The sequence below is a fragment of the Daphnia pulex genome, chromosome 3 (genome assembly GCF_021134715.1).
Source record: "Daphnia pulex isolate KAP4 chromosome 3, ASM2113471v1".
NCBI lineage: Eukaryota > Metazoa > Arthropoda > Branchiopoda > Diplostraca > Daphniidae > Daphnia > Daphnia pulex.
The window spans coordinates 9909166-10023901 of NC_060019.1; the positions used below are offsets into that span (position 1 = coordinate 9909166).

Here is a 114736-nt window from a genome sequence, read left to right on the forward strand (position 1 = left end):
TAATACGGGGGGCTATCTGAAACGGAAGAAATTTGAACATGAAGAAAAACAGACCCCGACACAGCAGTATATACACGTAAAACACATGCATCTCTACATTTAGCCGCTATAGACAAAAGCAAACGAGGAATGTTAGTGTGTAGTACAGCAGCTCAGCAATAATAGTTTCAACTCCCACATATCGGCTCCGTTCCATATACGACGAAACTTGTAAATGCCACTATACGTATACCCTTCACAAGTTTGACAAATGGCCCCGACAGCTAGCTGCTAGCTCTTTGGAGAATATAGTCGAAGGGAACCAGAGCGAGTTAAAGTGCGGCTGCTGGAGATTTAGAAATACAACTCTCTCTCTCTCTCTCTCTTGACATTCAAAGCGGAATTTCGCGTGGCCGTCCATCCAAGAAATGCGATGCATTCGCCATTACGAAGAATTCACAAGGCGCTCTATTGTCTGCTGTCTGCGATCCCCAAAAACCATGTGATCCTGGAACACAAGCATTCAACTTGGCAGCCGCCATTATATAGCTAAGCTCTCTCTCTCTCTATCAGTCTTGCGTGTGGGCCGATGTGTGTCTATGTCAGAGATTGGAAGGTAGACAATATCCAGGACTAGCTTATGTAGATGACGAACTATATGGTGTAGTAAATAAATTACACGACGTGATTATCATCATAGACCGCCCACGCCCACCTAAAATGCATGCAATGACACGGGGTGGGCCGTGAGAGGCCTTGTCCAATGTGTTGGGTGATGGTGGGGTATACGAAAAACTCTTGAAACCGACGAAGAGAGATGCTCTGCTGTAGCTTGCTGCTGGGCGCCGTATAGCGAGTGGGCGCGCGGGATGAGTTTAAAAATAAGCGTGGGCTCGCCGAGAGAGAAAGTGACTGCTGTATTTATATATAAGCAAGGTGCTATATAAGACACGATACCCTTCAAAATACAAAAAGAACAAGATGAGAGGAGAAGGGACGAAAGAGAGAGAAAAAAAAAACTAAAACAGGAGAGAGCCAGCGCCCCAGTCTGAGTGAGTGAGGAAGAAAAGTCTCAAGGAAAAGGGAGAAAAAAAGAGGCGGAAGCCTATGTTTGGACGAGGGTGGGCGCCAGCATACACAGCTGACCGGCTTTGACGCTGAACAAAATCAGCCCAGCAGCAGGAACGCCAGCAACCAAGGAGCGTCGTCGGCGTCGATATTATATTCAGTGGCCAAGTCTTCACGACGGGAGCGTGCGTAGAGTCAGCGTGTCGCGTCGTCTCTCCTGTCTCTCGATCATCTTTTTGTTTGGTTTCACTCAATTATTTCCTCTCGATCGATTACATCATCCATCCAGCAAGTAGTAGGCGTCTCGTCACTCCCCCCCCCCTTCCGATCCGAGTAAGTTCTGAAAACTCAAAGTCATTTTTTTTAGATTTTAATTTGGCCTACATTCTTATCATATTATAACGCGACTGAATGCTTGATATGTTCACCGTCAATCTATTTCAAGTCGATATTTCTTTTCTCTCTTATATAACTATTTTTCTTTTCTTCCTTTAAAAAATATTCGTCTTGTTTTTTTTTAATTCCAAACAACATGTGCAAATGCTCGGATATCTTGGATCTTAATCCAGCATTTTTCTATTACATTTTCTCAATCAATCAAGAATGAATTCAACATTAATAAAATTAGACTCCAATAGTTTAGTCGCAGGCTAATTCATAAATGTCATGCAGCTCAACATCGTTTAAAACAAGTTTTAAAAAATTTTAAAACCTGGACGTGATGTAATCAAAATTGTGCTAATATTTTAAAATGTTCACTGGCATCTAAAATCCCGTCAAATCTAGCCTCCCTAAATCTTTTTTTCCTTTCAAATAACAGGTCGATTTCTTTTTAAATTACCCTATTCATTCTCGTTTGGCTTAAGAGATTTCATTCAAACAAATCTCTTGTAGCAAAATCGTCATCCCTTCTCGCAAGTGCCGGATCGTGTGCGTGCGTGTGTGTAGCCTTTTCTAAAAGAAAGAGAGAGGCGCGCGTATTTATAAACTTTTCCGAAAAACCAAAAAAAGAAAATGAGCCGACCGCCATTTTGGCGAATACCGCGAAATAATGCGAGGGACGATGACCCCGATGCTGAATCGTCATCGGCACTGGTACGTAAATTTGCAACATACCCCCCCTCCCCCCAGCCTTTCCTAGCTCCGTAACACGATGTACAGGAAAAGATGTACAAAAATATCGTGTCGTTTCTGTTTTCGATCGTGATTTTCTCCCGTGTGGTTTATGCGGTATATTCGTTTCTTTTTTCTTTCTTTGAGAGAGATATTGTAGTGAGTGTCACCTATTCCCATCACCTCCCTTCACCAACGTGTGTAACTGTGTGTGTGTGTGTAGCGTTGAACATCCGGTTCTGCCCCGGATGACCGTGTAGGCGTGTACATTTAATAGCTAAAAAGGATTCCATTCGGAATGATTAGTAGTATTGCGCACCGGTTGATCCGACACACCTGAAAACTCGTATATGCTAAAGTCGGCATATTTCTCCTGCTGACGTCACATATTCAGGAAATATTTTCCTGTACGCCCATGCCAAAAGAGGAGGCGAGGTCAAAAACCAAACGAAATCTAGAGCCACTCGCTTAAACATATATACTTAACATAGTGCACACCCCAATTTTTGCTCTTTTCTCTCCTCTCTCTCTCTCTCTCTCTCTCAAGCTTGAACACACCCATTTGAACACAGCACGGAGCATACATGTCGTTTTCTCCCGCTCTATAATTAGACGTCGGTGGGTCAAACATGGCTGGCCGTTGCCTCCGGTTGTTAACCGCTCACGTTCCCTTTAGCCCCGGCAATTCTTACATGTCTATCCCCGCCCGAAGATGCGCTTCTGCATCTATCCCCGACGACTGCAACGTGTGCCAATTCTTATTGGAGCGCAACGTTGCCGACTGGTCCGTCCGCTCTGCCCTACATCCTGATATCTGCTACCGAAAAGGTGATCTTGTGCGATATCACGCGGGCGTTGCCGTGATGATGTGTGACCTATTTCCTGGATAGAAAAAGGGCGAAACTATTCCGGAAATCAGTCGCGCAAGCGCACTCGCGCTGTGTGCGGAATTGTTGGATTTTTTTGTTGTTTTTTTTTGCTATACTTGATCCAGCGATCCTGTTGTGCATTTCTTCTTTGGTGGTGGGGGGGCTGGCTCATTCATAAGATGATGATCGATGGCTGTTGATCGAGTCAACGCAACGAGGACACATTTTTATCTCACTCGGGCGTTGAATGTCGCCATTCCATTCGGACGGGAGGCAAAAGAAAGATCGAATCCCACGATGGTGAAATATGTATGCCAAGGTTACATCAGGATTCAAAGAAGAAGCACAACTATAACACAGAAAGTCAGGCGTCAACGCTGGGGCGGTATCAGAGCGAGACAGGACAGTTTTTTTTCCCGAAAAACAAAAAATGATTTCAAACTGCGCAATAGTGCGTGAAATAAACGAGCAGTCATCAGTAAAATAGAAGCGACTAGATCCCAAGAGAATGTTCTAGATTATTCGTGAATTCAAATCTTCTAGTTTCTCGAAGGAATCATATCATTTTAAGAACTGAGTCGATCGTTCTGGAATGCTATCAGCGACATGCTTCGTGAACCGAGTCATCCCGATGGCATGTCGTCGGGAGGGGGGCGAAAATAGTAAAAGCGCCAGAGGATCAGAGACAATGTTTTGATTCATTGAATGACGAATCCGTTTGGATTGAAATGTGTCAACACCACCAGTAGGTATAGAGGGAAGATTTTGGGCTGATATTGCGTGGGCACGGCATCAGCCGATCACGTGGAGTCAATTTCTTCTTCACTTTTTGGCTGCCGCGCCAAAAAAGCTACGGGGCGACCTATACGCTAATGAGATAGAGAGGGCTCCCAGCTTGATGAACCCGACAATTTAGCTGCCCCTCTGTGTGTGTGTGTGTGTGTCATGGACCTCTGCCTTTTGAAATGGCAGCCCAGACAAACAACATCGGACACGGTTTTTAAAAAATAAGAGCGGACACGCCGTTTGCTGCGCCGGCCAACCTAACTCTACTATATATTGCGAGAAAGAAAAGAGCTTGCACCTATTTTAGGACCGTACAACTCATTTTGTTTGCCTGGAATTTCTTTTTTTTTTCTTTTTCCCCTGTGAGTGTTTGGACTCTTCTACACTTTTAACGACGCGAATTCAAATGCGCAACACTTCCTGAATACCCGCTAATGATCAACGGGCATAGCGCTCTTGTCAACTGCGTAGATATTCAAGAGAAAATAATTTTCTAGAACCAGCGATCATGTGATCCTCTCGTGTGGGAAAGTGCGACGACCTTTTTTGCGAATTGCGCAATGTTGGCCCGCAACATTGAGCATAAGGCAACGACTCGGTTGTTGTTTGCCCTTGAAGTCGTCGTTGTTCGTTGTTGGGGCGACTCTGACGACGTTATCGTCGACGTGTTGCTCCGCTTTTTTCTATCCGCCACTTTTGCGTCCCGTGGTGGGTATACGAGTCTGGCATCGCTAAGAATTGTGTCGGGTTTGTGTGTTTTGTTTCATTTTGGCACGATGTTCAGTTCGGCCGAGCTTGCCGCCCTCCCGGTGCTGCCAAGAAAGAGAGAAAAGATTTCCGTCAGCAGAGCAGGATAGAAAAGAACGAAGCTTTAGCCCTGGCGACGGCGGGAGTAGTGAGACAGTAGGGAGGATCCTGTGTGCACGGCACAGTGCAGACTTCGGGTTTTTCGCCTTCATCAGTCGAGTATTATTGCGAGTCGCGGACGCCCACTCGCTCCTCTATTCTCTCCACCTAAGCGACAGCTCCTCAGTGTTTTTCTCTATTCTCATTTTGAATTGAACACAAACACAGTTTGAATCTTCTTCATCTGAGGCCAGTCTTTTCTCTTGTTACCTCAAGAGACCATCAGGTCTAGGTCAAATCGTGAAATCTTTTTCCCGTCGTGAACTGCTTCGTATTATATTTGGCTGAAAGAAAAAAATCCGACAACCAGCTGAAACGTATATACTATATACATCATCTCCCATATTTTAGCCAATTTCAAAGAGCTCTCATCTAAATGATGACCGTCATGAGTGCTGGGGAATTGACCGTGAACCTGCAGCGAGATGGGTGCGGCGAACCTTTCGGCTTCCGGCTCCGAGGAGGAACCGACATCCGAGAGGCATTCATCATTCAAAGGGTGAAATTTCCCTATTTTCCAATTTCAATCCCCGTTGTTATACTACGTTCAAAGTCCCTGATAATTATTGAGAAAATGTCGTGACAAATTCTGTGGGTCTTGATTTCCTATTTTAAGGAAATGGCCGGGGTTGCGAAGAGGAAGAGAGAGAGAGAGAGCGGACCATTTCCTGATTGTTTTTTTGCCAGTTGCCCCACAAAGTCGTGCGCGGTTTCTGCAGCTTCACGACTTGCGCTCGCCAAAATGAGACGGGAGTCTTTTGTCGAGAGTGTCGGTGGTTCTCTCTCTCTCTTTCTCTTTTTGGCACCGAAGCTCGGGCCTAAAATTAAATATTCGTTTGGGTGAAGCGCCCAGCAGAGTACGATATGGCATACCGTCCGTCCGTCGTCATGTTGACCTCGTTCTACATGCTGGCCCAGTTTGATTTTTTTTGTTTTTCACGCTTTTTTTGTTGGTCAACATTCTGCTGGCCACCTCGCCCGTGTTCTTTACTATCAGCGGTCGCTGAAAGACAGAGGGCCCCCCTTCATGCCATTCGGTATAAACACTTCAGCATATTAATGACTCTGACATTCCTGGTGAAATTGCCCTGTTCTTTTCATGGCTCCAAGAATGGCTCAGTTAAAAGATATTGCCGTGGAAAAAAGAAGTTAAAAATAGATTCAGTCACGGGACTTTAGCGGGTCAGCAAACGATTAAAACGGACCGTGCTGATGATGGGGGTCGAGGCGGATATTATGTTAAGAGATTTGCATTGATTGATGGTCGTGTGTGAATCAGGTGGCCGTGGGTAGCGAACTGCGTCGCGGTGATGTTTTGACCAAAATCAACGACCGTCCTTGTTCGACAATGACCCATCGCGAAGCTGCCGAATTGATCAAGAACGCCGGCACCACCATGACTGTCACCGTTCAGCGGTAGACTTTTCAAACCTTTCGCTTGATTTACAACATTTGTCTTTCATACAAATATCTGATTTTTGTATACATTTGACTCTACTTGTCGGTTTGATTAACCGATTGGGGGTTTCATTATTGATGACAAATCGACAACAACAAAATGCGCACCTGTAGAGGTGGACTGCCCTTGCGCCCGGTCGCTGTCCCCGTTGTTGCTCCATCCGCCGCCGCCCCCGCTCCTTCAACTGTCGCTTCTTCCGGTTCAATGTGTCAAAAAGTACGTCAGAAAGCAGAGCCATTACATTTCAAATCAATGCGCATTATAAGGTTGCGTTACCCACATCATCACCTCTAAACACTTCTCACTTCTATTCTTTTTTGTTCTCCTTTCCGTGTCATAACAATGTACTACCTGCACGAATTCGCTTGATTGTCACTCACGAGATGATGCTCTTCTTGTTTAGTTGCTAGGGCTAATCAACGACTAACATTTTTTATGAAATCAATCCCTCAATTCCATTGAGACTGGCAGTTTTTAAAAATTGTATCTACATTAATTTGTCCTTTTTTTTATAATTTTTCCATCTGGTTATTCTGGAACTTTGTTTCTTATCACGAATGAACCACGAATATTTTTAGGCGCCGACCCAAGCGGGAGCTTCAAACAGGACGATTTCGGAGATTATGCTAAGTCCTGTTGAGAATCTGCCAGTCACTATATTCCCCAGCTCAGCTATCAACGAATTCAACCAACAAGTCGAAGAAATGGATCGCAACCGTGAAAGGATCGTCGTCACTCACCAGGTAAAAAAAAAAATGCCATTCGATGCTAAATTCCCGCAAGCCGAATGGCAGCACCGAGCTTGTTGGTGGTTCCGATTCACGCTGCCAGATGTCCTGCAGAACCAATCCTTTTATCATGTCGTTCATTCAATGCATTACAGTATAATAGCCATGCGATCTGAAAAATGATCCCTTCGTCATTAGCCGAGTCATAGGTTTGATCTGATTCGTGACTAGTTGCCCTAAATGTTTTCAAAATGAATAGCAAACGGAAGTTGCGTGATTACCCGACATCGGCTCGGCAAAGCTTTCACTTGATCAATCAGTGTTTCAGAATCATGTAAATACGTAATCAATCTGAAAACATTATTAGCCGTACAGGACACTTCCTTTGGTAGTACCCGGTGCCAAAACTGGTCGCGACACTGCCAGCTCCACGCAGAGCTATTTGGCACTTCAAACGCAACAGAATGCAATGCTTTGGAACACCCCTGGTGCACCTCCGCAATCTGCCATGAATCCGTCCTCCACCGATGCCGTCCTCAAGCAAAAGGTAAATAACACGCTGCCTGCCAGGTGTGAATGATTGAACCGCTATTATATCATTCGTTCGATCGAAGAAAAAGGCTTGTCAAATAGATTTAAGTCAAAGTTGTGTACATATACTATAAATGAATCGTGTGAACAACACCAGGATCAGGAATATAAGGCGATATTTGAAAAGGTGTTTGAACCGACCAAAGGCTGGCGTGTGGATCCAGAACATCATCAGGTATATTGAACACTGCACAAACAGCCACTCTACTATACACTGCATCGATCAGAACGAATTCTGACGTCACTACATGTCCATTAACATCTCGTATAGACTCGGTTGCAAAATTGTATTAGACAACATTCTATCTCTTAATCGTGCCATAGAAAACAGGGAAGACTTCTTCTTGCTTCACGCTCTAGATCTCTTCATTTGGATTCGTTTTCCATTGGGAAATTCGGATGATTTTATACAGCTGCCGCCTATTTAATAATTGTATTACGTTAGAGGGTTTACTGCTTAAGCCTTCTAATAACACGCCAGTTAAAGTTTCGCTATTACAGCCGAGTGCATCGTCATTGAATTAATTTAGCGAAAAATTCGTATTTGTTTTTTATCATTCTAGGACCAAGGAACGTGATAGACGTAAAATAAAATGTGATTCCCGATATCTCCTGTTGCATCCATAACCGACTGACTGCATAGACTAACATAACATAGCCATAGATCTTGATTATTTTGTAGCGCTATGATTTAATTGCTGGGTGTAGGCTTCAATTATTTTTACACGAACGTTAAATTATCTTGCGGGTGTTTAGTCCACCTACATGTAACTGCATACTATGTGCTTATAAGTGCATCTATTCATAAATAGCTCAAGTGCAATGTTACATAACAGCTGTTCAACAATAATGTCTCGTATTGAAATCCGGCGAATCATTAGTTAACAACAACCAATTAACTGATTTTTCTCTTGATCGATTTTCTAAAAAAATAAATAAACAGTTGGAGGCGGCTGCCGCTTTGGTACAGAGGAAAATGGCGGCCGTCAACGAACCGGCCGGACAGACTGCCGTGGTTCACGAAGCTGGCGATGCTCCTCCTCCCAAACAAGAAGTCAATCTAAACACAATTTTTTTAAATTTTTTAAATGATTACAGCTTATCATAAACATCATTTTTGAATTACAGTTGGTACACAAGCAGTTTAATTCACCACTAGGCCTCTACTCCAATGAGAATGTCCAGGAAGTGCTGGCCCAACAGACTGGCATCATCCCGTGAGTTCGACAAATATTTACCCTCCATCTTCATTATTAATTCATGCATTTCAATATTATCGTTCATTTAACTTTTCAAATTCAGCGCCCAGCCTGGACGCAAATTGGACATGAAGAATTCAGAAACATTGCGCGCTCTCATGGAGGAGAACGAGAAGAACAACAAGGCAGCCGCTCAACGTGACTCCCGCGGACTCAAAGAAGTCCGACCGGCTGCTCCAGTCAAAACCGTCGCTTCCAATCCTCACTTCAAGGTGAGCCACCCTCTAAGATACAAAGTGTTTATTTCTTTTGTGCGGCTATATGCTAGGCGTCCCTGATACAATTTGTCAGTTCCCTGGAGGCGGGTAATTCATAATGTGGGGTCTAGGAAATTGATACCATAAGAGATGTGACCTTTCCATCGGTTAGGTTTTATTTCTTTTTTTTTTTGTTTGTTTTCCTGGAGTAGAAGAATAAGATCCACTGGGAGTCTACGCGTACCGCGAACGTAAATGTCTTTACTCTTTGCGCTGCTGTCACTTAAAATTCCCCGCGGGATCAGTTGGAGCCGCCCGTTTGGCCTTTTCTATTATTGAACCCGATACAGGGCACGCGAGCTATCTAGCGAAAATCCGCATCTGTACTGTCATTATTATAGATTCAAAGATCAAGAGCAGCAGCTACAGCAGTCTGTTGCATAGTGTATACGTATAAAAGGAAGCTGGAATAGATCGACTTCAGTGCGGAAGTCGTCCGCTCTCATCCCGCTACCTACAGCGACACGTGTGTACTTCCAGGATGGCCTTTGGCATTTATCTAACATACATGGGCAAGATTGGGTGTATTTGATTTTATTTCTTTTATTTTTTTTTTTCGTTCCGTGTGACGGCTGCGCATATTATTGAAATTGTTTGTTGAACTGTTGGAATTACGGGATTGTTATAAGAATTGCAACTTGCCGGTATAAGTAGTACTCGAATTGGGTTGAAATCAATGGGCTCTCGGTATCAATCGGAAACCAGGAAGTGACACCGGTTGCTAGGCGGCGCCAAATAGACGCACTCTTTTGCCCAGCGGGATTTCCAGTCTTTCACTATTTCATTAGTGACAATATCACAAGGAAGCACTTTTGTATCATACAGCAGCCCACCTGGCAAACGAATGGGGGAGGCCTACTTTAATGTATTTGATCAAGAGCCTAGTTACCGCGTTGCTATAGCAGTTGAAAGCCTTAAGCTGAAAGTTATGCTATAGGGTATCCTCCAGAGAGCGTCCGCTATATAGAGGCTGTAATTGAGATGCTTTTACGTTTGAATAAAGTATGATTTCTCCGATTTGATTGCACTTGGTTCAGGTCAACTCGATGGGCTTGGAAAAGGAGAAGATCCAGCAAAGCTACAGCTTCAAGCGGCTGATGGCCGACGTGCTGGGCGAGACAGATTTCTAAAAGAATCAAAAACAACCATCACAACATCATCAGCTTGAAATTTTAGAAGCAAAGTGGTGCACAACGCAATAACGCCCGCAATAAATTCTATCAGAGATGTGTCAACGACGAGGGAATAAAATGAAGAATAACGTCGGACATGATGACGAGGAGCAGCGCATCTTTTTTGATCAAAACTTCAATTAATAAAATTTTATGTTTCTGTCTATCTTCTTGCCGCTTCTCATAAAATATTCGACAGTCAATGTAATACGATACAAGAAGAGAAGAAGAAAAACACACCAAAAAAAGTCAACCTTCACCTTTTTTCACTTTGTCTTGTGCCACCCACTGCCCGCTCTCTCTCTCTATTTCTTCTCTATCATAAACTCGTTATATGGCAGACTGCAAATGAAGATCAACTCTAATTAAATTAATAAATTAAATTAATCCACAGCGCCTGTCGTTATACTTTGTGCTAGTAGAAAACCTTATTTAAAAAAAAAACCCCAAAAATAAGCGATCTTTTATTGTATTATCTCTTACTATTGTGTATAAAAGAAAAACACCAGCAGTGGCTTATAGAAGGGCCGCGATACGTCAAACGTCTCCGAGTCCTCGGAATTTTATTTTTAACTTTTTTGCTCTTCTTTTTTTTTCGATTCACAAATGATTAGATATGCAAAGTGTAAAGGAAATTATTAACAAAACCCAATGCCCCGATTTGTCCTCTAACCAATTCGAATAGAGCGCGCCTTTTTTTTCAAAATTTCATATAACAACTATAACAACTAAACATCCTTGCAGCTGTCATTGACGATGTCCGCGAATTATTAATTCTGTTTAAATTAAACTAAATGCTTAAACTCCTTTTCCCTTCACCCCATTGATTGATGAACAAAATTGACAAACATGCTACGAAAATCTATTGAATAATCAGCGTTTGTTTCATTACCTCCCTTTGCTATTATACATGTGTCCACGCACTCCCTTGATTTTGCTATATTGCACTTATACCTTAAATAGCCGTCAGCCTGCACACTTGTATACGCGTTATGACTTATTTTAAGATAGAAGTGGAAATGGAACTGAATATGTGTTCAACGCATCCCGAGCCATGGCCTAAATCAGGTCGCTTATTTAAAAAATGGTTCTTCTTTTTATTTTCTCTTCAAATTGCTCTCCATCTATTCTGACTCCTTCGTTCTTATTGTTATTATGTACTCATTTCTACGTTGAGAGATTACATTTGACTCGATGAAAACCGCCCAGATGAAATAACAGTTTCACGCAGGTATAATTGGCTACCGGTATAAAAGTCATACAATATTGACCAATATGACCTTGTCATCCGTTAAGCGAAACATTAAAATATCACATGAGGACATGAGGAACTTCTTTGTTTCAGCTTAATAGCAGAAAATCAAATTAAAGTAGCGACTTAATTCATTTACGTCCCGAATTGTCCAATTTTCAACACGGTGAGAGAACAAAAAGCGATGATTCGGACCGGATATAACAGTTGGTAAGTACAAAGTCTGAGCTGGGTCATTTTGGAAACAGCTTAGAGAGTCCTGACTGTTCAATGAGGATGTGACGATAGGATAAGCAATATTGTTTATACCCCCACCCCCTCCCCAACCAAAGCTATGCAGCACTAACTTAGATTTTTCACCAGTGGTCGGAAAACTTTTCTCTCTCCCAACTTGTTGGATATAGACGACTCTACATGTATATAATGTACAGACTCTCCCTCAACACCAGGCGCAGAATTCACTATATTATTCGTCTGAGAACAAGTTTCAATCGAAACTTTTCATCGCGTATTGAAAGAGTCATGCACGCCAATGGGCGTTTTCAATGCGATGCATATAGGACGTTCTATGCATAGATTTGTAATATCTATAGACCCACAGCTAAATCGTGTTACGTGGTCCCCCGGCGAGAGTACCTCATCTTTCTTTTTGTGCATATTTTCTTTCTTCGTTCTTTGAATCTTTCTCATATTTTTGTAGTTCTTTTTGTGGGTTGAAAGTACTTGCGAGGGTTGCCAATGGAGCTGAGATCCGCTGAGGCGAAATTCAGTTGTTTGCCATCAACGAGATTACGCCATCAACGGGAAAACAACCGGAAAAAAAAAACTTGATCAGCATCTAGATTGAATCAATTAAATACAACAAAATTCCTGATTTGGTAAAAACTAAAAATATAGGACAGAATAATAAAAACCGAGGTGGGGTTATCACCGTTCAAAAGTTGTTTCCCATCGCTGTGGGTGTGGTTCTTTCAAAAATGTTTTTTTTTTTTTCCAAACTCTTCCCCCACCATTTTTCTCTTTGTGGATTTCTTCCGACTTTCCCCGGCCCTTCCTCTATTTATTGCGCAAAAAAACAAGAATGGCAGTTTAGTTTGTTTCATTGTCAGGTGTGGAAGGGCATTTACGTGCGCCGTGTAATTTTAATCGTCATTACTTTGTTATGAGTGAAGTGATGTCAGTGAAAGTGTGTAGACGACTAGACAGGGCGTGCCCGGGTGCCAATCACAGTTTCTCGGACATCTGTACCCAACTAATTTCGTTTCCGGTAAGTCGTTATTCATTTTATTATTCAACAAACCCATGCCCACGCTTATCAAGGGCTCGTCTGCTATACGCTTGATTGTGATTGATGTGTTTTCCTGACCTTCACTTCGACCAGTTGATTTTCTCTGCTTTAGATTTAAGTGCTTTGGGTCACACCTTGTCAACATATTGAGCGTTAAAAAAACTTTTCCCTTTGATCATGTCAGATGGCAAATTCTTTCCGGTGATTTTCATTCAAATGGATTTGGGAGACGAAATTTCTTGGTGACCCATATTCGCGACCAAGCTTCCGTGCAATTTCTTCTTGGGGCTATCCAGTTGCAATTCGAGACAATATAGGGTTTGCGCAGGGTTAATATTTTATTCGGCATTTCAAACGAGTCCATGCAATATGTTAACTATCAGTTATTTTGGCACTCCCTATTTAGTGCTAAAATATCTGTGCCATTCTCTCGTCCGATGTATTTGATCTAATGGGCATTTGCTGATTTTTTTTCTAGTCCCGGGTATGATACGACACACCCCATTGTATCGAAAAGATAGACTGTAAGGAAAAAAGGGTTTGAAATTGATCCGCCCATGCATTTACACACTGTGATACGCTGGATTGGAGCATGGGAAACAACTTAAAACTAATTTCTACTATTTACTTTAGGGTTTTCTGTTGTAAAGAGATAATGAACATTGTTGAGTATTGCATAGTATGTCTTGTAAGTGACTTTGCTGGAATTTTAGTGTATTTTCAGCCACCGTTATCAGTTTCAAACTAATGTTGCTTCACCAGCTTACGCTTCAGGGAGCCACACTATAGATAACAGATGAATTTCTTAACTTTTATGTTCGGTTTATTCAATCAATGAATCCTTGTAGACGTAATAATCGATCTACTCAAATTTTACCAACAGGACGCTCGGGTTTATTTGATTAGACAAGAATTACCAAGGACTTCATTGAACGAATTTCGAGTTCTCTTGTTTAGCCAGTTACTTGATCTGGAATATTAATGAATTAATCCACTGAACCGAATTGGCGTATAGCTATTCTTACACTAGTATATATTAACTGAAATCCTCATTTATTGTAAATAATATGGGCACACCGTGATACGCGAAATAATGATTTTTTCAGTTCATTTAATGAAAATATTATTTTTTAAGGTGATCCTTTTGATATTTCGATCACATCCACGCTCAATTGGGATATGACATTGACGTCACAAGGTGCTTCGATTTTCTAGCCAGAAACTCTTCGTTCAATCCAAAATCAAATTTTTTATTCCGTCATACGAAAAACCTTTATTTATTCATTTTGTAAGATCTCCGGTTTCATAATAATTGAATGACTCGCATAAAAATACAGACTGGATGGCAAAGGTTGGTTGCAGTGTATGTTGGAAAAGGCGAGTGACAACGGGATCGTTTATCTTGGTTAAACTGAATAATATTTTTTTTTATTTAACCCTAACTAGTGTAACTCACTAATTTCAAAAGAGCACTTTCGATACGTAATTTGGGCGTCTACACGCGATTAGCTTCCGGTAATATTTGCTGAGGTTATTAGTTTCGTATAGGATCATTGTCATCCAACCACACCGGCTATCGTATGAGAATGATATAACTTATATTTACTTGATTATTCATCCCATCAATGAATTCATCACCCGTTAAGGAATTGATAAAATGTTGTCATGGATAAATCTAAACAACTAATACCCAGACTACATAACCATTTCAATAAGTAAGCGGTGAATGAGATTTTCTAATTTCACTAGGAACAGTCCTGGAATAACAATGTTTTGGTTCTCTAACTAGCGTTAGCATAACTGTCTTGCTCTATCTTAACTGTACATCGTTTGATAAATATAGTGTGGGATTATCCTGCGCATAGTGCGTAAATAACTAATATGTTTCTTTAGTTCGTTAAACGAAATTGAATTTTAGGTTTTAAAACATTTATTAATTGGTGACAAACTTCAAACTTGCATGGGCAAACTTTAATTTCAGTTGGAGACAAAGTCAGGGATATCAAGATAGTGGTATTATGATTGTGATCGACCCAAATGGCACATGCATGGTAGGAGTAAATTGGCGTAAATTGGGAGATTACACCAAGTGATTGCGCGTCGGCGTGATAATTGTACAACCTGGCCTACTGTTTCCTACTTCAGCTTGTTCACATATGCACACTGCACACAAGTTTGAAACACATACGAAACAGCCGAGCGCTATGACGCTATCGGTTCCATACCTGAAAATGTCGCCCCCTTGTTCCGGCAACTCCCGGCGTAACTTTTCCCATGTCTCGTCTATGTCAGGAAGTGCGTAGGCGACCGAATGCATTAGTAACGAACGGATCTTCTTTAATAGTCTACCGTGACTCGTTTCGAGAATATATGTGCGTCAGCGATTTTCTTTCCATTAGAACTTCAATGGAAATATTCAACAAGTATAATCGGAAGCGGACGAACTAAGATCAATTGTTTGTCTTCACCCGGAAACGGTTTAAAATTTGTATAAAATTAGAAATGATCCCGCTGTCGTTCCGTTTCCTTCAGGCAGATGTTTTTGACTAAATGCTCTTCCAGAAATTATCTCAGGTTGGCCGTGTCACCTTCCGTTGGCCGTATCATTTCCTAAAATCGCGAGAAATTTTTCTTATGAAAGCCAAATCGTTGATTGATTTGTTTCGTGACTAGCAGCTCTTCAAAAACGAGAACATGAATTCCCAAGGACTGAAACTCGATGAAGGAACAAACGAATGACGTCATTTGTGACGCTCGAACTGCTATCGTGGTTATAAATTAAAATGTATGACGTCTTTCGTTACATTCCATCGTTAAGTTAGGGTTGGTTTATTTCGCCATTTAAACCTAAACGGCCGAAGTACTACACATAACTTACTTATATGATATATAAGCTCCGCACGTAAAGTATTATATACCGTAAGTATTTTTTCTGCCTATAGATCCGTGAGTCGTTATATTAACAGCAATCCGTGCGTGATTTTTCCACATAACAAAGTAGCCTACGATGAATTTGTTTGTTTGTGCAACCCAAAAAATAGTCTCATTTACTGGTTGAAACAAAACCAGCCGTGTAATAGTACCCCAGACGACATTGTGTGTTATTGATGTGTTCTCCTGCAGGTGGACGACGGGCGCAATAGCTAATGACCAGGACAAGGGCGGGACGGTCCGAGCTCGATTTGCATAGCGTATAACGATGTTAATTTAGGTCTTACAACAAAAGTCTAGACGAATCCCCATCATCATATTTGGGTTAGTTAACAAGAGATACACATACTCGGAAAAGTCTTGACACAGTCTCTTGCGTTGTAAGTAGCTTTGCCCAACAAAATTATAGTTTCCTAAACTCTGGCTAATGTTTTATTCGTGATTTCGTTCACGGCAGCAAATCTCGATTTACTGTATGACGTATCGTCTGATATTGATGAAGATTTTCTTTTGGTTATTTCAGTGACTTAGTTTGTAGGCCTACAAGCAATAAAATATGCAGTTCTCTGGAGTGCAACTTGGGGGATTGTGCAAGAATATCCAACCTTATGATTGCATTTGAGGCACTTGAATGAAAATCAAACAAGAAAATGGATTCACTAAATGCGCAAAGTATGTGAGTAATGTCAACCATTTCTGTTACGAAGTTGCGTGTTTTATGTCTGCTATTGTTATGTTAGGTAGATTCAAGATCCACTCTAGTAGTCGGGATAACGATAAAGTTCTAGCCCTTTTCTCTCTTTCATGGTAGTATAGGCCTAACGGGTCTCTAAAAAGCATTGCACTAAGGTAAGAAAATCAAATTTCGAGCTTTAAATAATTTTTTTAGTTTGAATATTTCATTCTCGATTCCCTGGCTTTTATTTGCACACTCCTACTAAATTAAGAGAATCATTATTCACGTTTAGAAAATTGCCGGAAATTGCGTCATTACAAATTTATGGCTTTGTGCAATTTAGTTTGATTAATTTTCGCTCTATTGCGCTTCTTCATCTTACCGTCTAAACGCCTTACCGTATCAGTGATGCACTTGATTATTTTGGAATTCTCTTTCTTCGAAGGAGAATGTTTATTAAAGGCCATGCCAAAATTACGCGCATGTATTCTAAGAAGATATTTATCAGAGCTCTCCAATTTGAGCGACTTTGTGATGCTACCCTTTCAATGCTGGAATGATTTTTTGATATGGCGGACGTGCCGAGGTGGAATTTTCAACAAAGAAAACATTGAGTGTAGCTTTATAGAGCGTCAAATTACGAAATCGATAAAAAGTAAAACGACGCCGGAGGAAGAGGCGAGCTGGCCATTGACATTCAGACGAAAAGCAGCGACAGCGTACATTTTTCATTGTAGCGTTTTTCCTCTAACAAACTCTAAAAGCTACTAACTAAACAAAACTCCTCTTTTCTGACCCTTTTAGTTGTCATATACTGACTTCTTGTTGAACTAACTAATAACTAACGCTAACTAACTGATCAGTGCACTGATCCAATGAAACATTAATATTCTGGCAGTTGTTTTTAATTTGAAATTTCCGGTGCAAATCCACGCCAACTCGTTTTGTGTCACTAGAAGGAAAATGCAAAGTAGCCGTTGAAGCAAAGGCTCGGCACGCAAAGCAAACGACAAAGTTAACAATTTTTTAAAATCCAATTCCCCTTAAACGAAAGCTGGCGAAGAAGATTGTAATTTTCCCGGAGATCTCGTAGGCAACGATTTAAAGTTAAAAATAATGTGCGCATATGATTCGCCAAAGTGAGTGGGCACCAATTCTGTTGTCTAAGAACAAGGGATTTACATTTAATAACTCTAGTTAACTAAGCGTCATTCTGCTATACAGTAGTTTTCGGAAATATGATTCAATACGGGTAATTGATTGAAGTTTGAATAGAGTCCCCGTGAGACTGTTCATCGAATGCTGGTTGCAGTCTTGCAGAAATATATAATATTACTAACAACAATAAGCCTTTTTCTGTATGGTCTTAGGGGAATTTTATAGCAGTTATCTCACTACTTGACAGATGAGAAGCTGTATCAATAATTCGTGCTACGTAATGCTTTCCGTCTTGTGAACTTTGACCACCTGTGTTTTATTTTATAATGGGTTTAATTAAAATTTAGTTTATGAGAACTGCGTTCTATATACCGTCCGTATAAATGTGGTTTAAATACCACTGAGACGACCAATAAGGATATATTGATTTTCTGAAAATGAGCACAGAGTTTTAGAGAGTGTGAGAAGTCAGCCTGTAATGAAATGTACCACAGTTCCAGTTGGGCCCGTCATACAAGTCACATTTTAAAAATCATAAACTTGTAGACTTGGACAATAACTGAAGTGTGGACTTTCTGGGCTGACATCGTCTTCAAAAATCAAATAAAAACAAATTGGAAAAATAAGGCTTAGATTGCTTGAAATCTTAGTAGTGTAGTTGACACAAATGGAGCATGTGTTTACTGAATGAAGGAATTACCTACGTAAATTAACGTGTTTTGCTTTTATACTCCATTAAATGGCTATAAATGCTCATTTGTTAGAATTTCTAAAATGAAATGTAAGCACTGTTTGATTTACAATGTAAAAAGTTGTGATTGGCATTTGCCACTTCCCATCCTACTCCACTATTTTTTGTTACCACGTTTTCAATTTTCAATAAAGACGAATTAAATTTTAATATATTTATAATTGAATCAAAATTACGAAACTTTGGTCAGTAGACAAAAGCATTTTTTTTTATTGTATTATTCATCTTCAATAAAAAATATAATTAATCATTGTTAAAATTGCAACACAGCTCCGATATTTCCGCCGGGAATTGTGGTCGACTCGTCTCGTGTCTCATTGTCAGTATCACAGTCGATGGAGAAGGTTGTCCAGTTTCGCGGTTTTCTCATTCACAACTGTGCTGATGGACCTCTGGATATGTTTGGCTCAATTTCAGTAAGTTTATACATTCCTTTCTAGATGTCTTACATGCAGGCTTTAATGTAAATTGAGTGCTTCATGAAATCAACATTTTTACCCAAAATTGATTAGCTCTGTTTAAAGTAGTGGCTCGCATTTGCCTTTTGGCAAAGCCCAGCTATGATTTCGTACACGTGGGATGTACATGACGCAGAACTCCCTTAGAAAAAAGTTACATGTAGTCTTTTTTACATTTGATAATTATGCATTGGTCCGCATTGGTCGCCTCCCGGAAGTCGATACTAATACTTTCTCCCGCCTACACTCTGAATTGCTTTATACAAAGGGAAGGCGTACCCAGGGAGATTTGCCAGTGGGTTCATGATTATTTACGTCGCTATTGGAAAATTAATTAAGTATCTTTCATTCGTGGGTCTTATTGGATTAAGCAATCATATCTATTTATGAACCGTGGTTATTATTTCATTCGTGGTCAAATGGTACTGATTACGATTGACTTAAATATTGTTGTGCGTCATTTACGAATGCTATTAGAGTGACTGACTGATTCAATTATTTTGGTGAAATCTTTTGGGGAAATCGAATACTGAAAATACGTTCGTCGCAGAGTCACATGTGGGTATTCAATTTCCAACCTATTTGCTTTCGTTCGACTTCCCTTTGTTGTAGGTACCCGTACAAAAGAATCTATCGAAAATTACGACGTAAACAAGTTTGTATAAATGGGATTTATAATATTCTCCGTCCAATTTCCACGTGGAATTTCCATTCATTTCGCCCAATCCTTGACGTATTCTAAAAGATTCAACTTAATCACTCTGCGCTAGGGAGAAAAACAACGACCGTTTAAATTTCTTTATCAGAAATAATCCGATCCTTTTATCTTTGTATCCTTTTATAGCTGCCAACGTCCCAGGCGAATAAACTTAACATAGTGAAAACATTTCTGAGCCATCGTTACAGTCAGTCTTCCATCAACCAATCTTAGGAAGATTCTAATCCCAAGTATTCAATCCTCACCTTTTTTAGCAAAACGATCGCCATGCTTTTTTTGTTTTTATTATTATAGCCACTGAGTTCACAGTATTCGCGACAGGCATTAAATTTTAACCCGTAAACCCTTCCCCTGAACCCGTCCCTGAATATAATTGGACTTGTGGGCGGATTGGGGTCCATCACTCTCCAAGTTACCTCTCACGTTCCAAGTAAACTTGAAAACGCACCCGAACTAGTCACTCATATTCACTCTGAGCTCAAAATCCGGCACAGCACGCTTCCCAGTATTGTTGCGAATAAAATCGCTTTCCCAACCATCATTACAAAATGTATTCAAGTAATATTTAGATATTACTTGTGTTGTCGAGGAGAATTCGAAATCCTCTTGTCGTGTAGTGCTCTTGAAATGGGTTGGCTTGGGAATTTGTCCAATTGTTTCTCGTGATTCCGCACGAATAAATCGAGCCGGGGTATGTGCTCTCCGATTCCGCACGCGACACTGCGTATTACGTTATTGGTTTTATGTATTTCTGGGAAGAAGCATCGGCAATGTCGCATACATTTATTAGGTAACGCACGGTATTGTAAACAATACTATACACTCGACGACTTGCACATTGAAAGGGCAACTTTCTTGAAGCTAATGTCAAACTGCGCCAGCGTTAAATGCGGGATCACGCCCGCGTGCCATCACGTTGCAATGCCCGCCGCCTATGCATGCAAGAAGGTTAGGCGATAGATGGCGGAATCATCCCGAACGTAATCATTATTATTATTTTTTTCACTACGTAGATTGCTGCGCAAATTAGAAATGAATACTTAGCATTTTGTTTTCCTTTGTTGCCGTGGTTTGACGTTTTGACAAACGCTTTGTTTACTACTAAACGAACAGGTTATGAACGTCAACACAATGTGCTAATTATTATGCAAGCTATTCTTGGTGGCACCATTTTGGAATTCCCCGCGCTTGTTTCGAGTTGTTTTCAATCCTTTTTTTTTGTTGTTGCGTTGTTTGACGAGAAACGGAAGGGTGGACCCGAACAAGGATCGTATAGCTATTACTACCCTTAACCGATGGGGATGGTGGTGGTTACCATTTGCACGTGCTCTGAACTGCGGAGGGAGAGACTGAGTGGGCGAGTGGCGCTATCTGATCTATCCCGCGCTGGCGCAACAGAAGCAATGACTCGTTTATGGAAACGGCAGTCGTTTTCTCTCTGTCGTCGTTTCCTTTTTGTTCCCCCCCTCTTGCAGCTCGGCTACTGCTCTGAGCCATGCCATGTTGTGTATTAAGGGCGGGTTTATATATTTTATTTTTTTCCGAGTGTACACGTCTGATGTGGTGGTGGTGGTGGTAGCAGTAGCTATAGGTAAGGAGAACGTATATAGAGCGCTGCAGCGACTCAAGGGCCCCGTCAGTTGTACGCCAACCTCCGCTTGATTCACACTGACGAGCTGCTCGTGCCAATTCTTCACTTTTCTTTTTGTATAGCGAGAAAACTTTTTTTTTTCTTTCTTTGCCTTCTGCTAGTGCGTGCCGTTTTGTCTGCTGTCATCTCCATACATTGTGCTGCATCACGTATTAGAATTTGCTGGCCTCTATCCGGCCCAGCTGCGATGTTTGTTTTCGATTCACTTTTAGCCGTCAGCCGTTTATGCAAATAGAGTAACTCGATCAAAGCCCAGCTTTTGTTTTTAAAGATATTTGACGTGATTGGATCCCTTTTGTGTACCCTCGAAATTGGGTAGGTGCGCAATATTCGGCAATATTGAACATAACCGTTAACATCGATCCAAGATATATAAACGAACAGCGTTTGCACGACACGAAATTGGCCGTGCCGGTTCATCTAAAGGTAAATCGTAAGACCTTGAATCACGTCTATCAAATCGACCCGCATTTCTCGTAAGTGATTTTCCGTCATGTTGTTGCGAGTTCCCAACAGGGAAATAGGAATTTCAAATGAACCGAAACTGATGAAATAAAGGTGGCAACTCGTTTATTTGACTGGTATTTCTCTTCTTACAGGAAAAGTTTGTCCGAAAAACGTTGCCAATGGACCGACCGGAATGACGACAATGGCCAGCACAAGTCGAATACCCATCGCATTATTAGTTCTCCTATTTGGTTTCTTCGGCAACCTACCAGGTAAAAAAGAAAAATTTAAATTCTTGAATGATATTCAGATTTTGAGGGGTTTGCTTACATCCGCCCGTTTTATTGATCTGTGCTTATAGCTTATATAGTTATTATAGCAAAAATTCGGGTTTTTTTTTTTCTATACAGATGCGCATAAGAGAGCTATAGAATATACATATACGTTCATGTGATATAGAATAAGGATTATAACCATATCAATCTAATAGGAGGGCGTTGAGTCTGTCTTCTTGCAGTGCCGCCCTACACCCTTTTTTTTTTGTTTTGTTGCCGGGCGGCACTCACACAAGAGACAAGAAATGCATAGACCCAAAGTTAGAGCGACCGACAAGCATCAGAAAAGGGTCTTAAATGGCGACAGTAACGCAGTTTCTTTTTTTCATTTCGGGGACTCATAAAAAAGTATTTAAAAAATGCATCAACAAAAACGAGAAGCAACAACAACAACAAGCGGTCTCCGCCCTAAAAAGATTTTTTTTGTGTCCTCGTTTATTGTCCAACTAAGTAGATCCTGTAGTATAGATATAATGAAACATAACTGAGATGATTGCCAAATAACGGCATCACACGGCGGCGACACGGCCCGCCTCAACAGAAGCGCTTTATTATGTCGCCACTTTTGTTTTCAATGAAAATAAATCCTTCAAGGTTTTTTAACATAAAAGTCTGTTTCGAAAAAAAATGGAAAAAAAAATGAACGATTTTGTCTCGGACGTGAGCGTCGGGCTCTTGGTTGGCAGATCCGTTGACGGCCAGGTGTCACGCAACTGGTGCGGAAGTAAAGTCCCCACACGTCGCAGTTGCATTCTGTCGCCGCCTTTTTCTTTAAAATTTGGTCCTTTTTTTTCTTTTCTTGGGAAAGTATTCAGCCGCTTTTCGCCTTCCCAATATGGTGTGACAAAAAGGCGACATTTTCATATTTAGAGATTAGTTGAATTCCATTTTATTTTTCTAATTTGCTGTTTTAATCTGACAGCTACGTACATATACCCGATACGTCTTTACTGAAGCAATAATTTCAAAAATACTTTCTTTTTTTTTTATTGTCAAATTTATTTGATTCTCCATTCCGTGGAAATCCAGGTAGGCGAAGTATTAGGCGATAGACGGCGTAAATTCATTTTTAATAAGGTTCTCTTTTACATCCTGTTCTTGAACAATAGAAGAGAAAGTACCACCTTAATCATTTGATAAATGTCCAAATTATTCCTTCGTTTTATGATGACGCAGTTCCGAGACGCGAATTTTTTTAATTGGATTTGAAATCAAGAAGAGGGGAGGAATTTTTCTCTCTCTCAAGAACGGGAATCATTTTGTTCGAAAGCTACGAGCGTCATTCACGCCGAGGTCAGGCCACGGTCTTTTATACAGCTGATGCGCCAGCTGTCGGCTACGGAGACTCTACTGCAACACATGTCGAAAGAAAAATAGAATGAATAACAGAGACAAACCAGCAGAGGAAAGAGTTTCCAAAGACTCCGACGACGTAATAGACAGGCAATAGCCATTGGAGTTGATACAGAAAATGGCCAGAACCAATACGGGGAGCAAAAAGCTAACCGCGGAGCACACACACACACAGCTGACGACAACCGTTGGGTCTTATATATTTTCCTCCTATTCTACCTCTTTTTTTTTTCCTAAATCGTTGGCCGTTGTCTGTCTGGTGCCGTGCGCGATCTCATCGTCTCATTTCGTGATGCCTTTGTTGTTGTTGTTGTTCTTGTTTCACCAAAGTAGCAGCGGCGGGAGCAGGTGCGTTTCTATCTCCCCTCCCAACGTGCGCAGGGATAGAAAGCGAGCGAGATGAAATTGATAAATAAACAGATCCGAAAAAACCGAGCAGCTAGAAAGCCCATCAGCGGTGGGGAAAAGAAAGGGGGGGGCCATACGGTTCAGTTTATACTACATTGTAGGCCCATATAGAGTTCTTATCTGCGGTTTTGTCAACATGTTAAATGGCCTTATTGCGTTCCAGACGCGCGAGAAATTAAATATTCCCTGGAAACGGGGTGATAATAATTTTTAAAATTTGTTTCTGAGAGTGTTATTTAAATGGGCTTTTGAGCAATGTCCTTCAAATGTTGATGGCGGTTGTACACTTCGTCAACGCGGGAGCGGGAGAAAAAAAAAACTCTCGGCCTCTTATTTGAAGATAAGAGCCAGCACACAAGTACATGTTTATGTTTGCAATGCCGAGAAATTGCGAGCTCTGCTCGTGTCTGTTGATCTTCCCCCGCGTATAGATTATATTTTTATTTTTAACGCACCGCGAAAGTAAAAAACAGATAAAAGAGTGGTGTGTGTACAGAGGCGGTAATAGCCGAAGCAGAAGAGCCTACACTAGAACACACTGTGCGGTTGCTTGTGTGTCGTGGTATATCCCCGTTGAAATCGTTCCAACAGACTAGATTGACATTCTATATAGATCTACCCACAATTATTACGCTTGATGGCCTCTCCATCTCTTATATATTTCTGTTTGTGAAAGAGAAAGGGCATAAAAAAGAGAGATGAGCAGAAAACAACAAAAAAAGAGAAAAGGGAATAAGCCAAAAACACACAGACACACACAGCAAACGACATTGACTGATTCATTTGTGCTGTTATTGACGCTCGCGGCGCTGGCAGCCATCAGACCGTCAGCAATGTCTGGCTTGGCTTGTTATTAGCAAGTCATCTCATCTATACGTCATCACCTAGTGATCCTCGTCTTTTTTTCCCATCGCTGCTTTCTATGCTTGAATATTTGTGTGTGTGTGTGTCTTCTCTCTTTTGGATGTATTTATTGCTTTGGGATCCTTGTGAAGGCCCCCAGAAAGATGCAAAAAGAAATATGGTTGATGATGAATGATACTAGCAACGACAAGGCATCAACTGCTTGTATATTTATCAACACTCAAGTTTCGAACGCCTTTCCAATTCAACTGTAACTCTGATTTTCTTTTTCTTGTTTCTCATTTTTTTGAATTTGAAATGTGTCTCGCAACAACTTGACGTGAAACAAATGGAAACAGGATGCTGGACGTTCTTATTGACGTCTGCGCCCGAGGTTCAACTCATGGTGGCTTCGTCGACGCCAGCCGGAACGCCCGTCTTCCGTTTTCACGCCGTCCGTTCGCCAACCGACCGAGACGATGACCTCTCCGTTTTCTTCTTTGTCGGATCTGCCGAATCAGCGGCATCACCATCCGGTGCTGGCGGCAGTTCCGCCAAACGATCCTTGTTCGTTCTGGATTCGTTGACGGGAATCCTCGCCGTGGCTGCTGACGTCAACCTCCAGGACCGCGTCACGCGCAATAAAGGTAATGCATCTATCTACACTTTGACTTGTTTGTAGCTTGCTAATAAAATATATCGAGCTGGGACCGAAATAGTCGAAATATTTAGGCCGAATGTGCGGGGGGAGCAGGAGCTATAAGCGGTCACACCCAGCGACGACCGCCGCGCGTGACTATGCGAAAATGAGAAACGATGCTACGATGAAGTATATTAGTACCGCCGTGACGTGCAAGTCGATCTTGTTACACATGTAAAATTGGCAGACAGTTCTGGGAACTCGCTACTATTCCAAAAACAAACAAGAAATGGGAATTATTAAGCTGACAGCATTCCGCCACCCTAAAGTATTTAATTAGAAAAATGAAAAAAAGAAAATTGTTCCAATTCGTCGTGAATAGCGTCGCCCCATCGTGCAGCTAGGAGAAATCGATAGAAAAAAGTCCTATATATACTTTAACCAGCGTCTTGATTTGCCTTTTGAATTTCCGTTATTGGAAAATGGGTGTTAAAAAAAAAAACGTGAAAAGATTTCGACCTCGAATAGAAGCGAGTGCCATCATTCCACCACTTTCTGATTTGGCAATTTTATCCCCGTCTCGAAAATAGCTCTGTCGTCATTAAATTGAGTGCTTTAGCATGCAAATGAGAATGCTGTATTTATATTAAGATTAGAACCCGACGTGTCCAGCATGTCTCCAACTGACCAACAGCTGTGCAATGCGATTAGGTGAGTGTATTATAACGAGTTATTTAGAAACTCTGACTCGCCCCTGAAAGAAACTCTTCTCGGAATGATGAAAATCTCTTTCGCCCATCTTTAAGGCCAGTATCCATGGGCCGATAGCGCTCTCCAAGGTAGAGAGATTGATGGCGATTATAAGCTGAGAGACGGTAAGGAATGAAAGAGATATCGTTGGTATGGCACCCGGTTCGTCCTCGATTAAATTCCCTGGAAAAAAAAGGAAAAAAAGGAAAGGCTATATATTGGGCGGGTCCGGGTGAACAACGCCACTGTTTTTTTTTTTACACGCATTTATAGGAGCGATATGTGTTATCAGATTTTTAAATGACTAATCTTCGTTGGTGGCGTGTTGTGTGGCTGTTGTATTTCGATACTGCCCAGTCATTGAGAGTAGGTCAATGACATAGAGGTTAAGTTTACATCCAAAAATGGTGAAGCGAGAAAGTTTTGGTGCGCAGCGTCAACGACAAACAACAGCAGCAGCAGCACAGTATTATGTTACGTTTTTATAATAATAAAATTTCAAGAATTTAGGATTAGGGAATAACAATTTACTCGCGCACTGATATGAAAGCCTCCCAGCGAGTCTTTTGTGGATTTCCCCAAAGTGCCATTCGGTCCAGCTGCCCAGTTACTTCTACATAGCCTACACAATTTCATTTCAGGAAAAAGCAAAGAATGAGCTAGCTTGAGAAAAAAAAGAGAACAATGTAGTCTTGTTCTGTCCGTGCAATTTATTTGGGAATGTGTGCTAGACGCCTTACTTTAATATTAAATGCGATTCAATTATTGGAAAAACCCCAAGTCGCTGGCCTTTTTTTTTAGATATTTTAAAATAGATATGAAAGACCTGACAGTCTAAAGGAGATTGAATTGTAGATACCATCATGTACAGTTCGAGTTCTTTAATGTCCTCGAAAGGATTTCACTTTTTGATTTTACGGTTCCTTTAGTTCGACGCTTGTAGGCTATCTCAGCCGAGCTTGCTTGCTTGCTTACAATCTCAATAAGTACAACATGCTGCTCCTTGGAGCATAACCGGCATGAAATGGACCACCCGCATTGCCGATTCAGGTATCCAGATAGCCTGTAACCGGCTACACCAGATGAGAAACTGAATATACATGTACACTTTTGAATTTCAATTCGGCTGAGAGAAACAAGAGTGAGCAGATGCGGTCGTTTAGGGCGAATACGTTCGCCATTAGCGACCTTTTACCTCATTGTTTCATAAGAGTGGGGGGCACAGCTCGACGCATCCGGCCTATAAAAAGGGCTCCTGAATAATCTATAAAAAAGGGCGTTGCCCCAGATCGCCGATGTCCGTGAATGTTACCATAACCAACACTGTCATATGGGGTAGTTAGTATCTCTCTGAAAAGTTGGGTTTTTCCTTTCCGTCTCGTCTTTTTACCACAAAAAGAAAAGGACAAAAAACTGGGTTATCCAATCAAACTAATGGATTCGCCATTCGGTTCATGTAAGAGCTCGCAGCCAAAGGGTCACACTGTACGTATTATTTTCGTCTTCTTCGAAAGAAGGATGTTCTTCCATCCAAACACATGTTATCCATAATTATCTGCTCCGGTGATATCTAAGTAGGATTAATGATTCTGTGATTCTGTTCTGGACTTTTTTATGTTTTGTTTTCTGTTTTTTTTCTGGTTATTAATGTCGCCGTATTGATTTCTCATTCGTGGATGGGTATGATTAGAAACCTTCCGGTTTGAGGTCGGAGTCCGCAACGCCAACATTTCGACATCCGCCGACGAAATCGACCACCTGGGCGTGATCCTGACCATCATCGCTAAACCGCCCGACTGCCGCCGACCCAACAAAGTAAACAAAACATTTCCTTTTGGACTTTTATTCTTTTTAAGTTTTTTTTTTTTTTTTTTTTTTAAATGAATCGACTCGGGTTCTATGACAACGGCCGTGAGTTCTGCTTTCTTTCTTTCTTTCTTTTGTGTATAGCGCGTCATATTAAGCAATGGCTATTTTCCTTTTTACTTGAATTATTCCTATCGTTTTGTTTTTTCGCCCGTCGCCTATTCTTTTGTGTGTGCAAGTCGGCGCTACTAAGAAAAATGATGGAAAGAGCCCCGTCATTGTCACAACACTCGTCAGACACGCACACATGCAAAAAGAAAAAAAAAAAAAAAAGAATGGAAAAAGTCCCGGGCGAGAGATGACAGGGGTCTCCAATAAGAGCGGGACACGACACGAGCCACGAGTCGTAAGAATATAAAGGGATTTATAGAAGAAAAGAAAAGAAAAAAGAAAAAAAAACTTAAATGACCGGCTGTTATATTCGGGCCGAGACGTATAAAAACTTTGCAAATAATGACTTGGCAGACTTTTGAGTCGTTAATTTCCCACCTGCGTACCACCAGGCACTGCTTGTATCGTCTGGAAAGACCTTGGAGGACCAGAAGGGCACGTATAGGAAGAAGGGAGGGGGGGAAGAAAAAGCCCCGCACGTCAGCCGGAAGAAAAATCATCAATTACAACCTAAAATGACACGCAAATGCACTCCGTTATAAGGCTGTGCTATCCAAATTAAATGAAGGTTTGTTCGAATGAAAGGCTGTGTCTAGACGCAATTTTGTTTCGATCCCGAGAATAAGAAAAGCTTCTTAGTACACACGGCCTACGCCAATGAAAGAGTCGTTGATATTCAAAGGATTTGATTTCAAGTCTGCCAATCTGAATCGGAATCAAATGTAGAACTAAGATCAGATATTTGATTATAGCGGGGGAAGGTAAGCCGATAGGTGTTCTCAACGTCTCAGCTGTTGCGCCTTATTATCCATTCAGTCGAAGGGAATTTTTTTTCAGAAAAAAAGTTTTGAAGAAATAGAATTTGATTGGACGAAGAAGAAGTGAGTCTGTGGGGAATTTGATGCGTCTGCTTCACGGTGCCCTACATGTGATGTAAGTTTCGTCGACTGTACGTCAATCACGGCCCAATAAACCAACTAGCCTGCTGCGCATAACCTAATCGTAACCTAGCAACATTGTCGACCTTTACCGATTGCCTTGACTTCTTCTTCTGCACCAGTCTAACGAGTAAATTTTTATCAATACTCTTTACGGCTAGCAACGAGTGCGAGGGCGGAAGGAGCACAAAGGACGCTTGTTATTCGACGAATTAGAGGGTAGACTTGTATGGGGTCTATTTTGATTATTGCAAGAATTCTTAATTTGGGTAATTCCGATAATTCCTTGCTTGAATACATTCTGATTTGGCGAGTGAATCAGCTGTAATAAAATGTAATGCGTTTGACGTGGGCTGAAACGGAGGAAATAAGTGGATAAATGTAATTGGTCGTTTATACGAATATTATCGTAAATTACTACATTAAATAACTATTTTATTCAAGGACTGGTGTTTTGGACCCAACCGGAGTGGCTCAGCAACTGTTTCGACCATGTTGCGCGTCTTTGAAAACCGACCGAAAGGGACTGACCTCATCGACTTGAGCTACCGATCCGCCAATTTTAAACAATTTTGTCCTGATCTTCGGATGTCTTATTCACTTCGCCAGTTTAAAGGTAAACTTCTCTTTCGAAAATCTAACGTGCAAGTTAGCACTATATACTAGGCGGGCGGCGACTGGGCGTTTGCAAAAAAAAAGAAACTGCGAATATTTTATTAAGTAAATTGCCACTTATGTTCGATCGTTACGTTGTCTGGGTTGGAACTTCCAACTAGTTGCCGACCGGTACAAAAAGTTATATCTATGCAACAGGAAACTTGACACTTTGCAAACTTTTTAAATTTTTATATCGTGGGGTTCGAAAAAAAAACAGAATGGATTTAAATTCATTATTACGCAACCCACCGAACCGAACATTATGCATCAAAAGTTAGTTAACGTTCGACCAAGTGTCGGGAAGCATTAGATTGTGCTAAACGAAGCAAAAAGTTTTTTGTTTGTTTATTTAAAGCACTGTGACTTAAATTCCCGAGACACAATCAAATTATTGATTTTCTAATCCACCTACATTCAAACATATTTTTAAAAATCTGATTATATACAATCGAACGAATACGTAGTACAGTAAACTAAGAAAGGATTTTTAACTTTTCCGTTGCTTGCTCTTAACTGCAGTTTGTGTGTTAAGTTGTAAGCGATTTATTAGCAATAAATCAACTGCTCGCAGAAAGTTTAGGACTACCCATTATAGAAATGTGCAGAAAAGTTACGCGTTACATTAACAAAGCGAAGACGACCATTTCAAGTCAGTCTCCTTATTTCTGGAAAACTCTAACATGATTTACAGTCGCCAATAAAATGGGCGACGTCTTAAAATATTGCCAATGTTCGTGCTGACTCTTGAATTAAGATCAAAGTAAACTTGTGAATAAGGGAAGTGGTTGTACTACGCAACGGAATTTAAATCCAGGGATATTTCTTCGACCCTAACAAGTGAATCTTCAACAGACAGTCAAACAATAAGAAGGCATTTCGTTATTTTGACATCGCTTCAACTTACTTAAAACTATTTCTGGGGCTAGCGTTTACTAATAATGCTCGTACATGTTTGAAGAAGGATTTACAATTCAACTCGATGTGACAGTAGTAAAAAGGGTTAGATATTCTCTAGACGATCATTAGCCGAGGGGAACCATGGATATGTTTAACGAGGGGCAGTTATACAAAGATCGTAGGAATTTCGGTGGAGATGTAGAAATTCCTTAATTGGAATCGACTGACTCTTGTCAAGTAATTAGTGTATTTTTGCTGATTGTTTTCTTATTGAATCCTCGACCTAAGAAGGCGGAAACGGTTAGATTATTAAATGCATAACGTTAGAGAAAACGGAAATATTTTAAAATGTATTATTCACAGATTCCCAGTCGCCTATTTCAACTAAAAGGTATAAGTTATGACCGACGTTTAATAACCGCCAGTCCGCGCTGGATAACTTCCAAAATAAGCATTTGTAGTCTGAAGTGCAGTTTCACGTTTTAAATTTATTGTTCCTATTTCATATTGGGAGAAGAAAAATAAATAAATCACGGGGCAGCAGATTTGAAACCGCGGTCAATTTAGAAGAATTCTTTTATCATCTCGTGGAATGCGGAACAGTAATCTTGTGAAGTATTGACTCGTAACTTATAGCCTTTGTGAGTGGATGATTCCGATGCAGCGGTGTAATCAAAGGCGACCGTTGATATATGGAGGGGGTCTTCCTTCCATCAATATTTCACTTTCGACCCGACCGCGTATCACGATAATCGTCAATCAATGGATGCAATTATATTATTATTACACTATCGCTTACACAACCGAGCACGTACATCGCAATCTGTAGATCTCAAAAGCCATATTTTTCACCGTGATAACCATCTTTCCTTTGGGCACTTCCATCGTTTAATTCAGCTTTTCTTAGTACAGTGCGGCGTTACCTTTCAGACTGTTTTATTGACGCATGTAAAAGGGGTGAATCTTTTCCAAGGAATATGGCTTTATAGAAGATGATTATTCTTTCTAATAGTTCAATTAAATATCATGCAGTGACTTCAGTACGATCTAAGACGTTATGTTTCATAAAAATGATCACTCGTGTTTGTTAATGTAGGTCCAGGGCTTGAGCTTCACGAGTCTGGGCTGTTGTCAACTGCCGTCCGTCTGGATCGAGAATTTAAGGCTCACATTCCCTTCCAGCTAGTCTGTACGATTAATGGGCCATTTTCGACCGATGCTACCATCACGACGCTAATCACAATCGACCAGAACATGTCGCTAGTCGTCGAGGATGAAGATGACAACCCTCCGAGTCTTCAAAACCCCAACGAGCAACAAATAATTGACGTGTACCTCAAGGACCAAGGTATCATTCAGGTAAAACAAAAAATCAAGGATCATATTCGGTTTCAGAAGATTGCGTCATACGAATGTCATGGAAACGCTGTTGTATTAAACGTTTCTCTGGGAAACGCCCGTTCACTCGTTCCCTGGTTTTAAAATATCTGATGTTTTGCGGCGACATTTGCGTACAGGAAAAGGATTTGCTCAACAAGCCGGTCATGGTGTTGGATGATGACAGCGACCGAATGAATCGATTCCGGCTGACGCTATTCCCACCCGAAGATAAAGCCCATCGATTAATATCAACTCTGTTGAAAATCGAGCACACTGTTTGGTCGTTAGCCCGGCCGGAGACGGGTGTCCCACGATCCGTCATGAGTATAGGTCAGTTTATTAACTTAATCGACCTCTCTTTGATGCATGATTTAGAATTGTTAACGTATAGATTGAATTTAGTAACAATAGCCTCAACGTGTAACGTCCATTTCTTTCGCTGCTGAATGGGTATAGGTTTGGTTGGAGCTGCTACTAGCCGCCATCTGGTTCCTGCTGATGATTGTAACGTGACTGTTATCATCGAGGATACTAGCCTGTTGCCTGGTTACGGCGATAAACAGGTAAGTCTGCCAACGGAGGGAATTACGAAAAATGGAGCCTGTGCTGAGCAGGATGTTGAATATCAAAATTCGATCTGCAAAGTGAATATCGTACATTGTACATTGACGACGAATCCCGTTGTCGTTCCGCCGTCTATCTTTGGCCAATATGAGTAATACGTATACTTGGGGAAGAAAGCGGAACTGCGCCGCGTATATCGTGTAACGCCGTTCTTTAGACGAATTTTAGCCATTTTCCAGATGAAAGCCTCAAGGCGTATTAGATTTCATAAGAGATTTGATTTGAACCAGATTTTTTTAGATTCCGCCTTCATCTTGTTACGTATAGGCTGGATACGAAAATACTTGCCGAATCCATGGCGACGGTACGACCGAGTAGATTCTATCCTGCTGAACCTTAAAAAAATGCACAGTACCCGCGTGTCGCATTACGTAAAAGTGCAGTAATAGCAGCCTCCTCCCACACCATCCTATTTTCCAAATCTACCAACTTATTGAGAATTCTGAGAATTATTTTCCTGCTGATGCATTTGACACGTGAAGCGCCGCTACCTACTCTTAGTACTCCAAAGCTAGTTTCAAAAGAAGTAATTCGATTTCTTACCTTGGCACACGGAAGTTGGATGTTTTTTTCCGTAACCTCCCACGCATTTTTGTCAGCCTTCGCAAATAGTCTATACGATATTCAAGTTATTAAAAAGGACTAGTATGTAACTAAGGAATTGGATTTCGTTTGAATTTTGCAGGTTGCCTTTCACTTGCGCATTCATACTGGATATCCACCCAACGTGACTAGTAGCCTTCAACGGCCGCAGTGGATGAAATATCCGATTCCGGCTTCCGCCGAAACGTCATCCTCCGATTCCGCACTTTTTGCTGAAAGAGACGGGGTTTGGACACGGTGGCTGAACGCCACCGTTGGCCGCTCAGCTTGTCGATACACCCGAGTGGCTAATTTGTACCCGCACGGCTACCAACAAGACGGACAGAGGCCAGTTAACTTCCGCGTACTGGAAGGATTACACCCGGATGAAAATCCAGCCTTTTCCATCACGGCAGACGAAGGCATCCTCTACGTCTCTCATCCGGAATCATTGGCTGAATTGTCGAACAAAAATTCTTTGAATTTGCGGATCGGTTGGGATCTTATTCCAGTAGACGCTTCCGGTGTTCAGCAGAACGGATCGGCCGTCTTCCGGATCGATATAGTCGATAGCAATCATTTGCTGGTCGATTCCTCCGAGGCTGTAGAATGTGACGCCGCCCAGTATTGTGCCAAATTCCGGACGGAGACTGGATGTAATGAAGTGGTTGGATCAGTAGCGACGGATCAACGTGGATGCGCTTGGAGGCGTAGTGACGTTAACAACACCGTCAACGGCCCCAGTCGGATTTATCAAACTTGTTCTCCGGATTTGACTACTTGTCCGGACGGGTACGTTATTACATATTCCATCTCTCTCTCTCTCTCTTTGAATTTCTGAAGAAATCGATCCGTCATTTTAAAATGTTCCAAAATTTGTCCCTTTTCATTAGTTATTGCGATGAGCTGGAAGCTCTTTCTTGGGAGATTTGCCCTCAGGATTGTACAGGTATTGAAAAAAGGAAACTTATTCAATCGCAAGAAAAACAGGATGGTTATTTTATTCGTTGAATAATAAATACAGAAAAAGTTCTGGGAACCCACTTCAAGCTAAACCAAGCGGCTACTGGCAAGTCTCGAGGCATAGCATCAGCAGCCGGAATCTGTTCCTGTGGAGACGCCCACTCTCGTGATTGCTCTTGCATGCCGCCCCCGCCAGAATCTACTTCCGATACGAATTTCGACAATCCGGATGATTTGGAAGAAACCGGAAATGTGATCAATAATAAAGGCAAAACTGGCAGTCGCGAATCATCGACCAATTTAGTCAAATTCGTCCAATATACTGCAGGTATTAGCGATGAAGCCATGAAACCCAAGTTAATGGTTAACAAATGTTTTGGTTTAATTTTTGCAGGCAGAAATTTGGATAATACTTGCGACACAACCTGTCGAGTCTTAGTGGGAGCAATAGCTGCGTTCGTTTTGCTCGCTCTACCTACCGCTCTGTTTATTTATTGGAGAAAAAGGTATTCGTTTGAATTCAATTATTTATTTTGTGCGAATCCAATTTTGACGCGCGAAATTCAAATAGGAGGTGGATGATTTGTGGCAAACAAAAAAGGAACGGCTCCTACGTGGGCCACGTCAATTCCACCCACCGTGATGTTAATAATCTTAACATGTCCGTCTACATCGAAGAAAGACGCCTGAGGGGAGCGGAAGAGAACGTTCAACAGAACATGTCGTTTCTATCGTTCGGAATTTCTGTATTTATTCGATCGTGAAAATAGCCAGTAGGCGTTGCATCATTGAATTTTTTTTTCACCCAATTTAATTAGGCGACAGATCGCAAGTGGGAAATCCCACGCAAGTGGCTCATCATCGATGAGAAAACGCCGCTGGGCGAAGGTGAATTCGGACAAGTTATGCGCGCCACCGTCACTTCCGTCACCGGAATAGGAGGCCATCGTGTCGTGGCTGCCAAGATGGCCAAAACGGCCCCGACGATGATAAGCCGTGGAGATATCGGCGAAACTATTTCCCCCGAACTGGCCGATCTCTTGTCTGAATTTCATCTCCTCAAAGATGTCAGCCATCCGAATGTCATCAAATTGCTGGGCGCTTGTACCGACGTCTCCGGGCCATTTCTCCTCATCCTCGAGTATTGCGAACACGGATCTCTCCGTAATTATTTGCGCCGAAGTCGGCTTATTCTTCCAGAGCAACAGCAGCAAAGTCCATCTTCTTTCATGGTGAAGCCTGCCGTTACCCCACGAGATCTTCTTTCCTTTGCTTGGCAAATCAGCCAAGCTGGCGCTTACCTCAGCGAAATGAAGGTTCGTTAATTAATTGTAATTACGTTGGTTTTCAATTGATTGACATAATGTTGTTCATTTAGCTGGTCCATCGAGATTTGGCGGCCAGAAACGTGCTGGTAGCTTCTGGTAAGGTTTGTAAAGTCTCTGATTTTGGCCTTACCCGCGATGTATACGAAGGTGACACCTATTTCAAAACCAGTAAAGGCCGAGGTAAATTTTGAATTGTAAAAAGATTTTTCCTTTTTATTATCGTTAGTCATTCTGCTGTTGTTTTAGTTCCAATAAAATGGATGGCTTTGGAATCACTGTCGGACCATGTCTACACATCAAAGTCAGACGTGTGGAGCTTCGGCGTTTTGCTTTGGGAACTGGCCACATTGGGGGCAAATCCTTATCCTGGAGTGTAAGCTCTTGATGAGATTTGTCTGTCTTATCACATTTTATTTCACCAACCATTTGTTTTGTCTATTTAAAAAAACAACAAATAGAACCCCGGAAAGGCTTTACCGACTTCTTAAAACCGGCTACAGAATGGAGAAGCCTGATAACTGCTCCGAAGAACTGTAAGTTCATTTCACGTTCGCTAGATGCCGTTCATTTTTTGTTGTTTAACGAACGCACGAAATCACAACGTGATGGCACCTTGCCCTTCGCGCTGTTATTCACCTGCTATGCTATTTTAAACCATGTCTTGTGTGCGCATTCCAAGGTACGAACTGATGATGAAATGCTGGCGGGAAGACCCACAGGAGCGGCCGCAATTTGCCGAACTGGTTAAAACCGTCGAGGACATGCTAGGCGTTGGAATGGATTATCTCGATCTCGGATGCCTTGCCGGCGTTTCTAACCGCGAATATTTCATGAGCAGCGACTCGGACGGATCTCTCCCGAAAGGTATACACATCATATCGGATTTTAATTCGTCTAGCAATTATGGCGCCACACGGTCCGCATTTAAACGCCTCTGAATTAATTACACAGGACTGCAACAATTGAGATGGGACGACGACGAGGACGAGTTGCCTATATCGAGCGCCGAAACGAGTCCAGCGGAGGATCAGTCGAGTTTTTACCTCAACATGTCGTCCAGCAAGACCGATGATGGAGAAACCATTCCACTAGTCAACAGCGGCCAGCACCAGCAGCTAATTATACAGGATTCATTCCCGTTATTCAAACCGGTTGCCGAGGCCGAAGCGCAAGACGAATATCTCTTACCAATCGTCCGTGTCTGACAAAACTTGCCAATGAATAACAGAGGTAAAAACAAATGATTTGAACTGTAAAATGTTTGCGCATAGAATCATCAGTCATCCATTTTAATTCGTGATTCAATCTGAGCGTCCATTGACCCCCTCTATACCGCCATTTTGGCTATTTGCAGTCCAAACTCATCTAGTCACACACAAGTTATTTATTCAAAATCTCTAAATTAGATTTTTTTTTCTTTTTCAAACGTGCAGTACAATTCTTTTTAAAAAACAAACGCCATAAATTGCATATAATATATTTGTGTGTACCATATAATACAAAATATAATATTTTGTGCCAGGACTATATGAATAGAGATAAATTTACGTCTCCCGTGCCGTTGAAGTTTGCCGTATAATTTTCCTATGATGTGATTCACTTCTTCTTTTCCTTATATTCAGTGCCGCGCATGTTTATGTTGTTGTTCTCAAAGCCCGAGGCTCACTTCGGGTGGCATTATAATATACATAAAAAGAATCCCTTTATCTCCAAGTGCCTTTTTCTTCAAAAGAAAAGTTCCCTCGCTATTTTGCATACATCAGCAGATAGATAGAGAAGTATAACTCGAACGTGAAGTTGGTGAGGACATATACGGTAAGGGACTCGAGGGTGAATCGACCGAAAAATGTTTAAAGATTTGATCGATTCGCCGGCTAATGGAATAAAGAAGATTCTTTTTATTTTTCATCCGCGAAGGGAACAATGACCTAAAAAAAGAAGATGCTTAAAGAAAAAAACCGGTATAGAAGAAAACGGATGACGTCACGACACGATACATGGAAACCCGCAATAATGGAAGGCGCGGACGCGTGTGGGCGCACCTCAGCTCGCCATATTCCCTCACATCAAGGACGTTTTACGTTGCATACACGCCACAAACAGACACAAACTAATCGAAAAAAAAAGGAAAAAAAAAAAAGTTGAAAGAAAGAGAAAACACTTTCCTTGATGTTGGAACACGTTCCAGGCGCATCTACTCACGGGTGTGTTATATTCCTCATTGAATCGCCCCTTTCTCTTCCTTCCAAGTTTTATTTTTTTTTTGTTCGATTGCCGACGCCAAAAAAGTGTGACTCATTTGCAATTACGATTTAATAATTCTTATTAAATCAAAAATAAAAACAACACGACCAGCTGTGTGTTTTTTTTTTTTTAGAAATTAAATTGGACACCGAAGTATGGCTGGACATCACGTACGAAAAACCCGCTTTGAGAAATCCGGATCTTTCCATGGCCGATGACGACATTTATGTACGCGAATACCTCACTACACACGAATTTTTACTATTCAACATCCTTTTTGGCTATTTTGTGTTGTATTTTTTTTTCTCTTTTCTCTTTTAAAAGGAATAGTTAATTCTTTTGATTTTTTTAAAGAATAGCCGAAAATTCCAAATTTGGACTTAAAACTAAGCCAGCCGCTAGATGTCGGTGTGGTTGTTGAAAAGCCGAAACAAGATATTCATTTCTTAAGACACATCCAAGTGTCAATAATGAACGTAATGAAGCGTGATTTCATAAGCCGATTTACTGTGAAATGCCGTATTTTTTTATTTGTCGGAATCGACGCGGAAATTCCGGTCGAATGAATCCGACAGGTGGTTTTTTCCACCGTTCATTTTTCCAACGCTAGATGGCGACCCATTCGACTGTGACGAGTATTGCCTTTAAAAAGCCTTCAACAGCCCTTAGGTCAGATCAGATCGAGTGCCACTCTCGTTAGTGCAGGGAGTAAAGTAACACACGATCAAGACAACCACAGACACCAAGTGAAACAAGTTGAAGCCTCTCGCATTCGAGTTTCTGCACGTTTTTCAATAGTTGTCGGTCATCAAATACCTTTGGTTCTCGTGGGGCCAAACGTCCACATTAAACGAAAGAAAAATGGCCGTCGTGTAGTTTTTCCCTCCGTTATTGACGACTCGAAAGAAAAGTGTTGTCTGCATGCAGCAACATCTGTGTTTTGTGTGTGTGTGTGTCTGTACATGAGTGTGTACCTTTCTCCCAACGATCGGATCTCCCTTCTTTTTATATTTATTTTCCTGGTCGATTCTGGAAAGTGAACGGTGCGGCCCCGGCATAAAAATCAGAGAATTCAGCATTCCAAACACGGCGTCCTCATCTCTGCTGCTGCTGTAGGGGAGGTAAAAACCTTGGGGGTTGTGTCCGAAAAAATCGAAACGGGACACACACAAGAAAAGTACAGCCCATCTTTGTTGTTGCTGTACGTACAAGCGAATTCCAGCACAAGAAAGAGATAAAAAGGGAATGTGATCATCGCCCCCTGGCGAAAACGACTCATTTCTTCTTCTTTTGGTTATATCCGAGTGAGAAATTTGAACGCACCGAATATTGCACCTGGCTTTGTGTGTTTCGTTCACACCAATGGCTAACGAGAGTGAACAAGTCGAAGGTGGCGAACCGGTGGCTACTGCCAAGACGTTGTTAACAACAACAACGGCCGCCACAATCAACGGCAACGGCAGCCAGGAACCTTCGCCAACTCTGCAAGTGCCTTCCATCATTCCCAGCATCAAAATAACAAAGGTGAATATAAATTATTCCGACACACGTGACGTCACTTTGTTATTCATCCCCCCCCGTCCTCTGTTGTCCGAGCAACAACAACAACAGCCAAAAAGACAAAACGAGAAAAAAGAAAAATGCGCGTGAGAGTTGAAACTGAGCCAAGAAAAACCGAAAAACAAAAATGAATAATACTTTTTAAGGAGCTTGTGTAACCAAAGCACGAAGGTGCACCGGTGTGAGAAGAAGAAGAAGAATGAACCCCGACACGACCAACAATCCTATTGATGAAATCTCATCTTTTTTCACGTTCATTTTTTTAATTTTAATTTTCTTTCACGGGATTTTAAATATTTTTGTCTTTTCTTCGTTTTTGTTGGCTCGTTCATTCAATTTCGGTTGTGAATCCCGCGCTTTTATGGGTCCCCCAAAACTCTCTCTCTCTTTTTCTAGAATCACCTGTTCTTGTGCGTACACTTCCGCTGGCCTTCCGGCACAATTTTGTTTTCGGGAAGGGGGGAGTTAGGTAAAGTTGTTTAGAAGATGGCCGCGTGTCCTGTAAGTAGTAAAAAGGGAAAGGAAGCGTGACATTCGTGTAAAGAAAAGAATAGATATACACACAACAACTTTAGATATAGAGAGACAGTAGACACATTACAACAAAAACCGGAACGGCTGCCATTTTCACTGGCCCTTTACCCACAGCGTGTTGGTTGTTGTTGTGTGTGTGTTCCAATTCCAGGGGCGCCTCCGACGATCCTTTCCGGTTGTTGCTCCGACTCCGCCCCGTGATACTCTATAACCACCAACCACCCCACCCCTCTTACCCCTGGCTTTTTGATGGTGAAAGACTTTGGTCGTGTGAAAAGCCAAGACATCTTCTTCTCTTTTAATTTTTCCTACTTGCTATAAGGACACGCCAGACAGCCAAGATTCGCCCTATTGTTTTCGGGAAAAAGGCCTCCATTTCCTGACTGGACAATAAATTGAAAAAAAGGAGAAGGTTTTTCTTTCTTCTTTTATCATTGTCGTTCGGACAAATTTATAGAGAACATAGAAAAGAACTTTCCCCTCCGGAAATCTCCCAAGTTTTTTCGCTTGTTTATTCAATCTAAAAAGGTTTCTCAACCCCCCACTCCCCCCCCCCCTTGTTGTTGTTGTTGACACGATGGATCTTTTAAGACTTTTTGAAGAAGAAGAAGAAGAGGGCGGAGAAATTTGAGAAGTTTATGCCGGTCTGTCATCACTTGTAATAATTCACTGGCATTTGAAGAGTTCGGCTACCTATTTAACATGGTTATAGTGAGTGAGAGACTGGCACTGCCAGCCGCCGTCTCGTTAAATTCCATGTCTCTCCCCTCCTCTTTCGGGAGAAAAGAAAAATGACGTGATACATTTCCTTGAGGCCATTTTTTTCGTTCGGTTCGTTCGCTCATCAAGAGATGGATTCGAGAGGTTTTTAACGATTCACTTCCTCCTTCGTCTGTTTTTTTTTTCTGTTTTTCTTTTTTTCGGTGACCGACAGGTCATTCACGAAGGTCGTGCCATTTGCCAGTGAATCCCGATCCCCCCTTATGACATGTCATTAAATTTGACCTCCGCATCGGCTGACTGCGTGTGCGGTAACTGGTTGAACTCGATTCTTCTCAATTTCGTGAACTTTTCTCGACGAAAAACAAAAAAAAGGAGAACGACTACACCAGTTTTGAGACATCAGTTCAGAGATTGGTGTTGTTGCTGTGAAACGGTAGACAACAACAGACCTTTAAGGTTCTAAACGGCCGAAGGGGGGGAGGTTCATCGACACGTCACGAACGAGAGGCTCCCATTTCCATTTTTTCGGTTTAAGGAAGAAGGACAAAATAAAAAGCAGTAGCGCCTCCTAGCCACTTGAAAACGATTACAAGCCAAACATCTTCTCTTCACAAACCCCCCGTTGTTTTTTTATGAGCGTTCGCTTTCAGATCCTACCGCTAGATGGCTGAAAAGAGCGCCAGTTTACAAAAATAAAAAGAAGAAGAAAATGAAAAAGAAATTGAGCGAAAAGGGACGAAAATAGAATTTGTTGGCAGAACTGAACGTCGGCATCCGAACTGGACCGAGTCGTCTGATTCGTGATTCGACAAAAGAAGCTGCCAGCCTCTATACCTTGCTTGCATGCAGTCACGTCCATTCCATTTGCTTAATAGTTCGTGAACGGCTCGTTTAATTTTACCCGACAAGAAAAACAAAATGCGGGGGAGCAGCGGGTGGGAATGAAGGAATAACGTTCCCGAATGTCTAAATTTTCAAGGTTCGACAGAAACAGCAGGTCCGTTCACTATGCGATGACAGCTATTTACGACGTGTCTCTCGATGATGATGAGTTGTCCCCTTTCACGTCGTTAAAAGGATCTCCCGGACCACGTGATCCATCATGTTTTCCTTTCCCGCCTTTGATTGAGAATTTGAAAAAGTTGGAAAGCAAATACGCGCAAATGGCGAATTGGGCGGTCCGCCGCTTCTCGTTGGCCATGTTGCCCGCAAACACAGCTGTTGTTGTCGTCGCCGTGTGCTCACGAGTAGAACGGACTTGTCTCTAAATTTAGGATTTCCTGATGAATCGTTCTGACTGCTAATTTATGCCTTTTACCATTGATGTGTGTACACTGTGTGTATAGTTTTTTCTTCTTCTTCTTCTTCACCGCCACAAGTCGACCCCAATTTCGTGCTATTATTTATAAATCTGTCTGTGTGTGTGTACGTGTGAGGCTGAGAGTTGCTCCTCGGTTGGGATATTTTGGCGCTGTCCAACTCGTTCGCCGCTTTTATTCTTTTCAAAGCCCTCACTATCTTTTCCTTTTTTTTTTCTTCTCTCCTCTTCACTGTATGTTTTCACTCGCCTCTTCTCTAGAGATGGATCGGAACATCCGCCCCTCCGCCGCCGTCACTTTACGTCCTTGGCCGTCGTTGGCTCCGAGACCCGACGTCTCAGTAGATGTCGAGCCATCGTAGTAGCGAGTAGTGTGCGAAACAATTTTTATTTCTCAAAAAGCGTTTTTATTTTCCCTGGTGGTTTTTTCGAATTTTCGCGCGACACCTTCAAGAAGAAGAAGAAAAAAAAATTTCAATATTAAAGTGGGGAGGGGAAAATAAACTTCGAGGAATTGAATTTGATCTCCGGGTGTTTTGTTTCATACTTATTTGTTATTTTTTCGTCGTGAAAGAAAAAAAGTATCGGTAACATCATCTTTTCCGGCCCCTATCGATATTATTATTGCACAAGTGTGTAATCTCATCCCTTTCACCCCCCACCACCACCACTAGTCAACTCAAAATAGAGGATGGGTCGGTCATCACCGAGAGCCGTCCCCGAGAATTCCCGCGTGAGTCTTTCGTTTCTTTTCTCCTGGAAATCGTAGAGTCAAAATGTTACATAACTTGTCGTCTTCAGTGTTGTTCTAAGTGCTAAAGGATCTAAAAAACAAAAATTTGTTTTGTAAACAACACCACCACACATACTAAACAAGAGAAGAACCACCTTTCGCTATGTTTCATCAAAATTTACCAGAAGGAGAAAAGTTGTTAGAATGTTTTTATTTATTTTTTAAATTTCGTGTCGGCTGATATTTTTAGACCCAAGGACGTGAGTGGCGTCCACTCTGCGGCCGACTGGGCCTCTCCGCAAAAATTCCGTCGATAGACAAACTTGTGAGGCGTCAAGGATCTTCTATCTTTGATGCTGTAGGGGTCGACGAAGGACTTTTGCGGCCCCTCTACAGTATATACCCTTTTTAAAAAAGAAAATCCCGCGTGAACTCTGTTGCCTTGGGAGGCTATCTTCCTGTTTCTTCTTATCGACTAAACGGAGGATGACTGAACGACGTTCAAATGCCGAGACCGTCTGAGACGACTCTATTAATATGACCCTTTTTTTTTGTTGGGTTGGTATTCCGGTCGTGACGAACGCCGAGTCGCTTCCTTTTTGGCAGTTTCGTTCAGTCCAAGTTGCTAGCAGATGAAAGGGGTCACGCACTTGCGACTTTTCACAAGACGGTCTTCTCTCTCCGCGTGTACAGAATTGTATTTTCGTCTGGTTCTTTTTATTATTATTTTTCCGCCACTCGCTATATGCATTGACATGTTTCCCCCCTCCCGTGTAACCAACCGGAATTTTTTTCTTTTTTCTCTCTCTCTCTGCATCCACGCCAGGAATGTGTTGGCGTCATTATCCAACAATGTGCTCGGCAGGTTCTTACACCGCCTCTCCCGCAGACGTCTGGCGTGCAAGTCGGGGGAAAAGAAAAAAGGTCGAAAGGCCGGAAAACAATCATCGACACTGTTAAAAAGAGTCGAGTCTTTAGAACGTACATAAGTAGGCTGAATGGGTTGACATTGTTGTTATTCCGGATGACGTCACTATTGGCTAGCCGCGACCGGAAGAGAAGGAGGGGGAGGAAGGAAGGAAGACGTCGAACGGTTTCGAACATTTCTCGGCTGTTTGGAGCGTCGATAGGCACCTAGGGAGAGGGGGAGCTAGGGTTAGACCCCCCCCCCCCCCCTCGGGGTGGGTCTTAAAAAAAGACGAGACACACACACGAACTCTGAAACCTTTTGGCGTGTCGAGAAAATTCAAAGTGTTTGTTGTTTCAGTCCCTTCGTGTGTGTGTTTGTTTGTTATTCTTGTTTGCCCTACCAACTATTGATATTTGGAGCTAGCTAATTCTAGGCTGATGCCTAGAAGCGAGAATGATTGATGACTAATGTCCCTCTTTTTTTTTCTTTCTATTTTTCTTTTTTCTGACAGGTGAGTGCCACACGAATTAGCTGTTGGAAGCGGCAGGTATTTGACTCCCATCCGCCGATTGGTGGTCCCGCATGGATCCGCATTGCGTCCGCTTTGAAAAAATAGCCAGACATCCATTTTCTTATCGCATAAGTTTATTTTTTAAAAAATAAGACATTCTCTTAGTTAGTTAACCACGCCCTAGAACAACACAGCAACACCACCAAAAAGGTAAAACAAAACAAAACATTGGCTATTGAGGATGGATTTTCAAAATCCCTCTGTAGATGGCGTTTGCCCTCTTTTATGAGAGAGAAGCGGGACTAGAGAATCCCGCCGGGTCCTCCCGACTTTCAATGGCGCGTGTAGACACTGCTGGGCCGTACATGTCTGGGTATTTGCACAACGAAAGAATAGCTTTGGGGGGAACAAAAAAAGAGAAAAAGAAAGATCGTGTCATCCTGTGTAACATAATAGACTCCATCCACCTCTCTCGTCCAACTGGACGGGAAAAAAAAGGAAACATTCAGATGAGACACACTCACGAGTCGCAGCTCTCGACTAGTTCCAAATTGGATTGGACTCTCCCCAAACGTCTAATCCAATTCAGACGTGATGGAATGTCTTTTTTATTTTTATTCTATTCCACTTGTATTCCTTTTTCGCTTAACGCCGAGCCTTATTCTGCCTTCTTTTTCGGGCTTTTTCATATCGGACGAATTAGTGGGAACAAACGTCGACACGCTCTGCGATTGCAACTTAATCTGCTAAAAGATTTGCCGTTTTCACCCCGTTGGCAATTTAAAACAAAAAAAGAAAATCTCGAATAACAAACAAATTTGATGTCGATGACGGATGTTCCATAAAATGGGTCGGACGGGAATCCCGCTGCCGGGCACGGCTGTCATTGTCGCGATTCACATCCGACCAGGATTGCGTCACTTTTTTATTTGTTGATTATATGAGTCGCTTGGGTGGAGGTCCCATCCGTCAGCCATCCATCATGATGATATGGTCGAAAAAATCTTTTTTATTTTTCTGTTTTCTCTTTTTGCGTGGTTTTTTGTCATGTCAAATGATTTGACTACGCAGCGGTCACCGGGTAGGAGGTCTCACGATTGTGTTCCAGGTGTTGCGGCCCAGTTGTTGGTTTTTAACACGACACGACAAGTCGAGAGGGGCGATTTTTCTACTCCTTTCTTTTGTGCCTGGTGATTTTTCTCTTTTTTTGGCACTGGCCGTTGCGTGCAGACGCGTCAGTTTGGAATGAAGTCGCACGGTCTTGCCAAAAAGACGGGCGATATTTGGTAGACCAGTGCCGTCTGCGGGGCACCGGTGTCGCCCTCTACCAGACACACACCGAGGATAGGCTAAATATAAACCGTCCGCCAACGGCTGGAACACACATACACTCACACAGAGATTCACTCCCGTGTGTCTGTGTGTGTGTGTGTGTTCTCCATCTGGTCCCGTCATACCGACACACAGCGCGGCCGGTTTTTTGGGGGTCTTGGCCGGAACTCCTCTAGCTCCTCTTTCTCTCTCAGATGTTCGATTGCTCTCCGCTTGTGCGGAACTATTATGGCGTGGTGTGAAATCTGATTCAGAGAATCTTAGCGGCAACAAAAATTGTGTGTGTATCGGATAGCAAAATATCAAAATTTTTGAAAAAAGAAGAGCGCGAAAATTCAAACATTTTATCTTGGGGTTCAAGTGTGAAGTGGAAATTGTGTGGCCTTTGTGTGTTTCAGTGTGTTGATTGAGTGTGTCCCCGGTTTGGGGTTTAAAGAAAAATCTCCTTTTTATTTTTCCTAACGGATGACATGAATCAAACCTTTTACGACAATGTTTAAGAAATTCGCATCCATCTCTAGTCTGGGGGTAAGTTTTTTTTCCATTTGATTCCCTAATCCTCCCACCTGATCGAATGTGAGGATTAAACTACTACAGGCGCGAAAATCAGATTTTTTGTCGAATTGATTCTAAATTGATTGCCGGATGAAGGTTAAACAGTCCCCGGATGGCGATGATTATAGGCTCTGCCTCCTCCTCCCAACCAAAAAAACTCAATGCGGATGTGATTTGCAAAGAAAGGAAAAGAAAAACACACAAACAAAAACTAAATTTGCATTTCCTTTTTTCATCCGCCTCCCCATAACTCTTGTTTTCCTTTCGTCTGTTATTCTTTGAGGATTAAAAGAAAGAAAGTGACGAAATCTCTCTCGTCAGCTTCTTTCTTGTGCCGTCCATCCGGATGTAATTTAAATACTCCCACGTCTCCCCCCCCCCCACCCTATTTCACGTCCTTGCGTAACTCATAACTCAACACCCGCCCAGGCCTTGCGAGAGTGTACCGAGTCTCTCCAGTAGTATAGTATCAGTAGTACACTGGCGGCGGGTATAAATAAATACAGTTAATATTAGTACAGTGGTAGAGAGAAAGAGAAAGTAGAGAGACTTTGGTATTTTTTCCCATTTGAAGGATTTTTCGCTCTCCTCTCGGTGACTGAATGAGGAGATTTTTTTTTTACGGCGGAGCTGAGAGACAGCGGGTAGATTTGGTCTAAAATTAGATCCATCCGCCCCAGTAACGCACAGCAGCAGGCCCGTCCTCTCTTCCTCTTCTCCTCCTCCGGTTTCCTCTTGTCTCCCATCCGGCGCGCCATATGCCCGCGCGAGCGCATAACACACACGCGCCCGCGCTCCCCTGGCCCAGCCCGGCCTGGCGCTGGCCTGCGCGCCCTCGCTTCCCTTTTACCCGAAAAACTTTTCTGCCCGTTTTTTTTTTTACTTACTGCAATTGCCCAGCGCAAACCCAACATGTTTACAACTTGAGCCAACCATTTCGGTCAATTTTTCCCCCCTATGCTCAAAAATCAACTGGGAAATTAAAATAAAAAAAAAAACGAAATTTTTTCTCGATTGTGTTTTGAGCGCGCGGGAAATTCGATTCGGTTGAATGAACCGAAAAATATGTTCGCGCTCAATGTGTGTTTGTGTGTGTTTCGTCATTTGTGTGTTTGGCTTGTTCGGCCGTCCGCTTGGCTGAGTATTTTCAGTGGGGGGGTATATTTTATCTCGTCGACATGTCCATCAACGTGTCGGAGTAGTTGTGTCTTTTTTAAATATGCACCCCCCTTCCAGCTATAGGAGGGCCCAGTAGGTGGAGTCGCTGACATTCACATCACAAGAGACATTTTCGAATTGCGTCATAGGTGGACCAGTTTTTTCTGTCTTTCTTTTGGTGAATGGAAGAACAGATGGTTGTCTTGTACGACCGGCACCTGTCAAACTGTTTCGTTTTGTTTCTTTTCTTCAAAGGAAGAAAGATAAACGGCCAAGGTAAAATGGGGAAATGCTTTGGATGGAAAATTGAATTCGCCGATTTGATTTGCGTGCGCGAAATTCCGCGGAGCTGATCGGATTGAGCAGGAAAAAAAGGCGGAACGGAAGGGGACAAAGGAGGTGGGCCCAATTGACAATCAGTTCATCCGGAATCAATTGGTCGCCATCCGGAAGCGCCGGGGCATACACATAGAAAAGAAAGAGTCTTTGGCCGAGATGGAAATGCAAAAGGAGGGATGGGGTCGGGGGGATATAACATCATCATAATCGATATTGACGTTAGTTTTAAAGGCCTCCGCAAGAGCGGAGGAGAATGGTTGACTGGGCCGGAATTATTTATCCGCTTTCTCTTTCTTTTTCCTCCTTTGCTGGCTAGAGAAAATGGCACTTGATTATCGATCGACCTGATCCCGTGCTCACACTACACTAGACACACAAGCAGAAGGAGGAGTGGGGTGGGTGGAGGGGGGGGGGTTAGCAGGGTGGGGTTGCTTTTTCTCTTGGGGGTATCAGGGAGGCTTTAAAGCTCGTTGGGCCAGCGTTGCCTTTTAACAATGACGTATGCGCCAGTGAGTGGGTCCTCCCCAGTATGTGAACCCATCGGCGCCGGCGCCGTGTTTATCCTCCCAGCACAGAGAAGGAGGAGGAATAAGGAGAAGGAGAAAAAAGGGGATTGTCATTTCCCTTATTCCGACTTGATGTTCAACACACACGGACACACGGAACACTGACGAACAGTTCACGTTCCAGCGTCTCTCCTCGATCCTTTTTTTTGTTTGAAAATTAAAATAACAAAAAGAGAAAAGAAAAGAAATTTGCGCCAAAGTCTCGAAAATTCCCAGTGATTTTGCATTCGCCCAGTTGTGTCAGTTAGTGTAGAGTGCGTGTGTGTGTGTGTGTGCGTGGGCGGTTCAAAATAATGCCCGTCTAGAAGGAAGAAGAAGGAAATCAAGAAGAAACAACTGGGAGGATCTCTCTCTCCCTTTTTTTTTTGTTTTCGTTTTGGTTTTGTTATCCGATCAAAACCAAACGTCAACATCTTAATACATTTCAACAATCTCTATTTCCAAAACATAAAAGATGGTCACGGAAAACAGTTCATCCGGTGCCGGAATGGTAAGTCCAAAGTTGGATCAGGGTGGACAGACACAGACCCATTATGTTGTTCCCATCATCTTTTTGAATTCATTTGGCGCATAAAGTTGCATCCGCTTTTCTGGGCGTCGTTTTTTTTTTGTTTCGGTACGAAGTTTTTTGGCGTATCCGCGTATGTACATGGTTAAAGAGGAGTCGGTGGGGCGCTGGCGGAGTAAGCGGCGGCGGGTTGCGGCGGCGCGCCGGTCGATACTCTTGCCTTTCAAGAAGGGGGTAGGGGAATGGCAGCGTCGCTAGGAGAGAGAGGATGAGTCACGTGATTCCACCCCACCCAAAAATCCTCACTGGCGTAAACGCAAAAACGAGAAGAAAGTTGGTGGTGTTGGTAGGGAGCGGGGGGGACATGTAACCAACAACCCAAAACGTCATTGAATGGCGCCCAAATTTTGATTCTCCCCACTCCCAATTAATTCTCTTTTGAAATTTAAGTTGTTTGAAGATGACGCCGTTCATTCAAATGGGTCAAAAACACTCGAAATGGGCATGGATGGGGGATTGAAAAAATAGATAAGACAAGCTCCTGGCCATTGTCGGGTGTCATTTGAGACTTGATTATATAATATCTCACACACTTCATCTTGTGTGTGTGTGTTGTGTGTGTGTTGAAGTTGAAGGTTTCCGGAAGAAGAGGGTGTTTATTGAATTGGAGGAATAATGAATGCGTGCCCAATTGTTTTTTGGAGGCCCTTATTATGTCTAGTTGTTGTTTGTGTGTGTGTGTGCACACACACATCTATAACGTACGTACGTACTACACCACTACCGAAAAGTGTAGTAAGTTCGTATCCCCCCTCTCCCCCAGCCGGTTTCTCTTATGGTATTGATTTATTTCGGGGCTGGGAACCGTTTCGTGACACGAGGTCAATTGCGACTAGTTTTACTACTACCGCCAACCACGTATATATATATCTACTCGGGCTGATTGTAATCCACTTCTTCTTAGCTCTTCCCTGTTGTTTTTTTCGTTTTTTTTTCCTGCCCATTTTCTCACGAAAGCCCGTCTCTCTCCCTCTCGATCCCTCATTATAATCCGTATTCCGCCAGTATGGATTTTCCCCTTTTGTTTTTTCTTTTTCCTTCTTCTCTTATCTTGGTAATCTCTGGGATGGATAGACGATGGTCCGTAATATATAGATATCCTGTTTTGTTTTTTATTTCTTTCCCAGGGCGGTAGAACAGAAAAAAGAAGAAGTTGTTTGGTTGTTGTTGTTGTTTTGTCTCTGTGTGTCTGTGTTGATCATGATTGGAGGGAGGCGAACAAACAACCGAAATAATTGATTTTTCTCCTTCTTTCTCTCTCTCTTTCGTCTATTTTATTTTCCAGTCGGACGCCAAGGCCGGTTTCCTACGCTCGGCACGCGACGGCCACCTGGACAAGGTTCTCGACCATTTGAAGAACAACACCGACATCAACACAAGCAACGCGGTAAATATTTCAAACTCAACTTTTTCTTTTTACCAAACTTTTCTGATTTTGTGTGTAGACTCTTCTCTCTCTCTCTTGGATGATAAAAAGCCAAACGTCAGGCCGTCGGTAAATTGAGGAAAAAGTTTGCGGAGACTTTTGATACGTTTGGTTGTTGGCTCATCTTCATGGTGGCAACAATAATGAAATTATATCGATCGATCCTCCAGCGGAGCGGAGCCCGGTCCTTCTCCTTTTTCTTTCATTCCATTGAGCCGACAGCACCTTTTGGAAGGGACGGAACTTTTTGGGAGGGAAGACCCTTTAGCGAAGCGTCGGATAGACGGCGACGACACACGATCCGAATTGATAAAAGCCTGAGCTGGAAAGAAAGAAAGAAAGAACGAAAGAAAGAAACATTCTGTGGAAATGTCATCCACCGTTTTGCTTCGGCCATGCTGCTGCTCCTGCTGTTTGTTTGCGATTGCCATCTTTCTCTCTCTCTCTCTACTCTAGCTCCTTTTCGGAGAGCTGTCATCGTCTTTTGTTGCCGGCCCGGTCCCTCCTGCTAGGGAGGGGGGGCAATCAATACTTGTCGTCGCCGCTGGGTGTAGCAAAAGCAACCCCCACCGTCTCCACATCCCTTCGTCGTTCTTCCAAAAGGCTCTTTGGCTGACTGCTGCCACCAGTTCGATTATAAATGAGTCGGAACGCATAGGGAAAAAGCGAGAGACAGAGAGAGAGAGAGTCTAACTCAAAACGCCATGTTGGTTTTCCACCTACTTCCAGGAGGGGTTAGGTTAGATATCCCCCCCCCCCACTGTTCCCACCCTCTCGGCCGAACGCGTCACGCAACGACCGAGTGTGTATGATTTAGTTTCATCTAGATCAGATAGATAGATATAATATACCGTTTCCTTAATCAGTGTTGGGGGGTAGTCCCCTTCCCCCTGTTAAAAATACAAATCCAACCAGAAAAATCCCCCCGCAAAAACTGGGTGGGGCAAGGAATCCGAGACGGAATCGATTGGCGTTGCTCCGCCACCGTATCCAATGGCAATTGATTCGGTTGTCGTCTACATGGAACAAGTGGCCCTACCCTTTTTTTCACCCCCACCGTATCCAACATCTATAACAATAAGGATATTTATAACAGAAATGTGTGTGTGTATTGATTTGACTTTTTTGGTGTTTCTTCCCCCCTTCTTTTATACGGTTTCTTGCCATCCGCCCATCGAAAAACGAAAAAAAATAGAATGGATTGAATGCCCTACATCTGGCTTCCAAGGAAGGCCACGTTGACGTCGTGACGGAGCTGTTGAAACGCGGCGCCGCCGTCGATTCGGCCACCAAGAAAGGCAACACTGCCCTGCACATCGCATCGCTCGGTAAATATTGCTTCATCTTTTTTCCTTTCCTTTTTCTTTTGGTTGGTTGGTTTGAAGAGATGACGTCAGCCACTTGCCACCGACGCACCCTGAAAATTAAATTCCACTCGAGTGGAAAATGATTCGGCAAAAAAGGATTTCTTGTTTGGTTTGTTAGGAGCCATCTGGCTCCTTGTCGACAGTTTGACACCGACACAATTGCGGGTCTTTTAAAAATTGGAAATGTAAACAAATGGACAAATTTGCAATTCACAGCCGGACAGGAGGAAGTGGTCAAGATCCTGGTGCTCCAGGGCGCTTCCGTCAACGTCCAGTCGCAGAATGGATTCACTCCGCTCTACATGGCGGCCCAGGAGAACCACGACGGAGTCGTCCGCTTCTTGCTGGCCAACGGCGCCAACCAGAGTCTGGCCACAGAGGACGGATTCACTCCGCTCGCCGTGGCTCTGCAGCAGGGACACGACAAGGTCGTGTCCGTCCTCCTGGAAAACGACACGAGAGGCAAAGTTCGACTGCCAGCCCTGCACATTGCCGCTAAGAAAGACGATTGCAAAGCCGCCGCTCTTCTTCTCCAGGTATTCAAACATCATTTCCATTGGGTTCAGCTCACCCCCCTCCCCTTGAGTTGTTGCACCTGCCCGTCATTAATGATGAAAACCCCTTTTGTTATCGTTATTTTTATTTTTATTTTTTGGTAATTGTAGAGCGATCACAACCCTGACGTGACGTCCAAAAGTGGATTCACCCCACTGCACATTGCGGCCCACTACGGAAATGAGAATATCGCCAGTTTACTGGTCCAAAAGGGCGCCGACGTCAACTTCCTGGCCAAGGTACTATAGGCGCACGTCAATTTAATGTCCTGGATGATGATGAATCGTTTTGGAATATTTTATTTTATTTTTCTCTCTTTCTTTCTCTTTCCTAACACAAAAAAGCATCACATCACTCCGCTTCACGTGGCGGCCAAATGGGGTAAAGCCAATATGGCGGCTTTGCTGCTGGATCGGCACGCTCAGCTGGAGGCTAAGACTCGCGACGGACTGACGCCGCTCCACTGCGCCGCCCGTTCCGGCCACGAGACGGTGGTCGACCTGCTCCTGGAACGCGGGGCCCCCATCTCGAGCAAGACCAAGAACGGCCTGGCTCCGCTGCACATGGCGGCCCAGGGCGATCACGTCGACGCCGGACGGATCCTCCTCCATCACAAGGCTCCTGTCGACGAAGTCACCGTCGACTATCTGACGGCCCTCCATGTCGCCGCCCACTGCGGCCACGTCCGCGTCGCCAAACTGCTGCTGGACCGCAAGGCCGACCCCAACTCGAGGGCCCTCAACGGCTTCACTCCGCTCCACATCGCCTGCAAGAAGAACCGCATCAAAGTCATCGAGCTCCTCCTCAAACATGGCGCTTCCATCGAAGCCACGACGGAGGTAACAACAAATTAAAAATAAAAAAGATCCTGAAAAATCCTGAAATTAATTTTTTCCCATTTTTTTTATTCCAGTCGGGATTGACTCCGCTTCACGTGGCCAGCTTTATGGGCTGCATGAACATTGTCATCTACCTACTCCAGCACGGCGCCAACGCCAATGCGCCCACGATGCGCGGAGAGGCGCCACTCCATTTGGCGGCCAGGGCCAATCAGACGGACATTGTCCGCATCCTGCTCCGCAATAACGCCCAAGTCGACGCCCGGGCAAGGGTAAAAAATAAGAAAAAAGAAAAAGATTTTTATGGCCTGCCGGAAATTTGTGCCTAACTTTTCTTTTTTTAAAATGATGAACAGGAGCAGCAAACTCCGTTGCACATTGCGTCGAGGCTGGGCAACGTGGACATTGTCATGCTATTGCTCCAGCACAGCGCCGACCTGGACGCCGTCACCAAAGACATGTACACGCCGCTGCACATTGCGGCAAAGGAGGGCCAGGATGAAGTGGCGGCCGTCCTGCTGGAGCACGGCGCCAACAACACGGCGGCCACCAAGCGCGGCTTCACACCTCTGCACTTGGCCGCCAAGTACGGCAACATCAAAGTGGCCCGGCTGCTCATCCAGAAGGATGCTCCGGTCGACGCCCAGGGCAAGGTACACACAATACAGTTCAGGAAGACAAAAGATTTCTGCTTATCGATCCTGGTGGATTCTCAATTCTCTTTTTATTATTTGCCCATTGTGGTATTGCCAATAGAATGGCGTGACACCACTGCACGTGGCCAGTCACTACGATCACCAGAGCGTGGCTCTGCTCCTGCTGGACAAAGGTGCCTCGCCTCACGCCGCCGCCAAGAATGGATACACTCCGCTGCACATCGCCGCAAAGAAGAACCAAGTCAGTTGGAGTCTAAGACAAATCTTTGATTTGTTTCTCTCTCTCTTCTTATGCTGTTCCATCCGCAGGGGATTTCTAACCGCCTCCGCCTTTTGTTTGTGCACAGATGGACATTGCAACGACACTGCTGGAGTATGGCGCCCAGACGAACGCCGAGTCCAAGGCCGGTTTCACGCCGCTCCACCTCAGCGCCCAGGAGGGACACACGGACATGTCGACGCTCCTGATGGAACACCAAGCCGAGCCCAACTACGAGGCCAAGAACGGACTGACGCCGTTGCATCTCTGTGCCCAGGAGGACCGCGTCAACGTGGCCGCCATATTGGTCAAGAACAATGCGGAAATCAACGCCCAGACGAAGGTGAAAACCAAAACAAAAAAAGAAAATTCTCTAAATGTTTTGTGATTTGACGACTCATTGATTCTAATCGCGGTCCTTTGATTGATTTCAATTTGCGTTAACGCAGAGCGGCTACACCCCACTGCACGTGGCTTGCCATTTTGGCCAGATGAACATGGTCCGCTTCCTGCTTGGCCACCAGAGCCAGATTGACGCCGTCACGAGCCAAGGCTACACGCCAATGCACCAGGCTGCCCAGCAAGGCCACCCCATGATTGTCAATCTCCTGCTGGAGAGCGGAGCCACGCCGAATGCAGTCACCAGTCAGGGGCAGACGGCCCTGTCGATCGCTCAGAAGCTGGGCTACATCACGGTCATCGAGACGCTGAAGGTGGTGACGGAGACGACGATTACGACAACGACGACGACCATCATCGAGGAGAAGTACCGGGTCCAGGCGCCGGAGACGATGCAGGAGACGTTCATGTCCGACTCGGAGGACGAAGGAGGCGAGGACGGCGTCCTGGGAGACCATTCGTACCGATACCTGACGGTCGACGAGATGAAATCACTGGGCGACGACTCGATGCCCATGGACGGAATGGGCGACGAGCGCCGAAATTCTGGCGGTAAATTTAAAAACAAACAAAAATTTGAATTTAATTTTTTTTGTTTTCGAATCCCCCACGGATGTCTGGGACGGAAGTTGTCAAATTGAGCTCAACCGTTCGATCTTGATGTAACAAAAATATTATTATTTTATTTTTCCAGTTGAGGAATCCATTCTGGCGGCCAAAGAAGGATACGCCCAGTTCAGCGGTAATTACGCACCGGATAACGTCGATCTGGCGCGCCAGCCCGTCAGCATCGGGTAAGATCTTTTTCTTTTCTTTCATATTTTCACAGAGTCTTTTTTTTTTTAAATCTTAGTAAGTGGATAGATCATTTATTTTTAAACCCACCATTTTGTTAAATAATATTAAGCGCATGCGAGAGTCGACACCCCTTCAAAAAGAAATAGCTGGGAACCCTCCCAAACAGAAACAACAACAAAAAAACGGCCCCGGTCCGTAATTAAAGTCTTTCATTGAAAGACAACCAATTCTAGTTGATGACAATTTAGGAAAAAAGTTAACGAGAAACTTAGATGGATGACTCGGAAATGTACATTTCCTCGGGATTTCTTCTTCTTCTTCTATTTTTGGGTGCCACCTCTTTCTCCTCCCTTTTTTTTGTGACTCTTGTGTGTGTGTGTGTGTGTGCAGCCTGGTGTCGAAACGGATAACAACGGGGGGACGGACATGTTCACTTACTTTTTTATTTGCACGGTTCTTATTTTTAAAAGGGCATGTCTGTGTTCGTCCAGCTGGGGGAAACGAAATTGTGTCTGTGTGTCTGTTATTTCCATTCCGTCTCTCTCTCTCTCTCGTTTCTATTACCGGAATATTTTTCTCGTGGTGGTGTAATATCGGCCCGCTGTGTCCTCACATTCTTTCCCATGTTCGGTTCGAAAGGGGTTGGAATTTTGAGGAGGAAAAAACAACAACACTAGCGCCGATTGTTATTTTTGTTTTTGTTTTATTTTTTTCATTCGTGTTGGGTGTGTGTGTGTGTGTGTGATGTTTGGTGCACTACGCAACTTGGAAAACTTGTTTTTTTGTTTTATTTTTATTTTCTAATTTTTCTAATTGGATTTTTATTTTGCCCGGCCTGCACTGAATCCGCACTCAAATACCCGCACCCGTTAAAACTCGTTTTCACCTCTCCTTAAACAAACAAAAATCCAATCAACCCAAACTACCCAGCAATCCCAGCGTGCTAGACGACTCCCTGTGGTCATTGGCATCCAAGGGTACGGGAATGTGGCGTTCCAGGTTGGCATTATATCACAAATTGGTTTATTTGTTTTCTCGTTTGTTTTTTAATTGACTTCCCTCGACGTTGTGTTTGAAAACTAACCGTGCGCACGAGAAACTAACACGAGCGGAGTAGGGGTCGGGGGTAGGGGGATGGCATATAAATTAGACCCATCCCGCATTTGAATTGGCTTTTGGAATCCGGAATAACCTCGACATCTGACCATTTTCGATTACTACCGCGGACATTTTCTTTCATTTTCGTACTAACTAACGTGACATTTCTAACACATGTAACACATCCTATATATATCTCTCTTTTTTCTTTGCTTGCCCCCTTTTTTCTGTGCCACGCTCAACTTCTAACAGGAGACTTAAATGGAAAACGTAAGTGGATCGAAACATCTGGTGCCCTTTTTGCGCGCCTATTCTGTTTGGTTGTCGTCAAAACAAACATTCTTCCGTCGGCCTAATTTATCTCTTAGCATGACCGCCGCTCCTCTTGACTACATTTCATTGCTGTTTATCGTAGTTAAAATTCGTAGTTTATTTTAGAAAAAATTTTTAACCAAAAAATTTACATTTTTTCAAATTTTTTCAATTTTTAAAAAATCAATTCTTTTATTTATTTTTTTTATTTTTTTTCCATTTCTTTGATGGTAATAGGAGTATAGTAGTGGTTAGTTGTAGTAGTCGCCGCCGTTATGGTCGTCTTGAGTTTCATTCACACGCCCGCCCGGATCACATATCCGGCGGGGGTTATTGTTGATCATCGGCTTTCAATGTTCCGTTGCGTGCGCTGTGTGTGTAGGTGTCGGTTAATTTTGCGGCGGCTTCGAAATTTCTTTTTTGAATTTTTTTTTCCTTCCACCGACATCACACACCGCAAAATACAAGTAGACCGGTGATTTTTGACGATTCCACCTTTTTTTTTTATCCGGGACATTTTCCAGGTTCTTGGTCAGTTTTATGGTGGACGCTCGCGGCGGGGCAATGCGCGGATGTCGACACAGTGGCGTCCGTGTCATCATCCCGCCCCGCAAGGCCGCCTGCCCCATGCGGATCACCTGTCGCTACCTGAAGAAGGACAAACTGGTACATCCTCCGCCGCTGATGGAAGGCGAGGCTTTGGCCAGCCGCATCTTGGAATTGGGACCTTCGGCCGCCAAATTTCTTGGGTAAAATCAAATATTCTTCGTAAAAGAAATTCACGCGTTAAAAAAAAATAATTGTAAACGATTTCGACAGGCCGGTTATTATCGAAGTTCCACATTTCGCTGCTCTGCGCGGTAAGGAGCGCGAGATCATCGTCTTGCGAAGCGACAACGGCGAAACGTGGAGGGAACACACGCTGGAGGCGACGGAAGAAGCCGTCCAAGAAGTTCTCAACGAGAGTTTCGACGGAGAAGGTTTGAAATTGAATGAATTCATTCATTTCTCATTAAACCTGACCGACTTTTTTTTTCTTTTCTTTATTTATTTTTATTTTTTTTTTTTTCCCGACAGATATGGGTCAGCTGGAGGACATGAACACGCACCGGATCACCCGCATTTTGACGACGGATTTCCCGCAGTACTTTGCCATCGTGTCCCGCGTTCGCCAGGAGGTTCACGCCATCGGTCCCGACGGTGGCATGGTCTCGTCCTCTGTGGTGCCCCAAGTGCAGGCCGTCTTCCCGCCTGGCGCCCTCACCAAGAAGATCAAAGTGGGACTACAGGTAAATCTGGCCAAATTGCGACCTAACTACTCGGGACCGTGGAAAAAGATCACCGTCAATCACATCCCAAAAAAGAAGCGATTCTCTCTCATCTGGTAGTTTTGCCCGGCCCCCCGCCCACCCATTAAAAAACGAGAATCTCTCTTTTCCTCTCTCTCTCTCCTTTCTCCGAATTCTCTTTTTTATTTATTTTTTTTTATTTTTATTTTTTTAATTTCTCATTTGAAATTCTATCAGATTGATCATATCCTCTATAACATTCGCTCTTCACACTCTATTAGATCACGGAACCTCTCTAGTTTCTCTGTCGAGTAGTTGAGTAGTTCGCCCTTTGATTCGAGAGTGTAACGGGCCATCATTAATCAATTTTCGACTCGCACTTTCTAGTCCATACAAAATATCTCGTTCTGAAACGAGAGTCTAGTCATACGAAACACGAGCGTACACACCCCATAGAGTAGAGAAGATTTTGATGAGCAATTGGATACCTCTCTATCCTCTACTTTGAATCCTTTTTTTTAGCCCCGTGTGTGTCAAGTCATTGCAGCCTTCGATATCCTAGTCAGATTTATTATTTTTTTAACAAATCTCCAATCAAAATGGCGACGGTTTTATTTTTTTTTTTTTCTAACGGATATTTTTTTTATTGATTTTTACTTTTATTTTTTGGTTTTGGTTTTTCTTTTTGTTTCTTAGGTTTCTGTTTCAAATGTATAACCTCGAATCTAACAATCAAATCACCTCCTCCAATCTCTCTCCTCCCCTCCAGTCTCGACTAACAATCTTCAGTAGCTTCTTTTTCTGAGAGAACGGTGAATGTTGATGATCTCATACGCGGGAAAAATTCAAAATCGAGTCTGGTGTGCTAAATCAATTTGCATGCTTTTGGAATGACTGCATTTTGCTTTCTGTAGTTCTTCTACTTCTTCTTCTTCTTCTTCTTCTTCTTTGTATTTTTCTCGACAACTTTTTTCCTTCTTGTTCTATCGTTCGTTCTTTCGGTTTCCTGCTCTCTTGTTTGGCTTTGGACTCTCACGACTGGAACTGAAAAAGAATCTCTATGAATCTCTATTATTATCCTATGAACGTAATATGCTTAATATATGTAAAATGTAAGGTTGCGGATGAAACATGAGAGACATTGCCTTTAAACATATCTGGATGAACGGTCGACCCCGTGAGAAATCGATAAGACAAAAACTAAACAGCAAAAGTGATTTGCGTTTCGATTTTGTTGAGATTCTTACTCACTTACTTTCCCCCTGACATTTAAACCATTTTTACCATATCACTTCCCCCTCCCCCCATTTGGAGAATTGTAGATTTTTTTTTTGTTGGTCCTCTACCAAACCTTTTTCAGTTCCAAATCGTCTATAAATTTTTAACTAGTAGATTTTAGATTGAAAAAGATTTGGGAAAGGAAAGAAGAGATGCGAGTACGTAACTTAACTTCATGTGCGGCCGGTTCACTTAAAAAATCATTCAAATATGAATTCCTCATTTTTATTTTTGCTACTTGATATCTTTATGATGTATTTAAAACACTCGGATTCTTATTTTTTTAAAGATTTCTACGTCAAAATGTCGAATTTCAAAAATTAAAAGTTTAAAACAGACATTTGAAAAATATCAAAAATGCAATTCAAACTAGTTCGTCCCATTTTTTCGGCTAAACGCAAAAAGAATCCACCAGTCTCCGCACTAGGTGTGTTTTATTTTTCCATATCCGGAACCATGAAAAACAAACTTATCTTTCCTTTAAAAAAAAAATCTGATCCATCTTTTCTCTCTTTTTCCATTCTTTTTTTTCCAACTAACTCTTTTCAATGTCTATTAACTGGAATGTATTGCTTTGGAACATCGGGATTTTCAATAAAATGGACCAATCCAGGTGCGAGACTTGAACCTTACTAACCAATAACCTCGTCCTTTTCTCCGTTTTCCCCCTAATCATCAATTTCACAACAGAAAAAAAATCTAAGAAACAAACCAAAAAATCTACAAAGAATTACGAAATGATCGAAACATTACTTAATTTTTTTTCAACAATCCGAATGATTTACATTTTTATTTTAAAAGCATGGCTGTCTGTCTCTCGTATGTCCGGTGGTTTTTGGCTTTCGACATTGTTATATTTACTGTTTATTTGAATTTATTTTTAAAAGATGTTATATTTGGGTACCCTTTTTTTTTAAATTATTATTATTCCATTGAAGGCTTCGAGGCTGCTGCATGATGCTTTTCGACACGTGACGCACACCTTTTTCTCTCTCCCCCCGCTCTCGTTGATTCCTTTAATTGGCTTCAGACGGCGCAAGTTTGTGCCAAGTAGTAAGGATTCTTCCATCCCCAGTGACATGTTTTCACGACGCAGCCATTTCAATGTAGGAATGTCGACACATAATGAGATACTAACGTCAGAGTCGGAATTTTGAATCGGGGAAACAAATATCATTTTATAAAATTCCTCTCCCTGCCCTCTTTTTAACACGTACACATAAACACATAGTTAACGCAGTCACACACAGTTAATTTAAAAAAAAAAAAAAAAAAAGAAGGAAAAGACAATGAGACAATCGAACAAATAAACAAAAGAGTGATGGGCAGAGCAGGGTGTGTGTAACACATTTTTTTTTCTTCTTCTTCTTCACCCCGGCACTGAAATTTGTGTAAAATAGGCTCAACCGATTCAACCGGAACTGGTGGTGAAATTGTTGGGCAACCGGGTGGCCGTCTCGCCCATCGTCACGGTGGAGCCCCGCAGGAGGAAGTTCCATAGGCCCATCACTTTGACGATCCCAGTACCGCAGGCAGCCGCCCGCGGAATGATCAACCAATACAGCGGTGACACTCCCACATTGCGGCTCCTCTGCAGCATCACAGGTGAGCGACAACTGAATTTAATTTAATTATATTTAAAAAAAAAAAGAAAGCAAAAAAATCCGTACAAAAAACGGGATCTCTTGGCCATCCACTTTAATCCCTTGTCCGCCCTACCCCGATTTTCAATTCGGTTTTCGTTGTATGAGCGCCGTAGTAGTTCAATTCAGTTTGAGCGGAAGGTTCTAATTTGATTTCAATTAAGGCTTTTTAAGTTGTCACCGTTCTTTTTTTATTTATCATTTCTAACTTGATTCGGACACCATCTTATCTAAAAGAAACAAACTCATCTCTCTTTCTATTTCTTTCTCTTTTCTTCTTGGAATTTTTCCTTTTCTTTTTTCCATTCGTTTTCCGTTAATTAAAAAATGCAAAGGGAATGCCGCTGACGTATCGACAGGTATCTACCAAATACATATCTATATTTAAAACTAAGACTGCTCTCTTTTTTATGCTCTTCTTTCAAACTTTTTCATTTGTATTTTGATTCTTTTCTTTTTTAAGACACTTCATTTTTCGTCATCCGTTTTCACTTTTCCCGTTTCCATCCCTTCTCTTTTCGCCAGCTCAAGTCGCGTTTCGTTGGCCCGCATTTTGTCGGCTTCCCTCTCTTCCTGTTCGTAAAACGGGACGTCATCGTGACGGATCCCGCAATCAATTTTGACATTTTCGTAAATTTTTATGATTTTTTTTTCTCTTTTAAAATTTATTCCGTCCGATCATTCGTTAAACCAAAAAAGAGAAGAATCGTCATTTTTTGGCTAGTCTACTCCCATTTCCGGCTTGTTTCAATTTCTTTTATCTTTGAACAAAAAACAAAAAAATTCAAGGGTCTTTTGCTGGCCAAGAGACATTCGGTTGTTCCGTTATTATCATTGCACACAGCATCCGCTTGTTTATTATCTACTCGGTTTCCGATCCCCATATTTTGAATTTTTTTGATTAGTTGATGTCATCATTCATCATCTTGTTGGACTTGCTCGATTCCGTTCCGAATCCGTGTCGAGTGATTGTGATAACCGTTCCGGGTGATTGATTCTCTTGATGGAATGTCTTTGCAGGCGGAACTTCACGAGCGCAGTGGGAAGATGTGACCGGCTCGACCCCGCTGACCTTTGTCAACGATTGCGTCTCATTCACCACCACCGTTTCGGCCCGTTTCTGGCTCATGGACTGCCGCAACGTAGCGGAAGCCGCCAAAATGGCCACTGACCTCTACCGAGAGGCTATCAACGTTCCCTTTATGGCCAAGTAAATTTCAACCGCCCGTTTTGGGTTTTCTGTTTCAAATGAATTTACTCTTTTCATTCCGATTATGGATGAATGTAGATTCGTCGTCTTCGCCAAGCGGCACGAACCGCAAGAGGCCCGGCTGAGGGTCTTCTGTATGACGGACGACAAGGAGGAGAAGACGCTGGAGCAGCAGGAACACTTTGTCGAAGTGGCCAAGAGCCGAGACGTGGAAGTCTTGGAGACCAAGTCGCAATATCTGGAATTCGCCGGCAATTTGGTGCCCATCACCAAGTCTGGCGAGCAGCTGGCCTTGACCTTCCGAGCTTTCCGCGAGAACCGACTGCCTTTCACCGTCCGAGTCAAGGATAATCACGCCGACCCTATTGGGCGTATTGCCTTCATGCGAGAAGCCAGGGTATGACATTTGGTCCTATCAAATCAGCTTTTATCCGCCTCTGACGGGCTTCAAATCCGGAAGCGGTTTTGTTATTATTGGCGCCGTTTTTATTTTATTTTATTTTTTAAATCTGTGACCTTTTCGATGAATGACAGGCCGGAAGAGGTGAGCCACCGCAGACGCCGATCTGCAACTTGAACATTGTATTGCCCAGCACAGTGACGCCCGAAACAGCCCGTTCAGAGCCGGACTTGCTGGCGCTGCAGAAAAAATACGGCTTCCTTCATGATGTGGGACTCGTCTACGCCACTAACCGGCCCGAAGCCATTCACAAAGTAAAAAAAAAACGAAGAAAATCAATAGACATTGAATAGGGTTAACGCTGAACTAGCATAATAATTGGCCACGTTTTATATTTCCATTTTCAATCGACTAGGCGGATTTGCGCTTGTCGGATATTTGTAACCTGCTCGGCCGAGACTGGATCCCATTGGCCCAGTGCCTGGAAATTCCCGATTCTGATTTGAACCTGATCGACAACGAGTACCCGGACAACACCACCCAACAGGCCATGGTGATGCTCAAATTGTGGATGGCCCAGTCACAAAATAAAGTCACCGGTAAAAATAAGGAGTGAAATGATTTTCTTGTATTCATCCGCATCTTAACTGATGATATGATTCAATGATTTAGGCAACGCCTTAGAGAAAGCGCTGAGAAAAATCGGGCGTGACGACATCGTCAATCGGTGCATTTACAACGTGGAATTAGTGACGGACGACTTGGAGAAAGCCGTGGCCAAAACCCAGCTGGATCAATCCGGTTTCGACAATTTGCGAGACGAATTGGGCGCCGACAGTACAAGGAACACTCTCCAGCGTGACACCAGCCTCGACGTCAGCTTCGACGAACAGGATCTGATGAAGGTATCGATCAAATCTCATTTCCCCCTTCGCACCATTCACCCCTCCCCCCTAATCCGTCCGTCCAATTGTGTCGATGAATGCTGTGCTTTCCTGTCAAAAATTTCTGGCTCGGTCCAACTTGACTATCCAGCCATAACCTAAATTCAATGGAACAGAAAAAAATGCTTTCATACCTTTGACAAAGAGAAAAGTTTCAATGTTGTTGTTGTTTTCTGGTCCGGTCCGTTTTCTCCCATCGCAGCGGATGAGAGATTTAAAGGTAAGGCTCTCACCTCCTGACTGATGTCCACTGTCTTTTCATCCGTTCTGAAAAAAACATGCTATGCCGTCATGCATGCCATCAACGTGAACCATCACATCGCAATTTCTTCTTCCTTGTGTTTTTGTGTGTTTTGTGCTCCTATTCCTTAGTAAATGGTCACCTTAATCATCAATTAACAGACGTTTGATGTCTGTAGTTATATTTGTCAGTCCCCCGTTGACTAGTGATTGGGAATGCGAGAGAAACCTTTTATTTCTGCATCGCTCTGATTTCAATCAACTGCACGAAGAGCTATCGATTTTAAAGCTGGGCGTTTTCCATCCATTTAGGATTCCGAATCGATCGACGAAATTCCCGAGAAACGCGAAGAGGAGGAACAGTTGAATTTGCAGGAAGTGTCGGAAGTCATCTCACAAGGTAAATATTGGCAATGTGTTGGCCTCAAACATTCTGACTCGACATTCAAGACATGAATTCATTTGTCATTGCAGAGATCAAGACGGACATTCCGCAGAAGGAAGCTTACGACGCCGAACCCGTCTCCCAGCGAATCATTCTCCACGAAGAGAAAGGCATTTGCGATTCGCGAGAAGCCGAAAAAGACATCGAGGTATCTAATGGATGACTATGTCCATTAACTATTTTGGATCCGTAAATAACTCGTCTTCATTTTATTGGAATTCGCTCGACTAGATTCCTCAGCCAGTGCACGAGCTGGAATCCGGAGACATTTATCAAGAGGAAACCGAACCGTGGGGCACGCGCCAATCGACCGTGGAGGAGCGGGTGATCGATCGCTACGTCATCGACACTCACCCGACGCCCATGTTTGATCCGCTGGCGGAAGACATCCCAGTGGAGCAACTGCCGACTAACGAGGAAGAGGAAGAAGGGGATGAAGTGGTCGAGGAACCGGTCGTCGTGGCAGCTTCGGCGCCCAAACCCCGTCAACAGCAGCCCATCGACGACGAGCCGGAAGTCTTGCACTCGTCATCGTCTTCGTTCGCCGCCGAGGAACCAGTCAGTTGCGTGGCACCTGCACCGGTCGAGCGTGTTGCGGCCGTTGAACAACCGCGAACATATGAGCCAGAACAGGAATCTGAGGAAGAGCAAGAGGAAGTTGAGGAGGAGCCAGCGGTCATGGCCACTTCGACGCCAGCCCGTCAACAGCAACGCGTCTTTGACGAACCGGAAGCCTTGAATGCTTCCTTCTGGAATCCTCCCGACGAACCCGTCACCTGCGATGACCAGTTTCTCGAACAGGAATTCACAGCCGCCCTACAAGGAGATGAGATTGACGATGTCAACAAATTCTCGCCGGAACTGCTCAGTCGATCGCTGGAACAACCAAAATCGAACAATGGTAAAATGCCTATCAACTTCAAATCAAATTTTTAATACATGAACCTTAAAAAATGTTTGCAATCGATTTTTAGATGCCAAAGTGCGGATGTCCACCTCCAAGACGCCACCTTCAAGTCCGTTTGAAGCAATCGAAGCCTTCACACGTACGGAATCTTAACACATAATTTAAAATTCAAATTTTATTCATTTTTTCAAACGATGTTTCTTCTTCGTTGCAGAATCCCAGATGTACACATCACAACCAGAAGCCGTTCCAGCGCAGGTGGCTTTAGCCCAGTCAGAGACATTACGCTCGGAGGATCTTGACACCTCGGCCACTTCTCACGGTAAGTTAATCATTGCCAGGACAAAAATGAGTTTCTCTCCAATATATTTGACCGGTTTTTCTCCAACCCCCCTACCGCCCCAGCGAAACATTATTTTTGGTGTGTGTATGGCACTGGCGACATCTATCGTGATGACATTTGAAAAAAAAAAAAAAATTTAACCCTTGAACCTAATTTGCGTCCAACTATCCAGAAAGGTCTGTTTCCTCTGTTTCGTTCTTTGTTTCGAACATGTGACATTCAAGACCTAACTGGATTATTATAAAAAAGCAACGAACCCGTCGTCTCTTTGCACGCGTTTGGCTTCATCGGATCACGCGTCGAGCCCATACCCTCCTTCTTTTGGGAGAGTTGATCCACTTGTCCCGATCCTCACTGCGCCATTCTGCGATCCCTATTCCCATAAGAAGACCCTGGCAATGTCGAGCCTTTTCAACGGTGAACATTTCGTAAGGAGGCGGACCTTTCCGTCTCGCTCTTGTTTCTCCTTGCTCAGCTTATTAGTAGGAAGCCGGTCGTTGTCCGACTTTGCGGGATTCCCATCCGCCTTACCGTCAGGCCAAATGTTCAGTTTACCTCTCCAGTCTCGTTCCGACCGCTCCACTGCCAACTGGTCCATCTTCGCCTCATCTTGGATCGTGAAATTTTAAGACACTCGACAACAATTTTAGTCTGGCAATTATGGCGGATTCAGTGCCGTTGATTTCTGTCTCAGCCGAGGCGGAAGATGAGAATTTTTCGCTGTCCGATAGCGAAGAAGCTAACAAGGCCAAGTCGATGATCGCTTCGCGGATGCGTCGCCGACAGAAGCAGAAAAGGAAACCTTCTGACGGCCAGGTCAAGCCATCGCTGGGATCCCTGTTGGTCGATGACGGCGACGAGAGCGGCCTGACGGACGTTGAGACGGTGGAATGCGAGCATGATGGATCCAGCGGCAACAGCAAGTCCAGCACTCCGGTCGAAGATTTCACGCCCATTTTCGACGCCGTCCTTCAGCCGGCCATTACGCAGATCATCGACGACCACGAAGGCAACACGCACGTTAGTACGATTGTCAAAGGCGTTGTGGCTACGCTGGATGATTCCGACCTGTCGAATGCCGACGACGAGGACGATGCAGGCGAACGCAAGCTCACCTTGATGGAAGCGCTGACGGACGTCGAAGATTTCGAGGACTCTGGCGACGAATCGGAGTACAGATCCGACAATTCCGAGATGAACAAGCTCATCGGCCAGCTGGAATTGGGAGGCGATGTGAGCACTTCCAATCAGGAAGAAGAGGGGGCCGGGCGTCCAGCGCCTCATTATCCGGCGAAAAGCGGCAGCAGCTCCATGCTGCTCTGCCCCAAGTCAGCAGCCGGACGCAAGAAGACGAGGAAGACTAGGACCAAGAAGAGAGCGGCATCGTCGGCTAACCAGTCTCATTTGTCCGTCGCCAATGCGGATGACGCTCCTCTAACCGACGTGGAGAGTGTTTCCGGTGTGGAGGATTCCGAGTCACATTCCGGATCCACTCCGTACGGCAACGTTTTGCTGTTGCGCGTCGACCACGAAGAGGAAGGCGCCACGGATGTCGAAGATTTCCGGTTCTCGGACGACGAAGAAGGGAAGCCATCCGTGGTCGTCCGTCTGACTCCGGGCATTACGGTGACTGGCGAGACCAGCGAGACGGAATCTTACGATTGCAGCGGCCGTTCGTCCCGTTTGGGACTGACGGACGTGGAATCGGTTAGCGGAATGGAGGACGAGAATTACGTTCCGCCTCCGATCGGCGGATCTGGTTTGCTGATTCCGCAAAATACGGACGATCCGCTCACTGACGTCGAAGACATCGACAATGTCGAGGAAGAAGCTCCGTCACCGGCCCCAGTGATTCCTCGTAACGGCCCAGCCCTTCACGGTGGCCAGCAGCATGTGGTGACCATCCAGGAGGACGAAAACGGCCGTGTCACCAGCCGGAAGTACACTGGATCGCCAGGACTTTTGGGATTCGTCGATTCCAGCCAGCGAGAGGAGGGCGTGTCCGACGTGGAGTACATCAACGCCAGCGAGGACGAGCCAGATGAACAATCCCGCGGAGTCACTCCGGAAATCGAGATGTTTGCCGGAAGCACCGTCCGTGTTAAGCGCCACTCGCTGTCCATGGATCCGGAAGCGGAAGACCAGGGAGGAGCCGAGGATAATGAACCGGATCAATCTGCATCGCATTATAGCTTGATGCCGCCCGTTATGGCCGCCGAAATCCTCACAGACACGGAAGACATGGACATGAGCGATAACGAGATGAATCAAGGTCAGAAGTGGCTAGGCCGTTTGTAAAAAAACCAAAAAGCAAATGTCATCCGAACGATTGTTGCCAGTGCCACAGTGCCCCCCCCCCAGCCTACCTTTCTAGGCGTAGTCTGTTTGCATTTACCCAGCTCGCTTGTGTATATTTTTGTTTATTTTTATTTATTTTGTTTTTACATCCGTTCCGAGTAGTAGACGTCCAGGAAGAACACTGGACCGAAGAAGTGGAAGCCAATGAACCAGCAGCGGTATCAGGTCGGTGAATTTAATTCAAGATAATATCTATCTACTAATTTGCCAAATAAACTTAAGTTAATTTAACAGATAGACAATACCGATTTCCAATGAGTTTAGCTTTTAAGTTTAAGAATCAATTAAGATGTTTCAAGTGCGGGTCGATCTATTGAGGTGTTACTTACATGTATACATATCTATGCTATATTCCGGATGTTGAATCGGATTGGGAACGTGGGGGAATTGGGTCACTCTGATGGCCACAAAAGCTTCAGCTAAATCGACGTCCAGGAGTAACTGGAATCCGGCGGAAGGCGAATTGAGGCGGATTCAGATTTCGCCCTACCCTAGTTCGGCGGATGACGAGATGAGTGCGGATGAATCGGAAAAAATCATTGTCTATACGAGTCCCACGTTCCGCTTCGCCGATTCGGCTGGACGTTATTTCTCTTCATCGCCGCCACCACTTCCATCGACTCCTGGACCTTACCAGCTGATGGAAGGAGGTCGGCCAGTCAAGGCGGAAGTGAAACTGATGGTCAAAACGGCCGACGTGGGCAAGCAAGCCATTGAAATCCGAAGCATCCGCGAGTTTGTTGACTTACCCCCCGGCCATCAATCCTCCGGCCCGTTTTCGCGCATCTTCCAGTCCGGCAGCAGCTCACCTCCTCCAATTTCGTCTTCGCCGCCGCCTCTCATCCGCAGAGTTCCTTCTCCGACCACCACCACGTCTTCCGTATCCCCTTCCTCGTCGCCCACTCACTCCCCGCAGGTCCCAGAGCGACGCAATCGAAAGTCCCGCCGACCCTTCGCACACCACCAGAGGCCGGCCAGCCCAGCTTTAGGTAAGAGTGAGAAAACATAACCGGATGGACCTACTGGAATGGATTCACTCCCTACTACTCACCCGTTCGATCCTGATTTGGCTCGCTCGCTGTAGCTGAACGTCGGCATGGGTCCGCTCTCTTTCTCTTCCGGGGAAGAGTTTGAGAGAGAACAAAAAAAAAAAAAAATCACACACATTTCCCAGTGCATCGCTGCATCGTCATAGGACAAAATTGGGAAGAAATTCCGGAATGCGTACGACAACAGTTTTGTAATCCGACGATTTATTCTTTTTTCGTTGTCCCGACTGAAGCATCCAAGACCAAAGTACTCGAAACAACTCCGCATCCTTCCTGTTGGCTTGATGATATCGATTATATATAATTCCCCGAGGTTCAAAAACCCCATAACAATATCAACTTAGTTTGTATGTCATTATTGAAATTGGATTAGGAGTATTCAGCACGTCATGGGCTGTTTTTTTTTGTCATTGACTTGAAGCGTAGTAAATTGAATTGAAAACTAAAAAGAAGATAGATAATATCCATAATAATCTTAAAGATTAGCTGAATAAGTCAAAAGAAATTTACATACTAATAAGTATGGGCATCCAGGGGATGATGAAGGGGTTTCCCTCAAAGGCAAAAGCAACCTCAATTAATTCACGTCTCCCACCTGAATCAGTTTATTTTTTTGTTTTTTGGAACTTTTAAGTTAATTGAGTTGTTCTTTCATTTTATTTTCACCCTTCCTCCGACCGGAAAAAAACAAAATCAAACGAAAAAATGGAAATTGGAAAAAAAAAATGTCGATAGGTTCAGACTGTGAGGATCAAGTGCGGACGGATGTGATTGACGATGTGGGTGAACTTAGCGAAGCAGATCTTCTTGGATACGGGCAGCCGACGATAGAAGAACCGGAAGTGACGATTGAAACGGAAGAGTTGCCGGAGCGTCCGATCGAAGATTCCGAGTCTAGCATAACTCCCGAAATCATTTACGGAAGCCCCGAAGCCGTGCGCTACTTCCAGAAAGTTGCTCTTCCGCCCGGCGGAACAGAGTCGACGACCATCAATGTGGAAGACCTTAGTGCCCGTAGTAAACTAGTCGTTCGTCCACTTTCCTTACCTGATACGTACGTGGACCGGCACGGCTCTCCCGGTACGAGAATCCGCAGAACAGACTTCGTGGTACCATTGGCACCGGAATCAGAACCTGAAATCCAGCCCGAATCGGTTCCAGTGCCCGTTGAAGAACTGGGATCGAAATCTGAACCGGCTCTGGAGACAGAACTGACCTCAGATCTCGAACTAAGACTAGAAGCAGATCAATCAGTGCCTTTTTCAGAAGCGGAACCGTATTTAGTCGAGGAAACTGTTCCAGCAACCGAAGAAAAATGCGATCCTGTTTTGGATCGAGTTCTAGAACTCGTTTCCCAACCAGAGACCAGTAAATCAGAGCAGGAGCAAATCCCTGAACGAGAATCGGGGCCAGAAGTAGAGCAGGCGATGGAAAAAATTATGGGATCAACTATTGAACAAATTCTTGAATCGGCTATCGAACAAGTTTTGGAACCAGAAATAAAAGCAGAGCCAGGAGCGACAACAGAAGTAGAACCAGAGTTTGAACTCGTTTCCGATCAACAATCAGTACCTTTATCAGAAGCAGAACCGTATTCAGTCGAGGAAACTATTCCAGCATTGGAGCAAGTTCTGGAACTCATTTCGCAACCAGAGACCAGTGAAACAGATCAGGAGCAAATTCTTGAACGAGAATCAGGACCGGACGTCGAGCAGGCAATGGAACCAATTGTGGGATCAACTATTGAACAAAGTCTCGAATCGGCCATCGAACAAGTGTTGGAACCAGAAGTAAAATCAGCGCCAGAAGCGACAACAGGAGCAGAACCAGAGTTTGAATTTGTTTCCGTTCCAGCGTCAGAGACTATCCCAGTTCTAGAAGAAAGTTCGAGGCCGGTCTCGGAACCGGAATCAGATGCCAAGTTGGTCGACCAGCAGCTTGAAGCGACTCCAGTCGAGTTGATAGTTCTACCTGAAACAGAGTCGGATTCAGAATCGTCGACATCGACGCAAGCTGAACTCGCAGAAATTGTTCCAGTTATAGAATGCGAAAAAACTATTCCAGTGCCGGAAGAAAGTCATGAGCCTGTTTTAGAAATAAAACATGAATCAGATTTGGAATCAGTGTTGGAAACAAAATACGTACCTGTTGTAGAAATGGAGTCGATATCCGAGGGGAAATTAGTGCTGGAAGCGGCTCCTGAATTGAGAGAGGATACCGAAGCTTTGCTGGAACCGATTTCGTCGCCGGAAACGGATTCAGAATCCTGTTTTTCCCCGGAAGAAAACCCTGAACCTATTCCAGAGTCCAATTCAATAGAGAATGCTGTTCAAGTGCAGGAAGAAAATTCTGTGTCCGTTTTAGAAATGGAACCGGGATCAGATCTCGACCCAGTGCTGGACAAGGCTACGGAGCTGGAAATCGGTTCTGATTGTACGCTAGAAAAATTTGAAGTTGCCAAACCCGAAGCTGTTCTGGAGGAAGAATCGTCGCTAGAAATCGAAGCGGTACCGGAAGTCGAGCTAGTTTCACAAACGGCTTCAGTGGTGGAAGCCGAAAATGTTTCGTCAATTGTCGAATCTGAGCCAGAAAAAGAAGAGAAATTAGTTTTCGAAGCGGAATTGGTGCTGGAAACCGAGCCCGTGCTGCCAGCGGAGCCGCAGGAAAATCCGGAATTAGATAGAACTCCGCCGGATGGAGATGTGATGGAGGAAGTGGACGAACTCTATACGGAAGAGGAGGATATCGAAAACAAATCGCACGCTGCCCGCGTTGCCAGCGTTTTGAACGACCTTCACCGGCCAACACCCGACGAGAGTCCGTTGGATGAGCGAGCTGAGCGGATGGCCGAGGCTATTTTAGCTTCGGCTCTATTCGAAACCGTTTTCCTTCAGCCAGAGGAAAGAGAAGAACATCGATCCTTCGAAACAACGGTCGTCCCCGAGTCCAGCTTTCAATCTACCGATTTACCTTTTATCGGATCATCTTTTTGTCGAATTCAGTTCCCTTCCACAGGTACATCCGACGAGCTGGAGATTCCGGTTTCCTTTTTTTTTTTTTTAAATTAATTTTTAAGGCTCCGTGAACCCGTTTTGCATGATCACTGCTGATCCAGCATCCACATTTTTTAAAATCACACCATTCCACCTTGCAAAAAAAAAAAAGAATCACAATCAATGAAGAATCAAAAGATGTCGCCCTCTTCCTCTGCCTTTTGAGCTGCTTTGCCTGGGAATCCCTGGATGCAAATACTTTTGAAATTTCCCGACACAAGATTCCGGCCGGATTGCAGGCTTTTAAATTGTATCTTTTTTTTTTCTTTTCACGGCCTTTGTCTATCGTATTGGCCATAACTCTGCATCGCGTAGGTAGGCAATGACATCGGAATTATATATAGTCTGGGTTTGTCAAGTCGGGGTTGGTATTGTTTTATGCCTTATCGACTTAACCAAAATTTCCGATACGCCTCTTAATATAACCGCACCCTTGATTGATTTAGTTAGTTGTTTTCTACTAACAAGGAAATGAACTGACCAACTAACTTGTTATTCCTATTTCAAAGTTTAGATCTACACATATTTCTTAATTACATTCTATGATAAAAGTTAGCTGATAATTTCACTATTAAGATGTGTGCAATAAGTTATAATAAAGTATAAAATGAGTTTAAAGAGACACTGAAGAACCAAAAAAACAAAAACAAATTGTATTGCAACGTACCTGTACGTTTTTTAGATGCCAGACTAACCTCGGCAGGTAATACAGCCGCATCCGCCCACCAGTCATTGGTCACTAATCCACCCATACCTGAATCCCAATCACCTGAAACAGCTGATACCTCCACAAATCTTCCAACCTCACGCATTCCGGTGCTGTCCAAACGACAAAATCTGTCACGTTCTGTTTCAGAACAGCCACAGACATCCGCCAGTAAGATGCCAGTCCCAACTCCACGAGTTGGCAGAATGATTCCAGGTTACTTCTCCAGCGCCGATCACCCATCGTCAACTGATGTCAACGCCGGATCATCCGCCGAATCCATCCCTACTTCCATTCAGGAGAACGTCGAGAGCTACTCTGTCCGAAAACAGTTTTGGGAAGAAGTAGCATCAGGAACTTCGTCCACATCGTCGTCATCATCAACCAGAACGAGACAAACCAAATCGGAAAGGAGTAGCCTCATTGTGACGGACGAATCTTTCGGCCCAGTCGGACAGCGAGAGACTAAATCGGAGCGCTCCAGCGCTGTTTTGTCCGAAGAGGATATCTACGAAGTCGGCCGTTACACCATCACCAAAGTGTCCACTTCAGAGACTGTCATCGACACCACCCACGAATCGGTGGGAGCTGCTGGCCAAGAAATAATCGAAGAGCTGCAACTCGTTCAGCATCCCATTGATCAGTCGAGTAGCAAAGTGGAAGAAATTCAAACCGTCCGAACAGAAGAAACGACGGTGACTCGACTCAGCGGTAAGTTTGACAATCCAATCGTCTTGGAAGAAACCGTTACTGGTTCGTCACATCGAGAGCGCATTGGAAGAGAAGAGTACATCTACAGCAGTGGCGATGAGAGCGTCTCTTTGCGCGCTGAAGATGTTGAATCGCAATCCGGCGTCGTTCTTCCTGGCGGCCGCCAAGTGGTGACGGAAGAATTTGCCAAATCTTCCAAAATTGTTTACAAGGATGGCCAACCGGTCTTTGTCGAAGAATTCCAGTACGACCAGCGCCAACAGCCTGCGGATTCACCTCCGCTTGAATCGGCACCAACCGGCGGATTTGAAGACTCTACTACAGCGGAATCCACAACCGGAGACTGGACTACAGCCGACTCGGTTGAAGTTAATGTGGATTCGCAAGAACACGAAGTGCCAGATATTTCGATTGTTCATCAAGAGTCATTCGGTGGTGGAGTGACAAGTAGTGGCGAATCGCAAGAAGAAGGCGAAACAGTCGCCGGAATGGCTTTTATTAACACGGCCTTCATTGGCGTTGATCACATCGACATCGATCATGAACCAGCCGCCATTGCTCGATCTGTTAGCCCCTTTGAAGTAGCAAGAGGCGAAGCTTACGTTATTGGAACGTATGGTCCGGATTTCGATGCCCCAGTAGAACCGGAAGAGGAGGAAGAAGAAGAAGAGGCCTCGCCCCCTTCGTCACCACAAAGACGTTTGACCTTTGAAATGCCACAAGAAGCGATCGTGGCCGAAGAAGTTGACGAATGTCCAGTATCTAGTCAACCGCGCAGCCGGACAACTTCACTCGACTCGCAGGATTTGGAAACTTACGGCAGTGAAGGAGAAGCGGAAGAAGATGAACAAGATCCATCTCAAGTCAAAGATAAAGTATTAAGCTACGGACTCAGTTTCCAGGAAGAGGTCGATCGGGAATTGACTCCAGAAGAGGCCCTACAAATGGCAGAGAATTTGATTGAAGAGATTAAAGTAGAAGCTCCGAGAAGAGCTGAAATGATGAGCTCGACCACACCGGATAATGAAACCGGGGAATCAGTCGAAGAAGAAACAGAAACAATCCAAGATGTTCCTCAAGATGCTCCTCAAGACGCTGTTCCAGACGCTCCTCAAGCCGCTCCTCAAGACGCAACTCAAGACGCTCCTCAATATGCTTCGCAAGACGCTCCTCAAGACGTTCCGCAAGATGTTCCCCAGTCATTGAGTTTCAAAGAAGAAACCGAAGCCAAGATATCGGAATATATCCGACAAGTAGATATTCGAGAAGAAGTTTCAACCGCCACTTCCAGTGTCGAGAATGTGGTCGAAGATACCATCAACTGGTCACTCTCCGAAGTTCACGAAACATCCATCCAACACGAACAATTCCGTGTGGATATTCAAGAATCCTCCCGTACTGTTTTGCCCGAACTGGACATTGCGTCTCAAGTCAGTCACGAACAAGAATTAATCAGCCCGGAGCAAGTATACAGTCCTGAACGTGAAACAACATCTACTACATCCTCCGGAAGTAAGATTGACTCTTCCGCTACTTTTTCTGAGAACAAAACCGTTTCGTACGAGGAAACGTCTACTACGTGGACAAGGAAAGAAGAGGAAACGATTTATTTCTCAGCTGTGGAGACGAGCGGACAACGTCCCAGCCGCCCAACCTCGTCTGATGTAGATGCGCTCATCAGCGCCGGAGCTACAACGGCCTGTTCTTCCGAGTACGAAACGGCGTTCTCCTCATCTTCACGATCCGTCAATTCTAGCGATTTCCATTCCGCCGTCAGTTCAGTTAGTTCACGGGAATCGATGAAGTCACTAGACTCTACGGCCGGTGTGGCCTCTGAGAACTCTGAGACACTAATGGCCTCTGCTTTGGAACAAGACACAACCGATCGCGATCTCACTCCTACCGATGTTTCGCTGGATTTGAATCAAATGGATGCTCAATTTAAATTAGCCAGCGATCTTTCCATCCCCACTGTCCAACATGAAGAAGTTGGACATGAAGAGGTTCAACATGAAGAAGAACAACTAGACAGCAGACCCGAAAGTCCATTTGAAATGATCAGTCCAGTAGATGAAGGAATGGTCGAACTAGAAGACGAAGACGACGACGATCCTGCCGAAGACTTGATTCCGCCCGTAATGAAACGATCGCAAGAAATGACCTTCCACCCGGAACCGAAACCCTTGCGTGAAACTGGAATCTCCCCACCCACTACACCGACTCCTTCGGAAGAATCGCCGAGTTTGAAGTCCAGCCTGGAGGCCGAAAAATTATTATTCGACTACGTCATGTCAACCACTGATGAAGCGGCTTATTTGTCTACATCTACGCTTTCTGACGGAACGTCGTCGACTGTGATTGAAGCGGGCGGAAGGGCCGTCAAACAAGACACAGATGATCAGCTTTCTGACGAACCAGAAGTCGACCAGGAAGTACAAGAAGATGAAGCGGCAGTGACAGCTTTAGACGCATCCACTATTACTAGTCGATCGGGCAGTTTGGCATCCGGAACGGAAGTGGAGGGGATCGTCAGTCGTCAAGTAACCATCACCTCAGCGACCGTGACACACGATTCGACGCAATCCATCAATACGCAAATCACTACGCGCCGTGTTGTAGCGCAAGTAGAGCCGGAAGTGTTGGCACTGCCCGCTTCCATGGTGCCCGATATTACCGTCCAGAACGCTAGTCCAGTCATCGATCGCCGATTTAGTTATCCGGAGAACGTTGCCGGTGCTGACCTGTCGGAATTGGCCAAAGAAATCATCGAAGAAGTGCCTTCCGACGAGGAGCTGGAAGAAGAAGACGAAGGCTATGGTGTGGAATCAGCAGAGCCAGAACAGGTAGAGCACGAAGAGAAGATTGAACAATACGAAGGACAAGAAAAGCTTGAACAGTACGAACAAGATGAAGAGCTTGAACAGTACGTCCAGGCAGAAGAATTGGAACAGTACGTCCAGGCAGAAGAATTGGAACAGTACGAGCAACAAGAAGATCTTGAACAATACGTCCAGGCGGAAGAACTGGAAGCACCAGAACTAGAAAACCAAGAAGAATTTCAACAAGAACTACCTGAACTTCCTGAGCTTCCTGAGGAACCCGAAGAAACTGACTACCCGGAAGTGGATGTAGAAGAACTAATATCGCCTCCGGCCTTGGTGGCTAGACGTATCGATCCGCCATCCATGGCTGGTTACAATTACGAAATGTCTTTTGAGAGAACTGAAGATGAAGAGGAGGAAGCGGCCGCAGTTGAAGTTGAGGATTCCATCGAAGATTTGGAGAAACAGAAACGTTGGATGGAAATGCAATTCGAAGAGGCTGAAGATGCAGCGCAAGGAATTTTCCAGCCGATTCCCAGCCGTGTTCAACCACTAGCCGACATCGAAGAAGGCAAAGAAGATGAAGAGAGTCTCAATGGCTCTGATCGTCTAGTCGGCCGGCTCAAGGAATCACTGAGCAGCACTCCTGAATTTGACGTGCTCAGTGGGCGGAGATATTTTACCCGCAGTGGTGACGTCGACGACCTATCGGTTGATTCTCTCCAAGATTTCGAAAGACTCGAGTTGGAATTGCACGCTGAAAAATTGAGACGCCAGAGCAACGGTTCCGGTTCTCAAGAGTCACTCAACGGACGACGCATCGGTAGCCGTAGTAGCGGCGGAGACAACATATCCGTGAATTCGTTGACGGAATTCGAACGATTGGAACGCGATATGGCCGAGGCAGCTAAACTCGAAGAGCGTGCCAGACAACAAGAGGCCGCTCTACTCTCTGAAATCGAAGAAGGTCACGAAAGTCAGACATCCGAGTCGGAAAGCTGCGAAACGCTTTCCGGACAGCGGGAGGGCGACGACACGGAAGAAGATGATGACGACGATTACGAGCAACGCATGTTCGAAATTGATGAAATCATCCGTCAAGCGCAAACGAATATTGAGCAATTTGAAACGGAACTAACGACCGAAGTCAAAGAAACCGTCCGCAGCTCCAGGATGGAATCGACCGGAAGTTTCAATGAAACGACTCGTAGCAGCGTTGTCGACATGAAGACGGAATCGGTCGATTCCGTTGACAGTATCGAGCCGGATTTTTTGGCCGGTGGTAGCACAAGCCAGCGCACTGCAGCCATCTATCGGTCTTGCATCCGCACAGAAATCAAATACAGTTCCGATGATATTCAACAGCCGGATAGCTTGGCTGGAGGTCCTGACTCCCTGGATGTTTTCGGTCCCAGCTCGGTGGATTCGCTAGACTCAAATGCACGAAGCCGAACAGGCCACGAATCCGATTCACTTCAAGCTATGGTTGGTGCGGAATCATCAAGTGATTCCGCACCATCTTCATCCAGAGAGGATCTCCCGCGTGACTCGACAGTTCAACGTCCAACTGCCATCTTTAGGCCTGCCACTTGTTCTTCTGACTCGCTTGAACAAACTCAGAGCAGTTCTCGAGCCACAGGCTTCGATTCCGATTCAATCATGTCCGGAAGTATGACTAGTTCAATGGGATCTGCTGCAGCGATTACAGTTCCCACGAGCGAGACATTGACGACACCTTCCGGAGCTCCCGTCTACACGGAAACGACTCGCACAGTCGAATTGAGTCCAGAAATTCGCAAAGTTACATTCCACGGCCCAGATGTCGATGAGCAAATGAAAGATTTCGTGAGTCAGTTCGCCCCCGGAGAAGACATTCAAGAAGTCGAAGTGACCGATCCAGTGACGGGCAACGTATTTGTGACCCGTGTCACGCAACGTCGAGCTTTTGTGGACGCTGAAAATTTGCCAGCGGGAGAAGATAATTTACCGTCCAGACAAGCGGTGGAGGAGTACATCCGGACCCGAGGTCCGCAACTAGAAGATGTTGACTCCTTCGAAGTCGATGATGGCTACGGCAACATCCAGCGGGTCATCCGCAAGCGTGCCGTTGTGGACAGCACCGTGACTGCCGTCAATCCTACCACGCATTCCCATGCTTCCCCCTCACTGTCCCCGAACCACCCGACCGCATTCCAAAGTACACCTGCCACAGAGCCAATGGAGTCCACCCCTCTGCCGGAAATGACCTCTAGCGGAGCAGGTAGAGCTCTCCGTTCAATTGTCCAAAAGACACTTTGAATCTCTCTCTCTCTCTCTCTCTCACTCTCTCTCTTTCACGCAACCGTATATACACACACACCAAACCTGCTTAATTTTACGTTTCCTACACAACCACCTCTCCCTTCAATGTACTATTCTACCTCGGTTGGTCATTTTCAGGTTGTAAATGATTGGTTATATTTATTTATATTTATGCTATTTATTTTTATTATTACTTTATTTTTATTTTATTTTTATCGTTAGATTTGTGTTTTTTTTTTATTCATTCGCGTGGCGTCGGTTTACTCTATCTATATGGTTCGAATGCGGTTTCGTTGGGTTGTGTTTGTTTTATCAAATTATTGATCCCGGCATGTTGAAATCCCCTTCACGCACACCGGTCCCAAGTATTTTTTGAAATTTGGTTGGTTTTTTATTGGATCATTGAAGCTACGTATTGTACGCTCACGTTTTTATTTTGTTGTGATTATTCGTCATGATGAATCGATTGCCTTAATACGTTGTTTTTTTTCACTCATCGTATTCTTATTCTAAACTAAGTAAAACAAGTTGAAGGTGATTGTGGCTATTTGTTTTGTCGTCCCGTTTTATTCCCAAAAATGAGAAGCCCGTCATGACGGTGTCCAACCTCAACTGCCCTCTGCTCCTCGCGACTCTATCAGCATCGACGACGATGACGACGATGAGGAAGCGATGGAGGTCGACTCTCACGAGCACGACTGGCGTTTGGCCGAGTTCGCTCCTAATACGACTCTTGGCCGGCAACAAGCCACCAATTCCCAACTAACTACGGCTGGTCATTACAACTCTTTTTTCGTTTGATGTGCACCGGCTCTTCGTTTTGATTTTGGTTTTTCGTGTGCAGCACTTTCGTCCGGAACGAGCACGACACATTAAAAAAAAAAAAACTTAACGACCGATGAGATTATACGAATGGCAACCGATTCATTTAGCACGTTTAATAGCTGAACCCCATTCACCATAGTGAATCGTTGTAAAGCATGCTGATCCACCATTGTAGATTCGTTTGGGTTTTTAGTTTATTAAGGCTTGAAAATGCATGCTGCACATTATGCTGCTGCATGCTCAATCTTTTTCTCTTTCTCTCATGCTGTCTTGTTTGTGTTTATCGGTTAAAAGTCATCTTCTCCCCCAAAGAAAACAAAAAAAAAAAAAAAAAAAAAAAAAAAACAATGCCGTGTGTTATCTGGCGTCTGTTGGTCACCAAGATTAGGCACTTGAGCTATTTGATTTCTTATCACCAGTTCAAACAGCATTGCCCATCAAATAGTTGGTCAATTTTTCGACAGTTGCTGCTTCTTTCATTTGGTTTCCAATGATAAAATTTGTTTTATCATTTGATTTGAAATTTGCTACTGTACAGTATTAGTTTTGATTTTGCGTTTGATTTTTCGCTACTGGTACCGACTATGGTCATCTTGTTAGTTTCAATGCCGACTCTCATGTGCTGACCACATTACCTATTTTAAATGGTAGTTTTTCTTTGTGGACGACACTCTATTTTCCTTCCGTTTTATCAGCAACATAAACTAAAACGATCGAACGATATTTAATTTTATTTAAACAGAAGCTGATGATCAAACAGCAGCGTCCGCCGCCTGCCAGCAGTATGACCCAACCTGTTCAGCTATAAGCGAAAGGTTAGTGAGATCGATTCAAAATGTTTGTATACGAATGATTCAAACGACTAATTGAAAAAAAAAAAAAAAAAAATTTATTGCAGCGAACCATCTTTACCCTCTCAGCCCGATTGGTCTGATAGTGCTCAAGGTGGAAATTAAAACGACAAATTCGCTTGATGATCTTAATACTGCGGATGGAACGGGAAAACATCACGAAGAGTGTTGAACCAACCAACAGTCAATAGCCATTCTTCTGTGGAAAAACCAAGAAATATTGAATTGTCTCAGTAATTCAAACATTCAAAGGCTATTCTCTTAATCGTGCTTGTGTCATATTATAGTCTGAAAATTACGCAGTTATTCTATCACTACCACCTCTTGGCCCTCTCACATCTCTACAACGCATGTTTGAGAGTTTTTAATTTGAAGCAAAAGGAAATGTAAGACCGAACTCCATCTTGTTGTGTTTTGAAAACTTTCCTCCCTATAAATCTCCCTATAGGACTGTCATCAACTGAGCTCCAACAACCTTTATTTCAATTCTACAGTTTCAAATTTTGACATTTATTCCTACAGCTTTTTCCGTTTTACCTGCCATCCTGCTCCGATTTTATTCAGTTGTATACAAGCGATATACATTTATATAAAAGGGATAGAACGTAAGAGACTAATAAACTCCCTACTTAGAGAGAGGACCTCGAAACATATGTTAACCGAAGAAAAGAAATACTATCGAACTCGAGTTCTTTTTTTAAAGACGAGTGTGAAAATAAAAAGGAAGAAACGAGAAAGATAATAGCAGCTAATATTGTGTGTGAAACGTCCCTTTTTCCTGTGTTCGTGCTGAGAAACGTGGCTTTTTATATTGACTTTTCAAATAATGGCTTTTCAATTATTATAGAAGCTTCTAACAAGTTTTAATTTATCACAGTCGTGTCTATCTGCCCTCATCCTTCTCTTTCTTCCTTCGACTCTTTTGTAGACCTTCTTTAAGCTTCTTGCAGACGAAATAAAAAATAAAGATTTACATACTTATACCGATACCACACCCACACAAATCAGACGCGAATTGAATTATACATTGCTGTCAATTGATTTAAAAGAAAAAAAAACAATAGGGTTATTGTTAATTGTATTGCTCTTCAAAATATTACACCCTCTTTTATCCTGTGTGGTTATACAATACATTTTCTGTCCAACAAGCCGCAATAGTCTTCTGCGTTTCATTTTGTTCAAATGTGCATCTTATTTTAATGTGAGTTTTCTTTAGAATTTCAAGAAGCTTTAAGTCGATAAAAAAGTGAGGTGTTCAAGGTTTGTGTCCCAAAGAGTAAAAGACGCAAAGCAATGTGCCGAGTAAAGAATTATTGCAATATTACAATAAAAAATTAGAAATCCATTCATTTCCCGTATCTGTGCACAGGTTTTCGAGTCGTTCGAGACTTGCACATCCCTGTAAAAATGTATCGGCCGTTATTGTGCAGTAACTTTTTGGTGATGACTGACGATAACTATTCCACCAACAAAGCTCGCTCGTTAATTTTTCGATAATTGCTTTTTTTATGTACTAAATGTATTTCACGGAGATGACGAATATTTGGTTTATTTTCCGTCCGACTCTAGTCGTCCGTGGTTGCTAAGGGCTGTCACTAGGTGGCTAAATATTTCAGTGTGTTTAGGGATTGAACTATTCAGCTCTAGTGTGTTGGTTTCTACTTTCTAGAGGGATGTAGGGGGGTGGGTCATCAAACTGTCAAAGTGGTGAGACGACTGACGAAACACTCACTCTTTTGCTGCCGAGACGCTGTCCGAGAAGGTTGAATTTAGTCATTGCTGGGTACTTTCCTACGTGAAATTTGTGATCACAGACATGGTAATTCATCTTTTATTCTTTAATTTTGTAAAATGTAATTTTTTGTGTGGTTCAATACGTGCAACATTTCCTCCAATTCATAATGGCCAACTGCATGTGGTCTTCTGTACATTTCCAAAATGTCGTCTCTTGCTGCATGTTGCACGTTTCGTTCCATGCAGTGATACAGAACAGTAAAGAGTAATTTTATGTTGCTTAACTTTTTAATTCAAGACTTTGTTTCTGAATTAAAATTTTGTGACTGTTTCAAAGAGTAATTGAGTTTTATTTTTCAATTAACCGTTGAGTAGTAAAGTCTGAGCTTCATTGGGTTTTGTTTTGCAAATTGTTTCAATTTCTAGTTGAGTTATGCAAGACCTTTTGCAGACGTGTATTAACTTGTTAGAAAACTCGAGTGGGTTAGTATTTGCCTAAATTTTAGTCTACGTAAAAAGTAAGGGTGCTTCGTGTGTTTTTTGTTAGAAATTGAGTTAGACAATTCTTGTTTTGGACGACATTTTACAACAACTTTGTGTTTCAGTTTTCTAAATAAGAGCTTTTGTGAAAAGATCATAATCAGCTTGTAAGGAATTGTTATTTTTTTTATAAAACAGAAATTTGCGCTTTTTTGTATTTGAAAATGTAATTGGTTCATAGTTTTCCTTTGATTTATAGGATTCCTTGGTTAGTTTGATGTTGGAGCTGCTAATGGTGTTGCAGCGTTCATGGTGTGAGCACTGAGCAGTGATTTTGCAGTCATTATCCAGTCGAGAAGTCTTGAAATGGAGCTTGTGCAGACATTAAATTCAACATCTTTCTTCAATTGTTATTTGCCAATGTTGGTGTTTTTGCAGTGTTGAGCTGTTGTGCAGAATAGTCTGTTGCCTGGTGGTTGTCGGGTATGTTTTATCGGCTGCTTTTTGTCGATGTGTCGTCTCGTCTCTTGCCACCTGTCACGTTACGGTAATGCTTGATGGCTAGTTTCATTTAATTATTGCTTAACTAAATTTTTCGTTCTTTTTTTAGTTGAATCGTTCGCTGCCGTTCCGACTTGATCCATTGGTGAAACTGAGACGAGGTTGCAGAAATTGAAGATTGATACATTAATTAGATTTGGACAAATTAAGTGCATGCATGTTCTCCCTTTTCCCTAAGTAAACAGTCTCGGCCGTTGGTTATTCGTCTGGTCGAACGGGAAATTGCCATGCAAATGATCTGATGTACCTTTGGAGAAAAATTATTTTGACCACGAATTAGTTTTCCCTTATGATTCGCAATCAACTCTACCTCCATATGTAACCGTATTAAACCTGTTCGCTCTTCATATATATGACCATTATAAAAATTACTACTTCGCTAACAATAAAATATGAAATCAAAAACTTGTATTGTTCTTTTTCCTATATACATATAAACTATCGAATTTCACAACCTTTTTTTTTATGAAAAAACACCTATTTAACCAACTACCTGTCCAAATTTTTATTATTTTTTTCCGCTTTATAAAAACAACCACCATTATATATATTTACAAGTCTTTTTCGATAAAAATTGGCGATGTTCATTGCTCACGCGTTTTTTTGTTAAGCAAATTAAAATTAGAATTTTTCATATCAATATAATTTATTTTATTTTTTATAAACACAACGACATATTTTTTTATGGCCCCCAGGGAGGGGGGGGCCTGTGACTTTCCCAACCGCGATAATAACATGTGCCGTTATTATTTTGTTGGTGCAGAAAGCCGGAATTTAATCTAGCAGTTGTCGACTGAATCAAACCTGACATAGATCAGGTTGCCTCAATCGTATACTGCACAAGTAAAAACTCCAAAGACGACAGTGAAACCATTTCAAGACTGCAACACATGAAAACACTGGTAGAGCAAAAAAACACGAATGAGAAAAGATTTCAAACACAGGATAGCATTGGCAGAGCAAAATACACAAATGCAAAGAGAGAAAAATGTTTAACTTTAAGGCAGCAACCCGGATATCACTGGCAAATTCAGGCTGCTTCAGGATAACACTGGAACCACACGCTGCATACAACAGTTCAATTAGTCTCCATCACATCTTTCACCACCTGGCTGCAACAAGGTAACCAACAGCGGACCTAATTAAGAAAACAAAAAAATTACCAACGGGGAAAGACAGTGTGTGCACAATTACACAGTACTCTTTAAGACAAATGAATACCAGGAGTAAGACAAAAAAAGCTACGCAGTTCAACAGATCTCTCCGATATCTCAAATTTTACATAGGAACTAGGAAGTTAGAATTGGCAAGGTATTTCAAAATGCAAATTGATCTCTAGTCATATTAATTAAGTACATTAGCAGGAAATTGGATAAAAATAATTACTTTTGCTTTGTCATGGGACGAGACGTACGACTGGGTGCAGGCAGCAAGACACACGAGGCACGACATTTCGGCAAAATGGACAGGCACTCAAGTCCGAGTTACATGATTTGACAAAGTGGTATTGAAATCACCTGTCAATTAATAAATCAAAATTTAACATTAATTAACCCTAAGAAATAAACAAAAAATACCTTTACATTTTCATCATGGGAAACGTCACGACCAGCATCCCACTTCTGCTGCGTCAAGGAACAAAATGGCCGAATTTGGTCCCCTGAAGACACTCGCGCCACCTAGCGACAGCCAATTGGATTGCTTGCTTGCAGACAGCACGCAGCAGCTAAATTTGAATTCCTCACGCCTTTCACAAGCTGGCACGAAATTAATCAAGTGGGGATGGACACTAGATTACTCCAGCAGCTTTCCCTATGACACAACATACAAATGATTAAGTTAGCTATTTCAGACTCTCGTTAACTTTTTCAACATCAAAATGTAAATATTTACAGAAAGTATGGGGGGGGGGGGTTTAAGACAAATCGAGACAATTAATAAAACTTACAATTTTCTGAAGAAAAGAATAATTTTCCTGCCTGTGGTTGTAAGGCAGCAGCAATGGTTATCTTCTGTGCTTGAGTTAGGGTTCCAACTTCCAACTAACTTCGGCATCAAACAGTCATATAAAAATCAATGGAGTTCTACTGCCGGCCATGAAAATAGTTTTAAAATTCAATGGAGTTCTATTGTCGCGTAGTGGAGTACTACTGTCGGACACTGGAGTTCTATTGTCGGGTATTTTTAATAATATTTAAAAAAAGGAGTTCTTATGTCTTTCTTTGGAGTTCTACTGTCGCATACAAAGAAATTTTTAAAAACTATTTAAAATATTGTGGTTCTATTGTGGTTCTATCTGTGGGGTTCTATTGTCGGTGGAGTTCTTAACTGTCTTTGGAGCTCTACGGTCGCCATACCATCTAAAAGACTGGCTTTAGATAGTCAAAATAGTCATTAAAGTAATCAAAATACCATTTCTCTTTGCTTAAAATTAGCACGGAGTCTTTAGAATTCTACAGAGAACAAAGCTCACTTGCTAGTTTTATGCAAATTTTACGGAAGTATACCGGAAGTAAGCGATAGCTCCTTAACCATTGAGCTGTCGTCAAAATAAACTAAATATTCGTGATCTACGTGAAATTTGGGGTCGATTGGGTGTGATTTAAACGAAATCGAAAATTTGGCCAAAATCGAGAATTTTCCTGAACTATAGCTCAGGATTATTCTCGAAACCGGAAGTACGTTTTCGTACAAAATAAGACATGAACTTTACCACAAATTTAACAAGGATCACGAGTATTTGGTTCTTTTGTACGTCGGATGAATATTTACTGAACTACTGACTGAAAACAGAAAACCGGAAGTAGAAAAAAAACACATTATTACAAATCCAACAAGTGAGCTTTGTTGTCGAAACAGAAACTGACCGTTATAAAAAAAAAATTCTTGAAGTAGAATCGAGAAAATTTTTTAGAGATGTGCAAAGTAAGTATGGCACGCCGAAACCGACACAAAAAAAAAATGTTTCAAAAAAAAAAAAAAGAATTGACTAGCGCCATCTAGCGGCCAAAAAAACAACTACGTGCAAATCTAGCGCTCTTCACACAATTCACTCTGTGTAATCACTATCTGAGTATCTGTAACACCTTTATTGGTGATTGTTTCACATTTTATACGTGTCTTGCTTGTCGTACAAAATTTCTTTTAATCCAGCTTCTTGAAAAACAATCTAGATACGAATCAAGATTTAAGAAATTAAATCCTGGCATTCAGGTAACTGGGCCGTCTGGAACACGTCTGGAACGGGAACAAGGAGGTCTTCATCGATTGCTCAACCTCACGCTTCGTTATTGAATCTGAGCCCTGATAGCCAGATATATTACGATGGCCATTCGTCCCTTGCCAGATCGGTTCTGTAATATGAACAGAATGAACAGAAGGACGGTCTTTTATCAAGTGCAATCGCGCGTGTCGTTATTTACTTAAAACACGACTTGTGTTTGTGATTAACTTTACAATCTAAACTTTTGAACTCATAAACGTTATTTAGATGTCACCCTTATTTGCTTTCTACGTTCGTGACAGCCAGAACTCACACAAAAAATGCTACTCCAGTCTGTTGGAACGATCAATTTTCTACTTTTTAGACCAAGTAAATTACAGAGTAGCTTAGTTTACCGACGCATGATGATGGGCCCCAAGAAATGTGAGGATGCATATCACGTTATTCTCTCAAGTTTAAATTATTAAGCGCTATCTGACTCAGACAAGCTGTCTTCTAGTCTAGCCATACTGAACTGTCGTCATTAATTGGCACAGGCTAATCTTTCGGCATCGCAATCTTTCCAGCATCGTGAACTTTACGGGGCTTATTTTGTTACGAATGGAGCTGACTTTCAACATCCGCAACAACAAATTTATTGGAACCATCCAACGCTTACTACTTAATTAGTCGTCTATCAATTTAGCGCCACGTAACTATTGGCTAACCCTAATGCCTGTTGTAGGTTTCTTCTTCTTTAACTTCGTAATAGGATTGGTAAGGTGACACTAAACACTACCTAGGAGCCTACATTATTTATTTACCTAAAAGATTTTGTAATTCCTCCCGGGTAATCTGCTTAACCATTTTACTTCACTTATATAGCTGAAAAAGAAATTTTGTACGACAAGCAAGACACGTATGAAATGTGAAACAATCACCAATAAAGGTGTTACAGATACTCAGATAGTGATTACACAGAGTGAATTGTGTGAAGAGCGCTAAATTTGCACGTAGTTGTTTTTTTGGCCGCTAGATGGCGCTAGTCGATTCTTTTTTTTTTTTTTTTTGAAACATTTTTTTTTTGTGTCGGTTTCGGCGTGCCATAAGTAAGCGTAACTAAACTGATTCTGACAGGTAAAAAATGATCAAAGGCTATGCCGTCTAGCGCCAGAAAAAAGAAACGTTTAACAGTAACATGAAAAAAATGTCCGCTCTAGCTCGTTGACACTCAATTGAAAGAACTAACAAACAAAGGCTTTGATACTCACATAATATTCTCCCCTTCAAATGGTATCTCGTCTTCACCGAAAAATGAAAAATCCACCACCGCAGCATCACAGCACATCACAACAGACGAAATCCCCAAGGTGATAATGCTTCTACAATGAGGAGAAGGCAGCATCCCATCATGACATTCGCTTAATTGTGTCTCATCTGTATTAGTGATTCCAGTTTGTTGACGAAATATCGTCTTCTGCTACCTCTACGTATCACCCTTTTAGCTTTATTCCTGTCATTCTGCACTGAGCCTTACCTGTGATAAATCTTTCTTTTTTTCTGTAGGTTGTGATTGCCATTGAAGCAGCATAGGAATGTGACAGCTTTGTCTGGGTCTGGGCTTAATGCCCTACTAGGTAGAATCCAGAATCCTCTTAGAAAATTTCGTCTGCTCCTAAGTAACACAATACACCTCTTAATTCTGTTACTTCCACAAATCAAAACAAATTTAGATTAGAATTTCGAGGTAAGTTTAACCATTTTTAATTAATTACATTTGCAACATCATTTAACTAATGGTTCTTATTGCATTCTTGACTTCATGTTTTCAGAAATTTCGGCTGACGTTTAGGTGCTTGTGACAACAGAGATCAAATGGGTCAATCCAATAATGTAAGCTATCTCTTCCAAAGCTAAGTAGTTCTACTGTCATTTAATGTTTATAATAATATTTGAGGTTAACTTCCCTTGTCAAATCATAGTAAATCTTCAAGATATTGATGCCTTCCCCAGATCCGATTCTTTGCTGCTATCTCTTTTGCTGACAACAGTAAAATAATGCTTCAACTCAAGAGGTTGTGGTGACTGCCACTTAGTTCTAATATAGGACAATGTGACATTGATAAATTTGAGGTATTGCTTGGTGTCACTAACATGGTTTGAAAATTATATCTAAATATTCTCTCTTTTCAGGTTAATCCCTCAACACTGTTAGAGTTGTTTGGAAACTGAAGAGAAGAGAGATTGCTGGAACTCAAGACTGATAATTTGTTAGATATGTAGATTGTAGATAAATCACAAGTGCATATTTGTTGGATGAATTTGTCTCAGTTTCTCTGATTTCAATTTCGGAATCAAAGAACCAAAACACCGTTGATACTTGTGTAGAGCTATCGATTGTTCGAAATGTATTCTTTTTTAGGGGGGAGGGAGGGTTGAACTGTACAACAGTAAAATTTCTTGTGTCACACATAAAAGGTGAAAAAAATGAAAGCGCTTTACAGTTTGTTTTTCTCGCTACGACTAAAAGATTTATAAATTGGGCGATAGTAAATGTTGATTTTTCATTTATATGCCGATATATACGCGACTTTTTTGTTTTTGGAATGATTCGATATCTTCTTGGAAATTTAAAAAAAGAAAAATGGAAAACGGGACAGAGGAAAGAAGGACGACACACACACACGTATCTTCTCGTTCTTGGCGTCTCTCTCCTTCGTTCAGTCTCTTCCGGAAAGCAGAGACGAAACAAGACAAGACACAAAACAGATGACAGAAGAAAAGAAAACAGACGGACACAATTTTGGTCAATTTCAATCTCGTCAAAACGACATCGATCCATCAGACGTAACTTTCCGGTCGCGAGGAATATTCGAGAAACACGTCGAGGAGTCGATTTTCAATCAGATCGGAAGCGCCGCGGCGGTCCACTTCGTCCGTCCCGCAAGCTGTGGCTATTTTATGCAAAGCAGCCTGAAATAAAAAAAATCAATCCGATTTAATAATGGGATCGATTGACATTTAAAATATGATTCAATTACCAAACAAGCGACCAACACTCCGTCGGAATAATTCCTCTCTCGAGGATCTCTAACCAGCTGGGCCAGTCTTTCGATGCCCTCCAAGTCGACTATTTGACGGGCAGCGTTTTCTTCACCGCACACTCTGCAAAAATGATGAGCAAAAATTCCGTTTTAAAAAATGAGGTTATGACGTTTGGCCAAAAACAAAGAGTGATGAGTAATAATTACCGTGAGAGAGCGATGGCCGACTTTTTCAGCACTCTTTCAGAGGCTGTGACTTCAGCCGGACGTTGCATCGGCGATGGCCTCAATTGCAAGAAACTGACCAGCGTGACCAGGGCGCCGTGAGATACCAACTCTGCCCGGGCGGAGTAGACGGCTGCCATGTTGGCCAGGATCGTGGCAATCTATATCAGAAACACACAATCCCCAATATTAGTTTGATGATGTCATTTTCAACGGTTAATGTTTTTAATAAACTCACCTGATCTTGGATGAAAACGGACAATTCTTTGCGGAAACTGGTGGCCTGGACTAGGACTTGAGCTGTGCGATACTTGGCCATCAACTGGACGGCCTCTGAGTGACTGAAAGTCAAATTGGCCAACGCGGCCGTCGACAACAAGAGAGTCTCTTCCGTTTCCGTTTGGCTGCTCAGCTCTGCACACAAAAAAAGAATCAAATGGAGAATTAATCACACCGGAATAGTAAAATAAAAGGGGGGCTGATGATGAAGGCCGTCGCAATCTCAAAAAAGCGGGACGTCCCATCAGCATCAGATGACTCAGAATTTTCACTTCACTTACCAGTCAAGGCCGCAATGAAGGACGAAATGTAAGGCGTCAGATGGAGCGTCGGCCATGCGCCGTTGGGATTTGGCTGCTGGAGATCTCCTCCGTTGCTGCTGCTGGTGCCACAAATGATTCCGGCTTGGGCATCTTCCATCGGGGGGTCCAGCCAAGGCGATGTGATTTGAGCCAAGAGTCCGGCAGCTTCGGATTTCTCTTCAGAATCCGCCTGGCTGCGTGGGTTGCACAGAATGTCGAAGACAACGGCCAAACCTCCGCACTGCAAAAGGAAACACAAAAATCAAAAATCAAACATTAAACATTGGCATTGTTGTAATAATGGTTTTTTCTTTTTTTTCTTTCTGTCCGGTTGACGACCGGAGCCAATTGGTTTTGATTGAATGTCAAATGATCCGACGATAAATGCAATGCTCAGACGTACCGTTTCGAATTCTTGAATGATGTCTGCCGAAGAGCAGAGGGCAGCCAGGGCCCGGAGGAGGTCAGCCCGCACAGGCCGCAAATGGACCACCTGGAAAGCTTCGATCAGCGGGCGGAGGGCCGGTCTGGCAGCGTCCGAGCCCAGCGACATGAGCGAATTGGCCGCCAATTTGGCGGCCGACACGCACTTACCGCTCTTCAGTGCGGCCGTCAACACCTGAAAATGGCAATGGAATAAAAATACAGAAACGAGTTAACCAAATGAGTCCAGCCAGCCAATAAAAAAATAAAAATACCCGATGGTCACGTCGATAAACGGCCCGTCTTGGCCACATTGCACACAGCTGGGAATCAAAATGAACGTACCTCGATTTCTCTTCCGACAAAGGTGTCGACGATGGAAACAAAGACCTGGCCAAGTTTGGCCGTGATCTGACGGGCCAGACTCCAGTTGACGGGCAGCGGCAGTTGGGCCGGCTCCATTTCAGTGTCCAGCATCAGACCCGGCTCCGACATCATCATGTAGAGCGGGCGAGTGCTGAAGGTGACGATTTGGACCAGCTGGGTGCACGTCTGTCTCAGCGAGTGGATCAGCTCCTCGCTGCCTTCCGTCCGGATGGCTTCCGTTTCTCCGCAGTCGCTCAGGACGGCCAGCTCGGCTTCACGGATGAACTGGATGACGTGGGCCAGGAAGAGCGGGATCAGACTGGCCAATTTCGATTCCTCGTAAAGTTCAATAAATCTGAAAGCGGGAAATTCAAAAAATAAAAATTTTAGTTTTAGTGGAAATCATTTCAAAAACATTCCAGCAGGGATATTCCCAGCGTATCCAATTGTTTTCTCATTGGGTCAAATGTGACTACTTAAGCTGCTGGCCAGCCTCTCTCTCTCTTTTTATGTAACAACTCTTTAAAACATTTCGCGTCGTTTAACTCTGAAACGAGCTACTGCATCTTTAACGGTTCCCTGTGAAACTGCATTCTTGGCCGCCATATAAGGACGGCCAGGGGGGGAGCGACTTTATCTCGTGTATTTTTTGTTTTGTTTTTCCTTCAGAGAAAGTAAGATCTAACTAAATGTGCGCGGTTGCTGCTGTACGGCTGCTGCTGGCCGGACAAGTCTCTTTCGTCATCTTTGCCGTCTCATCTCCTGCCGAGTTCTTCCCGAAAGAAGTTCTGACTGCTATCCATCATCTGATGGATATTCACGCAAGAAGATGGCCATCTCGGCAGCACATCATTCCTCCCCAGCCGGAATTAGGCATAGCCGTCGCCACTGTTGCCGGGCACATACGTCTTTCTTTCTTCTCTCTCTCTCGTGTGTGTGTGTGTGTATCTTGCACGATGATAAAAAGCCAAGCAGCACATGGCGGTCATCCATCTTCTTTTCCGCCTCCTCCCTCTTTTTTTTTTTTACCTTTCCACTTGTCTTTTGCGTTTTGTTTTGATGGAAAATAAATAAATTTCGTTTTTTATTTTTCCTTTTCCCATTCCGCCCGCGCATTCTTTGGTTCTTATTTACTTTTTTAGAAATTTGTTGAAAAAGAGAAAACAACTGGACGGACGGACGAGTATAGAAAACGGTGCGGTGGTCGGAGCAATTTGTTTGCCAGTCCGGCAGTCGCGGACGGTACAGTATAACTCAGCACGTCATAAAGGAGCCATGACCAGAAATCAAGACAACCCCTAAAAAAAAAAAAATGGCTAACCAATAAAAAGCAGAACATCAAATGGCCATCAAAAAAACAAAAACAAAAAAAAAGGTACCAGGCTATAGGTTCTAGGAACAAAAATTTGGCGCATGCTGGGCACATACTATCTGTTGCTCTGCTTTTTTAAAAATATCTCCCCATCTTCTTTTGTATAGTTCACAGTTCGCGCAATAATCGGCCTGTATGGCTGTAAAATAAAACACGACCCGGGCCATATTTATATCTCCTTGTTTTTAATTGGATATTTATCACAAGTAGATCTGCATATGTTTTGCATTCTTTTTCCAATGATAATGTGTCGGCTGAATTTCGACTCGAGCCAGGCAGCAGCCCCTACAACACGTCGATTCGATTGGCCGCCTATGTGTTGGGCTATAAGGTGCGAGAGGAACGACCCGAAATCAACCCGACCCGTTACTGCCCGTGTGTGATGGGTTTTTTGTTTTCTTTTGGGTTGGTGGTGGTGGGGGGGTTTCTTATAACATAGGCGGATGATATGGCCATCCTTTCCCTTTTGGCTGATCTGATCCGACGTAATCAAAAGGAGCTGGGGGACCTTGACGAGCTCTTTCTTTCTTTTATAAGAATTTGTTTTGATATCAGAAATAAGAAAAAGAAACAAATTCCTCCTTCGTACACACACACAAGATGAGATGATGATGGCAGCCAGCGCATAGGGACCTGCCTCTTTCCATTTTAATTGGATCCCGACCGTCGAGAGACGGAGATGCCCATAAGAGGATCACGTCCATCACTCTCCATCGTCCATCGTTCTCAAGGAATAAGGGAAATGGCCGACCAATTCAACGCTCCCATTTGCTGCCCTTTTGGTTTTTTAAGTACACTGGCTGCGTCGTACGCGTAGTATAATTCGACTTTATTTTTTTCTTTTCTAGACATTCACGCCGAGATCTTTTCAAGTATTCGACGACGTTACTTTCTTGGTTCGACTTTACGACGACAGATCACGTTCGGGAATATACCGGTTGGAAATTCCGGGGTGGGTGGGAGGGATGGGAAATGATGAATAAACGGACAGCCCCCGGTGTGTATCAAAAGGAAGAAAAAGTAGAAGAAAAACAAAATCTGCCTTTATAAGGTGTTGGCGTATCTTTCTCCTACTCCTATAGTACCTCCCCTCCGACTCATCCCCCAACATCTCAACTGAATGCAAATGAATCCCTGGCCGCTTATTCGTTTCATGTCCGACCATCTTTCACGGGACTCACGCGCTCTGCCCCGGCCACCGCCTACATCCCTCTCCATCTTCGTCCGTGTTTTTTGACGACGACTTGCTAATTCCCCTTTTTTTTCTCTCTCTCGTTATGTTCAAAACGAATGACAAGAGTCCCGGCAAGAGGGGAAAAAGAGATATGTTTTAAAAATATATAATATTTTATTTACGTTGAAAAAGAAAAAACGGATAAGAATTCATAATTGACGAGATGGAAATGACGGCGGCGCCTCTCTATGGCTTCAGGGTCTTCCACAAAATTTTGTAGATTTTTTTTTTTTTTTGTATAAACATTTTTTAAAAAAATCTTTCGCTTTTGACCCGCTTTTTGCCTCCCCCCGGTGCAGTCGTCGGCGATGAGAGCAGCATAACCATCATCTCATGTGCACACACATACACAGACGCTGAGCTTTTCTTTTTCTTGTGTTTAGACGAACGCGGGATAGTTGAAAGAGAGAGAGAAGATTGAAGTCGCTTTTTTTTTACAAGGGCGTTGTGTGTGTGTACAGTCAGAAAAAGAAAGAAAAAAATAACAGCAAAAGAAATTTCAATTGAAAGTGAAATGATGATGGGCGAGAGGGGGGAAATGCCAGCGAGACGGGCCAGCGCGCCAGAGAGAGGAGCCCAAAACGGACGATCATTAAGTCAAGACTGATGGGGCGGCACTCGTCCGACAGCAGCCCCAGCCAGCTCAGGCAGTGCTGCCCGTGTCGTAGATATTATATACCCACACCCAATTATTATGATTCGAAAAATGCGCGCGCTATTCAAAAAATAAAAGAGTGTCGTGCCCCCAGCTGGTCGCCTTCTTTCACCAAACAAACAAAGAAGAGAGAGACTCTCTTTCAACAAGTTAACGGATTAGATGGACACGTTTTCTCTCACTTTCTTCCCTCCTTTTTTCTTGTTTGTTTGGCTGGGCGCATTTCATTCAAAGCGCCGGACACACAAACAACAAAAATAAAGGTGTGAATAAATATCCCCCTGGCCAGCAGCCGCCACCACCACCACCACCACTTATGAGACAATGAAATTTTTAGGGGAATTTACGAGCAAAGTTGAGCGAATTCCGTCGAGATGAGGTGAGCCCGGCGCTGGAGGCGCCTCACCTGGGCCCTGGCCGTCACGGTCATGCTGTACGTCCGGTCCTCGTCGTCCGATTGGTGGTGGAGGGACAAGAGTTGGCTACTGCCGTCGGCGCTGCTCGAACTGTCGTCCGTCATCCAGCTGGCCGAGGAAACGCGTCGCTGTTGTTGTTGTTGCTGCTGTTGTTTCAGCTGGATTTGTTGTTGTTGCTGCTGCTGGATGGCCTTGTTCTGGAGGGCGCACGTCGACTCCGGCTGGTAAAACATGGGCAGATCTTTGAGCCAGGCCTCGACGGGACTCCACCTATAAACATTCAACAAATGCATCAGACGATTGATTTATCACATCCCATTAGCCCGTTGTTGTTTTCCTTTTTTCCCCAGACATGTTTATTAATAATCTACGATTGTTGTTGTTGTTGCCCATTTCCTGCATATTCATTTTGATTCATTAGGTTTCGGGGTAATTTTTTTTGAATTTTACTTCTTTCCCGCCTTTTTTTTTAAATCCTTAACGATAATGGGAAAAAAGATAAAAAATACAAAAATGTTTTTTTAAAAGAGCAAACACGCCATCATCGGCGTGACGATATGTTTTTTTTTTCCGCGAGAGAGAAATCGGGCGCTATTGAAATTCAAAATTGATTGAACAAAAGAGGCGCCATCGTTACGCTTTTCTTACTTCCCGCAGCGGATCCCGACCCCCCCTTTTCAAAATGTTGAATTTTTTTTTATTATTTTACGGCCGAGTTGATTGGTTTTTAATCCGGTCGTTAGGCTCGGATGCGACCTCAATAACCGCCCCGAAATAAAAAATATTTAAAAAAACCGCCGTTATAGTATCGAAATAAAAAAAAGAAAAAAAAAAGTTTTGGGGGTTGTCTGTGTGTGTGTGTGTGCCATACCGACACAATGTTTTCCCGAGTGATTCCACATTTTATAGTTGCCGCGTTAATGTAAAGTTAGACGACAATAACGGTCCATATAATGTCGGTCTAGTCATCAAAAAGGAAAGAAGAAAAAGGAAAAAAAAAAGATTCCGGATTCTGTGGGGAGGACGCGAAGCCAAAAAGTAAAAAAAAAGTAAAAAAAAAAATCATTCTGGGATTAGTTAATATTCTAATATTCTGATCTCTCTCTCTCATTTCTTCTCTTGGGTTGATATATAATAACGCGTCGCCCCCCTCCTTTTTATATACATTGATAGGAAAAGAGGGCCGCCGCCGCCGCCTCGGCACATACTTTGTTTGTCAGATGGATGGAAAGCGCAGCTGGCCGTGCCCAGTCGGATAAAAAAGAGAGTGGCGCTCCTCCTCTTTATTTGAATAGGTTACCCAATGTTGTGCCTATAACCCCCCTCCCTTTTCCACCGCACAACCCCCCCCCCCTACAAGTAGTGTATAGGCCTAAATATACAACAATGAAAAAAAAAGACGGCCTATACACTCTTGGCATTTTTTTTTCTTCTTTCCGATCCGTCCCATTTTTTTGTTGTCCGTTTCCTCCTCCCCTCGATTGTCGTTTACACATTTTTACGATCCGTAACGACGACGACGACGGCCCCCACGTCTGGTATATACGACTAACAATACGTGACAGAAAAAGCAGCAGCGGATTTCCCCCACCCCGGAAAAGATGTACTTGTTTCCGAAAAAAATTCTTTTTTTGATCGTTTTTATTCGAAAAAAAGCTTTATTCCTCTTTTGTTTTCTTTTGACATTGCGCATTTATACTTACTACTACGACTAGATCCCCGGCTGTTGCGGATTTATAACCCTCCAAAAAACCCAGTCAAAAAAAAATAAAAAAACCGGCCCAGCTTATTGGATGCAAACAGTTCCAGGAAGTAGTATGTGTACATAGGAAGACGTTCGTGCGAGAGAGAAGAGAATGGGACATAAATATGATTTTTCCGCCTTGATTATTATTACGAGGATGATCGTAACGCTCGTGTTGTTATTACGGTGAGAAAGAGGAAAAAAAAAGATAAACTAAAATCTATTGTTGCCATGAGACAGCAATGGACTTTAGGAGGTCGCCCCATCAGAGTGACAAAAGAGAAAGAAAAAAAAAACTAACGGCGTGACAGTTTTTTTTCTGTTCCAACCTCATTTGGATATGACGCCAGTTATTTCCAAACAAAGTTGTACATATCATAAACAAACAAAAGCGGATGGAATCTTTTTGAGTCTTTCTCTCCTGGATAGCGGAAACGGTTAGAATATTAGACGTTTGTTTAGTTTTACTGTTTCCCGACGGATAAAAAAAAGGAAAGGCCGTTACTTTTTGTTTTCTCTATTAATTGCTAATTAATAATTCAATAAAGAAATAATCATAACTGGAAATTTCTTTTTTTTTTAACGGATCCGGTTGGTTTGTTTCCCATCATAATGAAATTAAATTAGATCAGAAAATGGTTGGGGGTTTTGAATTGTTACCTGAGGCCAGATGGAGATGGTTGGGGGTGTGAGAGGACGGATCGGAATTCCGCCGGAGCTGGAATGATCATCGGATGTTGGTTGACTGGGACGACGGGTGCCGGGACGGGCTGCTGCTGCTTGCGGGCGTGAGGAGTGGCAATGAGCGAGCGGTCGACGCCAACGCCCATCCGCAGTCCGCGTCTGATCTTCCTCTGCTCCACCGGAGCGACGCCACCGACGCCACCGACAAGGGGCACAGCGGCGGAGGCGGCCGGCTGACAAGGTGTCGCAGTGGGCGGATGGCCCGTCGTGACGACCTGGTGGCCGATTTCCAGCGACGGCGTGTCCGAATCCCACGTGCTATTATCCGGCCAGGAGGTCACGACGGCCGCCAGATGGCCGTTGACTGGACGGCATGCCGATGATGCCGCTGGTTGTTGTTGTTGCTGTTGCGGTGGCTGCTTCCGGCGCCCGTCAGTAGCCAAGTTCTCGTTGCTGTTGAAAACTGGGTCGATGTCGGCCCAGTGAACTCGCGGTCGATTCTCATCGCCGGCCAAACGGGAGGAGCAGTGCCGGTTCTGGTTGTTGTTGTTGATGTTGTTGACAGCCAACGTGCTAGTGCTGCTGCTGCCCGAGGACACGATCGTCCGCCGCTGGTGGTTCCGGCCTTCCGCCGGAAGCGTTTTACGAGGTGTCGAGCTCCTGGGTCCGCCCAGGTAGCGGCTGGTGGGTTGCGGGCTCTCGGTCACAATCGTCACGCGGTTGGCGCAAATCCTTCCGCCTTCCGGCTCCTCTTCGCTTTGCTCCTCCTTTTCCACGTGCTGCTGGGCCTCGATGACTTCCGACTTGATCCGGCGCAAATTGCTGCGCTTGCCCAGCAAGAGCATCCGGCTCTTCTCCTCGTCCGTGAACGACTCGTCAATGTCCGCCACGGTGGGCAGGCAACTCTGCGACGTTGTCGTCGTCGACGACGATCCAGCCGACATCATCCGGCCGGAACTGATGACCCGCCGGAAGGATTCGCTCAATTTCTTCCAGCTCAAATTGGGTCGCATCGAAGAGGGCGGCACGAGGCTCTTGTGTTCCAACAAAAGGGCCGTCTGGCTGTCGCCGGAACGATCCGCTTCGTAGTTGTAATTGTTGTTGTTGTTGTGGTTGCGGTTGTGGATCATGACGCCCGTCGTCATCGTCGCAGTCTGTTGGCTATTGTTGGCCAGCACGACGCTGATGGGGCTCTTGTCGCCCACGCACTTGTCCGGTGACGTGGAAGACGATTCCGGCGTGCCGGATAAGTTGACGGGCTGGATGTTCTTCTCGCACAAAACGTCGCGCAAATTCAAATTGGCCGCCGTCGTTTCCGTCGGGCTTTGACTCGTTCCCCGGATGTAGATCCGGCTGACGTGCAGTCTGGCCGGCGTGGCGGCATCCAAGTCCGTCTCGAGGACTCTGGACGACGGGCCACAGACGGGCTCGGCCAGCAGAGCTCGTTCGGCGGCTTCCGGATCGGAGAGAGGCGATCGTTTGCCAGCGCTGCTGCTGCTGCTGCTGGCCGACGAGGCGTTACCGGACGCCGCCGGAACTGGCGAATTGGTGCTGGAGGCGGCCGAGCCTTCGCTGGCCGAGTCACCCGAGTAGCCCGAGAAACCAGAGTCCTGACTCCTCTGACCGGGCGATCTCCGTTGCGGCAGGAAACGCTCAACGTGAGCCGCGATCACGCCAGCGGCCGCCACCAAATCCTCATCTTCGGCCACGTCCATCTGATCACCTCCGGCCGGCAGGTGATGATGCAAATTCAGCGCCACTGGAGACGACACTAATAACCCAAAATAAATCAAGATATAATTGTAATTCAATTTCAATTTTGTCAAGAAAAAATTCAAATCAATTCGAGAAATGTTGAAAATAAATGTGAAGAAACTCCAGCCAAAGAGAGAAATATTGCACAATAGATTCGATTCCGATTGACTGGTGTACCCCGCCCCCTCTTTTTTTCAGGGGGGGTTGGGAGTTGGGCTGGGCTGGGTCGTCATTGTCATTGTTCAACATTTGTGTGTTGCTTTTCTTAACGCATAACTGCATACGCGTAAAAACGAAATTGTTGCTATTTTTCCGATTCTTTATTCTTTTTAAACTATTTCTTTTTCTTTTTTTTGCTGCTACATTTAGCCCGTACAACGGAGGCGAGGGCAGGGAATAAGAAAAAATTGGGCGGAATCATATGTTCCTTGTATTTATCTTTCTATATGTGTATCACTGGGCTGGAATCTCTTGGTGACATTCCGGCGACATTCCGCCCAACACAATTGTGCGACCAATATGTGTGCGTGTCTGTCCGTCTGTCTGTGCCCTGGCTAAACTAAAAATAAACAATTTCCACAGATGTGTAATATTACGCAGTGCAGTCAAGGGCGGTCGAGAAGAATTTTTAGGAAATAATAAAATGGTGGACACATAAGGTTTCAAAATGATTTAAGAAAAACGGCCAGCGGATCGAATGAAAGTCTCTTCTCTCTCGCCCCCTCAAAAATATTTCAGAATTTTTTCTCTTTTCGCTTCCATTTCTGACGTGCGCCAAAAACTGATTATCTACTCTATACTACAAAAGCGAATGCGCACATGTCGTAATATTATTATAAGTTGGGAAGAGAGAAGAGATATAAGAATAATAAAAAAAAGGGAAAATATTTATCATCTTTTTTTTTGATTACCTGGAGTATGATGAGCCTCGTAAAAGACGCGGCTGATGCGTCGACGAATGCCCGGCCCAACGGCTTGAGGCGTTTGCTGTTGGCCAGCGTCAGCGACTGATGGCGAAGAAGCGGCCGACAATTCCCTCCACCGTTCCGGCGACAAAATATAAGCTGCCATTTTTTTTCTTTTTCTTTTGTTTTAACTGGGCTATTGATTTACAATTCTGATTGAATTGATTAAAGAAACGGCTGCGTTAGAAATCGGTCGAATTTCTAATGAAGGACGACGAAACACCTGGAAAAAAAAGAAAAAAACAAAAGAAAAACGTTATTTACAACTGTGACAGGATGGAAGGGGTGGAACCCCCCCACCAGAGTAGGTGGTGGTAGTTTGAAACCCACACCGCAAGAGACTTTGGTATATAGGAAAAATGCAATCAATGTGTTAATATTACGATTCGTTACGCCAGCGATATAAGGGGGGGACTGTATAGACGTACGGCCGTGAGGTAGGAAAATTTGAAAAAAATAAATAATAATAATTCTTGGCGCTTTTTTTTTTTTTTTTTGAAAAGGCCACGGGGTGAAAACCAGACACTCTTGTAATACACGAATCGAAATAGGAGAAGGAGAGAGAGAGAGGCTCGTAAATCCATCACAGTTTTTGTAGCTGCGAAAAACTTTGTGTTTGAGTCTCTAACTCGGTATAAGCAACTAGACGTATTGTATACAATGTGCCTATGTGTGTGTGCTGGCTGGGATATTTATAGAAATGGGCAGCAGCAGCAACAGCAGTAGAAAGGGAAAGAAAGAAACGAAAGAGAAAGGACACAAAAATAATAAAGAAGAATCGACTATAGCTGTGTTGTGTGTATATATGTGAAATGAGAAACCACCACGGGCGCACCATTGGCGGACGACGGCGATGCTGGTCGTAAATCGGCGTAGGAAATGGCGGAACCGATGGCTTGATGGCGGATTCATCGCTATTGCTGTGCCTGTCGGTTAGACACCGCCGATCCACCGCCGGCTGATTTCACCCAAACGAAACACATTCAAACACTCTGGCAATCTTCTTCTTCGTTTCAAGAGTTATGATTATGATTATTTGCCGGCAACGCGCGCACTCACACACAGACAGACACGATGATCGCAGAGTCGGACACGCTCACCGTCCAGTGATCGTCCACTGCCACCGCGCTCTTATCTAACCATCACCAGCGATCATTTAGCCGAGAGAATAAGAATAATTTAATAATCAAACGTTCTCTTGTCAATATAATAATTCAACGGAATTATCTTAAACCGACAAACACACACACACACACGCTGTAGCGAGCACGGGAGAGGGGGGGGGGGAATGAATAACCGACGAGAGTTTAACTGAGGTACGCGCTCGAGTTGTTCCCTCTATGACGGCGACCAGCAGACTGGAACGGAGTGAGCCTCTCCGCAGGCACGTTATAGCCCAACACACACACACACACAGCACAGGCCAGCCCCCAGGTTGTGGAGTCCCCCCCCCTCCTCCCTGGCCAAAAAAGAAAAAAAGAAAAAACTAGAACCCCAGGAGGAGCCATCACAGGAGAGGCTCGACCATATTGCGACTGTATGAAATTTGGAGCAGGGCAATGTAGTGCGTAACCTAGAGAACCCGATCAACTGTGAATGATGTCTAAACACAGCGCCAGACTTGACAGCACGGGGCACACACACGCACACACAATCGAATCAAAATAGTGGGTCTATTCTATATACACCACCCCCACACCATCAGCCATCAGATACCAAAAAAATTTCAACACATGAGGAACAATGTCGAGCTCGCTCAAGCCTCTCTTAAAGGAAACGAAACCAAAACTTGTTGGGGAAAATAAAATCAAATAAAAACCTTTTTAAATATTTTTTGTTTTTGTATCAAGTGAGGAAGTATTCTACAGCCGTTGGCTATGAACTGGAAAAATAAAAACCCAAATACTATCGGGAGAAAAATAAGGAAAAGCAAAACAAAAAGAGACTTTTAAAGTCAATACGACCAGCCATATCAATAACCGTTACGTGTCTGTCTAACTCTTTTGGGGGGTTCAAAGGAAAAATCGCTCATTGTCGTTTTGGTTTCTTTTCAAATAAATGATCAAAGACTTGTTCTCTTTTTTGGGTGTGGTGGCAACAGAAGAAGAAGAACGTGATGACGGGGAGGAGAAGAAAAAGAAGAAGAAAACAAATGAGCCTCGTTTTGTTACTACACACTACGGTCGTTTGTTTAGATTTGAAGCGACGCCACTTTCAGGTGATTTGTTTTGGTTCTTCCAACAAAACGTCAAGAAACAAAAAAAAACAACAAAAATGCACCTCGGCGGGATTGGAATGACCTCCGACCGCCAAACAGAAAACGGTCGCACAAGCTCGTCGGGAACGTGACTCGATGTGTTTGTTATTTTTCAAGCGCCAAACCGACAACGAAAGAAAAAAAGCCAATCTCTTTTGTTCTCTTGTTTTCTCAGTCCCTCTGCATGATGTAACTCCCGTATTATTAGTACCCGGTGGTAGTAGTAGTGGTAGTGGTGCAGTCTACAAAAGACCTTCGCATACCCATCGGTTGACGCAAAAGTTCAAAGTTGGCGCGCTCCCTCCCGCTCAGGTGCTGGGAAACAATGGCTTCTTCTTCCAATACTTATTAAAGCCAAAATCGAGCTCTACTGTTTCTTCTTCGGTTAGAAATCAAAACAACAACGGGGCGGGATCACGAAAGTTCACCGCGCGCCAAAAGACAACCATTTTCAAACAAAGTGCGCCTTTTGATGAGACTAAACAGCAACTGACCGGCTGAGAGAGAGAGCTCAGCAGCAGCAGCTTTCACCAGCACTTTGTTTTGTTTTCAAAACTGAAATATTACAGAAGAAGAAACCAAAAAAAAAAAAGACGCAGTATATTATAGCTCCGCTCATTATATGCGCGTATAGTCTATAAGAATCTGGCTGTATATAACGGCTTCGATCGTCTACGTGGCGCAAGAATTATTGCCACAAGTCACAAAATCTGGGGGTGATGATGTAACAAAAGGCCGTCGGAGAGAGTTGCGGGTTAAAGAAAAAAGAGCCGAGAATTCCTTGGCGTGTTTTTTAACTTTGTGGAAAAAGACAGTAAAGAAAGAGGTTCTTTTTTTTTAAATATATTGCCGTGTTCATCACGTCGGGGGCGGTGCTATAGGTCAGGTCACGCTGATGATGACAGGGGTCCTCTCCATCAGATTCTCTTGGAACCTCTGCACAGAATGAGGAGGGACGTCATTATCAGAAACTTTTCCATCCTCCTCCTTCTTTTTTTTGATGGGGGGATTTTTTTTCGTTTTTGAGTTGCCTTTATCGTGACGACAATAACCGGCAACAAATAATGAACGGGAAATCATCTAACAAAAGACGCCAAAAAAAAACGGTTCGGCCGGGAGTATTTTTTTTTTTCTTTTTAAATAAATAAATGAGAGCTCATGGTGCGGCGCTGCCATTTTTTGACTGGTCTTGTTGTTGCTTTTCGGAATTGCTATTATTACGTTCGTTAGAAAAGAAATAGCGCAACTCTATATAATATATAACAGACCTTGAGAGTCTCTTTTTTCGAAACTTCCAACGGCAATTCCCCCCTCAAAAACTTTTGCTTTTATTTAGAAAAAAAAGATGAATATCGCGTCACGTCCTTGGCAAGAAGAGAAAAACAGAGTCGATTGAAATTCCGATCGGGACACAGGGCCAGCAGCAAACCCCGTGAACCGTATACACACACACACTCCCGGGCGAACACGAAATTTTTTTAAAAGATTGCCATCTTGTTGTGGTCTCTTATATAAACCAGAAAGCAGCTAGAGATCTATCCAATGATTGATTTATACACAACTCGTCGACAGTCGTAAAAGCGGATGTTGTAAAAAAAAAAAAAAAAATTTCTTTTTTGAAAAAAGAAAAAAAGAAATGTATAACTCGTCGCTTGTATTCGATATCTTTATCTGCGCGGTAACTGAAGACGTCATCTCCGCCCGTCATTTGAACAACTGACAGTAGAAGAAGAAGAAGAAGAAAAAAAGCGAATCCTGTTTGTTGAAGCCTGTCTGTCTGTTATTTTTCTTTTGACCTTCTGCCTGTCTCTCTCGCTCAGTCCCGAATGATAAATTGAATTCATTCAAACGCCCTTACATCCACACACACATGGTAGGCCTATAGAAGACGACGGCAGCAGCCGAGCCTTCCAGTTCATTCAATCCGCTTCCGCTTCCCTTCCGAAAAGACTCGACTGACAAACTGCACACAAAAAAGAACTCAACACACAAGAGAAAGAAAAAAAAAATAGATCAAATAAAAACACGTTCCCTTATACTACTACACTTTTTGATATATCTAACTTGAATTTCAATCGTCGCGTAATGGTTATAAGAGAGCACGGGGGAGGTTTTCTCTTTTTTTCTTTTGGGACCAGGGCGGCCTACCCTTTTCATCATAGGCCTTCTCCTATGTCGTCCATGATAGATTGTTCCAAAAAGCGGATGGAGAGAAAAGAAAAAAGAAAAAAACCCTTTTGATGTGATAAATAGTGTGTACAAATTTGGTTTGAAAGAGAGAGAGAGAGGAAACTTTGATCGGGTGAAGAGAAAAGATTCAAACTGGCGAGAGGAATTCGATGATCCTTTTGGTAAATATCCCAAAGAGAGATAAAGAGAGAGCAAAATCCGGTAGCAAACGGGGTGGAATGGTCTCCGCGTGACGATTAGTCAAACCAAAATCGGCAGAAATTTTTCGTGTCCTCTCAACCGTTTTCATCATCTCCCCCACCGGACATTGGCGTGACGTAAACCTTTTTTACCCAACCACCACGTCTATAACTTTATTTATTCTACATGACCGATAAGTTCATTAGGTTGGACACCAAACATTGCGCGGTCGGATTTTCCCAACTGTCACGTCACATTGTCGATCAGACGGCCAACAAAAAATTCCACATTTCCCCCCTTTGAGCCATTTTCCAAATCCTCCGATTCCCGCGATTGTTTGGGCTGGCCCGGAAGTGTTTGCTGGACGGACTTGTGTGTGTTTGAGCCCAAGCAAATCCCGTTGCCTCACATACGTGGTCTAACCCCACCATACTCCTTTTTTTCTTGTCGTCCCTTTACTGTTGTTGTGAAAAGAATAATGGACTTGAGAGTTGTGGGGGAGGTGCTTTCCTTATATAATCCAGTGCCTATCGGGTTCAAAACTGTTATCAATAAAAAAAGGGGGGCCTCTACAACCAGGTAGAGTATATACATCCAGTAAAATATACATAACAATCAGGGGTCTAGAAAAAGTAGATGGGGGTGGAAATAAATCCTTTCTCCATTTTACTAAGCCTTCCCATTTCCATTTAGGAGCCAAACAGAATAGATTGGGCGAGAGCACTAAGCTCTCCTCGCATGTGTAGACTGCTGCTGGGCCTCTTTTGATGTGTGTGTCGGATGGACTGATTAAAGCAGCTGTTATTTAGCGCGCGCGCTCAATCTACTTGGAAGAGGTAGTACAACCACTTCTTTTCATATACACCATCCACTTATTGCGCAGACGGAAACAAATAAAAATAAAAACCCCCAACCAAAATTTGAAATAAGTTTTTTTTTTCCGACACGAATTTCGATCTTTTTCTCTGGGTCAGTTGGCTAAACCGCAAGTAGAGTTGTTGTACACAGTATGTAGTTGAATACTGGTCAAAAACTGATTTAGTCCGGCCACGGCATCGGTCACTGGGTTATACAAGACAAATTTGATTCGATTCACTGGGCCAGAAAAATAAATCGAGAAGAAAATAAAAAAGGGGTTTTGGGTTATATGGTGATGGTGGTGAGGGGGAACAACACGATGGGTGTTGGGAATATATACAAGAAAACATGTTCAAGCCGGGCAAAAAGAAGAAGAGCTCTACAGGTATCGGGTTATATGGGAGGGCGCCCCGCAGTCAAATAGAGACATCAGGTTCTCTTCTTCTTCTTCTTGAAAAGAAACTTTTACTTCTTCTTCTTCTTCCCTCCTCCTTCTCACCTTCAAACCGACGACAAGTGGGCTTGAACAAAATCTTTTTATACAAAGGTGCCCAGCATTCCTACCTCTCTCTCTCTCTACCTTTAACCCAAAAAAATCATCCGCTTGATTGTTTTCTTGCGCGTGTGAAATGAACATTTTTTTTCTCGTGTTTGGCGAAAAAAAGAAAGAAAAAGAAAGAAAAGAAGTTATTTGGCAATTGTTGGTGGTCCGCGCTCGGCTAATAATCACCTTTACACATCTATAATGTCTATAGGTGCTTAAATACTTTTGATTTTTCGTTTACTTTTTTTTTCAAGCGATGGGAAAGAAAAATAGATAGACTCGCTGAATGGCGTTCGGGGGCGGCCCAGCACCACGAAGTAGAAGAAGAAGAAGAAGCGAAGGGATCGTCACGCTCAAAGTGCGGGTAATGACGGGTTGTCGGGACCGATGGTCGTGAAAATCGACGCGCTGCTTCTTATATAGAGAAGAAGAAGAGGGACGGACTCGCGAGCTATTACACGCAGGTGAAAGAAAACCGCTGGAATCGACTGGTGTGTTTGGTGTGTGTGTCCGTCCAAAGTAGGCTAATAGACACACACCGCGCGCATCATCATCATCATCGCGATGAAAGAAAAAGAAGAATGTTTTTTTTTTCATCTTTCCACCAGGTGGTATAGAAAACATACAGTTGGATAGATTTGCATACGACGACTATCCTAAGTAGCTCGTGCTGGTCTATTAAAAAGAAAAAAAAGAAGAAGAAATACCCAGCGCCACCAACGTGACTGCTGCAGTGTATAGCTAATACACGCTCACACACATTTGAATATGAAAATTTATTTACGTGCAGCGTAAATATTATAAGTATTTAAAACAAAAAAATGAAACGAAAACTGATTGGGGACCGGTTTATGGAGAATGTTTCTTCTTCGCTATCTGTACATACTGTCCCATCTATCAAAGAATGCTGTTTTGATTAATTTTCTTTTGTTTTGTTTTCTGCTGGGCCAGCCAGTGAACTCGTCGGCGTGTCGATATTTTGGGCCCGTCGACGTTTGGGTTTGACTCGCTGGCGAATTCATTGATTGGACATTGATCAATGGTCAGTCCCTTATCGCCCGTTTGTTATGCACAGTCAGTCACGTGTAAATTACAATTGTTACGGGCGTCCAGTTGATATACAAGTGCGGTTAGCTCGGCTGAGTGGACGACCTAGTTGGCGGATGGCTCACGTTTTTCTCCCCCCCTCTCTTGATGGACAGCTCGTTTGGGTACCTCAAGGCTCTACGAGCCGTGTAATGCAATTCAAACTTTCTTCATCTGCGAGTCTATTCTCCATGGGCTCTTACACACATACACACACCAAGAGGAACCATCTGTGAAACCAGAGACGGACAGCGATAGCGTTATCTATTTCTTCTTCTCTTTCGAGATCAGATGATTCCCTTCCCACCCAACAACTCTTCAACAACACAAAACAACAAGAAGATCCCCCCTATTCTATTCTACAATTATCGTCGTGGGTAACAATTTCTTTTTCTCCTTGTTAAGTGATCGACCGGTTTTTTTCTTTGAACCGATAAGGATCTCGGACTAGTTTCCCCCTTTCCCCCTTCATTCAAATATAGTTAACTGGCCTCCTGGGCTGGCGAAATTTAAACGAATCAAATTTGGTGTTTTAAAAAAAAGGTGTTGGCACACGACAAAACAAACGGACAAGAATGTTCTGCGCGCTCGTGTCCGGTTATGAGACTTTTTTATTTTGAAAAAAAAACGCCTATTATAGTCTTGTGTGTTCTAACGTGAAAGTTTTTTGTGTCGCTCACAACACGCAAAATCCCGTCGCCGTCGTCGTCGTCGACAATTTTTATTTGGGCGTTTAGATCGATCGAAGTTTTTTGGGGAGAAAAATGGGCGCGGGTGGTCCTTTTACATCAAAAATTCCTATTTTTCTTTTTTTTTGCGCGCATGACGAAACGACAGTTTTTATGACAGCGCTATTTCAAAATAATATTTTCGGACATTTTTACGAGTGGCCCTTTTTTTCTTTTTTAAACGTCACTTTCCACCGCGGAAAAAAAAGAAAATTAAGGAACGCTCCCAAGAAAAGAAAAAAAATGAAAAAAAAAATGAGATATCTCGGATGATTGCGATATGAGCTCTACTACTTGTATAATACACACACCCCTTTTTAATATGTCCAGAAAAGGTAATTCGGTAGGGGAATCATAATTATCGGTTTTCAAAAAAAGGTCGATATGGGGTGTTTGAATATTTTTTTATTTTTATTTTTTACGTTGCGAGGTCGAGAAACCTTGGTAGGAATATGCAAATGAGAATGGATAGACTTTTTGGGGTGTCGGGGAAATCAACGGGACCACCGTGCCTCTGTCTCGCACGCAATCACGCCAACACCCATCACCCTGAATGTCCAGTTATAGGCTAAAGGTGATCCCCAGATTGGTTCTCTTTTAAGGCATCTTTAATAACAACAAAAAATGAGAGTTTCAACGTCCGTGGGACAAATCGATCCGTACAGGAAGGAAAAAAAATAAGGAAAAATAGATCAGCAACACACCCGCCCGATTGAAAGTTGTGATTAAGATTTAAGGTTATGTAGGTAGCCGGTTTATAACCTTTTTAAGGTGATTGGCGGACTCTCTCCGTCGATGGGCATATAGTCTATTCGAGGCCATCAATTTGATTCAATTTTTCATTAAAAAAAAAAAAAAGCTTTTAAATCAAATGATATCTGTGTATCATTAGGATTTGAAATTGGGATTGACGTATCGACATTCCTGGCTATTATTATGCATCGCATTAATTCAAGTATTTTTTTATTTTTTTTGTTCAAAGACTTTTCAATTTTTCTCTCCCCCTTCTCTGGCTCTGCTCTCATCCGAGTTATAGAAATTCTTCCAGAAGTTTTCTCTCTCTCTTTCTCTCTCTTCTTCCTCCGCGTTACACGTATGAATTGCACTCTCCTTTCATTTCCATTCCTTCTGCACTTCTCTCTATATCATCCCATGGACAAAAAGTTAACCTTTACACACATGTATGTATGTACGTACGTACGAATACGAACTCCCATTTTCTATATAACTCTCGCCTTATAAGAGGGTGGAGGGGGGGGGGGTTATATCCAACAGGGGTGGGGGGGACTCCCTCTACTACGTCCTGCATTGTACAACTATAACACACATGATGAAAAACCCAGCAGCAGCAACTGTGTGTGTGTGTGCAGGGAGAGAGCAGATGGGACGGAATAAAGCAGAAAGGAGCGAGTGAGCGTGCGATCCGGAGCCGTGTCCAATCACACACAAGAGCACACAAGAGCCAAAAAGGAGAGGCCTGGACGAGGGGGAGAAACACGAGAGAGAGAGAGAGCCAAAAGTTATAAGAGAAAGAATAAAAATCGAGAAAAAAATCAAGCTCGGCAATCGCATCAATATTTATTTCCTGTGTACATGGCAGCAGCAGCAGCACTGCAGCAGCACAGATGTTGATAAGGTCAGAGTTGTTTGTAGTGTCTTGCGCATTTTTAATGAAGCCCAGTCGGTGGAATAGAAAAAGAAAAAAAAGTCTTTTCGGTATTTTTATTTTTACGAATGGGTGGGCGATTTGACGTTGTAAAAATTCGATACTTTTCGGTAAATAAAAAATGTATAGCGTCCGAGGGAGAAAAAGTCACAGATTGTCCAGTCCGATAAAAACAAATTCGAATTTTGACTTTTTTTTTCCGTCGTCCGGGATCTATCGAATTGAATGTTGTGCTGGTGGTCGTCAAAACTCTTTAGCCGACCCGCACGGCTGTGATGGGCTCCTCTCTATTCTTACATATAAATTACATCTGCGCAAGGTTATCGCATAAGATCTGAAGTCTATGGCCGAGCAGGAACGACGCATCCAGACGGCCTATTGGAAAATATTATTGCGTTTCATCATCTTTTGATCTCTGGGGGCCCCGCGTTTGTGTGTGCAAGAGGAGAAAGAAGAAAAAAGTTCCAAAAGAGGAGACAGACAAGACACACAACGAAGAGTGGTGCCCATCAGAATGTTAACATTTGATGGGCCCTTGTCTAAACAGCATCTTGGCGATTTATAGACGAACCCCCTTTATTCCCCCCGCGTTTTAGACTGTTAAATAGATCCTCCCTGCTTGATAGGGAAATCTTGGTTCGCCCCTTTCCCTAGTAGACAAAACATAACCAGCAGTGTGTCTATATGGGCTTATAAATTGTACACATCACAAAATAAAAGCTCAGCCCTTTTAGATATTTTCAAAAACTCTTTCCTGATTGTAATCCGCCCGGATTTCTATTTTTTTTTAGTTGGCAATCCGTCTGGGATGCTGAGGACCCGTTTTGACACTTTCTCACAAGGCTAGGGCTGTATAGAGCAGCCGCTCGTCAAAATGACACACACACACAGATGGAAACTCCTTTTCATCTGGTATAAAGTAAAAATTATGAAACGGAATCTTCTTCACGCATATCTCTCGATTGATGATGGAACGTGTTTTTATATCCCAAACTCTCTCCCCATAACATTCCGAATGCCTCTTTGCGTTCCATCATTCTCAATTGCATCTTATTTAGGTCGTAACTCGTGGGATTATTTTCTTCTTCTTTTTCTTTTTTCTTTCTCTCCCACTTTTGCGTGATGTAGTATTTGAAATAAAGCGCCCGCCAGCCGGAATATCGCCAAAAAAAGGAAATCCCATTCGTTAGCGAAAAATGACAGCCCTCGCGTTTCAAGGTTTTTTTCCCCCCCTTTCCCCCCACAACTCTTCATCAATATTTATAATGAATAAGTAATATCAAGACCGAATAATCACGGTGTTATCGTTACAACAACCCACACACGACAGGCAGCAACAGCAGCAGCATGCGAAACAATGAGCCACGCAAACTGTGCATAATAATAATAAAACTATCTATCTCTAATTCCTTGGCCGATCTCTCACCTTCACGGTTCATTTGGAACACGAATTTTACTTTTTTACTTTCGGTCGAATGGACTGGATAACCAGAGGATATTTTGTTTTGAGAAAAAAAAAAATCATTTCTATTCCCCGACGAAGCTCATTAATATGCATAATGAGGCGAGGATAGTATCAACATTTTTCTTCTCCTTTTGGGGTGTGTATAGGGAGGGGCTGTTACGCAAAGATTTTTCATTTCCTGATTGTTATTTGTCTTATTTTTTTTTGCTTCTTTTTGCTTCATTTTTTATCGATGGAATTAAAAAAAATGTTCCATTGAATTTTAATATTTAAATTTTTAAATTTTTTGAAAGGAGAAGGGGGGAGATAGTTCGGGTTACCTGAGACATGCCTTAACTAACGTAACATAACAAGGAGCAGCTGCTTTTTAGACCGTCTCAATGAGTCGAGACATTTTGAATAGAACCAACGCGCTTGTAAAAAAAAAAAAGACGAGAAGTTTCTTTTCTTTTACAATTTTCCGTCCAGGTGAAAAAGTGTTGAGCCAAAAATGAAAAAAATTAATAATCCTAAAACTACTGGACACACGAGAGGGGGGAGATGAAGTGCGTCTTATGTATCTAATTCCCTGTTGCACACAAATGTTTAGTCTATAAATGATTTGTTTTGCTTTGATTATTTTTTATTATTTTTGCGCTAATATATTTGTTTGTGTGTTCATCCTCTTATCTTGTCTGAATGGGAAACATTTCACAAGATGCGGATCAACATGTTCTTCCTTTTGTGTTGTTGAAAAAAAAATAAACTTTTGATTTTCGTAAAAGGACAAAAGGGAGAAAAACGGACCGGCGCGTGGAGAAAAGCTTCTGACCATCTACAAGACACGCGATCTTCTCTTGGCTGGAAAAATATATAAAATCAAAAAAGACTTTTGGGGAATATATATCTATCTCTCTCTCTACTGGTGGACGACGACGAAAAGGGACCGGCTTTGATGGATGAGCTACTACAAAAGATCAACTTTTCTTCATCTTCTTCTTCTTCTTTTCCATGTTACATTAGGGGAATAAAAAAGAAAGATGTTGTACACACATTCTGATGGGATAAACCGCCGACTTTTAGCCAGAAAACTTTTGCCCCTTATACTATTTTTCGACCATCATTACACCGCAGATTGTGTACAGTGTACACTGGGGGAGAGAGAGAAATGGGAGGGCGAAACAAGAAGAAGATGATGATGGAAGGTGCAACAGAAGGTCTCTCTCGGTATTGTATATACGCCACTCCCTTAAAAATACACGCCTGGATGGCCACAATTCACATGAGAGTCGAGACAAAAAAAAAAGAAAAGAAAAAGAATCAAAATGAGCTGATATTTCTTTTTCTTTCCGTTTGACTTGTTGATTTCTATACCGTCCATATCTATCGGTCTCGAAAGGAATTTTCAAAATGATGAGAGAGAGAGACCCTTTGGGAAATATTTGACCTCAACTATTTCACTTTTTAGAGATTTAGAGCAGAAGGAAAAACATTTGAAAAACTCTGGCGGTATACGACGACTCTTTCTCCCCCACAAAAAATCAACGTAATCAACTTGATTTGTGTTATGCGATGTCTAAATTGTTGTTACTGGCTACTATGGGTGTGGACTGGTTTTTTATTATTTATTTTTTGTTTCGAGTGTGGACGGCCAGAGAGTTTCAGCTTGTTCTCTTTCTTCTTTCTTTTCTTACATAAACGAAAATGAATATTCAAAGTCACGTCCGTATTTACCTTTGGCTGGATCGCTCACGTCTTCTTTCCCTTTGTGTTTCTTGTCCAACGGCTGGTCCTTGTTTCAATTTTCCCGGCCGATCTCCGTCCAGAACTAGAACACTGTTTGTCCGTCAATCTTTTCACAATCACTGAATGGATTTTTTGTGCGTTCGATACGCAATTTGGACACGAAAGTTTCACAGACCAAAAAATCCTTGTCGCGGCGAATTGATTCAATCAATCAACTGTTTTTCGGCGCTCACACAATTGGGTCCCAATCAAAAGTTCTCGTCAAACAAAAACAATTCAAAGAGAAATAAAAAATTCTCCTAGCCTATCTGATATCAGCTGTGCTACATTCGAAAACGGTCGATTCAAATCAGTTGGAGAAGAGAAACAACCAGGTGGGAGAGTTTCTATCAAGCAAGGGGGGAGAGAGAGAGAACGACAATACACACCCACGAATAGAAAATAATAAAAAACCGAGCACCGCGCACACACACAAGTAAAAATTACACTGAAAAAAAAAATACGGGATGAGGAGGGGGGCCCTAACGGAGAGAGTGAGAGAGGGAGAGTGAGATAAGAGCCGGAATAGCGGCTAGAACGCAGCTCTACACATGACCGTGCGGCTCGGACGCTGGTGAACAACTGGCGCTCTGTAGGAACTGAGACTTCACTTTTTCTCTTTTGGACTATAGTACTAGACGGAAAGGGAAAGGGGGAGGAACTCCGACCCGACCCCCCTCCCCTCTCCCACCGACCCACGTTTTGCACACAACACCTGGTGGTAGGGGGGGGGGGATGAAAGAAGCTTCTTCTTTGCCAATGGCTTATCTATATTATAGCTATATACCCAGATACGGAGAGAGAAGAGATCGATGACAACATTTCGTCTTATTCTTCTTTTTTATATCTTATTCTTCTCCCGTTTGTGTGTGTGTCCGGCGATTGATGGAAAATGACAGGGAAAGAAAATTAAAAGGTCCTCGGACCTTCGTGACACTTGTGGGCAGTTGCTGCGGCTCTTTCTTGTGTATAATGATGCTGATCAAACACAAGGACTATCGCATTGTCTAAAAAAGATTGAATCGTGTAATCAACGGTGACGGGATGACTGTGCGTTGAAATCAAGTCGCAGGCCCTTTTTTATCTTTTTCAACATTTTGTGTGTGGAAAGTTGCACACACACACAGAGAAAGAAGAGATGATTTACATAAACGCGCGGTGGGACTATAGACACATTGAAGAAGATGAAAAAAGGTAATTCTCCCGACCGACGACGACGACTTGGAAGTGAGGGGGTAGAAGAATAGCCTATGTGTATGTATACCTGGGGGGAGAAAGGGGCACGCGGCCCCGTGTGCATGTAATAAAGCAGACGGGGCCGCAAGATGAATGGCGTAATTGCTCATTGAAGCACAGAGAAAAATAGGACACACGGGATAAGAAGAAGAAGAATAAATCGGGAAACCAGAAAATGTTACAAACAAAAGATAAAGAAAAAGAAAAAGAAAAAAAGGAAAAAACAGGCAAATGAACAAAACCGGACGGACAGGAGAGGCTAGTTGAAGGTCTAAAGAGTAAAGACACGGAAGGGTTCCCAAAAGGAATGAAAAAAACAAAAACTGGACGACCATTGGTGATTAGCATAAGTTGGCCGGCCGAAAAAGGGGGGCAAAAAGCGACCAAATGCACGTAATATGTAGACATGCCGTACGTACATATACAAGTCGTAACATTATTCCGAAAAAGATAAGACGGAATTTGTAGTAGACGCGCAAAAAGAAAAAGAAAAAGAAAAAAGAAAAAAAACTGGCCATCATAAATATCGGCCCGCGCTTATAATACTACGTCGCCCTGGGTCCGTTGCTCTTCCTGGTACCTCCTTGGAAATTTCCAGGAGAAATCGAACGCGCGGAGGGCAGCTGCTGCGCATCACTGGACGAATCGATTGTCTTTTTTCTTCATGAAAGATTTGGGGGATAACAAAACAAAGAAGAAGAAGAAGAACAAAAAAAGGAGGACGCTGCTGGACTCTGGAGAAATTAGCGGAACAAGAAGTGAATAAACACAACGGAAGGGAATATATGATTATGCGAACGGTCCGATAAATTCGACCCGGGTGGCCTCTCTCTGTGCATATCAACCCCAATCATCTCCTAATAATGCCCAACGTTTCATGCATACATTATCTAGTATGCTGCAAGCGCTCTCCATTTGAAATTTATTTTTAAAAAAAGAGAATAGAATGTCGAAGGTAGAGCCAATGGATGGCTGGCCGTCCATCCGTCAAGAGGACAACGGTGAGAGTCTTGATAGAAAAGATTCCAGACGATGTGAGCAGCAGCACATTCAAGGTGAGTATCAAATTGATCCTTGAGAATGTCGGGGACGTTTTTCTTCGATGATGATGAGCCCAGAATGCATTTGATATAAAAGGGCGGCCGGTATATATAGGACACATCGTCGTGTGTATATTCCAGTAGGCCCGTCTCTCTCTCTTCTCTATTGAGCGGGAGTAACTTGATCGCGTCGTCATTTCCCTTGGTAAAAAAAAAAATGTTTCTTGGAGCTACTGCTGCCGGTTGGTTAGGTTTATAGATGCGGCCGCTTGTACATATTTAACCGTCACCAACTACACCGCCCTGTTGGCATTGTAAGAGCTTTTCGGGCTCTGCCTATCCCACCTTGAGCTTTTCTTATATTTCCATCTTCATTCCTCCTGTGTCACTCGAAGCTCCTGCAGCAGAGAGAGACCTGCCAATGATGTAACATGTTGTCTCTCTCTGCTCCCCCCTATTGAAAAACGGTTCCTCTACACTGCGTGGGAAATTAGTATCAATTCAAATAGCTTAAATAGCTTAACAGGTTTCCTTTTTTTCCTGTTACATATGTCTCCTGTTCAGATACTTTTACACAGGGTCATGGGAAAAAAAAAAATCTTTTTTTCTTTTTTCGCCAGGAATGTTTAATCTCATGTGGTACATTTGTATGTACTTGACTATTTTTACGTCAAACGTTTTCTTTTCAACGCTGGGGATATCTACATGATGATGACCAAGGGATTTTTTGGGACAATTTTTTGTTATTTCCCCCCAAAAGTGGGGGGACGTATTTGTGTGTGTCAAATTCGCTGTGTGTAAAAAGAGACACTCCGCAAGAGCTCATCCTCAACCGAGCAAGTGGTTGTGATGCCAAGGCCGTTTTAAATGGGTATCAAACGCCGCATACCTGGTGGAAACCGATCGCTGGGACAGGAGAGAGAGAGATGCTACGTATATAGACGGTGTGAACCG

General features: G+C 43.3%; 4 protein-coding genes and 3 long non-coding RNA genes across 31 annotated transcripts; 5 read left to right on the top strand and 2 right to left on the bottom strand.

Annotated features, from left to right (window-relative positions):
• The first annotated feature begins 1136 nt into the window (after window positions 1-1136).
• LOC124191462 (LIM domain-binding protein 3-like) lies at window positions 1137-11388 on the top strand. 5 transcript variants are annotated; one of them, XM_046584697.1, is made up of 10 exons: window positions 1139-1380; window positions 6001-6137; window positions 6294-6396; window positions 6759-6923; window positions 7276-7455; window positions 7597-7674; window positions 8443-8553; window positions 8628-8716; window positions 8802-8970; window positions 10053-11388. In XM_046584697.1, the coding sequence occupies exons 2-10, from the start codon at window positions 6070-6072 to the stop codon at window positions 10143-10145; spliced, it is 1056 nt and encodes a 351-aa protein (XP_046440653.1). In that variant the 5' UTR covers window positions 1139-1380; window positions 6001-6069; the 3' UTR covers window positions 10146-11388. The 5 variants fall into 5 exon arrangements, with proteins under 5 accessions (XP_046440654.1, XP_046440655.1, XP_046440653.1 ...); XM_046584695.1 differs by lacking the exon at window positions 1139-1380 and adding an exon at window positions 4447-5220; XM_046584698.1 differs by lacking the exons at window positions 6001-6137; window positions 6294-6396 and adding an exon at window positions 1868-2142 and having other exon boundaries at window positions 1137-1380.
• A 7164-nt stretch (window positions 11389-18552) lies between these two features.
• Window positions 18553-36898, top strand: LOC124189886 (proto-oncogene tyrosine-protein kinase receptor Ret-like). 4 transcript variants are annotated; one of them, XM_046582386.1, is made up of 19 exons: window positions 18553-18659; window positions 21670-21789; window positions 24816-25103; window positions 27537-27661; window positions 29206-29377; window positions 31412-31674; window positions 31833-32025; window positions 32152-32258; window positions 33005-33693; window positions 33795-33850; window positions 33926-34192; window positions 34259-34370; window positions 34436-34610; window positions 34683-35180; window positions 35243-35372; window positions 35439-35565; window positions 35651-35725; window positions 35872-36056; window positions 36144-36898. In XM_046582386.1, the coding sequence occupies exons 2-19, from the start codon at window positions 21711-21713 to the stop codon at window positions 36395-36397; spliced, it is 3795 nt and encodes a 1264-aa protein (XP_046438342.1). In that variant the 5' UTR covers window positions 18553-18659; window positions 21670-21710; the 3' UTR covers window positions 36398-36898. The 4 variants fall into 4 exon arrangements, with proteins under 4 accessions (XP_046438342.1, XP_046438344.1, XP_046438341.1 ...); XM_046582388.1 differs by lacking the exon at window positions 18553-18659 and adding an exon at window positions 20965-21496; XM_046582385.1 differs by lacking the exon at window positions 18553-18659 and adding an exon at window positions 21046-21546.
• A 1204-nt stretch (window positions 36899-38102) lies between these two features.
• Window positions 38103-80475, top strand: LOC124191042 (ankyrin-2-like). 13 transcript variants are annotated; one of them, XM_046584008.1, is made up of 34 exons: window positions 38103-38960; window positions 49529-49630; window positions 50865-50997; window positions 51253-51572; window positions 51702-51830; window positions 51936-52430; window positions 52505-52702; window positions 52787-53083; window positions 53187-53327; window positions 53434-53688; window positions 53795-54296; window positions 54439-54538; window positions 55473-55541; window positions 56477-56701; window positions 56772-56932; window positions 57030-57241; window positions 59920-60124; window positions 60498-60521; window positions 61183-61372; window positions 61451-61769; window positions 61907-62086; window positions 62188-62371; window positions 62445-62677; window positions 63269-63356; window positions 63431-63549; window positions 63633-64302; window positions 64376-64447; window positions 64523-64630; window positions 67112-67174; window positions 71794-75488; window positions 75543-77610; window positions 78238-78426; window positions 79219-79291; window positions 79375-80475. In XM_046584008.1, the coding sequence occupies exons 1-34, from the start codon at window positions 38799-38801 to the stop codon at window positions 79430-79432; spliced, it is 12039 nt and encodes a 4012-aa protein (XP_046439964.1). In that variant the 5' UTR covers window positions 38103-38798; the 3' UTR covers window positions 79433-80475. The 13 variants fall into 13 exon arrangements, with proteins under 13 accessions (XP_046439964.1, XP_046439961.1, XP_046439963.1 ...); XM_046584017.1 differs by lacking the exons at window positions 71794-75488; window positions 75543-77610 and adding exons at window positions 67423-67998; window positions 68794-71073 and having other exon boundaries at window positions 38105-38960; XM_046584010.1 differs by lacking the exon at window positions 38103-38960 and adding exons at window positions 41923-42304; window positions 43726-43761 and having other exon boundaries at window positions 71794-77610.
• A 387-nt stretch (window positions 80476-80862) lies between these two features.
• On the top strand, window positions 80863-82507 carry LOC124191049. 2 transcript variants are annotated; one of them, XR_006873245.1, is made up of 3 exons: window positions 80863-81146; window positions 81783-82088; window positions 82152-82507. It is a non-coding gene; the product is annotated as an uncharacterized LOC124191049 (long non-coding RNA). The 2 variants fall into 2 exon arrangements; XR_006873244.1 differs by having other exon boundaries at window positions 80865-81146; window positions 81801-82088.
• Window positions 82508-83029: 522 nt separating this feature from the next.
• Window positions 83030-86697, bottom strand: LOC124191047. 3 transcript variants are annotated; one of them, XR_006873242.1, is made up of 5 exons: window positions 86576-86697; window positions 84051-84148; window positions 83680-83914; window positions 83489-83619; window positions 83030-83240 (listed from the first exon to the last, which is right to left on the bottom strand). It is a non-coding gene; the product is annotated as an uncharacterized LOC124191047 (long non-coding RNA). The 3 variants fall into 3 exon arrangements; XR_006873240.1 differs by lacking the exon at window positions 86576-86697 and having other exon boundaries at window positions 84051-84198; XR_006873241.1 differs by lacking the exon at window positions 86576-86697 and having other exon boundaries at window positions 83686-83914; window positions 84051-84190.
• Window positions 86535-87797, top strand: LOC124191050. 2 transcript variants are annotated; one of them, XR_006873246.1, is made up of 5 exons: window positions 86535-86674; window positions 86871-87051; window positions 87137-87197; window positions 87287-87437; window positions 87498-87797. It is a non-coding gene; the product is annotated as an uncharacterized LOC124191050 (long non-coding RNA). The 2 variants fall into 2 exon arrangements; XR_006873247.1 differs by lacking the exon at window positions 86535-86674 and adding an exon at window positions 86704-86794.
• LOC124191044 lies at window positions 87685-112117 on the bottom strand. 2 transcript variants are annotated; one of them, XM_046584020.1, is made up of 11 exons: window positions 111456-112117; window positions 98715-98991; window positions 96025-97819; window positions 93552-93890; window positions 89923-90298; window positions 89558-89773; window positions 89134-89395; window positions 88812-88987; window positions 88556-88734; window positions 88346-88469; window positions 87685-88277 (listed from the first exon to the last, which is right to left on the bottom strand). In XM_046584020.1, exons 2-11 carry the CDS (start codon window positions 98872-98874, stop codon window positions 88146-88148), a joined length of 3759 nt encoding a protein of 1252 aa, XP_046439976.1. In that variant the 5' UTR covers window positions 98875-98991; window positions 111456-112117; the 3' UTR covers window positions 87685-88145. The 2 variants fall into 2 exon arrangements, with proteins under 2 accessions (XP_046439976.1, XP_046439975.1); XM_046584019.1 differs by lacking the exon at window positions 111456-112117 and adding an exon at window positions 99604-100142.
• Window positions 112118-114736: the final 2619 nt, after the last annotated feature.

Bases quoted from the DNA above. Each gene is read 5' to 3' on its own strand.
- LOC124191462 (XM_046584695.1), top strand. From the start codon at position 5,098: ATGATGACCGTCATGAGTGCTGGGGAATTGACCGTGAACCTGCAGCGA. The intron at 6,924-7,275 runs GTAAAAAAAAAA...AAACATTATTAG, and splicing joins GGATCGTCGTCACTCACCAG to CCGTACAGGACACTTCCTTT. The intron at 7,675-8,442 runs GTATATTGAACA...ATAAATAAACAG, and splicing joins TGGATCCAGAACATCATCAG to TTGGAGGCGGCTGCCGCTTT.
- LOC124189886 (XM_046582386.1), top strand. From the start codon at position 21,711: ATGACGACAATGGCCAGCACAAGTCGAATACCCATCGCATTATTAGTT. The intron at 31,675-31,832 runs GTAAAACAAAAA...ATTTGCGTACAG, and splicing joins AGGACCAAGGTATCATTCAG to GAAAAGGATTTGCTCAACAA. The intron at 32,259-33,004 runs GTAAGTCTGCCA...TGAATTTTGCAG, and splicing joins CTGGTTACGGCGATAAACAG to GTTGCCTTTCACTTGCGCAT.
- LOC124191042 (XM_046584005.1), top strand. From the start codon at position 38,799: ATGGCTAACGAGAGTGAACAAGTCGAAGGTGGCGAACCGGTGGCTACT. The intron at 54,297-54,438 runs GTAAATTTAAAA...TTATTTTTCCAG, and splicing joins CGAGCGCCGAAATTCTGGCG to TTGAGGAATCCATTCTGGCG. The intron at 54,539-55,472 runs GTAAGATCTTTT...CAAACTACCCAG, and splicing joins CGCCAGCCCGTCAGCATCGG to CAATCCCAGCGTGCTAGACG.
- LOC124191044 (XM_046584020.1), bottom strand. From the start codon at position 98,874: ATGGCAGCTTATATTTTGTCGCCGGAACGGTGGAGGGAATTGTCGGCC. The intron at 88,470-88,555 runs GTAATTATTACT...TCATTTTTGCAG, and splicing joins TCGGCCATCGCTCTCTCACG to AGTGTGCGGTGAAGAAAACG. The intron at 88,278-88,345 runs GTAATTGAATCA...TTTTTATTTCAG, and splicing joins GAGTGTTGGTCGCTTGTTTG to GCTGCTTTGCATAAAATAGC.